Source organism: Hippocampus guttulatus, chromosome 18 (assembly GCF_054856545.1).
Source record: "Hippocampus guttulatus isolate MCC_2025c chromosome 18, RoL_Hgut_1.0, whole genome shotgun sequence".
NCBI lineage: Eukaryota > Metazoa > Chordata > Actinopteri > Syngnathiformes > Syngnathidae > Hippocampus > Hippocampus guttulatus.
The window spans coordinates 2550833-2655102 of record NC_141278.1 but is presented as its reverse complement, the minus strand read 5'-3'; the positions used below and the strand labels follow the sequence as shown (position 1 = coordinate 2655102).

Genomic DNA, 104270 nt, shown 5'->3' with positions numbered 1-104270 from the left:
TTGGGACAATAAATCAATCAATCGACCGGAATCCTTTGAAACCTGAAATGCTACTTTGATCGCTCTCCTATGAGGACAGCATTTTTTTTTTTTGTGAATAAGTCCTCCGCTTGGACAAACTCAAACGTGGAGTTTTTGACTCCCATTTTAGCGCCACTGTTAAAATTGGGAAGGCCGCGTGGGGAAACCCAAGTCACCTTTCGGAGCCCGCTTTGAAACGCTGAGCGTTTTAAAGGCAGCGGTCACGGGTTGTTACGCTCGGATCTTTCCTCGATTTCTTTCGCATGCCACGAGGAGTATTCGTAGCGTGACGAGAAGGAGTGAGTACAAGTGCGATGGGAGGACAAGCAGGGAGACGAGAGAGGTCAACATTTGATTGCCTTGATCGGGATTTAATTTTGGCACAAACAAACGGACTCGCAGCCTCCCGCAAAATATGTGTCAAGTATGTCATTACCCTCCCCCCCCAAAGATAATAAACAAACCAATAAATAAATAACCAGTAAAAAAAATAAATAAATGGATGATATGTGTCAAACGCAGATTAACACCAGCCTGCAAAACGGGACATGCCATTTGATATTTGGACATCTTTGTCTTGAAGTGGCGGACTTGGGACTCACACACACACGACAGTTTGTATTTTGGTTGTCTGATATGAGCAAGATAACATTGAAACCAAAATGCCGACATATTAACCCAAGCGTCGTGCCCTCGCTGAACACAAAAGAGAGGGCGGCATTTTGATGAGCCCCAAGAGGGGTCGCTTTTCAAATACATTTGCGGCGAGCGGCGCCGCCTCTGCCGACTCGCCTTCCATCAGCAGCAACAGGAATGGGAATCAAATCAATCATCGTCATCGGCAGCGGCACTTTTTATGAGAGCCAGCGTGGAAACAAAAAAGAAAAATCCTTCCCTCTCACGCCTAACCAATTTCAGGGGGGAAAACGCAGCAAAATGGATCCTAGCAAAATGACAAAGACTAGTGCTCAGCAGGCCTGACATTGCCCATCCCCACTCCAGTACGACACATTTTCTTCTTGGAGTTGCTGGGGAGGGAGAGGGGGAAAAAAACTGACAGCAGAACGCAGCACAAGTGGGAGAAGTCAAACAAAATGTTCAATTCAAGTACGGGAAGATTTTAAAAAGAGCGCGCAAGCCGAGATGAAAATCTCCCATCAAATCAAGTCGATTGCACGGGACCTCGGGGGCCACTTTGGCTCCGTGATCTCCGCCTAGCAACAAGCCAGGTCCACACCTGCCCTGATCTACATTTTTAAATCATTTACAACTTCTGCGGTGAAAAAGGTAAACGTCACGCACATTTTCTTGAATCCTCGTCAACACATTCTTGCCTCCTAAGCAATTTCTTTCCCATCAGAAGCCTGAAAAGGAATCTCCTCAAATATCCAATGGACATTTTCTTTGGACCAACGTTCCTCAAAATACATTTTGTTGAAATCCTTTAGCCATCTTGACAGCTTAGCCAGCGTTAGCGTTAGCGGCTACTAGCTTCCTGTATCTACTGTCACTGGTTGGCTGGTTTGGTCTCAATGTGATGAGAAAAACAACATATTTCATATTTTAGTGTCATACTATCCAACTTTTAGCCGATTTGTCTGATGTAAAGTGCATTGTAAATATATCATCTAGAGGTCGCATGCAATCACTAGCACTCTCACCAGCAGTCACCTGTGGGTCTCGGCAATCTCGAGCAGACACTGGCTGTGGTTGGCAGTTAGTCGAGAAGTCACCAGCTCTTGTTATCACTCGCTCATGATGATTCGTGGTCCCCCGGTGTTCATTAGCTATCGTTTTCGGTGGCTAGCGGATATTTGCAGTCACTCGCGCAGTCTCCAGCGGTTGTTAGCTGTCGTCGCTAGCGCGCGGACATTCGCGGTCAGTTGTTAGCCGTCGTCGGCGAGATCGGTGCACACGCTGTGCTCCGACGGCAGGCTGCCAAATATCCCCGACGCGGCGCCGGTAGCGGCGTGATGGAAGCGCGGGGACGTAGCGGACACGCCACCTCCTCGCAAACCTCCTTCACCCGGCGGCAGGAGGAGCTGCGGGCCGGGGAAGACGTCGGCGACATCGTTGCCGCCTCCTCCACGACGTTCGCAGTGCGAGCGATGTCTCATGAAGCTGTCCCGCCACATAAACTTTCTGCCGCATCCGGCGCAGTGGTACGGCTTGAGCCCCGTGTGCGTCTTCATGTGCTCGGTCAGGTGATGCTTCATCTTGAACTTCTTGCCGCACACGGGGCAGTGGAAGGGTCTGAGGTCCAGGTGCATGTTGATGTGGCGGTCCCTCATGCTCTTGTGCGTGAAGGTCTTGCCGCAGTGGCACATGAAGACTTTAGCCGAGCCGACGCCGCCGCTGACGCCGTCGCCTCCCGGGACTGCGGGCCCGTGCTCCACACTTTTAAAAGCGCCGCCGCTGATCATTCCACCGAGAGGAGGCGCCGCAGCGTCCATCGAGAGCGTTGACGTTTGCCCGTAGACCAGGATCTGGTTGCCCTGCAAAATGCCGTGACAATTTCTTTTTTTTTTTTCCATAGAAATGTCTGATAGCGTTGAATTTCGTTTTATTTGTCAATTTTCAAACTGATTGGACAACGCGTGCATCATAAAACATTCCCGAAAGAGAAATGACTTACCTGCATGTCCAGAGGGAAGAGCTGGGTGCGGGTGGGAACCTGACCCAGGAGGCCCGGCGCGGCTCGGTTGGCGCCCTGGCTCGGGGTCGGACCCGCTGAGGAGTCTTGGAGTTGCTGAGCTAAGGTAGCGTCCAGCAAGCTGCTGGACAACTTCAGGAAGTCCTCGGAAGACTGGCAGTAGTCCATCTGGACGTGAGATATAATGTTGACGTTTGTTTCTTATACTGACCACAACAGATGCTGACTTTTAATGCAATTCTAGGAAAAATTAGATGGGGGGGGGGGGGGGACATTGAATTCAGGGCGTCTCTGCCTCTTGGACTCTCACCAAGAGCAGACGAGTCACCCCGAGCGTCTCTGACCTGCGCTTCGGCGTCTCCTCGCCCGCCAGCCTCTACGGAGAGGGTCCGCACGTGCGAGATGGCAAAGTCACCGGCGTCCCTCTCCCGGCCCGACGCCAGCCCCCTCTCGTCGTCCTCATCCTCCTCCTCGTCCTCCTCGTCCTCCGCCGCCTCGCCACCTTCCTCGCCCGACACCACGATGAGGTCGTGGTCCTCGGGCCGCTCGGCTTTGACCACCACCCACTGCTTGCGGGGCATGATGCTGGGCTGGATGTAGGCGGTGCGTCTCTGCGGGGACGCGTCCCCCCTGACCTTTGTGGGACAGACGAGCGGGGAAAATGATGCTTTTCCACTGATATAAGTTGAGCAGCCTGAAATCCAGAAGGTTCGGGGAACAAGTTGTAAGGTACCTCAACGAAAAGTTTTTTTTTTTTTCACCTGATATGAGGAAACCCCAAAACTGTCACTGACGCCCACGTCCTCCTCCGACACCGAGTTGGATTTCTTCCTCGCGCTTCCTCCTCTCTTCTTGTGCTGGTACGCCGCCGGCTCCTCCTCTTCTTCCTCCTCCTCCTCCTCCTGCTCCATCATGTAGGCCTCCTCCCCAGACGGCGTGCCGTAGCCAGGCGTGTGGCTGGCCATCGCGCCGCCGCCTCCGCCTCCCCCGGCCGAGGTCGTGGCCGCCCCGGGGCTGAAGTAGTTGGTGCTGCTGGGAGACTGGCTCTCGTTGGCCGACGGAAGGCTCGGCGGATGGGAGACTCGCAGGGGCTCCTGAAGGGTTTCTAACACATAAATTTGGAAAAATTCCATACTCATTCTCCAGTGGTAGGGCGGCATCGAACAGCGACACAATCAGGAATTCACGATGTGACACAAAATACCGTCTTCGGTAGTTTGCGACACAAAGGAACCATCTTCACAAAAATAAACAAAGTTCCTTCACTTGAGGCGCATCAAAATTATCAGCTACTAGCCTAAGTAAGGCAATAAAAAACTTGTGTGACGTGCATTTTTCGGTCCCTTGCACTCTTACTTTGAACGCAATTACTTTTATTTTGCTTTGTTTGTTGTGCTAATGAGAATCTGTTCCAGACGACTATAAATTCAACAGTTCTCAAACCAACTATAAAATAGCATCAGTGTCCAATATCATACAAAATTTATGCAATCATATTTCATACTTTCCACACTTGCGTAGGAAGCCTGCATGTCTTGGGACCCCGCCGGCCGAACTTGATCCCGACCAAGACCACTGCAATTAGTTGAGCCGCCACCGCCGCCACCTCCTCTCGCACTTCCCCCCGCAGACCTGCCCTCCTTGAGGAGTTCTGTGCATTTGTCCACAATGTGCCACATCTGCAGGACGCTGCCCACGGTCAGGTAGTTGACGATGTCCTCGCGCAGCATCCTGAGCTGACCCGTGTAGGCGCAGCGCAGCACGCTCTCAAACGCCAGCGGGTCCATCACAGCTGGGATGGACACGCTGGACATGTTCTTCAGCAGGACCTTCAAAGCACAGGATGACGATCGGCGTCATGTCTTTCTGTTACCGCCGGACGATTTGCTTCCAATTACTAGTTTATCATCACTCGTCGGCAGCAGAGTGGCGAATGAGGTTCAGAGTTTGGGCCAGAAATGTGATAGGTCAACCTCACATTTTGATTAGGATTTGTTTTTAATGAGAGATGTGTGACACTGTTCTCACCTGGTCGTGGAAGTACGGCGAGGAGGCGGCCAGGACGCAGCGATGGGCCTTGAACACGTGACCTTGGACGTGGATGGAGAGGTCACACAGGCGACCGTCCTCCCTCTGCTGGTTCAGGCCGTCCAGCACTGAGGCCTGGGAGCTCGGGAAGCACACCTGCACCACGGAATCGCCGCTGCTGCCCACTTCCACCGAAATGGACTGCATCTGAGGTGATCAAAGACGTGGTATGTACTCAAAAAAATATATGAATACAATAAACAATTGGACCTTAATTTATCTATCTATGCCAGTGACATACAGTGACAGGCAGAGCAATTAAATGCTCGAGATAGCAGAAGGTAAAAAAAAAAAGCTGACTGTACACCTGTTAATTTCAAACTGCTGAATTTTGTAAAAATGATCAAACCCATTTCATATTCTGTTAATCTGAGAGTAAACTGAGACAAGGCCATTACTGATTAAGCACATGCTTTTACTGATATTTTTCTTTTATAATTGTCCAAATGTAACATGTATATCCTCCAATAAAATTAGCTGTCAACAAAGTGTGTTTACAAACCACAACTAAAATATTGTTGTCTGGCAAGATAATTTTAAAATACAAATTTTGATACAATCCCTTTCCACGTACATATGTGCCTTTAGCATGCTAGCAGGTTAGCTATTGTAGCCGCCACAAACTAAAAAATGGAGCACCGCCCACCCGTCTTGACCGACCTTCTCGTCTTTTCTAGCCCGAGAAGAGCCCCGCGAGCCGAGCCACGGCGGTCGTGCCAGTCGATCCCGGCGGTCGAACCAGGCGCGGAAATTTGGAAGGCATTTCTGGAAGATGTTTATCTTCCTTTTCTGCAGACGGTGAAGCGGCGCCTTTAAAATGGGCCAGGCTCACGACAGGGAGAAGAGATATATTAACATAGATATCGCCATTTTCTTTGACTGATAAGACGACACCTTCGCCATATTGGATGTGGCGAACAGGGATCTCTTGACAAGAGGGTAGACACTTGTGCCAGGGAAACGTTGAATTTTAAGGTTCAGGGTTTTTTTGGCTCCATAATTAGAGCCGGCCTAGCTATCAAATCGTTGGCTGAGAAATTTTCTGTGAAGATGACTGTATCAGAACTCGTCACTTTATAATATGCCCACTTGAAATGAAAACCACGGGATCAAGTATGAAGGGTGTGTAATGTATTTTATTATCAACCAAATATCCAAGACGCTTTGCTGAAATATGAAGCGACCACCTTAATGAAAAAGGACTCAGAAAGTCTTTTGAAAATGGGATTATAATAACTATTTGTGAATACAATGACATGGCCGGGGATCAATCAGTAACAATACCTTGGCCGAAGGTTACTTTTATTCGATTAAAAGGAAAAAAAAAAGAGAAAAAGTTGTCTTGGGCCCAAGAGTAGGGGCAGCGACCATTTTTGGCTACTTGCGGTTGGCGCTGGCGGTGCCGATCACGCAGTCGTTGACCTGCCAGGGCAACAGAGACAAAGACATCACGTGAGGAAATCTGTTCCTCTTGTCATCCTACGTAAACTGAAGTCACAAAATGTAAAACGAGGCCAGGGTCAGGCTCACCTTGCTGGCGAACCTCAAAGAATTGAGCGTTTCCCCGAAGCTATCCGCCTCTGGAGCAATGTTGACGAACATCAGACTGGAGAGAAAACAAAAAACTAAGTGGCTGAGCAACAGTTAAGAAATAAATAAACAAGAAAAATAAAGACAAGAAAACCTGCGTGTTTCATTTCTTCATTCAGGTTATGTTTTGTGTTTCTGTGCAAAATGTTTTCAAATATGTCCTGGCTTTGAGTCCAGTAATAAGTGAAAAAGGAATCAAAATTTGTCCTCACGTTTTGCTGTTCCCGCTCAGGCAGCCCTGCAACAGGTAGGTGAGCTTAGAGTTCCTGTAAGGAATGTAAGTCTCCTGCAACACGCCAACAAGTGCTCCGTTAGGTACATGAACACGTGGCATGACGACTTCATTTGAACACCGTAGAAGCATTTCGCTTCAAAGTGGTACCTCTACGTCAAGCGCATCTCCAGAAATTGCTTTCAACGTCCGACGACTGACAGGAGAGAAAAACGGGATTGCTCACTGACCTTGTTGGCCAGTGCGGCGATGACGATGCCCAGGTTGGACAGGGAGCCATTGATGGCGGTCATCTCTTTGAAGCGCTCGCCCTGGGACTGACTCTTCAGCATCCGCTCACTCCCTGCTAGGTCCACCAGACACAGGGTGGCTGGGCACACAAGCAAAATTTAAGATGGTGATAGTGTTTAGGAAAAATAAAAAAAAAACATAACACCGGGTCGTGAAACATTTCTTGACAAGATAGCGAGGTGAACAAAATGCTCATTCATTTGTGACCTCTGCTTGCTGAATGCTCACGCAGTGCAGAAAATAACTAAGAAATAGCTCCTATGTTACAATGTTTTGAACTCTATTCGTGTAGGATGTAATTCCCACAGGAATTGATTCTTTATCCTCTGTGAGGAATGACTAAAATCAATGTTGCTGACTGAGAAATGAGCGGTTTGTATAACCATTTCGGGATTTTACTTCCCCCCAAATATGGACACACACACGAGCAGCACAATGTTTTTTAAATGAAGTCCAATATGATCATGTTTCTAATAAAAAACACATTCTTCCATTTTTCGGGCTCCATGGGGATTTAAGCTTGGCACACAAAGCATACGTGCGACGGCGTGCATTTGAATCCGTCGTAATCAGTCAAGCACTCACAGCTGCTTTTGACATCCCTGCCCACGTTGACGCCCTCAATGTCGAGCTGGAAGACAGAATGCGAGCGGGAGGAGCGGTCGTTTTGGGTCGTCTGGGCCGTGGAGCGGTTCTGGTTGGCCAAGGCGATCAAGCACAGGACCTGCGGTGGTCAGAGAGACAGCCATTAGCTTGGTCCATGTCGTGCTAGTGTTGTGTGTGTGGGGAGCCTGTTGACCGTCTGAAAGTTTGGCTCTGGCGACCCATAGCAGGGGAAATGACACAATTTACTGCCTACAGAGATAGACTCCGCGGGCAGGGGGGTACCTGGTGCTCATTGGAGACCTTCTGGTAGGTGAGGTTGGTGATGGTCATCTTGTTGCTGGTCGACTTGCGTATTTCGTGTTCTGGCCTCTTGCTGCCCTTGCCCGCGTAGAGCAGGTCGCGCAGGCACTCGTTGTAAATCTCCACAAAGCTGGCCGTGAAGGAGAACTGCCGGGAGGACAGTCTGAGTGCATCGCTGGCCGGGGACGAGCGATGCACATCGCCTGCTGCCAGGCAACTTTGACATTTTTACACGTCATCCAATACACAACAGAGAAAGACAGATGGCGACACATGCTCACAGGCAGACGGCACCAACACACACTCGTTCGTGGAATGATCCAGAAAGGCACTCATGAGCTCAGAGACGCAGGCACCCAAAGACAGAGACAGAAAGACATCCAAAGATACGCACTCAAAAACAGAGATAGAGATCTCTCTCTCTCTCTCTAATATTGTATAAAACCTCACTGAAACTCCATCTCCCGTTTATAAAACTAGCTAATTCTAGCGAAGATGGCCTTCGTTTCTGTGTTTGTCAATTAACACCACATACGATCTTGCGGGCTTGATTTGAAATGGATTTGCTGTACATACGCAGTCACAGATGAGCAAGACAGACAAACAAAAACACCTCACAACCCTCAATGAAAAATCCCAAACGATTTCCACACAGTCAAAGACACAAACATGCGAATCAACCAACCAACCTCCCAGCCTTGGGCGGCAAGCTTGTGGGTGGCTCTGAAGATCTGCTGCACGGCTCTGGGAATCATGCCGCGGGCCCGGTGGTCCTCGGCCCCCTCCATGGTGTACGTCTTGCCGCTTCCCGTCTGGCCGTAGGCGAAGCAGCACACGTTGTAGCCGTCCAGAGCCGACTGCACCAGCAGGGAGATCTCCTCAAACACCTGCTCGGGACCGAGGCGGAGAGGCAACCGGATCTTAGTCAACGGCCGTCCCGTGGGTTGGGGCTTGATGGCCGTTGGCGTACCTCCTGCTGGGTTGCGTCGGGGCCAAAGACGCGATCAAAAGTGAAGTTGTAGTTCTTCTGCGTCTCGGTGGTCTTGCCTGTGTGAGACTGAGAGCAGACATGTCAGAGTTTTTTTTTTTTTTTTAAGCGAGTGTTTCCCTAAAAATAAATAGACATCGTCCCCAGTAACTGGACAGCGATGCCCCCCAATGTAATGAAATATTGTTTCAAGTGTACAAAGTCAAAAAGTTATTTTCTTCACCACACTCCAAATGAAAAACGACTCCAACGCTAGCCAGCAGAACCCGGGTTGACCCGCAGCCTTGCTCACCTCCTCCGTTTTGGCCAGCGTGATGGCCTTGTCGTCGTTGGCTGGCAGCTGGATGTGTTTGCCCAGGCCGCCGCTCACTTGGGGGCGCACTCGGCAAAACACTCGAATGTTGCCCTGGAAGCAATTTGGGAAACATTGAGCGGAGGCTACTCGCATGGTATGCAATCCATCAAAGGGACTTGCCTTGAGCTCCTGAACCGTGTTGTGGAGCTGGCGCCTCTCCATCTCTCCCGCGTGGAGCTCGGACTCCAGGCGGGCCGAGAGTTCCTTGAGCGAGCGCACCTCCTCCTCGGCGGCCCGCAGGCCAGCCTGCGTGCTGGCAAGGGTGGAATCCTGCACCGACAGCCTCATCTGGAGCACAACGCAGCGTCCACGTTGGCCACATGCCACACTGTTTTGTTTTGACCGACATTCTTTGTCTTGGGTTGTAAGAATTTCAAAAGGCCCAAAAAAAGTGCCAATTTTAAAGAGATGATATCAGCTGAGCCATTGGCAGGATGGAAAATATGCTCCCCAAAAAGTGTGTACGTGTGTGTGTAGAGGGGGGTCCAATTTTTACTTGACTTCCCTCTATTGGCTTATAAGAGAAAAAACATAACTGTCAAGTTTTGAGTTTGCAAACTAGCTTTTTTCTTCTTCCAGACAATCTAAAATAAATAATTACAAATGTGTAATAAAATAATCAAATTCAAATGAAAATTGGTAATAAAAAAATAAAAATCTTTCATTCGTCCAGTTCAGGACTGGACAGTTCAGCTTGCGGACGGGCGTCACCTTGAGGGTTTGGATCTCAGTCTCTTGACTGTCGCGCAGCGTCTCCATCACCCTGTTTTTGTCTTGCAAGTTGTTGAGCTCCGCCTGCAGCATCTTCTTTTCGCTGCTGACCCTCTCCAACTCCTGCTGGACACCGCAGAGAGCCTGCAGCCTTTCCCGGTTCTCACTGGAATTACAAGGCAACCGTACGGTTGGGGCTTTCTTGCGCGTCAAATTTGGGAGTGGGACAGCAAACGCTGCACCACAGTGACCGTCATGTGTTTTTTTAAACAGCAACTGCAAGAGTGCAGAATGGCGCTGCATCGAAAACATTTGGAAGTTGCTCCTAAAACTGTGGAAGAAGAACTGCCCGAGGCCACCGTGAGATGACAGCTTTCAATAAGCCGGCAAGAGAACAAGAAAAGAAAAATATCATACAAGAGAGAAGCAACATGACTTTGGCCACAAATCGAGGTGCAAAACCCTGGCGTGTGTCCGCACCGGAGGTCCTTCTCCATCTCAGCCGCCCTCGATTGCAACTCGGCAAGGGAGTCCTTCAGATTCTCTCTCTCCAGGTTGGCGGACTTCAATTTGGTCTGGTAGCCCTGCATCTTCCCTTTCATGTCGCTGACCTTGCCCTTCATGTCCCACGGGAGCCTGCGGGGGGGCCCCCCAACGCCGCCTACAGAGCCAAACGATTGTCAGACAGAAGCCCACCCAAAACCCCCTTGGTTTTTCCTAATGTGCACTTCACGTGTGACTCAACTTAGTCTCCAACTCGGGTCCGAAACCGGACAGCGATTTGAAATTGGACCGGCAAATTGGTGCCGTTGTCAACTCTAGTTTCTTTCATCTTTGAAAGTCATTTTATAATTCATTTTGATTCTGTGGCTTTTGACTCAGCATGAGACCTGATTTTTAGTTTGACTGTTTTTGTGCTTTCTATTGTACTGGTTATTAATGACTTGTTTTATTGTTTGTTGTATGAATGATTTTGCTGCATGTGCAGCACTTTGTATACAGCGGTGGTTGCTTTCAGGTGCTCTCGAAATACACTTGAGTTGAGCTTAATGCGGTTGCCTTTACCTGCTTTTGGCTCAGAGGCGGCCACCCCTGCTGTCATTTTGCCTCCCTTTGCTACGGTCGATGCCACAGTCGCTTTGAGGACGCCTGATGGGTAAGATCAAGCGGCAAAGTCAGCCAGAGCGCCGGGTGAGCGTCAACTACCCACCTCCTCTTACCCCTGGAGGGGCCGACGGCCACCGTCGCGGCTCCGACACCTCGCATCGGCCTGGCTGCGGAGGAGACGAGGACAGAGGGGGAACTTCAATCACACAGTGGACGCCTTAAAGCAGGATGAAAATCGCAGTGGATTCACTCGCGCTGTAATGATACACCCAAAATCACGGTTCGGGGTGCGCCTTAGTGTAAAGTTCACCTTTCTGTGCAGCCAGGAAACAAAATTGGGTTTTTGCTCAATTTTAAAGGCAAATTCAAAAGTGTTTTAGGAAACGGCAACATTTGTTTCAACAATGTGAATTACTAGCAGCCCGTCCTTCTACCGAAATGCACCTGCATTTAGGTCGGATCCTTTTATGGGTTAGCTTTGAACAGATCTGAAACCAATGAGTTTGACACCTGCCGCTTTAAATTAGGACCGAGCGAAATAATCTGCCGGTATTTGCGATTGGAGGGCGAATGAGAGTGTCTGACCGGGAATGAACTTACAAACGGGTGCCCTGGTTGCTGTGACGGGTGCCCGTCTGGTGCCCAGGACGGTGGCAGCGGCAGGCGGCTTGACAGCCTCCGGCTCCTTCCGGGACTTCTTCTGCGGTGGTAAACATTTCAAATCAAACCTTTATTTAGACATCCATTCATCCATCCATCCAGACAGACGTCAGTGTGGGCAGCGCATCACTGCAATGATATGTGGTGGCTCACGATTGTACTGAGTTTGGGTGTCTTGTCGGAGATCATGCAAGCGAGCTTGGCGACACGCCGATTTCGGGGGAAAATGGAACCAGTTGAACAATCACTCGAAAGTGTGGCAGGGATTACAACTGGAACGGTTTCTTAAGGTGCAAATTTAGGGTGGCATTTAGCCATTGAAGACTACATGAAAATGAGCCGGCGCATATTTGTCTTCAATCGATTACAATTGTATCGGTTGTTTCAACTGTTTGCGTCTTTCAACGTGTTGTTTTGACATGAAGCTCCGTTGAGTTGTTCTATTTTGAACAGCCCTCTGGCTCGGCTTCGGTTGCTTGCTCTCTAACTGAAACTAAATTACCTTGAGTGCACGTCAAGAGGGCTCAATTTCTTCATCCCGCGCGTGAAACGGAGAGAAAACGGCAAAGGTGTTTTACCTGAACAGGCTGCGCATCCGGAAAGTTCTCCGAGTTGGCGAGGACCCGCTTGTTCGCCATGACCGGCAGTCGAGACATGTCTCGCTGGCTTGAAAGAACAGCCAAAACGTCGTCAAAACACCGCGGATGCTAGGGAACTAAACAGAGTTAGAAACGTGAGCTTCGTGAGTACAAACAACTTTTCCCGAAGTTAAAATGTCCTGGTGCGGATTTGCCTGCGAAGTCTCCGGCGGTTAAAATTTGAACGGCAACTGTTTGAATGGCGCCGCAAATGGGCTGTCGTGATTGGCTGAGCCCGCATCTGACCGCGCCTTCGCTTTTTTTTTTTTTGGACGCCTTGTTTTTGTGTTCGGAATGCACCACGCGCCAAAGGGGCGCTGGTGGTCGTTTTTATGTGTTCACTCTGAGTGGCCTCATTCAATTGACTAATACCATCAAATTAGGATGTCTTTATTATGTTGGGCTTTTGATTGCGTCACGTTTTCTAAGCAAAACAATACAGTCCGTCGATATTATTAAGCTCGCAATCGCCGACCACGTGATCGGTTTGAACTTCATTTGGGTCATAAACACGACCGACGTCCATCTTAAAAGTTTTAGCACTTTTGTTGCTAGATCAGGCGACTTTTCGGACGGAACTAGCAACCCCGCGTCCAAAAAGCAGCAAATGTAGCTATTTTTAGCAAAAGTGACCCAAAAATGCTAAAATACACCAATTTCTCCTTGAAGCGACACAAAATACATTTTTGTTTCCGGGTCAGAAAAACAACTGTCCAGCTGCAAAAAGTGTGTTGAAGTAAGTTTTCTTTTTTTGTCCAAGAAAAGTTCAGAGTACAAAGCTGGTCAGAATGTCTCAAATTTAAACTCACAGTAGCGTTAAAATCTGAAAACTGTTCAACTTAATGGAGCCACGGCAGTTGAAAATCACGCACAGCAAATAAAACCACATTAAGCTATGAAAGGTGAACAAAAACATTTATGAAATCTGTTTGCCAACTTTATTCTCAAACAGTCCCACTGGGTGAGCATACAGTATGCTAAAGAGCGGCATGGCTCATTGTGTTAGCATCAGCCATAACTTGAATGGTAATTCATAATTTTTCCTATCCAGACAATGGATACACGCAGGAAAACGTGTGGCAGCAAGTGAATCGAGATGAACAAATATCGTAAATTGTATTCACTGTCACTTCACATTGCCAAATATTATCACCGTTTGTTGATCATTCCAGTCCAAACATCATTTGATAAATATCACTATTTTTTTTCTTAAATTCCAATGCACAGAAAAAGTTTTTTATTGTGTCTTAAAAAAAATTAAAGGGGGTGGGGTAATGTTTTTCACAGGACATGCTTCCCTTTTGCAGAAAACTCTTATGTACAGCATACTGCCATATAATAATAATGCCTTTAAGTTGATAATAGTGTGGATAACATTTGCAATACAATTGTAATGAGAGTCATAGTATGCACGAAAAAGCTTTTTTTGTGTGTGTTTGTTTTGTTTAAGATTAATAGTAACAGTACCTGTCAGCCATTTTGTCATACAATCATGATTTCCCCCAACAACTGGCTGCTGAAATGTTGCGACAGAGTGTCACAAACGTTTCTATTAGTTAACAATAAAAACAAAAACAAAACACTGTTCCTCTCTTCACATTCACACTCTCACCTCTGTCTGCCGGTACAAAAATACGAACATATTAAAAAAAAAAAAAAAAAGTACAGGTGACAAACATACAGGGTTTCAGGCAAGTGCTTAGTTCGTGAGCCCTGCCCGGTTTAGTGCATTCGGCAAACGTCCCTCGACAGCCATTTTGAGCAGCCGGCGACAGGACTTTCGTCTTTCTCGACGCACGTGATGATGCCTCCTGCAAGGACGACAGACGCTACCCGAGCTCGCCACAGTCCCGTTGACAAGATTCAGGTATTCGTACACAAGAAGGTAAGAGTAATTCAATTCCCCGGAGAAGAAGAAAGATACGTGGAGAACGCTCCGTTTCAATGTGTTGCTGCTCCGTTTGCCAAGCCCAAGTTCTTTACAGGTTTATAATGACCATGACACAGGCGTCACCAACGTGTTACAAACGGAGAGCTGCTTCCGGCACAACCAGATTGATAGGCACTTCTGAATGAACAAATTTGCGTGGGGTAAATCATCTCGTCGTTGCGCCGGCTAGGGTGTCTCCACAAACGCTATGGGTTGGGTCATGCAATACAATACAGACCGTTGAACTACACTATATTTAAAAAACAAAACAAAAAAATCAATGTTTCGTTTACAACAAACAAGTTAGTTCATTGTCAAGTGTCACATTTTTTTAAATGAATGGCATCATACAAAAAAAAAATTACTAGGGAGCTATTTATAGAAAAGGTCCTCAGGCTACTCAAAGTGGTGGGGGGGTGGGGGCCATGTTGGTGACCCTTGAGAAGCTAGCAGACTTTTACTAGATGAAATTATGTGGTTTGGTTGAATATTTTGCCGTTTCTTTCGTGTGAATATATGACGTTTTTCTTCTCCTCTCTTTTAAATCATATATGGGGTCTCTTGATGATTCCCAAACAGCGCGCCGTGAGAGATTATCAGAGGTGCGGTGGAAATAGGCCATTTGCGTTCATTTGTCCGAACATAGTTAATTATGAATCAATCGATTGATGCAAGTGACTTATAATGACAGCCGGAACTCTTACATGCGTGTGCTTCCATGAAATGGCAGAAGGCACAAGACACCTGCCCATTGACGTGTTGCCATTCGAAGAACGGATCAAGTCAGGCCGGCATTTCACACCAAGCACGAGAATTAAAATGAGTTTGTTGAGATTTCATTGTGTCGACTTTTGTGACATTCATTTGGTGGGGTGTGGTGTGCCGAGAGATTTTTCACATGAAAAATGGCTGCCTTTGCTCAAAATCAGCTTGGGGGGAAACATCTCTGGGTCTGGGTCTGGGTCCCTTGTAGGATTAGATTTTGCAACAAGTCAGTCATGAATTCCGCCCCGCCTCCTAAGGTAGCGTCTGTATTTCGTCCAAACAAGGTGAAACCACAACTCTGAAAAGTCTCTCACCTCATGGGAGATAGAGAAGCCGCTTCTGATTTGGGCAAACAAACTGGACACGGCGGGCCTCACTCTTCCTTAAAGCTTCTTGGTCGTGGTTGTGAAAACACTGCGCGTCTTTAGGTCGATCCCTTTGAGAGTCACACAGAAATACAGGTAGAAAAGCCAGTCCTCTTGGGGATTTCTTTTTTTGTTTTTTTAACGCGGAGTCAAGTCTGGTTTCCTACGAGTTCATGTGCTCCACCTGGATGGCGGACGTGGACACAGTGAGGCAGAGGTCTTTGTGGTCTGCCACGGTGCCTGGTTTGTACTGGATCTCGCCGGCTGCCACCGTCTTGTACTGGTGCAGATCGAAGGGGCACGGGATGACTCCCTCGCCGGGCTGCTGGTATCCGCCGGGGGGGCCGGCACTGTTGGGGTTGGCCGGGCCCTGCAGCGAGCCGCCCCGACCCCGGCCCCTGCCGCGTCCGCGGCCCCGGCCGCTGGAGCCGTGGCGCTGCGCCTGTTCGGCCGCCGTGAGCGCGTCGGGGTTGTGCTTCCTCATATGTTTCATCAGGTACGTCTCCTGGGGGAACAAAAGCGTGAGAGGTCAGCGTGACGCTGATGGACGGGAGGGCGTGAGACTCCCCAAAAACGTCGCCACGCCGTATCCGAAGCTCGGGTTTTAACTCAAACTTGGGCGACTGCTCGTAACAAAAAAAAAACCTCGTAGGGCGGGACACTTGTTAGTCAGTTTCATCACTCTGACCCGTACCGAGGTGTAGGAGCGGTTGCACAGGCCGCAGGAGAACAGCTTGGCGTGTTTGACGGTGTGCGTGGACAGGTGCACCTCCAGGCTGGCGGCGTCCGTGTAACCACGGTTGCAGTTGTGGCACTTGAACGGTTTGTCCTTGTTGTGCTGCCGGCGGTGAGACTGCGGCACAACAATGGCAATCAATGGCAAATTTTAATCAGAGATGGCATCATGCAGCCTTAAATGTTTGTTCTTTTCAGCAACAACGTTGAACCACAATTCCAAAGTGATGCCAGATTGCCACCGATTCATTTTCATTCGTCTTTCGTCGTCCTGGCGCATGTCGGATTAAGGTTGTTTCTGCGCCCCTCCCTGCAAGTTTTTTCTTTCCTTCACAGTGGAGCACCAACTATTTGGTCCACGCGAGTGACTGAGTGGGTGGGCATATTTGCACTACCTGCAGGTTGGAGAGCTGAGTGAAAGCTTTCTCGCAGCCGGGATGGTTACACTTGTACGGCCGGTCACCCGTGTGAATCCTGGGAGACACACAGACAGACACACCACAAATCCTGAGTGGACTCATACGGCAAGAACAACAACTTCCTGCGTCCTGCCGCTTTTTCTTTTGCCGCGGAGTCCACCGCCGACACCCCCGCGGCCCGGTCCGATCCAGTACGGTCCAGTACCGTGTGTGCTGTTGCAGGTGGCTGAGCTGCCTGAAGGTTTTCTGGCAGTAGGTGCAGCTGTAGGGCTTGGCCCCGCTGTGGATGCGGATGTGCTGCGACAGGTAGCTGGAGTTGGCAAAGGACTTGGAGCAGTGGGGACACTTGTGGGGCTTGGCCTCAGTGTGGTTGCTGACGCGGGGACGGCCACGTAGAGTGGTGGCGGGGGGCCGGGGGGGAGGCGGGGATGGACCCAGGGAGAAACATACATGGGAGAGAAAGAGAGAGAGAGAGAAAGAGCGAGAGATCTTTAGGCCGGAGCATGACCAAACTTCACAGTGAACTCAAGAGCAAATCATGCGTTCAAGTGATTTGGTTTGGGCTCATTTGCGCCATGTCCGACTTTGGAAAACACAGAAGTACAACAGAAGCAAGCACAGTCAGTCACGCTTCTCTCGCTCTCTCTCAGTCTCGGTCTCTCGGCCTCCGTTCGGAATCACTCCCTATGCACGACAAATTGAAACCCATCAACGGGGAGGCAGTCCAGACCCACCTGCCACAGGTGAATGCAAAGGAGACCGAATACAAATCAAACGTCTTCATAGTTTTAACCCTCCCATGCGCTTTCAGCACAATCATAACACATTTACACGAATCAAAACACTTTTTTGAAAGTGTTCCATTGTGCTCGAAAACCAACCAAGATGCACAGCGTGCTTGCTTCAAGCAGTTTGTCGCACCTAGTTGAAGTGTACTGTTAGCCTGACCCATAAAACAAAACTAAATGAAGTACTGTTTATTAGAATAAATGTTTTTTACACAACAATGATCAACTAGACCATCTAATTTAATCGCAAACCTGCGAGCTTGATGCTAACACGTGCTGCAAAACACCACCGACAGGCTAACTGGCTAATTAGCATCAATGTGATGAAAATGAGAAACCTTCACACAACTGCTCTTTGAACACACGCAATGCATCGAAAGAGAGCCTAACGCATGACTCATGCACATCATCTTGATGCTCTGCAGGAACAGTAACGAGGGTTGGAAAACTAAAACTCTCATGTGCCTACGAGAGCACAGCTTTGAATTTCACCAGATTGCGACGTCACGATTGGGCTCATTCAGACACGAACAGTTTCTCCGCCCACAACTTGGCAGTAAGGTTGGCAAATGGCGCAAGTGGTACTCCGGTAGTGGCCTGGCAGTAGCGGGGGCGGCGGCTCATCTGCATTGGAGTGGACCGCCCCCTCCAAACAGGCCAACTCCTTCATCTTTGGGTGATTTTGATGCAAGCATGCCCATGACATGTCTGTTACTAATTGCCTCTGCTGAGTGGCCAAAGCAGATCGAAGAGGATGCCTTTCGGGACGATGAACAAAATGTTCTTTGGAAAAAAGAGAGCTGCATCTCCATTCGTCTCCCTCAACTCGCTCGGTTCGGGGGCCTCATGCACAGCAAGGCGGGCACATGCATGGTGTGAAAAGGTCGGGTACCGTGTGTGCTGCTGCAGGTGGCTGAGCTGCCTGAAGGCTTTCTGGCAGTAGGTGCAGCTGTAGGGCTTGGCCCCGCTGTGGATGCGGATGTGCTGCGACAGGTAGCTGGAGTTGGCAAAGGACTTGGAGCAGTGGGGACACTTGTGGGGCTTGGCCTCCGTGTGCGACTTGGCGTGAATCTGCATGTCCGACTTGCTGAAGAACGTCACGGCGCACATGCGACACCTTGAAGGTTGAAGGGGGGGGGGGGGGGGTGAAAACTTTCACAGGCCGAACGCTCGATCATTGTTTTTCAGATGTGTGAAGCCACAACCTGTAGGATTTGGGGCCCTCTTTACTGGAGTGGTCGTCCTCGTCGTTGGAGAGGTCGTAAGGATCGGCAGAATGATGCTGGAGAGGATAGAAAACTCTTGAGAAACATCGCAAGAGCGCAGAGGAACGGGTGAACGTAAAAAAGGCAAAATGTTTGGTGGGTTTTTTTTTTTTTTTAACCAGTTGCCATTGGTATAGTGAATCCATTGTATGCTGGTTGAATTTTGTTACTCTTAGTGGGCCTGGATGATATCTGGTATCACTTGCAATGTGGTGTGAGTGATCTACTGATGTGACACGAGCGGAGGTGATCTGACAGTGGCAATGTGGATGGCAAAGGACCCCTCAAATTCACATTTTTTTTGCCGCAAGTGCCCAAGAGGGCCAGACGGCAAAACTACAGAGGCGTACCTGGCCCGTGGCGGCCAGGTGGGCCAGTATTAACGCATCGCTTCCTGGAGGAAGGACGCTGCTCGTTCTGCTCATCGTCTGCTTGCTCTTCCTGCCCCGCTTGCCCGGCGTCACCATGACGGCGGGGGGTCCTGCCGTGTTGTTCTTCTTGTCTGCGGACACAAGCATCAGCTCGCCATCTATCCCGGCGATATTCGATGCCGTCCTATCACCCAGCCCTGTGCCAGCCCAAAGAGAGAGAGAGAGAGAGAGAACCCTTGCCACAACTTCACCTGCGTTTGAGGGGTGCACGGCGGACACGATCATGGTGGTGGCCGAGTGAGGCCCGGCCACAAAAGACTGCGTGGAGGCGGTGGGCACCAGCGTGCCCGGGGGAGTGGTGATGACCAGGCCCGCTGGCAGCAGACCAAAACCAAAGTTAGCTCAAACAACATGAAGTTCATGAAATACAACACAAGAAGTTCCATTTGACATTTAAAAAGCATCTCTTGCCATGACTACCGAAATCACAATCAACGCGCGACAGTGTCAACTTGCGTTGATGTCAGGCAAGGAAGAACCTCCGGTGTTTACTTTTGCTACAGTTTGACTTTAGGGTTTGAATGACTTCAGAACATGTACCAATACTGTCACACAATCTCATATTTATTACTGGAGGTTCGAGCAGTCGATTTAGATCCGGTACATTGTGATTAAGCCAGAACAACGATGTCATTAACAGCAGTCATTTTCCCAAACTATTTGTCATTTGACAATGTCCGAAAATGTACACACATTTATACATTTATTTTAAAATACATGGGAAAAGGACCTCAAAATTGTTCCCTCCCCCCCGCATCTTAAAAGTGCAATATTAGGGGAGGGGTTGAATCGCAATTGGATTGTCGGATTAAGTGATGAAGTGGATTTTTTTTGTTTTGTTTTGTTTTGAGGTCGTTGGATGCCAGTCGAGTGTCGGTAATGAAGCGTCCGCTCACCCGCGGTCATGATTCCAGTGGAAGGGACGGGCACGACAGTGACGTTCTGCGATGTGTGCGACTGGTTGACGTGTGCGCCCATGGATGCGCTCCCTCCTCCTGCCGAGCCGCTGCCCTCCTGTTTGGTGACCACCCGCAGTCCGGGCCCCGCCTCCGCTGGGCCGGGGATGGCGAGCACCGCCGTGGGGTAGTGCGGGGCGGCGGAGGACGCGGCCGAGTGCGGGAACGCCGGCGCGCCCGGCTTCTCAGTGCCGAGCTGCTCCTTGGTTTTGTTCAGGAACATGGCGCTCTCAATCTAGAAGGGGGGGGGGGGGGGGGTTGGTGTTGGTGGGGACGAGCGCAGGGGTGGGGCGGCAGGGATGGCGGGAGGACAAGTGAGGGGCAGGGCATTGAGAGGAGATTGGAGGAAGCGGGCGAGGCAAAAACATGAGGATGAAGAATGGGAAGAGCAAGGAGGACATGGAGGAGAGAGAACAAACAAACAAAACAAAAAGTGAGATGCAAAGAGAAGAAGCAAACAAACAGAAGTGTGAGGAGAGCTCCGAGAAATGAGAGGAGAGGGACAGGAGTAGGGTTGCAAACTTCCAGGAATTTTCAAAGTTGGAAACCTTCCATGGGAATCATTGATGATTAACCAGCGATTCACCAAAGTGACGTCTGGCTGGAAATTGGGAAGTGAATGATCGTTGAGGAAAATATATTTGAGCATATTGAGTGAAGGAGCAACGACACGCTGTTTTGGAATGCCCTTGCATCTGGGCAAGGAAAGCTTGCGAGTCTGCGCGAGCGTCCACTTATGACGAATCCATATGTTCACATTTACACTTGAATGACACGACACCTCTCCAATACTCCCCCCCCCCTATAATTTCCATGGAAAGTTCCCAATTTGGAATATTTCCTCAATTCCCGCGCTGAGCTTCCCACGGAAATTTTACCGGCAATGTTCCACCCCTTTGCAACCCTAGACAGGAGTGGTCATGTGAGTGGCGGAACCGTCAAAGAAGTCACATGAGCGACGCGAGGGTGGCGTGCGTGGCAGAGCGGAAGCGTCGGCATGGACATAAAACTGCAAGGAATCCTGGGACATGGAAGAAACATGCCACGACACCAGATGCATTCAAGACAAGGCCAACAATAAGTTTGTCTCTACCTGTCCTTGTACAGTGGGGACGGGAGACCAAAAGTAGGACGAGTTGAAATGGGATTCGTCCATTATTTCTGGAATTGAAAAGCAGCACACTTAGAAAACACCTCGACCCCTCCTCCTTGTACGTTCCAGAAACCCCCTCAAGAGATGCAAATCCACAAAGTAGCAGCCATCCATTTGAGGATTTAGTTTAAAATAAAAGCTTGATGCACATGAGCATGTTTTGTTTCTCGGGATGGGTGAGAACTGATACTGGCCTTACTTTGGGCTATCGAGTTCTCGTAGAGGCTGTCGATAGGCAGCCACGGATACTTGGAGGAGGACGGGGGGTGAGGGGGGCATTGAATAAGGCGCTTTATGTGGCAGTTTCACATATCAGCAAATCATTATCTAGGTCAGAAAAAAAAAAGTCTTTATTCACAATGTTCACCGCACCAAGACTTGTGAAAATTAGAGGACTACAGTAGTTCAAGAGTTCAAATTCAAGTAATATGAAATACTTTCGTTTTTTTCTTAATGTATCTCCTCAAAACTTGACACTTTCTACAACTCAGGGATCCTCTTCTCCGATTGGCTGGCAACCTTCAGTTAAAAATTTGTACCGATAAGTTTCCATGGGAAGTCAAAATCACGGGGGCTTGTGTCCGAGTCAACGCATCAGAAGTACTGTGATGTGCATGCAAATCTTGATTTAAATTGCACAAATGGAACATTATATGTGAGAAGACCAGAGTGTCAGGAGTAGAATTGCTCACATAGTTTAGCAATCACAAAATGTCTTCATGAAATTTTTGGTATGGAGGATTTGAGAGCCGTTATAAGTGCTTATTTCATTTTGCGTCGTTTTGGAAGCGCCACAAAGATGGCAGTCACTTGTCAGATTGTAAATAAAATTAAATGTGAAAACAAAAACATTTCAGACCTACCGCAAAACGGGGAAGATGAACCGTGATATGGCGAGGGACAATTGGACGGTTTATTTTCCTATATGCAAGTACAATGTTAATGTTGGTTACAATTGAATATGAACTATAAGGGCTGCAAGTAACAATTATTCAAATTAGGAATTCATCTAGTGATTATGTTTCTAATTAACCGATTAACTGTATTTAACAAAAATATTAAAAAATATTTTATAAATGTTCGACATTACTTGTAAGCAAAGTCATTTCATTCCCTTTACCAAATCAGGTAGAGTGACGTAGACGCATTATTATTTATTTTTGTACTTAGTGTAGTATGTTGTTTGGTAACCACTAGACTAGACTACAAAGGCAGAGGGCTAAACTAACATGTCTGTTTTTGTCGACTCCAAATGAATCTAATTGATCGGCAGCCAGTTAAAAGTATGTGGAGCATTATTGGCTATTGTATGCAAATTAAACGTCTCCGGCCACGAGCTCACCAACAATTAGCACAAGCTGCGAAAATATTACAGACACCGTTCTTATTGTAAGGGGGAAATCGGTTGATGAAGAGCTCGACGTCCCTGCCAAGAACTTTACAAAGAACCACGATTGTTAGCATGGCTAGGCTAAGCTAAGCTAATCAGGCTAACTTGCCCCCATCAATTTTCTGCTTTTGTTCGCTAAACCTACGCGGAGGCCGCGCCATCGGTGTGCTTTGCTGGCTAAACACAAACACCCTCGCTGGCTGTCTGGCTCACTTGGCTACTCGCTGCTCATCGCGGTGAGAGAACATAAAAAAAGAGAAAAAAAGTGTCGTATTAAAAAAAAAAAAAAAAAAAAAGGGCAGGCAGGGGGAGAAAAAAACCGCCGACGCCGTCGTCGCCTCGCCAGGGAGACCAATCTTCATGCAGACTTCCGGCCGCTGGGACGACGACGGCGCTCGCAGACAGTCGGTTAACAATCGACAAATGACTCCGGAGGTAGTTACCGGTGAAATGGACTGGCCTTCGGCTCCGCGGAGGTTCCTCGGGTCGGGACAGTTGAGAAAGTTTATCCAAATCAGCCCCTCTTACCCCTCGAATATTCCTTTTTTGCCCCCCTCTTCGCTTTTTTTCACCCTCCAGCTACCCGCCAGCGTCAAATTTGGACATAGAGGAACACGTGCAATTCCGCTGGGTTCTTTCAAAATAAACCAAATCATAATGATCTTAAAAAATCTGAGGCAACTAAAAACATTTCAAGTCATTCATTCCAAACGTGAGACATTCTGTTTCCCAAGTACAGACATAAATCTTTTATCAAAAGTGTGATTTTGTGTGCTGGGCACCCCGATGATGCGTGAAGGTCGCATTTGGGACTGTAAAACTAAACCTATTTCTTACACTCAAAGGCAACTTTACAAAAATGCGAACATCAGTACGGTGCCTTCCGGTAGATGAATATTTCTCTCTCGCTCTCGATATATATCGCGACTGTGTGTGCGCGCGTCCGCATCAGTCTATGCTCTTGTGAATTTTATGGCACCTCTCTTTATTTCAAGACTACGTTTCCTTAAAATAAACCGAGTTTACTACAATAATTAAAACGTCAACAGGATGTCTTCTAGCCTGTGAATTGTTAGGCTATATAATGAGTGAGCATTCTCTTTCATTAGTCAATTTCAATTATGCAACAATAAATGAAAATGTACATTTTGAACAATTAAACAGTGCAGAAAAATATTTGGAGCCAAATTAGACTGGAGTGGTTCGTATTTGACCTCCAGGGTCATAATTTGCTCATCACTGTACTGAGGAGTCCTTGATTTAAAAAAAAAAAAAAGTTTAATTCGAAAACTTATTAACTTTATTGCAAAATTTCACAGGTGTCTCCCAGACAGCATGAAAGAACATATGCTAAATATTAAAAATATATATAATGGCACGCACACAATATGAAAGTTTTTTTTTTAATTTTTAAGACTGAAGGTTTGACAGTCAAACTTAAAATCTCAACCGCTCTGTGGCCCACTCACAGTCTTGTTAAAAGCTAAAGATGCTAAATGGCACAGAGCTCAGTGTAGCTCACATCATCTTAAAATGTTTCTGCCATTGTACAGGTCATCCCACAATATGAGGTCCAACCAAAGCATCCAATGCACTTTTATAAATGAATACAAATGTAAACAGACGGGCGTTCCAGCGCCCCCTTGGTTGTCCTGAGTGGAAGTTCATATCACAGAAGACAAGAGACTGATTTGGACTTGTGACCCTTGGTCATTCCGAGTCGGACAGTTCAATGATCTCCAAGGGGTCGCACTGGGTGGCCACGTTAACCTGCCGAGAGAAGACAGCGTGAGCGGTGGGGTGAAGTGGCACCCAAACGGGGCGGGGCGGTCCGTGTCTTACTTTGTACTTCTTGGGGGGTGGAGATTGTGAACTGCTGACCGGCTGGCAGTCGGACCGGTCGACGGCCCGCAGAGGAGAGGTGCAGATGACGCCCATGTCCAGCAGCACCTCCACATCTCTGAAGGATTCCGCAGAAATGATCAAAATGAGAGCTTCATCACTTTGCAAAACTCATCTAAGTGTGACCTCCGAACAAAAAATATTGTCATTCAAGATGTGTTAATTTTTTGTCAAGGTCTTCTTCCCATGTATTTTATTGTCTGCCCAAAAAGAAAAATAAAGGAAAAAAAGTGCTCTTGTATCACATTTCACCAGTTGTGAGGAAATCAATGATCTCATTTGATGACACGGCTAAAATTTAATTGCATTCAGATGATTTTGAGGTTTAAAAAAAAAAAAATGTACCAGAAGAGCGCATGTATGTCGCCTTGGTCACCTGTCGTTGGCATCGATGTGATTCTGCTTCGTCGCAGCGTCCAGCATTTTCCTCTTGTGGCTCCTGCTCAGTCTGCAGTCGGGCGTTGACGAAAGTGGTGGCGAGGTGCCGTTGGTGATGGGCGAGTGACACGTCATCTCGAGCGTGAGAGGTAAGGGTGCCCCATTGAAGGTAACTGGCAGGTCCGTGCCGCTGCTGGGGGAGCACCAGTCACTTGAATTGACACGCGACGCAGTTCCAAATTCACCCCATTAAAGAAATAAACCGTGGGAGGGACTTCGGAACTCTTCCATCTGGATTCCAGGATGATGTTTTTAAATAATTCGGAAAAAACGAATGCAAATTTGACTCGACTTGACTTGCTCCCACCTCTGGTATCTGGTGACCTGATTGGCAGGATGGGTGGGCTCTGATGCGGCGGCGGGGGCGTTCTCGTCGGGCGAGGACTCGCAGGGCTGCGTGGACTCCGATTGGCTGGGGCTGTCACTGGCAGATGTGTGACTCGACAGCGCCGAGATGCCCAAGATGCCAGCGTCAGAGAGGAGGCGGCCGGTGACTGCCTCGTTGTCCGTCGCCACAGCTACCCTGCCGTTTCCCGTCGTCGGGACTTCCTCATTGGAGTTGCCGCTCATTTTCTCCGCCTTGTTGCCACCATCTTTGTCGTCATCTCATGAGCGGATCAAAAGAGGGGTTTAACTTTGATGCTATTGGATTTTTTCTCACAATAATCTTTTTAAAATAATTTCTCCCCTTTGTTTATTAAAAATAAAAAAACGCCTGACAATATTGTTTACATGTTTTGATTACGATAAAACCTTTATTTGTCTCACAATGGAAAAATTCCCCTAATATATATATATATATATATATATATATATATATATATATATATATATATATATACACACAGACACACACACACACACATATATATATATATATATGAAAACTCCCGAAGCATTATTTTTGCTTATTATTATTATTATTTTTTTTATTTCATTATTTTTCTATTCATATGGCACAGTGTTCAGCACATTGTATATGTGGGAGGGCAGTAGTTCTAAACCGTTTTGCCGGGATGTCTATGTGATGTATGTTCTATTTTGATGCCCGGAACTGATGTTGTTCTATGTATTTAAACACGTGACCATGTTTTTCCTTTTTCTAACTGTTTAAAAAAATTCAATAAAAAGTTTAATAACAAAAAAAAAAAAACTCCTGAAGCTGCTGAAAAAGTATGATTTAAAAAACAAACAAACAAACAAGCAAACATCCTAACAAATGAACATTGAATTGCTTCTGACCTGGTCCATTCTGCTGGTTGCTGGCTTGGATCTCTTCTTCAATGTCTGCTTCTGAGGACACGTCGTCGTCGTCCTCCTCTTCTTCATCCGACTGAATCCGATGAGACAAAACAAATGAGAAAATTCACCATGGTGATGCAGTCGGTGGCCACGGAGCCATCGTACCTCTTCGAAGTGCCGCTGCGCCTCGTCCTTCTTGTCCGCGTTGTCCTGTTGGATGGCGTATTTGTTGATGACGTCCTCCAGGCGGTTCAGACCCAGCTCGCGGTTGTTCTCTAGCTTCCGGAGCAGCGCGGGGTCCTTCAGCGCCGGGTCGTTGTCTTTGGAGATGAAGACGAGGTAGCGAACGTTGCGATTTTCTTCCGCAAGACAAGTCGAGTCTTACCAGGACTGTATTCACTGGTAAGCTGGCAGCCAAAGTCGTAAAGCAGGTCGTGGTGGCGCCTCTGCTGGATTTTGCTGCCGGTGTCGGCGAAGGCCTTGCGAGCAATCCGCTCCAGCTCCTTGCTGCTCAGCCGTAGGTTGTGTCGCTTGCTGGCCAGCTGCACCTGCTGGAGGATGTCCTGGTAGTCGGGCGGGTTCAGACAGACATCGGGGCTGTTGATGTAGCGCTGGATCTGAAGGGACGACCAAACCATTGGGCGCTGTGCTTCTCAAACCGGAATGCCCGGACCGCCGGGGTTCCACAAGTCACAGAAAATAGAAACCATTCCCACCTCTGCTTTGGGCTCATTCAAATCTTTGATAGGACCATGTCATATTGTCACAAAAATAACACTCCTTTTTTATAAGCTGCATTTTGTCAGGATCACAGATGCAAGTCCTGTTCCTTAAATGAAAAGTATTGTTTCAGACTAAAAAGTGTCATGTAACGAGAAAAAGAGTGTCTTATTCAATTTTACAATTTAAAATGACTTTCTTGTTAAATGCAAGCTTAGCAAAGTTAACGAAAGCTAACCAACTAATAAAACAAACAAAAAAAAAGAATAATTTTCATGAACAAAACCAAAACGACAACTGAAACTACCCATGTCTTCCATTTTCATCTTTGTCAATCAACTATTTTAAATGTCATTACTTAATTATTATGTACAGCTGTAGAGAAAGAACTCCGAACGGTTGTTTGGGAACTGTAGTTTACTACACAACACTTAATGTTATATACCGCTATCTTTTTTTTAATGTTGCGCTTGACAAATATACCATACAAACCTAATACTAAAACTAATGAAAAATAAACTAAAACCAAGCATTTTTGCAAAAATAAAACGTATTTAAAGATGAAAGTGGACTTTCCTCAAAATTCCGAAAAAAATGTACGCACGCGCGCGTCCTTTGGTTTCAACCAATTAGCGCCCACGCAACCGATGTCACAGATCAAAGTAGCTTTGAGCTACGACAACAGCTAAGCTAAGCTAGTCGAGACGACGTTCAAAGTCGGACGGAAATACAAATACAAAAAATACCAAATAACATCAAACTAACGTGAAAAACCCCAAACTGTTAAAAATGCTAGTTAAACGTTGACTATAGTACCACAATACCACTTTGTCATAAGAGGAGGAGGAGGAGTTGTTGCTCTTTTTTAAAAAATGTTTTATGGTGTTTCCCAAGTGCTGTCAATGCGGAAAAGACGCTCAGCTCATGAGTGACAATGACATCATCATCGTCATTTTATGAGTTTGGATGCAGATGACACACCCTCACCTTCCTGCTGATCTCAGGATAGCTGGTGTCGCTGTAGAGGATTTTCCGCTCGAGGATTCGCCCCGTCAGCGAGCTGCAGTCCTTCAGCTCACACAGCTTGTTGTAGATCTTCATCATCTGCGTGAGGAGCAAAGGAGAGCGAGGAGTTCGCGACGTGGGCTTGGCGGCAGGGAAGCACTCTGGACCAAAGCAAGGCCAACCTTGCGCTTGAGTTTTTGCTCCTGAATGTACAGAGAGTCCTCAGCATCCAGGTCTTCCAGCGAGAGTTCGGTCCGCTGCAGGCGGCAGATCTCGTCGTCGTAGACTTTCAGCAGGTTCTCCAGATACGCAATCTGGAAGTGCAAGCACAGCGGGGAAGCCACTTCATCGACTGGCTGACAACTTCCAGTGAAAAATATCCACTAATTTCTCACGCAGGTCAAAATTCGGAGACGTCAACGGGTAAAAATGACCGTGAAGTTTCAAATGGCAACACTTGCCCCACAACTCAACTTAATTCACACAAATGATTCAAGATTAGTGAGAAGAGCAGTGCGGGCGATTGAATAGGTCACATACACTTATATTTATTTTTATTGTGAATTTTTTTTTTTATGGAGGATTTTATAGACATTTGGAGTGACCCTTGCATGTTTTTTAGAAAAAGCCACGAAATGTCAACAACACAAAAACCATCAACACATCACATTTTGTGGGTTTTTGGTTTGTTTTGTTTTTTTTATCCTAGAGTACGTCGCCTCGTGCTCGCTCATGCAGGGTTCAGTGGGTCTCCTCATCGGTGACGAGTGTGGTTCTGGACTTGCTCCATATGTAAAGAGCCTCGCGACAACTTCTGCTCTATGAACACATTTTAAATGGAGCTCAAATTGAAATCGGAGATGCACACGTCGGGACACGAACCTGCTTCCTGGAGGCCCTGCTTGCCTTTTCCTCCTCTTTCTGCTGGTCTTCCTGAAGACCCGACGTAGAAGGCTTCTCGTCTTGGGCCGCCGGGTTTCCCCCTTGTACTTGCACGCCTGCCTCGGCAGTCTGGCTTTCACTTTTTAACAAGGTAGAGTGAAGACAATCCGATGCGGAAGTAGAGGGGGTCTCAAGGATTTTCTTCTTCCTGCTCCTGTCTTTGTGCTGCTTGAGCACCATGCACAGTTCGTAGATGTAGACAAACACCCTGGAACGCTTGGCCTCCAGGCGGGTCAAACATCGACCCAAGCTGTTACGAAACTCCACTGACGACAGGTAGTCTGTACGGGCTTTGGCGTGGTTCATCTTCAGGTATTCCAACACCTGAGGGCAGTCCTGGGTCACGGCCACGACGTGCTCCATAAACTGAAGGGAGGCAGGAAACACACAACACAAACATCAGGGAACGAGACATCTATGGCAGCACCCTGGCGGCAAGGACATGTGGATACTGAAGACCTGCACCAGTTTTTCCAGCTCTAAAAGTCTGCTTTTGTTCTGAACTTTGACGCTTTCAAAGAGACAAATCAATAAATAAATGAAGAAAGCGAGAGAGGTATTCATTCGCAACTGCTTTCTCTACTGTCTCTTGGAGACGTCCACTTCCATAGTCCTGCAAGACTATCAAACAAAAACATCCGGTCTCATGAGGATTGTGCCGTGTGCCTAAAGAAGTGTTTACAGAGCGACTGTGCCACGACCTCAGAGAACAACTTGTGATTCTCCGCCTGCAGAACGTGCTTGTTCTTGCTGGCCAAAGCGAAAGGCGACTGGGTGACGTGGGTCGGGGTGGTCAACTGTACTCGGCGGGGCGAGGACGACGAGGCCAAAGTTGAGGACGGCGGCCGAGGGACGTCCTCTTCATCCACGACGATGACGTCTGCCATGTTGGGGGATGCTTCTTTGAGAGACCAAATATAGAGAGGAATTGGAACATAACAGACAAGTATGACCATCTTTTGATGTCACAGAGAGCATCTTCTTCTATTCAAGGTTTCTTCCTGAAAGGGACTTTTTCCTTGCCTCTGGCACCAAGCGCTTACTCATGGGCATTTCAGACAGTTTTCATACTGTATATACATATTGTAAAACAGCACTATGTAAATACTATTGATCCACACAAAAGACGAGTAACGAGGGGACTTGTAGACGTTGTTCTGTAATCAATAAGGACAGTAATATAAAGCGATCACAAAGTGACTTTTGTTTACTCGGCGAGGCTCATTCTAAAAGTCCTCAAAGAGGGAGCATGTAGGCTATTTCACTCATTTATTTTTGCCATTGAAAACGTCGGAGACGTCGTTCGAGCACGCCAACGAAGCTAAGAAGGGAAAGAAGGAAGTTAATAAAGCCACACACAGGACGCAACGCGAGCACAAAGGCCCTCTTTTTTAACACAATGAAAAATAAATCAAGTAAAAATATGACCAACATTTTGACGTATACCAACCTGTTAGGACGAGATGATATTCAGAACGGGACCTCGACCCCCACTGGGCATTGTCCAAAAACTGCCCCACGTTAGCTTACGTTAGCAAGAGCGCCCTAGTTCGCGCGCGACTTGACGCGGAGTAATAAGATCGTCATGAACTTGCCGGGATTTGAAGAAAAAAAAAACTGACAAATTCTAGTCTCGTCGAGAACCCGGCGCTATCTAACAAGATGATATGTCTCGGTTCCGGGATTTTTATATGCATCGAAACAACAAAAAAAATAAAAAAATTATAGACGATGAAAGATCGTCTTCAACGAGCAGTCAGCGTATAGCATACGTTGTGCACCAGCGCCACCCTCTGTACCGGAGAGTAACTTGTTGTGTGCGTCTACAATGAAAATACGTTTCCAAGAAAGTACGTTGAACCCTTGGAATGTCACGGAACAGCACACAAACAGAATAGTCTCTTTAAATTCATTTCACACAAATAATTCGACGCTTTGATTGGGCACACTATAAACAAAGGTGACAAACTCAACGCCTGGCAGCGCACCACATCTTTTTTTTTGTCTCTTGCATGATTTTTGCTCATTACTTCTTGAAATTGTGGCGAAAAATGTGCCGCAAAATTGCAAACTTTCTTCCGTGGCTTGCACAAAAATTACTTAATTACCCTGCAAGATGCTGGAAAATGTTTCAAAGGGTATCACTGAATGTTCACCAGTTCCTGGGTAAAACACAGTCGTCTTTAAATGACTAGAATTCAGCACTCTTACTACTCTCACAAGACGTTGCACACACGAATGATACATATGAAGGAAAAAAAAGCAAAATGATTTTTTTGAACTTACTCATGATACAAACGTTTCGATCCCAACTGAAGTCTGATCTCGTCCTTTATTAATTCAAAGTCCGACATCCAGGTCAATGATTATCAACAGAAGGACAGCAATAAATTGAGTTTGATGTACCGTGAGTTCAGAATCTTATTTTATTTTTGTGACCCTTAAATTAAAACCAATATCGCAATAAACAAACATGTATTAGATAAAATAAACAAACCTGGCAACTTTCTGGAGCAATTCAAACACGTTATTCTACTTTGCTATTGTACATTTCAAATCCTCAAAACACACAGCAACGTTTGTGATTAATATCAGAGACCAGCAGAAAATACTTCATTTTTCATTTTTGTATTTAACGAAACAAAGTCTTGTTGGTTGTCACAATGACAATAAGGTGTAACAAGGAAAGTAAGTCAAATGTATTGAAATGCACCACAGTGTTTGGATTTTCCAGTGTCACGCCACAAAGCGGCAAAGCCTCCTCACTTCTCTTTCTGCAGAGAATTCAACGTTAAGAGTTCAAATACGGACAAAACATTTGGCTTGACATTTTTTTTTTGGAGAAAGAAGCTCACCTTGTCGGTTTCCTCTGCGTGAGTTGAACCTACAGAAAACGATAAAGACATTCACTTTGAGGCCAAGGCTTGCATAAGCGAAACCACGTTCTTTTTTGTTTTGCTCTTGGTGGCTGCCTCAAAGGTGCAAAGGGTAACTTGGCGAAACATTGGCAAGGAGACCTCATGCTACGTGCACATTAGATGAGCAAATTTTGGCCACCTGTGGGGAGGAAGGTCCAAGAGACGAACTTGATGAGGCCGTAGAGAACCAGTGCCACGCCCACCATCGTCATGGAGTCTTCGATGGAGGGTGTGCTGAAACCTGAGAGGACAAGAGTCATTTTTGGACTACATCCGAAACAGGCTGATCTGACCAAAAATTAAAAAAATTAAATCCGGATTGAAGGAGGAAACGTTCCATCATATTACCGATGACTCTGAGGGCCACGCTGGCACGCCGCGTACCCCCGGGATGCTCGGCGACACAGGTGAGCTCCCCCCCGCCGCCCAGCTGCGGATCAGACGTGTCGAGCTCCAAACGGGTGTCCTGGCTGTAGGTGCCGTCCCTGGCCTGCCTGTGACCGGTGAGGCGACCGGGTCCCAACGACCTGGTCTTGCCATCGGGGCCTTTCCACTGCCAGTTGAGTTCCAGGGAATGGGGGGCAAAGCCCGAGGCCTCGCAATGGACTGTCAAAGTCTGCCCGGGAGCGGTGACGGGCAACGAGGACGGGTGGATGGACAGGGAGGGAGGTTCTAGGAGGGTGGAAGTGGAGTTGTAAACCGTGCGCGTTGCCGTTCTCTGTTTCCATTCGTGTCTTGGATGTGTGCCTTGCGTGGCCAAGTAAGTGACATCATAAGCCGGTTGGTTTGCGTGATGAGTCGCGGCTGACAAAAAGCTCCTCGTAAGCGGTCCGCGCAGGGTTATAACAACAGTTTGGGATTTTTCATGACAGTTTGTTTTGATTTCGTTATTGACTTCTTATTCAAGTCATTCGAATGAGTTTTTAGTGCAGGTTTGTTTGTTGTCGCATTTGATTTTGTCAACAGCGCTTGTTTTTTCTTTAGGTTCGATTAATTTTAGCATTTGTCTCAGTTTATTAAGCATATGGAGTATTTGTCGAGTCCAAGACTGCGGGAGGGGGAGCCCCATGAGAATTTTCTAATAAAGTAAACTACAATTGTCAAACTACTGTTTGACCTTCCTTCTGCTGTACGGCCGTACAGCAATACCAAAATAAAAGCATTTAAAACGAACCCTGCAAGCTGACGGATGATATTCATTGACAAAAATGAAAATGAAGGACATTTGCTCGACGTACGATTGCTAATGAGAGCTCACCTGCAATCTCCAGCTGAATGGTAACCTGCGCCAGAAGGTGCGGCAGGTACACCATGCAGATGTACATTCCGGAGTGGTGTACTTGGGCTTCCTGCAGCACCAGGGACGCGTTGCCCTTCCGGTGCAGCCCCTCAAAGTCCAGCATGGCGCCTTCCTCCGGCGAGTCAGACAGCCGGTCCGATTTTCCGTCGTAAGCCAGAAGCAGTCGGCCGTCGCCTCTGTACTGGTAGCGCCACTCCACGGCAAAGCCGGAGCCGCAGAGGGGCGAAGCGGTGTTAGTCCAGAACTGGCAGTCCAGCAGCACCGGCTCGCCAAGTCTGGACTGCAGCACCAGTGTGCTGGAGGTCACGCTGAGAACCACTAAAGGAGGGAAACAGAAAAGGACGAGCGTGAGAACTTCTCCCAGCCGAGCGACGCGAAACCGCGGTCTTTACCGTCCAGCTCGTTGGTTCCGGTGGCCGCGCGCATGATGCTGGACGTGCCATGCCGTCCCTCCAAGTCCTGAACAGCCGCAGAAAACCAATCGGCTTGTAGGTATAAAGGGCTGAGCCCATCTGCCAGAGAGGCGGCCCATGTGAGAGAGGAGAACTGCGGCTGGATGCGGCTGAGCTCACAGTGGGGCTTGCGGGCGGAGCCTTCGCGTGAGCGGTGGCACAGAGTCGCCGCCGGATCTGACCAAAAGCAGCGATTTAGTCAAAGACAGCCTCACTACACCTGCCACAGTTGAATGGAGGTCAGTGCTTCCTGGTTGCGGAAGACATTTCACCTCGAACCCAAAGGTCTTCTTCAGTTCGAAATTGGGCATCTGGAGTCTCGTTAGTTACAAGTTTGGTGAGCGTTTCCCTCAGTGGGGGTCGCATGAGGTACTTCACGTCTTAAATTTAGAACTGAAGAAGAACCCTTTTGAATTCAACGACAAGGAGTCTGATTGCACACGCCAACAGACCGGAAACAGCATAGACTCTCAGGAAGCTGGGGTCGGCCAAATCTTCGAGGCTGGCTGCACGGTGGCCTTCTGCCCTGATGTGAAGCAGGGACTTCTCCTGGCTTGGGGGTGCCGTCAGATCTCCTCGAGCCACTTTCTCATTCAAATACCAGCACTCCAGCCCAGGACAGGAGTGGCTGCCAAAGGCTGTGGAAAGGCCACAATCAAATAACAAATCATGCGTTTAAGGCATAATCGAGTATTTATGTTGCTGCCTTGAGCAGAGCAACAGTTGAAAAGAAGGCAGTATATTTAACATGAACTGAATAAGTCAATTCAAGTTGTGCAGTTGTACCCTGTAAAGATGAAATCAAGATAAGATAAGGTAAGATAAGATAAGATAACCTTTATCTGTCCCACACTGGGGGAATTTGCAGTCTACAGCAGCAAAATTGGGAGGGGGGGGTAGGAAAGAAAAAAAACAAAGTATTGCATGCACAAAATAAATAAATGTTTCAGAAAAAGAACTGTACGCAGTATAGAATGCAATATAAATATAAGATATGGATACAAGCATATACTGTACAGTATGCAACTGCATATATGAAGCATAAGGTGAAATTATTTTTTCAAATACTCTGTACTTTAAAAAGTTTCAGCTGGTCTCATTGTTGTTGAGTTCTGAGATACGTACGGTACGTCCCTCATTGGTGCATACCTCCAGCAAAAGTTAGTTGCAATCACGAAATTTAGCCACAAGGGGGCGTGCGCACAAAATTCGGTTCAAAACGTGTGGAAAAGGAAGTTGTAGTCGTCATAACTTTGCATATGCGTGTATAAGGTCATTAATAAAACCACATCCTAGGATGAAAAGCTATTGAGTATCGTTCGGTACATTTGGCTGGAAATGATTTTTTTCGGGAAAGTACATTTTAAACATTTTTAAAATGTCTGTCGAGGGTAGTGTCGCATACCGTGAACGAAGAAGCTGAGCAGAAAGACAGTAGACATGGACCAGACGTTCGTCGTGGTTGTTCCTCTCATCCTTGCTTCTTCTTGATCTGGCTTTCGTCTTCTTTTTGTTGTTTTTTTTCGGCAAAAAGGAGACGAGCAACTAGAAGGCGTCTGTCTTTCGCCCGTCTCTCCCACCCGACAAACACTTTCGCTTTCACTCTTCGCTGCAATTTCGCAGAAGAAAAGCGTCAAGTTTCCATTTACGGCAAGGGTGCAAAATAGATAAGAAAACACCAGCAAAGTGAACAGAAGTTACTGAATGAGACTACCTCATTTTTCACACATTTTAAAACAGATCACTAGTGTGTATAACTAATCTTGCTTTCCTAAAACTACGCCATGGACTACAAGACTGATAGACATACACCGCTACAAAATAACTCTTGCCCTGGGTGAAACTGGCACGTTTTAGGGGTGACTCTGTCTCATGCAGCTAGCTGGTTGGTGCTTTGTAATACGACGATAATTCGTTCCTTCAATTCAAATCATAGTGCAACTCCTTCTGGTGTGCCACACTGACCACCGAGGGGCAGTATAGTACAGTCATACAGACAAACGGAAGAGCCACCAGTCAGTCTTCCTTCTCATTCAATAAGATGCAATATTTTAAGAGGTTTTTTTAGCCCGCTCAGGATGACGAATATATGCCTACAAGCATTGTTGTATTGCCTGTCTACATGCGGTGCTCCAAGGTTTGTGCTAAATGGGGTCAGTGAAAATGGTTCTCACACTGCAACTATCAATCCGAAGCCTGACTGCGTCAATAGTGGCTGGTGGCCCGAAAGTGAATAGCTCTGTCAATCAAATACTAGTAAATTCATAATTTTGTGTGGGGAAACATCCTTAATATAAAAGTAGAGCTTTGCAAAGCGAAAGCAAAAGCGACCAGCAGAGTCGCTGCAGGTTTGCCGTCTCAAGAAGAAGAGCGCGGGGAGTTGAGCGACAGCCCTGTCGGAAAGTGTCGTGCTCTGTCTGGTTTTGATTGTGTTTGAGCTCCAGCCGCAGCGAAGGGCGTCGCCCTCCGGCAGGCGAACCCGCTCCACCGTTTCCTCATCGAGCCTCGCCAAGCTTTGTGGCGCGGCCAAGTCTCTGTCGGATGATTGACTTTGCTCGCTGTTGCATCCTCGACCTTTCGCTCTCGTTTTGCCGTTGAACTTTGGAAGTATTTTCATGATCGCTTTTTTATTGATCCTGATGTTTGATTTGGCGTTATTGGACTTCTTCTCGTTGTTGCCTTGTACTTTGCCGTTGCAAGTGCTTTATGTTTGTTTGTTTGTTTGTTTGCTTTTCCTGGCTCCTTGTGGCCAGTGATTTCAGCCTGTACTTTTCTGCAATAAATATTTTGGTTTTCGCACTTCGTCTGAGCCTGCATTTCTGGAATCCAAAACATGATTCGGTTCGGTTCTGAAGAACTCGACAGAAAGCCTTGGTCAACATGACACGGAGACACGGTTGTGACTTGGGCAAGTGCCAATCAACTTTCTTCTACTCGAGAGCGACTCCATCCGTCGAAACGTTTCTCTTTCCATTTGTGACTTCTTCTTCCACGCCCTCCCGGTGACTTCGCAATGACTGAACAATCCAACCGCCAGCGATACTTTCACTTTCACGTTTGAACGCGGCGGACTGCTGGCACTCGACGTCGGACTCGTCCCGCAGTCTCGTCTGGAGGAGGACGCGGCGAGGTTCGGAGAGCATGTCGGCCACGCGATCCGGGGAGGTGCAAACCGGGGTGAGTCCATCCGTGAGCGCACCTCGGCGAGAGGGAAGAGCCGCGGAATTTCCTGCCGCGAAGGTGGCGCGAGCACCTCCGCCTGCGAGCGTCCGAGCAGGAGCTGCCGCTGACGGCAGCTCCGACGTGAGCGCGCTCCTCATCTTGACAGTTTGCGTGCGGCTGATCGTGGCGACCCTTTCCCACGCACGAGGCCATTCCCAAAAGTACCCAGTAGAAGTCCATCACTTTTCAACTTGTACGGCCGCCAACAATGAACACGCGACAGTTTGGCTTGGCTGTCGAATTTCGCACTTGATGGATGGGTAGACGCTCCCGACAATGCGTATTTGTGTGCAAGACCATTGCGAGGAATAGCTGACGCAATATGTTTTATTTATTTTTTTTGCTTTGCAGACGACAATCGTCGCCATCGAGTTCGACGGCGGGGTCGTGCTGGGCTCGGATTCGCGCGTCACCGCGAGGTGCCTGCCCGCTGCCTCCGCGGCAACACACGCATGCTCACGCGCACACAATTCAAACTTTCCGGGGTCATTTCAATCCCCCATCCACCCCCCCCCCCCCAAAAAAAAACCCCAGTTATTGAACTGCGGGTGAAAGACCCCATCGAGTGAATTCAAAGACTTGGTGTCATTGTTGAAATTCCAGAAGCCTTCAAGCTACTATTGGCCAAACCGCCGCAAAGTGACTCGAATTGAGTGTAGCTGCCACCATGCAGTGCCTGTCTAGGCAAAGCATCGTCCAAACGACATCCGATTTCTGGAAGAACCTGGAAATGGGGTCGCTGCTCTCTCGCTCTCTCTCTCTCGACCAGGCAACAGTGTACGCGCCGTCCTGCATCGTGATCGTGTCGCCCATGCATGCAGCGATTCCGTGGTGAACCGTGTGATGAACAAGCTGGTAGCCCTCCACCCAAAGATCTACTGCGCTCTGTCCGGCTCTGCGGCGGACGCTCAGGCGCTTGCCGAGCTGACCGGCTATCAGCTGGGGCTTCACAGGTGCGCGGCGTACAACAACAACCTCGCGTTGTGAGGCTCGAACCTCTTTCCATTCCCAATCGGAAATGCAAATACTGTACCAAGAAGGGATTCTGTTCTGAGGTTGGGTGCAATCAAAGTATTTTTGGGAAAAAAGTTCAATTTTCAGGCTCAGAGTCAAGTTACGAAAGTCAATGGACGTGAGGACCAGCCCAACATGTGTCGAACGTCCATTTCAAATGTTTTTCGCGCCGCACTCGGATGATAACTTCTGAACTTTTGCTCTCGGCAGCTTGGAGATCGAAGAGGAGCCGCGGGTGGGCGCCGCCGCTACCCTGGCCAAGAACACGTCGTACCGCCATCGGGACGAGCTGGCCGTAAATCTCATCGTGGCCGGCTGGGACAGAAGAGGCGGCGGGCAGGTCAGCGCCTTTTTTGGTTTGTTTGTTTGGGGCAATAGCATCACAGGCCGTGTTTTACATCTGGACATCTAGTGATATATGAAATATAAAAAAAAGGATGCCCCTTGATCAGACAGCGCTAGATGACAATCGATTCAGAGAGATCAAAAAGAGGCCTTTACAAGAGAAGGACGACAAACTCCATCAAGAGAAGTATTAACTTTGCCAGCTCGCCAAACATGAACTCACCTCACATCGGTTATGCATTTCATCGAAAGACAATAAAGTCATTTATTGACTTTGATGACAGGCTGGTGCACACCCACAATAGAAGAAAATGCTACGAGAATCGGTATTCAAGTGGCAAGTGGGGGTGGGCTTCTCCCTCTACACCCCTCGCCATTGCGGACTGGTCCCGAGTCGATCGCGTATTGGGCACACCTTTCCTAAAGTCTCGAGAGGAGGGACCAAATTGTGGCTCGTGAGTCCAAAATAGTGACTGCAAGTGTCACGGCCATGTAACAAGCCAACAAAATGACCGCGCCAACCAAACCGAAACCTTGGGGGAGAAAATGCCCGTCCGTACAAGTGCTCCAGAGGTGTTCTGAGATACAAGTGGCCTGATGCATTGGCACAGGGCCAGGGAACTCCGTTCGACTCACTTCACAATCACGAGCACTTTGGCGAAAATGAATCAGGAAAGGAACTTCCAGCTCTTCAAAGCCGTTTACCCCGAGCGAAACAATTTCTGTCAAACTAAACGCCAAGCAAAGGCAATTCGACATTTCCTGCCAGGGCCACCCAACGAATGTGGGTGAATTTCATCAGCGGCGGGCGACGGCATCGCCCCCACCTGCCACCGTTGGATTCGGGCCGGCATCGGGTTAGGAGCCGAGGCACACAGGGCGGCATCGCGGGTTTTGCGGTCATGACGCATAACGTATAAACCGGTTACGGGAGAGTCAAGTCGTTCCCTGTGACCCGATCTCGGGCGGTGATTGCTCACTGTCGCGGAGGCAGACAGTGAAAGTCCAGAACAAGGAGAGACTCGGCTTCAAAGTTGAGTTCAAGCACAAGAAAGGTCAAAAATTCAGAAAACAACCGGAACAAATGGCGCTCCTTCCCCGCCAAAAATCAAAATGAAACGGCCCTTCATTTCTCTTTATGCCGAGGGATCAAGTCGGCGTGCTTGATTGTTGCCGCGTGAACTTTGCACTTACTTGGCCCACCTCTGCCTGACATCGTCCTTCCGTCCTCTGGCAGGTGTTTTCCACACTGAGCGGCGCCCTGCTGCGACAACCCTTCGTCGTGGGCGGCTCGGGCAGCACTTACGTGTACGGCTTTGTGGACACCGCATACCGCCCCGGCATGAGCAGGGAGGAGTGCCAGCAGTTTGTTCTGAACAGTAGGTGCCTTCCTGGTGACGCCATATCTGCGACGTGAAGAACTCGACCCAAACGCGGCGCAGAGCCGTTTCATGCCACTCTCGGCTGACCCTCAAAGTAAACACAAAACAACAAAAATGTCACATGTATTTCAAACAACTCCGTACCTTTGCCTGGATTCTGCTAGCTCGAGGCTAACACGTACAGGGAAACGCTTTGAACAGGCTGACGAATAGCACCCTCGTGGCGGTGTTATAGAACGCTGCACACTATGGACGTTTGAACACAAACGGTGAGTCAGCAAACGTAGACGGACAATTTTAACAGCGTGCGTAGCCTTTAGCTTCTGCGAAGAACAACACATATTACAGCAGTGTTCTGAGTCACCTGCAGAAGCCGTGACACTCTTTTTGTGTGTTTGTCTGAACGACTGTGTTATACTGCCTCTGGTGGCCAGGTAATATACATCAAAGGGCGTCGCAGTGGACTGATCACGATGCACTATTATTATTATTATTTATGTAAATAAAATCTCGTGTACGCTTCTCCTTCTTGAAAGTAACGTGGTCGGGTCTTTTCAAAGACGGCCTTTTCCATTCGATTCAGTCATGGCACCACTGCAACAGACGCCAAAGAACAACACAACCAAGGGGGGGGGGGGACAAAAACCAACAATCCAGGGACTTCAAAATTAATCAGGAACCCAAATCGCAACAATCGCGTTCTCTCTCTTTTTCTCAGCCCTCGCTCTGGCCATGAACCGGGATGGCTCCAGTGGAGGCGTGGCCTACCTCGTCACCATCGATCAAAGCGGTGCACAGGAGAAAGTCGTTTTGGAGAACGACTTACCCGCCTTCTTTGACAAGTGACGCATGCCGATGCAACGCAGCCTGCCTGGACCCCTTCGGTGTCTGCGACTTAACTTTGAAGTTCCCGAAGAAGACCTCACGTGGAACAATTGAGCTTTAAATGTCTTGTATGTAAATTGCCACGTGTGCCTGCCTGCCCGCGAAACATGAAATTGAACGACCGCGTCAATATTTTTGATGTCGCCAACAGTTTAGACAGATGGGTCTTCCGTTTGAATCGATTGACTGGCTTTTTCTGGAACACAAACAAGAAATTGTGGGAACGCGTCGACACTGCGCAAACAGCACAATCATGAACCCGATAGATCATGAAGGACTATTCACGACTTCCAAACAACCCCACCTTGTGCGTTTTCTGTCACTTTGAAATCATGTCCTGTTTTGGGATGATAAAGGATGTGATTTTGTATGTTTTTTTTTTAATTCATTCATTCATAAAAAAAAAAAGACATTGATCGACTATTCAAATAAAAGTTGGTGAGCAGCTGTAAAACAGGAAAGCGGAATCTATCATCTGAGCTGACAATCATATCACCAACATATATCATGAATTTGGAATCAAATCTCCTAATTCACTTTCCAACAGTGGTCCTCAACCAGCGGTCAACGGACCTGTACCGAGCCTCAGCCTATTTCAGATCGGGCCAGCGGGAAACCTGACCTGTGAACTGTGAGCAAATTGACTCCATCAGACGTGACGTGGGAAATGTGCGCAACTGTAGTCCATGAGTCTCCCTTCAAATATCAGTTTGCAAGTTGAAATCAACAGATATCCGCCAAGAAATCAAAGAAGAGGCGGTAAACAAGAGTAATACTCACAAATGGACCAAACGTACGGCTTTTTGCGCGCAGCCACGACTTCCAAAGATGAAGCGATTTGAACAAGAGAGTTCCTCCCCTAGCCCGGAGCGACGCGGAAGAGGAAGCTGTTGTGCCTCGTATGTTGCCCAAAACAAGTTAACACAAGAGACCAGTTGGACCACTTGATGACTTGGGTGCGACTTGTTCAAGTGCAAAGCATGAAAAATGCGAGCAGAGTTTGCACACCCTGCCCACGGAAACATAAGCAGCTTAGTGCTTTAAAAGTGGCAATTTAAAAAAAACGATTGCCGCTCCGCGAACAACATGTATTTGTCTCAGCTGGTCCGTGACACAAACAATGGTTCGGAGACCACTGCTTTCCGGGGTCTTTCAAAATCATCTCCAAATCAGAACAGAAAATGTTTGACTTGGCGAGATTTGAGATCTTTTCTTCCCCGCATTCATAGTGGAGGCATTCATGCGCCAGAAGTGAAACGAAACCGAAAGTGAAATTGAATTTGAAAGCAGCTCAGAGTTGCTCCACTTGGGGTAGTTCGACAACCGGACCGCACGTGCGTGGCAATGGCAAAAAAGAGTTCGGGACTTCGCCAAGCTTTTGCTGCGTTTTGGGCGCTGGTCGCGGACGCCTGCCTGGTTGCGGCCACTGCGCGGGCGCCGACGCCGGGGGCGGGGAGCTCGTTTTGGCTGTCGGTGTGGCTGTTCGCGCTTCTCCGGTGTTGCGTGGCGCTGGCCGCCGTCTTCCTGGTCAACCTCGGCGAGCTCCCCGCGGCGCCGGCTCGTTTCCTCGCCTTGCACAGCGCGCTCCCCGCCGTCCTGGAGAGCCTCGCCGCCGCCTTGGGGCTCGGCCACACCCCGTGCGGCGCGTCGATGGCGGCGGGGGTCTCGCGCTGCTGGATCATGTGCGCCGGAGCCTCGCTGGCCGCTGCCTCGCTGTGGGAAGTCGGCGTGCCAGACTCTCCGAGTGGCCGGAGACAGAAGCGACAAAAGCCGCGAGTTTTGTTCATGAGGGTGCTTCGCATGTACAGGCCGGACTTGGCTCTGCTGCTCGGAGGGTTTTGCTTTCTCACCCTGGCTGCCGTCTGTAAGTTACACAGTTTCGCTTTGAGGATGAGGGAAATGAATGCGGGCGGGACTGTATCAAGGAGTATACGGTGGTCCCCTTGAATTACAAGTCCGCCGTATGGGGTTATTTTCTCCAACTAAAACAGAATTAAAGGAAATGTCGAGAAGTCTACTGCCCGTTGAAGGTATGTATTCTTGTATTCAGGTGAGATCCAGCTCCGGTATTACACGGGCAAGGTAATTGACAACCTGCGTGAGGATTTCGTGCCAGATGACTTCTTGTCAGCACTGCTTCTCATGGTCGTGTTCTCAGCGGGAAGGTGAGAAGAAGTATCCTGACTCCCTAAACGTCAGAGCGCTGCATAATGCAGAGGCCGATGAAACATAATCACCAGGTGCACCCGTAAATGCTTATAGGAATGAAAAAGATGTCCATTTTCAAGGAAAAAAAGTAATTCCTATGTTTTTTCGTGAGAAGTTGGTGGTTTATTGTGGGTTTTTTTCCTATGCCCATTATGTAGCTAAAGCACTTTGTAAATAAAACGTTAATCGCGAATCATTTGCAGACCCTTCTGACAACCCAAGTTCGAGAACTTCTGGTAAATCTTGTTTTTGTTTGCGCAGGGCGGTGGGCGCCGGCAGCCGAGGGGGTCTCCTCATGTGGGCCATTAACTCCTTCAAGTGCAGAGTGAAGGCAAAGCTCTTTCGTGCTCAGACCAACCAGGAGACGGCGTTTTTCGACACCGTAAAGATAGGTAAGGCAGAGAGCGTGGTACAAAAATAGTGCACAGCAAACAAGCGGTCATGTCTGTGACTCCTCACCAGTGTGATGTAGTGTCCCCCCCCCAAAAAAAAAATATCTATCATTTTTTTCTCGGGCGCAGGTGAACTCACCTCCTTGCTTTCCAAAGACATCCCCCTGATGGCTGAAACGGTTTGTCTGAACATCAACGTTCTGCTGAGGACGCTTATCCAGACGGTGTACACGCTGGCCCTCATGGTGAACCTCTCATGGATGCTAACATGTTTAGTGCTCTTGGAGGTCCCCGTCACGGGCCTCATCCAGACCATCTCCAACAAAAAGCAGCAGGTAAAGCTGACAGAGCAATCGGGTACATTGATTGTCGCTAGCTGCGCTCACTGTTCAGTCCAGTCAAACGGCGGGATTTCGGTCATTCGAATGAGATGGCTGGTTGAGTGATCTTCAAATGAAGCCACCCCAAATCGGTTGACTCGCCCACACCCACGAATGACGCAACCTTGCGTTTGCAGCGGTTGACGCAGGCCACGCAAGACTCCATGACTGCGGCAAACGAGACGGCTAACGAGATCATCTTGGCCGTTCGGACGGTGCGGAGCTTCAACGCTGAGAAACACGAGGCCCGTCACTATGACGACCGGCTGATGGACACGCACAGGGTCAAGACCCGGCGGGACACTGTCAGGTTAATCTCCCTGTTGGCGCAACGGGTAAGATGCTGGTAAAACTATTTTGGCAACATTGGATTTGGGGCCCTCAATTTGTGCCAATAATAATAATAATAAGAAGAATAAGAATAGTTTTGTGTGTGTGTAGCTGACAGGCTTGGCCGTTCATGTGCTGATGCTGTGGTATGGCAGGCTGTTCATCCAAAGGGGCCAGATGACCACCGGGAACCTGGTCTCCTTCATCCTCTACCAGTCAGACATCGGACACAACATCCGGGTAACGGCGCTGAAAAGCTCTGGTTTCTAACGCGGTGGTTTTCAAACCGGTGATCCGCCGGGGTCCGTAAAAGTGCACGCCTCCGCATACCAGAGCGGTTCCCCCCCCCCCTGTTTGAGCTTAGGAGATGCCATCTGATGTGGGCGTATCGCCACAAAAAGCCGCCGTCTCCCCAAGAATAAAGTCAGGGTTCAGCAGAGTTGCGGGTCAAAATAGGCACGTCGGTACTCGTCATGTTGGGAAACGTCTCTTCCCAGACACTGACCTACATGAGCGGCAACATGTTGAACTCGGTGGGTGCCGCCGGGAAAGTCTTTGAGGTTCTGGATCGACGGCCTCGGATCAGGACGGATGGGAAACTCGCACCCGAGTCGCTTGCCGGACGCGTCATCTTCCGCCATCTCAACTTCGCCTACCCGGCGCGCCCCGACGTAGCAGTGCTGCAGGTGGGAGTCGCAGTCAAGTCGAGGTCCCCGTTCTTGTGTGCGTGGAGATTGCGAGGCCCCTTTGGGCCATGGTAACAAGTGGACTGTTGAAGACGATTGAACTGTCATCCTGATTCCTCATTTTAGGTGTGAAGTCTCCCCATTTAGGTCTGGTGGTGTGTTTCCTGGCTGTGGTGGCGGTGGCGGTGGTGGTTGTTGCCATTGTTGCCAAGCGCGGCTGGTGAACGAGCATTGTGCATCGCAACCCGTCATTCACCTGCCTGGTGGCAAAACTCGGAGAACGTCCTCGACCGCCAACCGGCGACAGAAGCAGCAGACGGGCATCAAGAAAGAAGGCCCCGCCTACCCGAGTGTCTTTGTCCAATCTGCCAGGAGAAGAATGGTCACGACGAGAGAAACATGGGCGCAAGACGGCGCCCCTTTATGTGACTGGTTCCGAAGAGAAACTCGGCAGGATCTTCTCAAAACTCATCCCGATCAAACCCAGCAACACCCTCAGACCAAAGCTGATCAACCTCAAGAACAAATTCCCGAGAAGCAAACTGAGCAAAACAGAGAAGGGGGCCTCTTCGGGTCCAAATTCTGGGCGGAGAACCACTTCTTTGAAAGAAGTCAATGTCAAACAAGAACGGTTCTCTCCAAATAGAGGCGGATCTTTACGTCATCCCTTAGCGTCTGCTTACAACCGTATCCTGACATCTCTCCGCCAGAGACCGTCTCGCTCCATGGAAAGAGTTGCCATCAGCGAGACGTTTTTTTTACCACCAGGCAAGATGAGCTGCTAATGTCCCAGGCAACAATAACAACGCCACCACCACCACCGGACCACCCCCAGACAGAGACATCCAATGGGAGAGCGCATTTGCCTCCTGCGATTCCTTCCTCTTAAAGCGCATGCAATCCAATGTGTCGTTAGGATTTCTCTTTGGAGCTGCCGGCGGGTCAGACGACGGCGCTGGTCGGTGCGTCCGGAGAGGGAAAGAGCACCTGCGCCACTCTGCTGAAACGCTTGTACGAGCCGCAGGACGGAGAAATCCTGCTGGACCGTGCCGAGCTGGGATCGTACGACGGCCGCTATCTCAGCGAGAAGGTGAAAGCCCAAACCAAAGCCGCCGTTTTCGCGGGGTCGCTGACCAGTATGGCTGTAAACGTACGTTTGGGGATTTGGCTTATTATTTGATGAATGTATTTATTTTTGATCGCGATATGCTACGAGCGAGCTTCCACACGTGAGGGGAGGGCAAAGGTCATGCTCCAACATCGCGTTTCCCAATCACTATCCAAACGACCGTCTCGCGTCGCGCTTTGACACAGATTGCGGTGGTCAGCCAAGAGCCGGTCCTCTTCCGCGGTTCGGTCAGACACAATATCGCCTACGGCTTGGAGGACCGCTCCCTGGACGCCATCCAGGAAGCGGCGCGGCAGGCCAACGCTCACGACTTCATCTCACGGCTGGAGAAGGGCTACGACACGGGTGAGCGCAAGCGGACTTCCGCCTGGTGTGCCGTCGCCGATTCGGAGACTTGGGGCTTGCCGAAACTCACCTCGGCGTGCCCGTGGCTCGACGTGAACTCCGTCGTTGCCAGTTCGTGCGGGCACAGGGCGTGCTCGATTTGGCTTGCTTCATTAAAACCGGGCAGGCCAGAACCCGAGACTTACTTTTGACCTGCGCCGCGCTGATGTGATTGTCTGTCAGAGGTCGGTGAGGGGGGCGGCCTGCTGTCCAAGAGCGAGCGGCAACGCCTGGCCATCGCCCGAGCGCTGGTCAGACGGCCGCGGGTCCTCATCCTGGACGAAGTCACCAGCTCCCTGGATGAGCCCAGCGAACGCAAGGTGCCGGTCCGACGGGGCTCGAATCGCGAGAGTTCTTGATCCGTGAACCTCGCAGCCCTCAGCTCCAGCTCAAACTCATCTTACGACGCGACCTCAACGTAAAGATGTGACTCAAGACGTTCTCTGTTTGTCCCACCCGGCACAGGTCCTGCAGGGTCTGTTGAGGAGTCCTGAGCGAAGCGTGCTGCTGATCACTCACAGACTGAAGAGGCCCGAGACGATCGACCAGATTGCGGTGATCGGCGGCGGTGGCGTTCGGGAACGAGGAACCCACCACCAGCTGATGGACCAGAAGGGAATCTACTATAAAATGGCAGGGGGGGGGGGGGGGGCAATCAGAAGCGCTGACCGGCCCATTCACAACCTGAATTGGAGTCCTGCATTCGATCCATGAAACGGCATTCGCCGATTCCCAACGCTCGAGTCTCTTCATTTCGTCGTCTCTCTCGGCTGAAGGTCTTTCAGGATGAGATTATTTGGGCCCAATCACATTCGAGCCTGCGCCTGCTGCCACGTCAACCCAATCTTCCTTCCCAAGCAACCGGATGTCATGTCCAAATTCCTCCTCGGAGGGCCCTCCCATTTTTCTGTGCTCTCAGCGGTCACTGCCAAAGCCGCTCTCGCCACTTGTAGTTGTAAAATACGCCTGTAGCCAAACGCGTCCTAGCTACGCTGAGTAGAATGGACGGTATTTCATTGCCATTTGATGATTTGTGTCATGAGACAAATACTGAGTCTGAAGCGCTCCCATTGATGTACAGTACAACTGTCGGGTGGCATTTTGTCCTGCTTTCTATAAATCCGCCGACAGAGCGGTTGAGGTGAATTTTTGATTGTGCTTGGTCATTTTACGCTTTGGGTTCCTTTGAATTTATGCTGCTTGTGTGTCGGGGGGGGGGGGGGGTTATCTTGGGTCTCATCCGATCTGATGTCCAATCCTTGTTTGCCTCCCTTCTTCAAGCACCACGCGCGCAACTGCCCTGCGTTTTCATGCTCAGGATCAATCAGTGAAAGGCGAGTCCAAGCGAAGCACGGCAACACTCTCCTTTGGAGTCAACAAAGTTGGCTGTGGGAAAATGGCTCATTGAAATGAACGCACCAGCAATGTCCCACCTAAATGCCTCTTTTGTATGACTGCGTACCTCCAAAGTCTTTGTCCATAAAAACCTCTGACGCGACATGATTGAACGACTTCCACGCGATTGTACGTCGTCGGTGAAAGACAAAACGAGGCAAAGTAAATCACAGCTGGGTGAGTGGGTGGGGTCAGAATGTCAAAAAAGATTGAATTCCAGCGTACCGGATCTCAGACTCAAGTGAAATCGTTTGGTTTGTACGTGCGTGTCGGCACTTTTGCAATTGCGTACGGCACAGGAGACATTCGCCAGATAGCAGCAGCAGTCAGGTTGCAATGAGGAAATGGCGCGGAAGAGCCTGCCGCCATCTCAGGACTGAGAGCTGCGATGCAAAATGGCCGACTGGAAAGTCCTGCTTCTGTTTACTTTCGTTTTATCTAACCAAATCAACCAAGTGGGTGCGGCGCACCCTTTCGGAGGGACCTCGCATGAAAGCTGAGGCGTGGGTCCATTTGAGGTTTGAAAGACTTGACCGCAGTGTTTACTCCCTCCAATGACATTTAGGGTCCGAAATTTCATCACGATTTAACGGTCATTTTTGTGTATATGAGCAACTAAAAATATGAATACCGTGGAAAGCAGACACGTACAATTATCTTGAGTGACTCGTCATGAAAAAGATCCTCGAACAAGATGAGAAAAACGAAAATATTTTATCTACTGTCAGTGATTGCAACATGATTCGGTGTAATAATCTGAACGATTTCATTTTTCATCTAGGGTACATTTATCCAACCCCTGTCTGGACTGTAAAAGAGTTTTTGCACGGAAGAAAAATGCCCATCGATGGATGTTTTTGCTTTCAGGCACGGTTGTAATAAAAGGCCTTTTGCTGAGTTGTCATGAAAGCGGGCGGAGAGCCACGACAACAGCAGCTTGATGAATGAGTTCAACTCATCATCCACAGTTGCAAACGTGACACGAAGCAAGCGTCCCGTCGTCGACGAATTTCACTTTTGCTTGCCTCGCATCGGATTAGCTTCCTTTGTTTTTGTTCTTGGTTTTTAGTTCTGCTTGAGGAGCAACGATACAGCTTTGAGGCCATCCATCCATCCATCCATTTTCGGATCCGCTTCTCCTCACTAGGACCGCGGGGCGTGCTGGAGCCCATCCCGGCTTTCTTCGGGGTTTGAGGTCATGAGTTTCAAAATCGGGCGTCGCCCACTCAGTTGTGAGTGGCGTCTGTACATCCTTGAACAATTGTCATTGAGCAATATTCCACAGCACAAGACACTGAATTGCACACCTAAAGGTGGACTACAATTCCTGCTACAGGTCACTAAAAAAAATTAAAATGGTGCAAGGATGATCTGCAGCAACTGCACAACCGTCACACTATTGTATTGCACCACTGATCACCTGATCTCTGCTCATGGCACTCGCACATGACCGAAAGTCTTTCGATACTTGCATATTATGTCCTTGTTCATCACAGTTGCTTGTTACGGCAATACTAGCATAGCCTATACTACCGGAGACAAATTCCCTGTGTGTTCTATATAGTTAGCCAGATTATTGTGATACACGAACACAAAAACAGGCGCGCGCGCGAGGAAGATAGGAAAAGCATGGCTCGAGAGCGCTATCTAGTGATGCTTGATCCAAACATTTCCAAATTTTGTTGGTTTTTTTTCGGCAAAAAGGAGACGAGCAACTAGAAGGCGTCTGTCTTTCGCCCGTCTCTCCCACCCGACAAACACTTTCGCTTTCACTCTTCGCTGCAATTTCGCAGAAGAAAAGTGTCAAGTTTCCATTTACGGCAAGGGTGCAAAATAGATAAGAAAACACCAGCAAAGTGAACAGAAGTTACTGAATGAGACTACCTCATTTTTCACACATTTTAAAACAGATCACTAGTGTGTATAACTAATCTTGCTTTCCTAAAACTACGCCATGGACTACAAGACTGATAGACATACACCGCTACAAAATAACTCTTGCCCTGGGTGAAACTGGCACGTTTTAGGGGTGACTCTGTCTCATGCAGCTAGCTGGTTGCTGGAGCCTATCCCAGCCATCTTCGGGCAGTAGGCGGGGGACACCCTGAATCAGTTGCCAGCCAATCGCAGGGCACACAGAGACGAACAACCATCCACGCCCACACTCACACCTAGGGACAATTTAGAGCGTCCAATCAACCTGCCATGCATGTTTTTGGAATGTGGGAGGAAACCGGAGCACCCGGAGAAAACCCACGCAGGCCCGGGGAGAACATGCAAACTCCATACAGGGAGGCCGGAGCTGGAATCGAACCCGGTACCTCTGCACTGTGAAGCTGACGTGCTAACCACTGGACTACCGGGCCGCCGGTGTTCATTCAATTGTTTCGATTTCTTTCCACGTACATGACTTAAAACCCGGTCTCAGTACGAGGCCTTCCTGCAGTCCTACCAGAAACCTGCTGGCATGTTTATGTTGAGAGCGTCTGATTGGCTGAAAGAAACAGGAAGTGTTTTAGTAGCCGGAAAATGGTTCTGTTCTCGAACCTGCTGCGGTGCAGACGTCTTTTTTTCCCCTTTCAATAAAACTGCATTCAAAGGAATCCATCTCTCCTCGTAAAATAGAGCCATCCATTCGGAAACAACAAACCCCTCAAATTACATATGAAACGACTATGACGACATTTTTGAGAGGTTCATAGGCCAAGAACGACATCTACTGGTGAAACTGTCGTTTGAAAAAAATTGTCATCTTTGTGTAGTTTCCCCTTTCGAATTAATTATTTTCACATTACAGTACGTGCAGAATTTTGATACACTGTAGTGCCCTATCAGTGTTGGTTTTTTTTTTAAACCAAGATTACATGCCTCTAAACATGCACTCAGCACTCACTCATTCGTGACCATGTTTGTAACTCTATCGACCTGCATGTCAAACTTATTTTTCCCACTGAACTAAACGGAAATTCTATTCATCGGAACCAAATCCCCCCAAACAATTGTTTTTTTTGTAACTTGCATCTTTATTATTTCAACCACACATAGGACCATACAAATCTGAACATATGAATACAAAGGGTTTCGTATCAAACAATTGTTTTTGTTATCCGTCCCGAGTAAAGAAAATTAGCATCGTATCGCATAAAAACTCAATAAAACACGAGAGAAGAGAATGTAAAGACGAAGCGGTTTTCGAAAGGACGACCAAAGTTCAACAGTAAACTGAACTCTTCAAGGGCAGTGATGTTTTTATGTACCACTAGAGGGCGTCTGCGTAACACTATTGATGCATGTACCAAACACACTGACTGGTTTCGAGATTAAAAGCTTTTTAATGGCCACCCCGAAGGTCATCGGTAGCTTTTTTCTCTTCTTTGGATCTGTTGAATCGGGCTGTGTTTAGCGTTTTCTTTAAACATGAGGGAAGTACAAGACCACAAACCTCACAGGACCTAGGGTGCCAGATGGATGAGAAAGCATGTTCATCTCGTGTCATCTCATCCCATCTCAGTGATCTCCTGGGCCTGCGTTGAGGGTTTCCAGTGTGATAGAAAATGTAGTTTGCGATACCATTCACATGGAAATGGCTCACTGTATCCTAGAGTGTGGTGAGTGTAATGCTGCTGCCAGAATTTGCAAGAAGACGACTGGTTTGGTGTGACCGCATAATGTTGTTTTCTCAACGGCCACCCGCCTCTCTTGTTCGCATCCCAACCGACCAGTATATAAGAGCAGCTGATCGGCATCTCTCTTTCATTTGATGGCTCTGCTGTGCAACTCGTCGTCACCATGAGCTGCAGATTCTCCGGACCAGGAGAAAAATGCGCCCATTTTATCTTCCAGTCTGCTGGGGTAAGACAGTGCTAAATGCACTCAAGCATGGTGTACTGAGCCTGTGTGTTTGCGAATGAGAGCGAGAGAGAGAGAGAGAGAGAGAGAGAGAGAGAGAGAGAGAGAGAGAGAGAGAGAGAGAGAGAGAGAGAGAGAGAGAGAGAGAGAGAGAGAGAGAGAGAGAGAGAGAGAGAGAGAGAGAGAGAGAGAGAGAGAGACTACTTGATGAGTCAGAGGCGCCTGATCGTGACGTCGTCCTCTCCTTCCAGGCCACCTCTCGCACCAACCATACCAAAGTGGCCCGGTGCAGACTGGACCTGCTCCACCTGAATTTAAACAAATCTTGTGCACACGGTACAGTATACCCGCGTGTCACCCCTCAAGGCGGCTGGATAAATTATATGTATTTAACGGAGGAAAAATATGCGTGACACGTCTCTTGCTTTTATTATAATTTAAGTATCATAACACACACAGCATATATAGCGGACAAATCGGAAAATGGAACGGGTCCTTCAAAGTAAAACGGGAAATAATTGAGAGCATATTTGTCTGTTCACAACAGACTTTCCGATGGCTAACAAACACAAGTGCTCAATCAAGTTGTTTCAAACCATCAGGGGGAAAAATGAAATGACGGGTCGCACGCAGTAATACAGTACAGTACTACTTAAAAGAGACAGTGATATTAATGAAATGTATTTCTTCATTTATTTGTCACTTTTTTATTTCGTGAAGTAATTGGTGACATTATTTTGTAAATAGCACATGCAAAAAGTAATTGTTTAATCGAATGTCGTAAAATGAATCTAATTATAATATTCCAAACACTTACACACCAGCTGACTTAGAACAATGTCCTAACCATCCCCAAGTCCCTTAAATGATGTACTGTATTATGAATCTAAGTTATTATCAGTTGGGAGGTTTCAACGTGACAACAGAAACGATATAAGAACTTTAGAGGACACAAATTGTACTACTCCTATTGCCTTGAATTAAAAGTGAAATATCGTGTTTTCTTATATTATTGGAAGGGAGAAAAAAAATATTGTTTTCATTCACTCCACGTTTGTTGATACGGTTCAAAAAAACAGCAAGACGATTGCGTCATCTCACCGGCCTCCATTGCAGTGACGGGCGCGCATGCGTAGTGCTTTGTCTCTACGCAACACGACTGAGCTCGTGAGCTGTCATCTTTTGGGACAATTTTGACGCTTCTAACACCTTCTACTGCACAAACTGGATCTTTTACAGACTCTTGTTTCGCGGAGGGATTAGCAGAAATGACAACGAGTTAAACTATCGATATTAAAGCGGTAAAAAGAATGTGCCTTGTCACGTGACCAACGCTGGCCAATCACCAAGAGACTAACCCCGATTGAAGTCTGCTCTTTGTTTGGATTACTTTGGTGTTTCGACCCGAAACTGTTGAGAGGAATTATTTTCTGAATTTCTACGTGGGGGACGCGAAGAGGACGATTTTCTTCGCTTCACCCCATCCCTTTAAATAGGCACGTCGGGGACCCATGTTGGAAGGGGTCATTTGAATTGCATGGCAATCGTTTCCAAGTTTGGCTCAACTGTTGGGATTCAGGGTGTATCTGGTCACGTGATTTCCCCTCCCCCACCCTTCCCCGAAGAATGGGAGAAGGGCGGACATGTTGAAGGGAATATGTTGCTTAAAAAGTATCGAGTTGGAAGACCAGATGTTTTCAAGACAAGTCTCGCCGTATTTTTTGGATTTACCAATTTGCATTTGTCTTTATTTTAATCCTTAGGATTTGGGGGGTATACTTTTTTGAACATCTCTTATCTCCCAAAATTTCACTTTGATCGCAAAATATCCCGCACCACCACAATGTTTTTTTTGTAGTGTATTCATATTGTGGTTTGATTTGCATGTTTCAGTGACATTGTTGGTCGTCTGTAACCTTGGGGAATGGGGGATGGGCGCATGTGATTGGGTAACCATTGACACGTTGGACGAATTTGTTGTTGGGGCGTTTGGTTTAGTTTTCTTGCACGTGGGCATTGCTTTGTGATGTTACGAATAGGTTTCACTTTAGCTATTTGATACCAGGTTATACTATTGGTGACGTAACGCGTTTAGCAAGATGGCGAATTGTTTTACCGGGTGTAAAAGAAATTGGCAGTCATTTCCAATTCAAGTAGTTCTAAGCCGGTTGTAGTTTTGGTATGAAGAAACCAGTCCGTTTATGAACTTGAAAGTAGTTTTACTCCAGCAGCACTTAAACTGCTGCGTCATCCTGTTGTTCCGGTTGCCCGGCATGCAGTCATTGAACTTTATGATAAAAGCTATTTTGATCGCCACTTTTTTTTCCTTTATGATGTCGCCACGTTTGAGTAACCGTTTCCATAATATATTCTTTGTTGGCCACGCGGGTCATGTTCTATGTCGTTCCGTCCGTTTGTCTTTCAGTTGAGGCAAACCACGATTGTCGGTGTCGTTTCGGTTCGTTTGTGACACGTAGTGTGTATTTAGAGGTATTGTTCGGGAAATTTATTCGGATCCCTGAGCACAATTCGGTCATTTAAACCGTCTTCGTCGTGCTTTAAGATGGCGACCGGCGCGCCTCTGCGACTGATCTTCTGGTAAGTGGGGAGAAGCCTGAACCGGCTGGTGGCCGCGTCGTCCCGCGGTTCGACCAATCGGCTTGTACATAACGCGCACAGAAAGCCCGCGTTACGCACGCAGTGGCCAATCGCCGCCTTTGCTTTGCATACGTTGACATAATGTAAGACCTTCAAGTTCGGAGGCGCTTTCAACGTCCTTGCGTGCTCGTGATCACGAAGAAGGAAAGAACACGATTTAGGGTGGAGAAAGGCCACAAAGAGTGACACGGTTTTGCGCGATTCTCTTGACATGAAAGGACGTGCTTTTAAGCTTTTTTTTCACCTCAAAGGCTTAACCGGCCGTTTCGGGTGCGGTGAGGTTGCCTTGCAACCCAATGAGCCAATCGCAACTCAGAGGGCGGGGACGTTTTCAGCACGCGTGGCCAATAGGGTGACTCGTGGGTTTATAAAGCAGCTGGTGTAGAGAGACGAGCGCCATTTCCACGAAGCAAGAGGAAATTTACGTTGCAGTTGGAGAGCGCCGATAAAGAAAAGGGGCAAAAAAAAAAAAACACAGGAAGCGGAACAGAACCGGATACTGGCTTGAATATAGCAAAACGCAATCCGGATCCATCCTCATGGATATGGCCGTAAACCCGCTGATTAACAGGTATCTACTGGTAAACTTGCCTCTCAGCTTTCCATCGGATGCGATATTTGACAAAATGTTGTCACGAATCTTCGTTTTATTGAGACGAGATGTTGGACTCTGCCGGCCGCTCTACGTGTATGAACGTGCCGCAAGGTCCCCCGGAGAAAATGAGGCGCACACGGGAAATGTTGACTCTTGACGGACATTGGACGCGGAGTATATGGCGCGAGACTAAAATGTGTGTAAAGTGTCTGTTGGGGTTTGCGTGACACCGGCGCCATATTAGCGTCGCTGCCGCTAGCCTTGTTCGTTAGCATTAGCTCCCCGCAATCTGTTGTATCCGCCCGTCGTTCCCGTGAGCCCAATGTACCATTGAGAAACGTAATTAACGCATTACTATTGATGTAACGCCGTATCGGGTTCCCTCGTCCAAAGCGTTATTCTCCAATTTCGCCGGGTTGTTTTGATTTAGCCGCCGGTGGTGGCGAATGATGATGCTACTTGACCACCACCGGACTGGTTTGTGTGATCTGTTACCCCGGTTACGGCGCCCACTGTCACTTAAGATTAAGAGTAAAATTCTTTGATTTCTCCCTTCTTACCTAATTTTGCTACCACTATCACCAATATTTCTTCGGTTCGTCAAATAGCGTCGTCATCAAGTCGTTTTTGTATGCTTTCAGGAAACCAGAAAAACGCACTCAACAAAGAGTCCAGTTGCCCCGATTTAACTTTTGCAGAGTACCATGACTTGTGAATCTACAGAGACATGATGAAAAATGTCTATTTGTTAGAAAGAAAGCTGGTATTTTTTTTGTTTGTTGTGACCATGAGCTAAATTACTTGGGCTTACATATGTTTACTTCCATGTTGTACTTTGAAGAAAAAAAATCATAATAAAGCATATTAACTGTCAAATGTTTCCAAAGGCTCCATCATTCAAAAATTGCTGACTACTACCAGATGTTGGGGTATTTTAAAAGATTCTATCCCCCGCTTCCCTCATCTACTCAGCCCTAAAAATTCGACAAGGCACGTGATTAAAAATCCCAAAAGTGTCCCCCCCTCCGCGATGCAGAATGACATTGCTGCATGTAATTGCATGCTGCTGTTGACAAAGGTGTATGTATAAACACAATAAGGCAGTTTCTAATGCCCCCAGCTTCTTGTACTTTCAAAGCGGCCACTGGAGGCAGTAGAGAATTGGGGGGGGGTACGTTGCAGGTCAAAGCAGCACTTCCTGTGACAAGATGACTGCTACCTGGGCAAAAAGCCAACTCTTGATAAATCAGTCGTGCATCAAAGATCTTGAGGCCTTTTGTTGGAAATGTCAAACTTTCCAGCCATGACTGTTATGTGGTGGAGGTGCACAGTTTACAGACGTAAACGGTGTCGATGTTAGAAAGGGGGTGGGGGGATAGGAGGTGGTGTTTGGTCAGAATTACTCAGCAATACGGGATTTGTAGACTCACCATTTGTTCTCTTGAGTGACGTTATGGTCCACTTGTGTTTTAAGGCCGAGTGAAGCAAAGACATAGATGGAGTATGAAATAACTTCTTGCCGCAAAGTCTTGCTAAGATGCCACACTGTGCTCTCCGCAGCTCCCACGGCGGGCTAGATGTCGGCCTAATGGGGATCACGGCCCTGGAGCAGAGTTCCGGCGCGGCCGGGAAAAGGATCCGGAAACCGTCCCTGCTCTACGAAGGCTTTGAGAGCCCGGGGATGCCCCCGCACAGCCAGACCACGGGCCCTGGCCCCACACATTCCCTGGTGAAAGACCCTGGGCGACGGGGGAAGATGACCAACCAGCTGCAGTTCCTGCAGAAGGTTTTGCTGAAGTCGTTGTGGCGCCACCACTTTGCTTGGCCCTTCCACGAGCCGGTGGACGCCGTCAAGCTCAACCTGCCTGTGAGTATGCATCACAACAGCCGCCGGTAGGGAAAGCGGTTGGTGGTCTTTGGAACGGGGGTGGGCAAAGCTCATCTCCAAGCCCCATTCTTGAACTTGGCCCACTGATCACCTGCATCATGAGAGAGGTCATATTATTTCATGCATTAATTGGGGAAAAAAAATCCTACACTTGGTGTATTAAGTTCTGTTCATTTCAATGTATTCTTTGTATTCACTTAGCTTCAGAAATGTTGAATGCTCTTTTTTTTCCCATTCCCCTCTAAATCCCGCAACACAATGTTGACTGGTATTTTTTAAACTGTAACAAAACTAAGGGAGGTTTTGTTGCAAAAACTGAATGTGGAACTTGACGCACGATGCTTCTTTAGGACTATCACAAGATCATCAAGATCCCAATGGACTTGGGCACCATCAAGAGGAGGCTCGAGAGCAACTACTACTACAGTGCCAGTGAATGCATGCAGGACTTTAACACCATGTTCACCAACTGCTACATTTACAACAAGGTACGAGCGTTGCCATTTGGCCGCGTCGCACCATCGCCCATCGCCGACTCACCAAATGTGCGTCTCGTAGCCATCTGATGACATCGTCTTGATGGCCCAGTCGCTGGAGAAAGCATTTCTACAGAAGGTGGCTCAGATGCCGCCCGAGGAAGTGGACCTGAGCCCCCCCCCTGCGCGCAGCAGACCCGTCAAAGCGGGAAAGCGGGGCAGGGGAAGTTCGGGTGAGTTCCCAACAACACAGATTGAAAAGACTGATGTTTTTGCTCTCGGATCTGATTCCACCCATAAAGCTAATGCTAATTAAATATCACGTCAGTGTCGTGTTGTCTTGATTCTAATGTGCCTTATATTGAGTCACGGAAGAAGAATGAAAAGATTGATCGCGCTGTGAGAATGCTGCCGTCAACACTGTTTTCGTCCCCGATTTAAATGAACAACAGCTACATGTCGCACACTCAATTTTGAGAACAGCCGATGAACGTTGTCTTGTCTTTGTTCCCCAGTCTCCGGGGGAGTCACCACGGCTCACCAGGTGCCCGCCGTCTCCCAGTCTGTGTACTCGCCGACCACCCCCGAACTCCCCGAAACCATCCTGTCCACGCCGCCGCAGACCATCATGGCCAAGAATCTGGCCCTCCCCCTTCCGAACGAGCACGGCATCCCCTCAATGACCGGCCCCCCTCCCACGCAGCCCACTACCAAGGTGAGGCTCTCAATGGGGAAGAGCTTTTTGTGTGTGTATTCTAATGCATTAAAGGTTTGCAGAATAAATTAAAATGTTGAGATAGGCCTAGTTTTTGGTGTTGTTAATAGTAAAAAAAAAAGTCAGACTCGTGACATGCTTTTCATTTCTTTTGATGGCAGAAAAAAGGCGTGAAGAGGAAAGCCGACACCACCACCCCGACTACGGTGGCCATGCCCATCATGAGCTCAATGAGCGTGGGTGGCATGGGCTTAGGCCTGGGCAGGGGGCACGACGCCGCGCTCACCCTCACAGCGCTCGGGGTGGAGCACGACACCGGCCTGAGCCTCGGCCAAGGTCTGGCCCTGAGCCAGGGCTTGAGCCTCGGTCAGGGTCTGGGCCTCAACCAGGGCCTGGCCCTCAATCAGGCGATGGGCATCAACGTGGATCACGGGCAAGTCATGCTGGGTAACAAAGCGCCCGCAGGGTTCAGGAGAGGAGTGAGCGGGCGGCCCATCAAGCCCCCCAAGAAGGACCTGCCCGACTCCATCCTGCCCACGCCGGTGCGTCGCAGCAAGCTGTCGCCGCAGCTGCGCTATTGCAGCGGCGTCCTGAAGGACCTCCTGTCCAAGAAGCACGCCGCCTACGCCTGGCCCTTCTACAAACCCGTCGACGCTTCCTCGCTCGGGCTCCACGACTACCACGAAATCATCAAGCAGCCCATGGACCTCAGCACGATCAAGGTACACTAGCAAGTGCTAGCTAGTTAGCTTTTTTTTTTACTTGACTATCGTATTTCCCAACATGAATGTGTCTTGTGGCCCGCGCAGAGGAAGATGGACAGCAGAGAGTATGTGGAGGCTCAGCAGTTTTCGGCCGACATCAGACTGATGTTCTCGAACTGCTACAAATACAACCCCCCCGATCACGATGTGGTGACAATGGCCCGAAAGCTCCAGGTAAACTGGAAGTCTCTTAATAGTTTTGAAAAAACATGTTTGTCCCAACTAGCTTGCATTGAGGGGGAGGTGGGGGGGGGGGTAATGGGAGACAGTGACAGCCCAAGTGTGTAACGTGACCCTGGTGGCCAATGGTAACAATTGGACCGTCCCTCAGGATGTTTTTGAGTTCTGCTTTGCCAAGATGCCCGACGAGCAGCCGGCGCCCCCGAGCTCCTCGTCTTCCTCCTCATCCTCGTCCTCGTCGTCTTCCGAGAGCGAGCTGAGCAGCGAGGAGAGCGAGAGCGAGAGCAGCCCCAGCTCGGACTCCGAAGAGGAGCGAGCCAACCGCCTGGCCGAGCTTCAAGAGCAGGTAGCATCGGTGAAAGCGAGGCCCCGCCATGTGCGTCGCCCGCCATTTTCTGACTCGCTTGCCTCCCCTCCCTCCCAGCTGAAAGCCGTCCACGAGCAGCTCACGGCGCTCTCTCAGGGCCCCATCGTGAAACCCAAGAAGAAGAAGGACAAGAAGGACAAGAAGAAGAAGAGGCGGAAAGGCGAGAAGCACCCAAAGGTGGAAGAAGAATTGGTCTCCATCAGGCCCACCAAGCCCTCCAAAGTTAGCAAAACTCCCAAAACTAAAAGCAACAAGGCCACCGGAACCCTGATGCCAATCAAGAAGAGCCAGAGCAAGAAAAACAACAAGAGCAAGTGAGTGCTGACATCTGCCGGGCAGCACTGGTACTGCGAGCTTGTGTGACACGGTGGTAAACTGCGACGAGGCCGTTGAGGACTGCATCTTTCGGCAACCCGACTTTTGCTCTTTTCTCTTCTGTGGCAGGTCCAAAAAGGGAGGCGTGATGTTCAGCATGCCGCCGGCCATCCCGGAGCCCCTAATGCACCATTTCGACTCGGACGAGGAGGAAGAGACGGCCCCCATGTCGTACGACGAGAAGCGGCAGCTCAGCCTGGACATCAACAAGCTGCCCGGCGAGAAGCTGGGCCGTGTCGTTTACATCATCCAGTCGCGAGAGCCGTCCCTCCGAGACACCAACCCGGAGGAGATCGAGATCGACTTTGAGACGCTCAAGCCGTCCACGCTGCGAGAGCTGGAGCGCTACGTCATGACGTGCCTGCGGAAGAAGCCGCGCAAGCCTTACGGTGAGGAAGCACGCGCGGCAATTGCATGCCAATACGCCTTTGCGGGGGGGGGGGGGGGGGGGCTTATTTGTATGTTATCTAACCCGTGCCTTCCCTTCAAAGCCATCAAGAACAGTGCCGGAAAGTCACGGGAGGAGCTGGCATTGGAGAAACAACTGGAGCTCGAGAGAAGGCTGATGGATGTCAGCGGGCAGCTCAACTCTGGCAAGAAGCCCGCCAAAGCCAAGTGTAAGTCTTGTTTGTACTTTCTGCGAGTGGTCCCGCGGCTTGTCAAATGTCTGCGGGAAATTAACTATTGAGGCAAGTTGGATGCAAAGGGGATCGTTCTAGCGCAAATATCAGCATTTTGTTTTGCCTTGAGTTTTGACATCCATACAAAAGGTTTCAACGGCAATGGTCAATTCTCTCCCTTACGAAGAAGAACAAACCTTGAACTTTTTGAAATTTGGTTGTTTGAGGTTATGCCAAAAATGTTTAGAGCCTACATAAGTTCCCTATTAGCGATCACAAAAAGAAGATTGCTCTCACCAATGACCACTGTGTTTTTTCCTCCCTCTGTAGTGGAGAAACCGACCGCAGAGTCGAGCACTCAGCCGTCACGCCTCAGTGCCAGCAGCTCCTCCTCAGACTCCTCCTCGTCTTCCTCATCCTCATCATCCTCCGACACCAGCGAGTCTGACTCTGGCTGAGGGCCGGAAGACTTTGAGATTGTGTTTTTGTTTTAACCCCTTTATTTTATTTGCGGGCGGTTACCTGACGAGCCCTCTCGTTGCGCCACTCCCCAACGGACTGGACGGCCGGCCCAACCGAGAGATGGCACCTTCTTTGTGCTGCATGAGTGGTGGTGGTGGGGGGGTGGCTTATTCTGGGTCTAGGACGGGTCTAAATTGGGCCGAGCTAGGGAAGTTTCATCGGGGAAAAGTTGCGTTGCATGTGTCGGGTGGGAGTTAAGGGTGCTAGTGCCAGAGGCTGTGATACTTCTGGACATGATTTCCCTTTACTGTGCCTGCTGTCTTGACGGTGTGTGTAAATGTTTTGTACAGTTATTGAACTCTTTTCTTTTATAAAGAAGCATTTTATTCCCTTTGTGGGAACCCGCAACCGTTTGTGTGTCCGGGCGTGCGTGCAGCTTGCTGAAGTTCTCCACAGTTTTGACGCAGGCGTTGGAAAGTGGGCGTGGCGCTCCACCTGTGTGACATTTGATGAAGTCGAAGTTGATTTTTCCTACCAGTGTTTTGTTTTCCTCTCTTTTCCAGTGTTTCTGTACACTCGATTGCTTCTTGTGACCAATTTGCCAATAAAAACGAAAGCAGTGAGGACATCGGTGTTGACACCCCCCACCCCCCGAATGAAGCAGTTTGCCCCATTATCACTTGGGAGCAGTTCACCAAGCACTGTTTTTGGGGAAAAAACCAAAAGTGATAATATCCATGAAGTTGGCAATTATCGGCTCCATCAAAATGACTTTTTGGGTGTCATTTGCATAAAATGATGTAAACAAAAAATGTCACCATTCTATGAGGTGAAACGAGCTTTATCTTAAACTGAACAGATCGCTACAGTACAGAATTGAAAAAGTCACTGCAAAACGACATGTTTATAGATATCATTCCAGTGATTCATTTAATGTACTTGTAAAATGATACACAAGTGAATTGGCATTATTTCAAATGGACAATATACGGCAAGCCTGATAAATCAAAAGCATGCAAGGTACGGCGTTCAGTCTGAAATGTATAATTTTCCCATGGCGACCAAAAATCAAATGTTTGAAGTGATCGATTTGAGGAGGTCTAATCAAAAGTCATCATTTTCGTCTCCTCTCCTCCAGGGCGTCCTTGGCGCTATCTAGCGGCTAAACGGGAAACCACAAAAATACACACACAAAAAAGAAAGCAATATGGCGACCCCCGGACGACTTGTGTCAAGGTTGGCGGTGGTGACTGGTAAATGAATTGAGCCAATTAAGAGCCACAAAGTGGCATTTAGCAGTCGTGTTCACACTCTGAAGTTAACCTTTCAGCGGGGGTTAGTTTGTGTTGTTTTAAATCGGATTGAAAAGTTTCCAGTTCATGTCGAAGCGTGAGACACCGCAGCAAACCTGGACTTTTAAATAGTGCTTAAAACTCATTGGCGTGCGGTAGATTTGCATTCGTCCTCACCTGCACCTGCACGGAGAGGAATTAAAATTCCTACTCGGAGCTCTGACCAACCAAACAGAGGAATGAAAAATGAAGCTGCAATCTGATTGGCTTGAACAACAACGACAAAAACTCGGATTTCATTTTCTTCCTCTTCTTCAAACAATTTATTTGACAATAAGTCAACAACAATATACATATACGAACAACAGCGATTTGTGTGCATGAGTGTGTTTGTGTGTGTAGTGTGTGAGACGTCGGCAATCGTGATTCTGGCTGCCCCGGGTAGATTTAATTGACATGGCGACACATTGTAGCTGAAATCTGATTGGACAATAGAACACAAACGACTGGAAGCTGCTCAGCCAAATGCATAAAAATTGTAAATGGTCAATACTCCACTTTTATGCAGAAGGAATTCCGTTTGTAGCATATCAATGAGAACTAGGACCCACTAAATTCTAGAGACTGTTAGCCATCTGTAATCCCGCAATCCTTTTTCCAACAGCGCAGATTTTCACTTGGTGGTGGGTGAGTAGAATCTCTCCCAGCTGACTTTGGGGCACACCCTGGATTGGTACACGTAGACAAACAAGGGACAGGTTGCCACAGTGCGAACGCTTGTCTCATTCAGGTGGTGGCAGCGGCATTGGTCGCGCTGTTTGCCAGCGCTTGGCCTCCGAGGGCGCCTCCGTAGTCGTCGCTGACCTCAACGAGGCGTCAGCCAATGAGACGCTGAAAAGCCTGCCGGGTGACCTCAGGGGTCAGGCCCACATGGCAACGGCGGCGGACGTGGCGTCAAAAGAGAGCGTGAAGACCCTGCTCACGAGCATCCAAGTTTGTCCTTCATTTTACATTGACCCCAAATTGGTCAAAATCAATTGAAGAAAAATGCTGACAAATAAAGCTGAAGAAATTCGATGGCTCACCCAGTTGTTATTCACGAAGCCCTCCCCCCCTCATTCGCCTCCCACAGGCTCGCTACTTCCAGCCGCCTTCAGTGTGCGTGAACGCAGCGGGCATCACCCTGGACAACTTCCTGCTCGACATGGAGGAGGATGACTTTGACAAGGTGGTCCAGGTCAACCTGAAGGTAGGACGACTGTCCGCCCAGTCAGCAAAATTGGTCTGACCCAGCTCTGGGGCAGACACGGCACGTACACTCGGCCCACATACGTCAATGAATGACGGTCCTGCAGTGGCCCACGTTTTTTTAGCTGAAAAAAACGACCCTTGTATAGTCATGCGTTTTTAAATGAAAAAAACTACCATGTATAGTAAGGCGTTTTTAGCTGAAAAAAACGACCATGTATAGTAAGGCGTTTTCAGCCGAAAAAAACGACCATGTATAGTAAGGCGTTTTTAGCCGAAAAAAACGACCATGTATAGTAAAGCGTTTTTAGCCGAAAAAAACGACCATGTATAGTCAGGCGTTTTTAGCCGAAAAAAACGACCATGTATAGTAAGGCGTTTTTTCGCCCAAAAAAAACGACATAGTATAGTAAGGTGTTTTTTAGCCAGAAAAAAACGACATAGTACAGTAAGGCGTTTTTTAGCCCGAAAAAAACAACATAGTATAGTAAGGCGTTTTTCGCCGAAAAAAATGACCATGTGTAGTAAGGCGTTTTTAGCTGAAAAAAATGACCATGTATAGTCAGGCGTTTTTCGCCGAAAAATCATTTTCCTGCAAACCCTCCAAAGTGCATGTCAAATGTGCCTATCGTGCAAAGCAAATCACAGTCACTGGTGGTGTAGTGGAATAAACGCTGGCGTTCCGTCAATGCAACTCCAGTTCAAACCCAGCTCAGTGATGTAAGAAAAACAACAGCAAACAGTTCCTTTTTTTCCTGCAAACCCCCCCAGAGTCCATGTCAAATATGCCTATCGTGCAAAGCAGTTCACAGTCACTGGTGGTGTAGAGGTATAAATGCTGGCTTTCCGTCCAGGGAGCGCGGGTTCAAACCCCGTCCATGGGGCTAAAAACGGCTGACTATACATGGTCGTTTTTTTCGGCTAAAAACGCCTGACTATACATGGTCGTTGTTTTCGGGCTAAAAAACGCCTTACTATACTATGTCGTTTTTTTCGGGCGAAAAACGCCTTACTATACTATGTCCTTTTTTCGGGCGAAAAACGCCTTACTATACTATGTCGTTTTTTTCGGCTAAAAACGCCTTACTATACTATGTGTTTTTTTTCGGGCGAAAAACGCCTTACTATACTATGTCGTTTTTTTCGGCTAAAAACGCCTTACTATACTATGTCGTTTTTTTCGGGCGAAAAACGCCTTACTATACTATGTCCTTTTTTCGGGCGAAAAACGCCTTACTATCCATGGTCGTTTTTTTCGGGCGAAAAACGCCTTACTATATATACTATGTCGTTTTTTTCGGGCTAAAAAACGCCTTACTATATTATGTCGTTTTTTTTCGGGCTAAAAAACGCCTTACTATACTATGTCGTTTTTTCGTGCGAAAAACGCCTTACTATACTATGTCGTTTTTTTCGGGCGAAAAACGCCTTACTATACTATGTCGTTTTTTTGGGCTAAAAAACGCCTTACTATACTATGTCATTTTTTTCGGGCTAAAAAACGCCTTACTATACTATGTCTTTTTTTCAGGCGAAAAACGCCTTACTATACTACGTCGTTTTTTTCGGGCTAAAAAACGCCTTACTATACTATGTCGTTTTTTCGTGCGAAAAACGCCTTACTATACTATGTCGTTTTTTTCGGGCTAAAAAAACGCCTTACTATACATAGTCGTTTTTTTCGGCTAAAAACGCCTTACTATACATGGTCGCTTTTTTCGGCTCAAAATGCCTTACTATACATGGTCGTTTTTTCGGGCTAAAAAACGCCTTACTATACATAGTCGTTTTTTTCGGCTAAAAACGCCTTACTATAGTCGCTTTTTTCGGCTCAAAATGCCTTACTATACTATTTCGTTTTTTCGGGCGAAAAACGCCTTACTATCCATGGTCGTTTTTTTCGGGCGAAAAACGCCTTACTATATATACTATGTCGTTTTTTTTCGGGCTAAAAAACGCCTTACTATACTATGTCGTTTTTTTTGGGGCTAAAAAACGCCTTACTGTACTATGTCGTTTTGTCGGGCAAAAAACGCCTTACTATACTATGTCGTTTTTTTCGGGCTGAAAAACGCCTTACTATACTATGTCGTTTTTTCGGGCTAAAAAACCCCTTACTGTACTATGTCGTTTTTTTCGGGCTAAAAAACACCTTACTATACTATGTCGTTTTTTTTGGGCAAAAAAATGACTTACTATACTATGTCGTTTTTTTCGGGCGAAAAACGCCTTACTATACTACGTCGTTTTTTCGGGCGAAAAACGCCTTACTATACTATGTCGTTTTTTTCGGCTAAAAACGCCTTACTATACTATGTCGTTTTTTTCGGGCTGAAAAACGCCTTACTATACTATGTCGTTTTTTTCGGGCGAAAAACGCCTTACTATACTATGTCGTTTTTTTGGGCTAAAAAACGCCTTACTATACTATGTCATTTTTTTCGGGCTAAAAAACGCCTTACTATACTATGTCTTTTTTTCGGGCGAAAAACGCCTTACTATACTATGTCGTTTTTTTGGGCGAAAAACGCCTTACTATACATGTTCGTTTTTTTCGGGCTAAAAAACACCTTACTATACTATGTCGTTTTTTTCGGGCGAAAATCGCCTTACTATACTATGTCGTTTTTTTCGGGCTAAAAAACCCCTTACTATACTATGTCGTTTTTTCGGGCTAAAAAACGCCTTACTGTACTATGTCGTTTTTTTCAGCTAAAAACGCTTTGCTAAAAATGCCTTACTATACATGGTCGTTTTTTTTCGGCTAAAAACGCCTTACTATACATGGTCGTTTTTTTTTCGGCTAAAAACGCCTTACTATACATGGTCGTTTTTTTCGGCTAAAAACGCTTTACTATCCATGGTCGTTTTTTTCGGCTAAAAACGCCTTACTATACATGGTCGTTTTTTTCGGCCCAAAATACCTTACTATACATGGTGTTTTTTTTTCGGCTAAACGCCTTCCTATACATGGTTGTTTTTTTCAGCTAACTATACATGGTGGTATTTTTCGGCTAAAAAACGCCTTACTATATACATGGTCGTTTTTTTCAGCTAACTATACATGGTGGTTTTTTTCGGCTAAAAACGCCTTACTATACATGGTCGTTTTTTTCGTCGAAAAACGCCTTACTATACATGGTCGTTTTTTTTCGGCTAAAAAAGCCTTACTATACATGGTTGTTTTTTTCGGCTAAAAACGCCTTTCTGTACATGGTGTTTTTTTGCGGCTAAAAACGCCTTACCACACATGGTTGTTTTTTTCGGCTAAAAACGCCTTTCTGTACATGGTTGTTTTTTGCGGCTAAAAACGCCTTACTACACATGGTTGTTTTTTTCGGCTAAAAACGCCTTTCTGTACATGGTTGTTTTTTGCGGCTAAAAACGCCTTACTATACATCACTGGCGTCAAACTCATTTCACATGGTGGGCCACATACGGCCTCGGTAGATGTCAAGTGGGCCGGACCATTAAAATAATACCATACTTTGCTATAAACAACCAAAACAATATGTCTTTCCTTTGTTTTGGTATAAAGAAGCACAAGAACATTTGGAAAATGTTGAAATTTAATGAACGTATCTTTTACAAAACATTTCATGAAGCACCTTACATTTCCCTCAACAAATGTGCAATTTACTTTTATCATTCACTTATATGCATTGCAACTGATCCCACCGCTTGTACAAACTTTAACAAGTAATTGGTATTGAAAAATATAGTAATGCACTTTATGATTAAACAAGATTTATAAAGAAAGGAAGTTTTAAACCATTTACACGTGCATATAAAATCTAAATGTAATACCTGCCTACACCTTACAAACTAAGGAGAGGGCTATTAAATGTGTAAATGTGAGAGTGCTATTGATAGCGTCTGCTGTCATGGGTCTGTCTCAGTGACGGACTGAGGCTGCTGTTGTCTTCTTCTCTGGTCAAACCATTGCCCCCTAGCGGATACTCATTGAATAGCACCATATTAAAAATATTAATTCTGTGTCTTTTATGCATTTTTTTTCATTTTTAAATTATCCTGATTGAACCTCACGTGTGTGTGTGTGTGTGTGTCTGTGATGAATGGAATTCCACATCGGTGTGCAATTGTAAAACAAGACTGTGTGTTGAAAATATAAATCTGAAACTGCATTTAAGGGTGGCTCAATACTGGCTGGCCATATACGGGCCGGAGTTGTAAATTGATTTCTGGCCCAAATACTTCACTCCACAACTGGCCCTCATCTGGTTTGCCAGAGTCAACCCAGTGCCTCCTTTGCCACTGTTGGGCCGTGTTCGGCCCACATACGTTATGCCAGTGCCGACTCAAGGCCAGCTGTGCCAGCTTCATGCCGAATCCGAGCCAGATGCCTTTGCTGACTGGGCGGTTGCGCCCACTCGCTTTCCTGCGTGTCTCATCAGCATTGTCTCTCCAGGGCTCCTTTTTGGTCATACAGGCGGTGGCTCAGGCCCTGGTGGCCTCTGGAGCCACCAAAGGATCTCTCGTTACTGTGGGCAGCATTGTGGGCAAAGTGCGTATCCATCTCCCCCATTCCGTCTTGTTAAGTGTCCCAATGCCCCCCCCCCCCCGCCCATGCAAGAGGTCGTAAAAATCAAAGCTGTTTGTCTTTATTTCGTCCCGATGGACTTATTCCGCAGGTGGGAAACATAGGACAGGTCAATTACGCTGCGTCAAAAGCCGGAGTGGAAGGTGTCACCAGGACGGCCGCCAAGGAGCTCGCTCGGTGAGCAGAGCGACCGCCGCCGCCGTGAAATATCTGGGACTCAATGTTCAGATAGTTACATTTCAGGTTTGGGATTCGGTGTAACTGTGTGCTGCCAGGATTCATATTGACCCCCATGACGGACACAGTGCCCGAGAAGGTGATCAGCAAGGTAAAAGCACCCACTTCACACTTCTCCACGTTATCTCGTGAGTTTGACTTTGAAATTAGTATCTGTAGACTTCTTTGGACTTGATTATAAAAAGCAGTTTGATGATCAACAATTGGTCCATTTTACATTCCGTGTGTTGAGAATCAACCCCATGATGTCTAAAATCATACCCTGCTGTTTAAAAAAACCCAGCTCCACGTTGTCTAAAATTGACCTTGGGGGATTTAAAATCGTCTCTAGTCTGTAGTGTCGAGAATCGACTTCATCCTGTCTCAAATCAACTCCATTGTATCCGGTGTGTGTTCGGCCTACATTGCCCCCAGTGGCCGCCAGAAGGAATGCAGTTTTGAAGAGAACATTTTTTTCAAATCCAAATTTGCTTCACTGTGACGTCTGTCGTGAGCGGAACACTTGGGGACGTACATTTTGTGTGCCCGAACTGATGTTTCGAATAAATAAACGCATCTCTTGTCGCTGCGTCACTGGTTGTTTTGTTTTTGTGTCAGATGAAGGCTCTCATACCGCTGGGGAGGATGGGCGAAGCGGCAGGTAACTACAGTCATTTCCACAAACATATCCTTATTTTGGACCGTACAGGTGATACCTTGACTTTCGAATTTAATTTGCTCTGTGACCAAACTCATCACTGAATCCGGCAGCAGAAGCTTCTGCGGAACAGAAATTTTACTTGTCAACACGAGCCACTCTTAAGTCAAGGTAGCACTGTATTGTTTCGAAATGTCACGCGATTGAGTGTGTCATGTGGTCGTCCTGTAGAGGTCGCTGATGTGTGCGCCTTCCTAGCTTCGGATGATGCTCGTTACATCACGGGGGCCAGCCTGGAGGTGACGGGTACGAAGTGTAACTTGGCGCGCACTTGAGCCACGCTTCTATCTCCCCGCCCAACTAACGTGTTGTGTCCTTCTCCTTCAGGCGGACTTTTCATGGGCTAAACCAGAAGCCTGCTGAACAATGTATCTATGCCTGAAATCATAGCGGACAAATTCAAGGATCTCGTCAGATCTGGTCCACCGTGTATTATTTGTGGCCCGTGAAATAAATACACTGTGTCAACATTGTTTCATGCTAAGTAGATTAATTCCTTTCATTTTGGCAAAAAAGGTCCGATAATCCGTCCACCTCACAGGTTTGTGGGATATCCAGATGCGGATTAGACATCCATTCTGATTATTCCTAACGATGATGACTCCAATCAGTGGTCCCCATCGTCTGGTTCGCATGCCATTGCATAAGGGGATACATAGTTTTTACTTTTTAATGTTTTGTTTTGTTTTTGCAGCGTTCCAATGAGGACTGTATTTTGGGTTAATGGCAATTGAGTTAATGACACAGAATATTGCCAGAAATATGGTGGCCGTTTATAAATCGCAAAAGCAGTGATTTAGCCGAATGTGTGGAATTGTAATGAAATGTGAACAGAACTGGTCGGTAACGCTCACCTGCACCTGTTGCACATCGTTGACAAGAAGACTCCACTCTCTTGGGTCTTCGGCTTTTTGGGCTGCCTTGTTTCGATGTCCTTCCCCCAGCAGTAGCAAAATCCTTCCATGGAGGCTTTCGTTCCGTGTTGTTCAAACATTTAAAAAAAGGCAGCAAAGAATTAAACAGCAAAGCATCGTAGGCATGAAAATCTGATCACAAAAACTTGAAATCACCTGAAACAGAAAAGCGACAACCAGTATGCAGAGCTTAGATCTTAGGTGAACTTCTGGTCACCAGCAGTGCTACCTTGTGGCCAAACTTTGTAATGCAGGCGTTGCTATTCTTACGTTTGGAAGAAAAACAACAGGCACCAAGTTCCTTTTACAATAGATTATATATTACAGGAATTAAATACTTACACACATTGTAAAATAATACTTCTCCTTTTCAGCACCTTAGTTCCCCGAATGCCCCTCCATGATGAAATGTCTTCAACTCAATAAAAACAAACTAGAAATTGAGGTCATCCTCTCTGAAGGACATCTTTTTTTTTTTTAATTTCGTTTTAGGTTTTCTTGGCCTTCCCCGCCCATTTCCCTGATACATTTAAAACCAAAATCAACAGCAATAAGATTGAACAAACAAAAACAGAAAAATCCACAAAAGGGCTGAGACAGACTGGTGAGGCCGGCCAGGGAGTTTGTACCCTGCCCCTCCGTCTCCCTCTTGCCAACACGTTCTGCCCGCTGTGGTCTCTCGCACCAGTGTGAACGCTTCGAACGTGAAAGTCAAAAGCAGCGGCAACAGAGGTGAAGAGAGTCACCTTTTAATGGTCACACTGGAATGGAGGCAACATTGAACAGCACAGGACAGTCCGGGGGGGAAACACAATCCAGCATAGCCGCAGATTCTTTGGTCCGGTCTCCCGAAAGGGGGCCCGTGCAGAAATAAATACAAATGAAATATACCACATGCGACGGCAGGAATATTTGGCGCTCCGTTTTTTTCCCTTTCTTTCCTTTTTTTTTTTTTAAATGTCAAAGCACCCCGTTGTGTTCTTCAATAAATACAATAGAATATCACTATGTCTGTACAAATGGAGTGTAATGCACATTTGCCCAGCAGGAGGCTCGATGACATAAGAGGAGACAAACGGAGTCAAATTGTTGGCACAATTAGCACTTTTTGCCACACGCGTTCTCTCAGGGAAAACAAAGATTTTTATTCAGCGAGGATGGCATCATGCCACATTTAGTTGGTAGGAGGAACACCCCCCCCCCCCCCCGCCTCCCAAGGATGCCGAGTGGTGGCCAGGGGAAGGGCACAAGTTGCGATCACGCTAACAAGCTGGAGACCTTTTTCAAGAAGTCTGTGGTTCTTTATCACGTGGAAGAACTGAGAGACGGCAGGGGCGGAGCGAAGGCGGCGTGACGGAGGAGTGGAGGGGCAAATGGCAGGTGGGTTGAGGGAGGGTGGCCTAGGGGGAGGGGCAAAGGGGGCCTATAAGGGCCCGCCCGCGCCCTATGATGTTGTGCCACCGGAAAGAAACCGCTCCCTCTCGATGGTCCTACCCTCCGAGACCTCTTCTGAACCTTTTTTTTTTTTTTTTTTTTTTTTGGACGTCCATTGGTTGTGGGGAGGATGTTGCGTTGCTCACGCAAGACCATCACGTGCGTGTGTTACATACCATTTACAAGTTAATTTACAAATTACTGAGCATGAATGGCTTGTATGTAGGTGTCTCTAAGTGCGCGCACGTGCATGTGTGTGTGTGTGTGTGTGTGTGCATGCATGGGTGTGCGTGTGTGTGTGTGTGTGCGTGAGAGAGATTAGCCTTGGAAGCACACAGGTCCCACTTCAAATCCAAACTGTTGGTTGCTCTCCCCAAAGTCCGACACTTTGATGTCCAGCAGAGGAAGATGTTCCACCTGTGGCGTGTTGATCTCCAGCACCGTCCTGTCGAAGCCTTTGCGATACTGCAGAGACACGGGCAGCAAGAGGAAGTTCAGACAGATGATTGGCAGATCAATGTCCCGCTGAGCAAAAAAGATGCTTTCGAGCAAGCCTCTCCTGTCTCAAGAGCACTTTGAAACAGTCATTTGTGCCTTTGGAACGCACTTGACTTTGGAGTCAAGAACTCCGCGACATAAAAAAAAAGATACTTTCTTGGCATCTAAAATGTGTATTGTAAATATGTTGTTGGTGTTTTGAAAAACGAGGTTTACGGAACTCTAAAGTGTCTTTGATAATTCTAAAAAAAAAAAACACAACGGGTCGATTCTCTCAATTCCTGACTCACAGAGCATCCGTCCACCAGCGCTTTGATGTACGGGTTGGTCTGGTAGCTCAGCTCCTCTTCATTGGCGCCCTGGAAGTGCAGCGCCCTCTCGTGGTTGTTGTTGGCACTCTGGTCGGCCCAGGCCACCGAGCGGTGGCAGTGGTAGGTCAGGTTTTGCCGGGCCACCACGCTCAGAAGGCGCAGGAATCCCAGCTGGACCACGCCCACCGGCTCGCCATCAGAGTCCACGTAGGAGAACTGCGAGGAGGAAGGAGGCAGTTGAGGATGGTGGGGATGTTGAGGGCCACTTGGAACGCAGCCTTCATGTTGGAGGGGGACTGACCTTGCCGCCTGTTGCAAACTGACTGTACCAGGAACCTGGCGTCTCTTTTTCCCATGAGCTCATCTTCACCTGCCATCACAAGCACATCGCGTGAGAAAAATGACCGATTGCACCAATTGTGTTTTTTGTTATTGTAAAGTGTCCTTGGGTGTCTTGAAAGGCGCTTATAAATAAAATCTATTATTATTGTAATAGTCGTCCCAACTTTTGGGTTCCCTTTTCCTAATCCGAACACCAAGTGAACATGACCACCATGTGTGACGCGAGGGACGGGACTGACCGCGTTGATGCTCTTGTGGGGATACAGGCACGTCTCACCGCTGGTGAAGTTACAGAAGACCTTGAAAGAATCTCTGGAGCAGCCCTGGTTGGGGTCAATCCAGTACTCTCCTGTTTTTTTGTTTGTTTTTTTTGGGGTGGGGGGGGGATTAGAGGGAGTGGATATGAATCATGACATAAGGTCAGAGCAAAGCGAGATTTCATGAGGGGAGGCATGCGGGAAGAGAGTCTCCTTACCGTCTTGGAGCTCAGGTTGGCTGAGGCGGAGATCCTGGCAGGTTCTTGCGGGACTGTCCTGCGTTCCCATCGGGAAGCGCATGGTCTCGATCTCCTGTCGTAGTGAGTTGAGGGAACCGAAGATCTCCTCCATGCCCTCGCTGGCCATATAGAACTCGGCGCCGGCAGTGTCAGAGGCGGGCATCTCTGGGTCGAACTCGGGGAGCAGTTGGCTGGCGTCGATGGAGCGCTTGGACTTGGGGCTCCTCTGGATGGGGAGCGGCTGGATGACCTCGCCAGGCGGGCCCTGATTGGGGAAAAACAAAACAAAAAAAACATGACTCAAGAGTCACTCCTCTTCCATGTTCAAACTTTGAAAATGCGAGAGAAATTACACACAGGAAGTCCTGGCGGTCCCGAAACACCTTTTTCTCCTTTGGGACCAGATCCTCCCTAAACACAAGCAGAGGAGGAGGAGGAGGAGGAGAGAGTCAGGAAGAATTGAACCGCCTCCTCCATTTGTTCACCAACATAAAAATACAATACTCACAGAGGCACCCTTGGCTCCTTTGACTCCTTGAGGACCCTGAAGACGACAGGAAGTGTGAGAGGGTCTCAGCGCAAAATGTATCACTCTGAGATGAGGGACCTGGTATACTAAGATCCCAAGTAGCGGTCTCCCTTCATATTGTGTTTAATCTTATCAACGTGTGCAGGCTGTTGGCGGGCGTGGCGCATCATTGACTTCAGATTGTGGCGCAATGGTGGAGCTCCGATAGTTTTCAAGTGGAATTATGGGCAGAAGAGGCAACCAAAATTGATGGCTGTGTTCCAGAAAAGCAATCTTACGCGATGATCATTTTGGGGAAGACGGCAACCGCACAGAAGCTGAAAAGCTGCTCAGGGAGAAGCCAGCACGAGTTCTGAAATCACCCAGAAGCAGGGAAATGTATAATTGAAGGAAGTTTGGTCATCTGTGACCTGGCATGACTCCTTCTTGTGACTGGCTCCAAGGTCAGCCCTCAGATCATTCAAAAGCGCCATAAATTGCATAGCTCGACAGACGATATGTCACAACAGTGTTTGCTTCTGGAATTTCAAAGCGGTTTGCACGAGGGTAAACGAAGGAGAAGTGCTACCACTCACAGGAGGACCAGGGGGACCAGCCGGGCCGAGGGGTCCGGTGCCACCGGGCATTCCCTGGAATCAGCAGCAGACGACTCATCAGAACTGTCCTCATCATCAGCATCAAACCCCACAAATTTCCCTGTCAGACTTACAGTCTCTCCCTTTGGTCCGCCGGTCCCATGAGGTCCGGGCAGACCTCTGTCTCCTTTCTCTCCCTGCTCTCCCGGAGGTCCAATAAGGCCAAGAAGACCTGGATGTCCCTTCTCTCCTTTTGCACCAGGGTCTCCTCGCAGACCCAGCAAACCCGGTGGTCCCTGGAGAAGAGACCCAGAGGAAGACCAGAGTTCAATTTAGAGAACTGCAAAGGGTCGATCTTCCCAGAAAAGACCAGGACGCTGGGGTCTTACAACAGGTCCAGGTGGTCCCTTTGGTCCGGCGGGGCCGGGAGATCCTTGCTCACCCTAAAATGAATAAACATACTCATCACACACACACACACAGAAAATCTGCATTCCCTGATACACAAACTCCAATCTTTGACTGACCACTGATCCAGGGAGACCTCTCAGACCCTCAGTTCCTGTTTTTCCTGGTTGGCCTTGAGGACCGACAGGACCCGTCTTGCCTGGGGGGCCAAGGGCACCTGTGTCGCCCTGGACGGAGGGTACAAACACAGATGTAATAAATAAAGGAATAAACAAGAGAAAAGAGTTTGACGGTAAATCATGAGCATGACCGAGTTGAGAGTGTTGTGATAAAAGTGAACTCTGGATGTCACTGTTTGCAATTGTGTCCCCGACATTGCTCAGATTTCCTGCTTGAAGGTATTTATACAGTACACTTTAACATCACTTGACAAATTAATGTCATTTATCACCCTGCCCACAATTTAATATTCAACGAAATTTGAAGGCTCCCAAGCTAATTGTGCTAATAGCCAAAATCGAGAGCCAGATGGTGCCGCTCGGCTCATTTTTGCTGCTCGCGACTGAAATTAATCTTGTAGACCATTTAAATTGTGGAGTATTATTAACCGTTTCTTCTTATTTGCATGAGAGAGAGAGAGAGAGAGAGAGAGAGAGAGAGAGAGAGAGATCTATATCTCAGAATCTAAATGACTGGACTGTGGACTGACCTTGGTTCCTTTTTCTCCTTGTCGCCCCTCAGGTCCTCTTGTTCCAGCAGGACCCTGCAAACAGGCAAACAACATTCAGGACATCTCAAGAAGTCGATGCGATGCTTCATGGAAGCTGCAAGAGGTGATCGTACCCTCTTTCCGGGTGGACCGGGAGGTCCGTTCTCGCCAGGGGGACCAGGAGAGCCCTGCAGCGGGAAAGGAGGATCGGCATCAGTGAGTTACTTCAAAAGGCTTGTCGTGAATCATATCATATCTTAAGCTTTGGACGTACAGATTCTCCCTGTTCCCCATCTTCTCCTTGCTCTCCTTTGGCGCCATCTTGACCCTGAGAGGGAAAAAGAATATTGTTGGAACTTTCTCTTTGGTTCTCTTCTTTTCTCCAACCAAGCAAATAATCAACAAGAGACATCATCCAACTGGATACTCACTCTGGGTCCAACCTCACCGGGGGGACCAGGATCACCGGGGAAGCCAACTGGACCCTAAAACCACCACAGTTTCAGATTTGAAAACGGAGCAAATGACAAGGCACGGCTCAGTGAAGGAGTCATACAGGGTTTCCTTTAGGACCGTCATCCCCTGGCCGTCCTCGTCCTCCGGCGGTGCCGGCGGTTCCAGGCTGTCCGGCCTCTCCCTTCTCTCCGCGCTCACCTCGAGGACCCTGACAACAGGTGAGCAGAACCATTTTTTTAAGCATCATTCTTTCTCCATTACCACTTGAAGAGCCCACCTTCTTTCCTGGTTCTCCTCCGATTCCCGGTGGTCCAGCCTCTCCAGGCTCTCCCTACGGAGCGTACAGAACGAGTTTTTCATGGTCAATTGAAAAAAAATCAATAAATAAAAAATCTCATGCACCTCCATGGCACACAAGTGAGAATTCAAAATGTGTCTACCTTCTCTCCGATTGCTCCAGGATTACCCAAACCTCCAGGAGGACCTTGAGGGCCCTGGTGAACATGGTAAAGTTTCAGTCTGCCATCAGTGCTGTCCATGAAAATCCAATGTTCATTTTATCAGAGCTACAAACTCACATCAGCACCGTTTGGTCCAGCGGGGCCACGGGGTCCTGGGGGGCCTGGAGGTCCCTGTGGAGATGTGCATGTTTCATTGTCCAGCATTATTCATCATGTCTGCTTTGACTGCAGTCCCCTATACTCACCAGAGGTCCAACGTCTCCGTTCTCTCCCTTCTCGCCTGGTGGTCCAGGCAGTCCCTGAGGGTCAGAGTTGAAAGATGTATTCGGCTAGCTGACCTCCAAAGATCGCCAAACCTAACCATATCGGTTTACCTGCAGTCCGATGGGCCCGGGGGCACCGGGGAATCCTCTGGATCCTTCGTCTCCTTTGGCACCAAAAGGCCCCTGTTGGCCTCTTGGTCCCAGCTCTCCATCAGCACCCTGCAAACCAGGGGAGAATAAAAGCACGATTGCTACCACCCGCTGGACAGGATAGCAGGGAGAAAAAGTACGCTACTCACGGCGGGACCAGGTTGGCCGATGGGACCCATCGGCCCAGGTGGACCAGGAGGTCCCTAGGAGAGAAGAATGATGAACAAAATGCTCTCATCTCAGACATTTTTTTCTATTTTGTGGTTCAGATTCACTCACGTGCTCCCCTTTTCCACCCTTGGCTCCCTTCTGTCCAGGTTCGCCCACCTCACCCTGCAATGGCAGCAACGTGAGAAGCCACGCAAAGGACGAATAGACTGAACCAGGATTGTTCTCGACATTCATTCTTACAAACCCCACCCTCTCCACTCTGTGCAACTGACCTTGTCTCCATCCTCTCCGGGTCCTCCTGGGGATCCGGCTGGGCCCGGAAGCCCCACTGGACCCTGAACTCCATCCCGACCCGAAGGGCCGATTGGGCCTTTCTCACCCTGAGTGACAATAATGATGACGCATGAGAAACACATGACAGAGTCAAACGCTTTCGACTGAATCGACAAACACTTACAGGGACACCCTTCTCTCCAGCGTTACCAGGGGGTCCTTGTGGGCCTGGTCTACCAGGGGGTCCGACGGGTCCGGCAGTACCAGCAGGCCCTCTCTCACCAGGCGATCCCTATAGACGGTTTATTTAACAGACCACAGGTCAACATCATTACGTAGATTCCCAGCAGAAAGTCTAAATATATTGTCATTTCATGTAAACAGCGAAATGCTTTCTCTGATCTGAAACGCACAGCAGGTCCAGGGGGTCCGGCAGGTCCTTCACTTCCCTTCAGTCCTCCACCGCCCTGGAAGGAAAAACACACAGGAGTTCAACTTACCGGACAATAATACAGTGGTGGCATGGCCCATTTGACACTCACCGGGGTCCCGGGCAGTCCTCTCTCTCCAGGGAAGCCTCTCAGTCCAGGAGGTCCATCTTTACCTGGACCTCCCGGGGGGCCTGGGTCTCCCTTTGTGCCTTCCTTGCCCGAGGGGCCGGAGAGTCCCTGCTCTCCGGGTGGACCTGGTGGTCCGGGATGGCCACGCTCGCCCAAGGGACCGGTCTCTCCTGATGGGCCCTGGAGAAGAATCATGGTTGATAAGCACGGATAAGGACGTCATAAGTCGTGTCTCAAGTCACACGTTTCGACTCACCTGAGGTCCGACGACTCCAGGAGGCCCCGGTGGACCCATCTTTCCTTGGAAGCCCTGAACAAAATAAATCCAATGATTCTCTGTTGCCAGGGCCTTATTTTCCCCTACTAAAATAAATAAACAAATAAGACTTGAACTCACAACTTCTCCTCTCTGTCCGGGGTGCCCGGGCAGCCCATCCTTTCCTGGTGGTCCCTGTGAGGAAACACGCGAAAGCCTTTAGACTAAGACTATATTGCTAGTCTCGCGCCACAATCCACCCTCACTCACAGGAGGTCCCTTTGGTCCGGGGAAACCGTTGGCTCCCTGAGGCCCAGGCAGTCCCTGGTGACGCATAAAAATCACATTAGGTAGATGGATGATCGACACAAGATGAGAAGAGCACCATTTGGCGAAAAACAGGAACTCACCCTCTCTCCAAGTGGACCTGGGGGACCGTCACTTCCTGAGGTTCCCTGTCGAAAAATGACAGGAGCAAATAAAACAGCAGGTGAACAAAGGAATGGCAAGTATTTTGTCTTCAAAATAGAGGAAATCCCGGCCGTACAGGAAGTAGCTAAGCCCAACAACAACTAACCTTTGCGCCAGGCTTTCCAGTGGCACCTCGTGGTCCTCGCTGGCCTCTGGGACCCTGATGAAGGAAGGACGCAGACGGTGAAATTATGGGGAAAAAAAATGACATAAGACAAAGTGGACTTTTGTGAAGGATCAACCAGCATTACCGTTGGTCCTCTTTGTCCTCTTGGTCCCGCTTTGCCTGCCAGACCCTGAAAGACAAACAACCGAGTCACAAACATGGAAATGCACCAGAAGTGTGATATTACCCTAGCGGTCCGGCACTCCTTACCCTTGCTCCCTTCTCGCCATTTGAGCCAGGGAATCCCGGGAATCCTAGAGATCCCTACGAGACAATCAGATTGGCTCAAACGACCGCACAGTACATATGAGTTCGGCAAGCTAACAAAATTCTTGGACCCGATCTTCTTACCTTGGGTCCTTGTCTTCCGGGATAGCCAGGAAGTCCAGGAACGCCAAGTTTGCCCTGCAACCACATGGCGGTCTCTCTTTCATGAGCGGTCGCACAACTTAATCAAATGCTTGCAACGGTGATTATCGCTTAAATTTGAAATACAAACGTGACGCAAGGGAATCAACCTCCGGGGTGAACACCACCACCTACCTTTTCTCCAATTGGACCGAGGGGACCGAGTTCACCGGGGGGGCCGACTCGTCCCTTTGGCCCCTCTGGGCCGTCCTCTCCCCTGGGGCCCGACACACCGATCTCACCCTGGCAGCAAGAGAATGAATGCGTTTCAGTGAATCGGAGCGTCGGAAGATACACAACTCAGAAGGTGGGAAAAGGCCTTTCAGTCCATATTACCCTCTCTCCTTTGACGCCAAAGTCTCCCTTAATTCCAGGGAAGCCATCTTCTCCCTAGAGACACCAAGATGTTCATTCATACGCTCGTTGTTTTGTATGTAACGAGCAGAGTTTTACACAGTAAGAGATGATCACGCGCGCACCTTCTCTCCCTTGTGGCCCTTCAGTCCTCGGATTCCTTGCTCGCCCTGTGAGCACAAAGCATCAGAAGATTCACCAACACTCGAAAGCACCACGGACCAATAGGCCACATTGAACTGACCTTGATGCCACGAGGGCCAGGATAACCAACAGCTCCCTGGGGGCCGTTGGGGCCCTGCAGACAAGTACGGGATGTGGATTTGGTCATGGGTAACTGGCATTTGGCTCCGGAGATGTTTCTCTGGTAACAAGTGTTTGTGCGACGGATGGGCCAATTCGGTGTCACTTACCTGGTTTCCTTTGGTGCCGGTGGGCCCCTCTTTTCCTGGGTGACCCTGGGGTGGAACGACGGTGGTGTTGATTACACTATTCAGGTGGAACTACACAAATCGATAACAGAAACTCACAGGGGGGCCGTCGGCGCCCGGCATTCCCGGCAGACCCGGTTTTCCTGTGGGCCCCTGCAGGAAGTAAGAATGGCCTCGATGACACTTTGCATGATTTACGCTCGAAAGTAGAACAGTTAGTCACAGTCACTTGACGGGCTCGGACGGATCACCTGCGGGATTGACTGGCATCTGGTCAAGAACCAGTGTCACCCCAAAAAAAACTCTCTCTCCTCAGTCTTACCTTCTCTCCTGGAGGTCCCATGGCTCCCTGAGGTCCTGGCATTCCCTGTGCGGAAACACACAGAGGTTAAAAGTGTCGACTACGGATAAAAAGTGAGAGGGTTCGACGTCTTACCTGAGTTCCCGATGTCCCCTGCTGACCTGGAGGTCCAGGCTCTCCTTGAGGACCCTGACATCAGAAGAAGACTTAAATAGGTCAATGCGCGACTGAATAGGGGAGAATTAAAGTGAGGAGATGACGAGACACAGACCAGGTTGCCCTTGGGACCAAGGGGCCCATCGTTTCCTCGAACACCCTAAGACAAGGAGAGAACCCAGATCAGGGAGGCTTCAGTGCCGTTGCAGCAGTAAAATAAAAGCTGTTGTGACTCACAGGAGGTCCGGGAATTCCTGGAGGACCTTTGGGACCGAGCAAGCCACGAGGTCCCTAGAAGGAAAGGGGGGGGGGACAGAAATAACGTTAAAAGAAAAACAAAACAATCTTGCATGCGCTGAGAGCACCACAAATTACAGCTTCTAAAATGAGCTTTGCACTAAGAGAATGCGAAGAGCGAGAAACATCAGCTCGGCATTGCTGCTCTGCACGCTCCTCTGACCCCGCTACCAAAGATCCATTCAAACCGACAAGCTAAAGAGCGAGGACAACCCTCAGTTACTCACAGCTTCACCGGGGAGACCTCTGGGTCCAACTTCACCATCATCGCCCTGAGGACACACGGAAGGAGAATGCCGAAAATGACAAACGTGTTTCTGATTTGACCCGATTTTCAGATTGCCATGTCTCTCTACCCTCTCGCCGTCCTCTCCTTGAGGTCCGGGAGGTCCCATTGTTCCAGTGTCCCCCTGGGAACCGCGGGGACAAAAATTAGCCCAAGAAGATTCAAAGGTTGAAATTGCAGGGCGTTCTGAGGAAAGGCTTACCCTGTGGCCTTTGTCACCAGGCAAACCGGGAAGACCATCAAAGCCGCGATCACCCTGAGAAGACATCCTAGATGTGAGCGGCCACGTGGATTCTTCTAGACTTTGGGAGAGTTCAAAAGCGTTACCTTAGTACCAGGCTCTCCAGGCATTCCACGGGCTCCATCAGCTCCAGCACGACCCTGGTGGAGATGGGCGGTTAGCAAGGGAGCGCTGTCAAGCCTGCCACTCCAACAACTTCAATACTCACTCTCCTTCCCGCTTTGCCCGGTGGTCCCATCAAACCTTGAGCTCCCCTCGGTCCCTAGTGAGTTCGCAAGCAGTTTCAGGACGCCGCTCTCAAAATGTCAAACGTGTCACCGCCTAGTTCTGACTGTTCTTACCTGAGGACCAGGGTCTCCACTTTCTCCTTTTAGACCGTGACTTCCTGGGTTCCCCTAAAGGACACGTGCATCATCTGTAGTTAGACTTGCATTCGCTTGCATCCTGGCCTCAAACACAATCTCTGGATGTGACGGGTCATACCAGGGGTCCGGGACGTCCGGTGAAACCCATTGGTCCAGGAGGTCCTTTCAGAGCCATCTGCAGTCGACAGGTTGTCATTGATATACACGTACGACAACTGAGGATGTGCCATTAAATCAAACCGATGGGAAACTGTGTGTGGAAAAAGTAGCGAGACACCGAAAGGAATTGGAAATGTGTTGGTGCTTTTGTAACTGCCGCAGTTTCTGCTCTTCTGGGAGGACTCCCGTCAAGATGTTGGAGGATGTTTTCGTCCATTTGTGCGATCTTCACACTGAGAACTCAAGCTTCGGCACCAAACTCATGCAAACATTCCTTCGTGGAGCTTGCTTGGTGCAAAGGGGTTTCCCTTGAAAACATACTTGCCCCAAATGTTCCCACCATGCCTGTGACCGATTGACTTCTGGGTCTCGATGCTTTTGTCCCTACGGCGCGTGTGATTACGTAGCCGCGCGGCAAACGCCACTCACCCTGGCCTGAGACAAGATGGCGGCCGCTTGGGCTTCCTGAGCAGACACGACGGGACCTTTATCTCCTCCACTTTGGCCAAAGCGGAACTGTAAAAGTCAAAAGGCAAACACTCATTTGGACCGCAGGAGGGCTTGGCTTGTCCTAGCAGAGGCCTGGCTCCGTCATCGCGCCACAGAAACACGTGTCAAGCATTTGCTGGGGGATGAACTCACAGGCAGCATCACAGAGGATCCGGGTGGTCCGGGCACTCCATCGGCACCGGGCAGACCGGCCTTGCCGGGAGGGCCCTGTGACGCGGAGCAAGCGCATTAGTCCGGGTGCATGATGAACCACGCGACCGATGTCCGTGCTCAAACTCACCCTCTCACCAGGATCACCGACGGAGCCGGGTGGACCGGAGCTCCCCGGAGGGCCGGTAGGACCCTAAGAGAGCGATAGAGTCGGAAGACTTGAAAGGAAGCACTTTTTGTAGGAAAAGGACCCAAGGTCACGAACTCACAGCAGGTCCTTCAGGTCCAGGGGGTCCCTCGATCAGCATACCCTGCGGAGAAGAACATCAATTCATATTTGGATGGATAGAAAGCGATTCACAACCCCTCCCTCAAGGTCTTAATTCGCTCAAGCCATCAAATAAACACAAATGGTTTCCTGTTTTGGTTGAGACAAAACCCAGAGTCGAAATTTGCAATCAAGGTGAGTGTGAATTCAACCCGCCCCAGAATGAAGGCAGTGACTGTGGGTCCACTCACAGGCTCGAGCACGGCTGGCTCTCCTTTCTCACCCTTCTGTCCTCTGATGGCCGCCTGAGGACAAACACATAAACGTGGCCGACAACGCACCACTGTTAAGAAAGTAAGCTTTCGCCACACCGAGTCGTAATCTCACATGCAAAGAGGAATCCACCCGTGCATTTTCGATACCACTTCTCCCGTTCGGCCTCACGGGAAGCTGCAGCCTCACAATGCTGACTACTCTCTGGATTTGTGGCCATCCAAACACGGGGCACATATCACAGACGCTAACGTTCATACCGGCAACTGAGTGGGAACAGTGATGGCGAGGTGCCGCACGGACGTCATGCGAGTAAAACTACGACGGTGACTTTGTGAGCAAAAACCTGCAGAAGCAGGAACTTCTGCTCCCGCGCCGACCGTTCTGCCTCTTAGCGGCTGTACACGGCAAAGTCACCGACATCAAGAGCATTGCCAATAGGCGGCGGCACGCGAATTTGGCATGCTCTCGAATGGTTCTTTATGAACCGCAGACACATTTCAACCAGCAATGTGACGACGAGGGCTTGCCAGAGGACTCGCAGTGTGGTGCAGGATTGTCACCTTGACTCTTGGAGAACTCTTTTTGCCCAATATTTTCAACGTGAGCAAAATCAAAACCGAGGGACTCCATCGCAAATTTGCATTGTAACGAGAGTTTGTGTCAAGACAAGAGCAAGTGCATCTGACAAATCCTGCCAAGCGCAGGTGGTTGAAATGACTGTTTTGGGGGGGGGGGGTGTTTGCCTCTGAAGCAAAACGACTTACGCGTGCCTCGTCTGTCACAGCGGACAGGGCGGGGCCAATGTCGCCTTCCACCTCTCGGGCCTCGGGCGCGTGCTCGCCGTAGTCCCGATAGGAATAGTCGTATTCCTTCATGCCCACATCGCCGGTCACATACTCCTCGGTGAAGTGCTCCTCAGCGACACCGTCCGTCGCGGTCGAATCCACCTCTTCGCCCGGCGGAGCCGTCTCCGGCGCCTGTGACTGCTTTGGGGGCCCGAGGGAGCCGTGAAGGAGGGCAAGATGAAATGCGAGGCCGGTGGTAAGGAGGAGCGGTGTTTGTCAGGAGGAAAGGTGAGTGACAGAAAGGGAGCAAGAAATGAGTCTTACCTTGTAAAATGAGGCACACACATACAAAAGACACCCGACCGACTCATTGCCAACACGCATTTTCCCCCGGTTGTCTTTGGAGCTTAGCGTGTATATGAAAAAAAAGTGTGTGGGTGTGCGTGTGTGTGTGTGGTTCCACAAACACCAGCTGAGGGAAACACTGTGCCCTCGTGGAATGACTTCCCCTCAAAGTGGATTCATGCAGGGACCTCATTTGAACACAAGCAAGCATCTCTGCAGACCTTGTGTTTGGCCGCTGATGTGAATATTTGTCGCAGAGTTGGCTTTGTTGGGTGAAAACTGAACAACAAAGTGAATGATGAAACCGGTGAACTACGAGAAACACACACCGAGGGCAGCGGATGTGCTCGAGTTCACGGAGGGCTTGGCTCAAAACGCCAATGCGCCCACATTGGGTTCCCCTTTTGTCACAAGACGTTTGCAGTCATCCCCCTCCGAGATGACCGCCAAAGCGAGTCTTGGTGTTAAGGAAAAAGGAGACGCCCGTGTTACAATAATAAATGTGGCGCGCGGTCCTCGGAAGGGGAGGCTTCTCGCCAAGCGGGTTCGTGTGGCGGCGGAAGCGCCAAGAAAACGCTTGTGAGGTGTGAGTCACACACACACACGGCGGCAAGTGGCAGGGTAAACGACAAGACTGGCGTGACTGCGACGTCACCCTGCTTGCTTCCATGAACTGATGCGCTCCTGAATGTCAGATTTCACTGCAAGAAATCTCATCCAGCAAATTCTTAGAAAACAGGATAAGTCCACAAGGCAAAGAGTATTGAACTGGGACCATGTGCATCAGGAGGTCTTTGGTTTCTGTCCTGTCACGGGGTGTTGGGGCGGCAACAAAAGTGACACCTTTTCATGTGTCATACCGCATAATGACACGTCACTTTTTAGTTTGGCGTGATGCCGTGAACATTATTTTTTTGTGGCAAAGTAACGTTTGGCGCCCTGGCATCGGCGTACCGCCCAGCGTGGGAGATTCCTCGAGGGCCGATCCATTGATGGGGAGACATGGAGTTGTAACAATCATAGCTAGTATGATGTTGAGATAATTCACGGGGGGCCTCTGTTTAGTGAAGAGTTAGGCGATTAAGTCGGATCTTATCCTCGGCGAGGTCGTGAGTGTGCGTTACCTGCGTGGGGCTCTCTTCTTGTGCGACCGGCTCACCCTCGGGTTCCGGCAGCGTCTCCTCATAGAAATAATCGGTCTCTGTGGGGGTGTTGCCAGCCTCGGAATATTCAGTGTCTACATCCTGATTGGTCGAGTAGGCAGAAAAGGGGGGGAGCAGGGAGGAAGTAAGCAGATTTGACCGGAAGAGCGAAGGTTAGTTCAAAGTCTGCTTGTGAGTTCTAAGACGAGAACACAACACAGCATTGCGGTCGTCTCGCTGGCAACTCACATGTTTGACAAATATCACGGAAAAGAAATGTCAGCCAGCCACCGACTATAAACCGCGCCCCGTGCGAGGTTTAGGGAGTCGCCAAGACTTAGGGGGACATTTCTTTTCACGGTCTGGCAGGACAAATGTGACGGGGTGCGTTAGCGGGCGCTGCTCTATGAAAGCTGACGCGCATCCCGGGAGAAGAAAACATCACAACTGATGCTTCGGGATGATGTTAGCTGCGCTGCCCACCAGAAAACAACCCCCCATTTAAAAAAAAGCAGTCTCACAGGACAGATCTCCACAAATTCACTGCAAAGAATGAATCGAGTCGGCTTCACGGAGGAAGTCAAAACTGCCGGAGGTTGGCGTGAGGGGCTGCTTCATTCACATGAGCAGACGGAAAGAGCTTGTTGGAAAAAAGGCAAACACAAAACACGACAGCGCGAGCCGGAGTCGTATCGCGCGGAGTGTGGCAGCGCGTGCGTCGTCCCGGCTCTCGCTTGCGTTTAGCGCCAGTCCGTGCCGCATTCGCTTCCTGACGGGAGGTCCCGGTTTGCGCAGCTCGGGGGGGGGGGGGGGCGCGCAGTGAGCCATGCTTCACTGCGCACCGACCGCCGTGTCATATCATATGGACAAGCTGGCCCCCCACCATGAAGAGCATATGATATATCGACAGAGAGCCCAGCATCCCGAAGGTCAGACTGTCCACCGCAGAAGGAGGAAGGTGACAGAAGCTGACCTCCAGATGTCACAGGCAGGACATTGCGACCCAAACCAGAGTCGTACCTGTTGGTAACCGCTGTCAAATTTCTTGGCTGCAACTCCGGTGCCGCCCGCCGCAGTCCTGTCAAAGGGTGGGAAAGATTTGTGCAGGGACTTGATGTTCAGGTCCAGCGCCGCCTTAGACTTGGTGGGTCTCGGGGGAGTGGAGCGGGCAGGAGCTGCAGTCGTCAGGACCTTCTTCAGCACGGACGACTTCTCCACCACGGCATTCATGGATTTGCTGAGCGCGGGCTTGGCGAGGGGGACTTTGGACAGCGCCGTTTTCACCTTGACTTCTGACTTGACCGAGGAAGTTTTGGACGCCTTTGTGGGCTCTGCCTTGGCTGCTTTGGTGGCCTTCGGCGCTTTGCTAGCTTCTACTTTGGACGCGGATGTTGACGCGCTCGCAGTAGCCCTCTCTAATTGGACAACGGTCTTGGTTTTTGTCACGCTTTCAGTTTTGGCACCTTTCTTTTCTACCACAGTAACTTTGACGTTGCTACTGACTTTAGCCGCACCGCTAACTTTGTTCTCGGTTTTGCCGTGAACTTTGACTCCTTTCACTTCGACGGCGATTTTCTCGTTGGTCTTGGACGCGGCTTTATCGTTTCCGGCTTTCTTCACTTTTGCGTTTCCTCTGACCTCGGCTGAAGCTTGGGTGGTTTTCACCACGACGGCTTTTCCAACCGTCTTCTTCTCAGCAAACGTTTTCGCGCTCTTCGCCGGGCCGGTGGTGGTCTTCACCTTCGCCGCCGACGCGGTCTTGGACAGGAAGACGGCAGTGGCGGTGGGCTTGGCGGTGGCCTTGGATTTGGGTGGCTTGGCTGTGGAAGACTTGGGGCCTTTGTTGGGAAGGGGAGGCTTGACTATTTTGAAGTTCCCGCCCTTGACCGGCTTAGCCGGGGTGGGCTTGGCTTTGACGGGGGCGGCTTTGGCGTGGGTGGCCTTCCCGTTCTTCTTCTAATGTCCGAGTTTATCGATCGGTCGCGATGTTGAATGTGTGCGAGCGGCGTGGCAAAGACACAGAAAGGAGAAGGCGATGCATAGGGTTGGGAGGGGGGACAGAAAGGGAGAGAAAGACAAGAGTGGCTGTGTTGAGAAACAATGACATCAAGATGGCAAAGGTCTTGGATGATTTAGTGACACTGCACAGGCATTACTGGATACAGCGGAGTCCTCCTTTGTCGTTTTGAACCAATCGGGAGCACGTAGGACTTTCAATTGCCCATCATTGACCCCAGTGACTGATCTCTCCAGTAATGCCATTCTCAACATGAAACAACAAAGCGGCGTCGCTGGCCTGATCAAAACCAAGCCAGTTGTTGGGTGGAGGCGCAGAGGGTGTGGCTGTTACAGGCGGGGGTAAAAAAACAAAAACAAAAACACAAAAAAAAACCCCAATCTCTCCTCGTTAGTCAGACAAAGCACGCACGCTGACAAAATCAACCCGACAAGCATATGTGACGCGTACGAGATCTAAAGTGGGCTTCAAGCGGCGATGATGCAGAATGACAAACTCTGTTTTCCGAGTGAAACTTCTGCTAAGACCGATCGTTGCAATCCACATCGGCAAAGTACCTTGTTGTTGACTAAACACGCCCAGGATCAGTCGTTGCTGTTCCTGAGAAACACCATAACGGGAGTGTTACGAAAGGCACGCTTGGGTCGCGTGTCGAGCGGATGAGAACGCATCGGAATGACTCGAGCTTTGCTTCCGTTTGGTCTTGTCTCGTTTCGGATTGGTGGAAGGAATTTAAGCTTACGCCGAGATGATAGAAGACAGCTCGCCGGATGACCTTCGTTGTTATCGCTTGACCTTCCGAATGGCCTCCCTGGAAATCTGTGCGGCCTCGTTCCGAGCGCGCTGGACTTAAGTGGCCACGCATACAGTTAGCATCTCTTTGGTGTTCTGTGTTTTCTTGGGCTTTTAATTTGTTCATCCGCCCGTGGTTTTGAAGCGTTCTCGAGAAATACATTTGGATCGGAGGAAATCCATCAGTCGTTTACATTTGGGGGGTCAGAAGGCAGGTGGAGCAGGAGAATGAGGAAAAACCGATTTTATTTGTCATTCCTCAGAGCAGAGCAAGTCTGAAAAAAAAAAAAAATCTTGACAAATGGGCGGTGCCGGTGGTGCCGGGAGGGGGACAAGCAATCAAGTAAAACCTCACTGATTTGTTGATCCACAACTGGACATATTGGGAAAACATGCATTATTATTTTTGTAATGGGGGAGGGGGGTTGTGTTGTTGTTGTTATCCGTAATGAAAAAATAAAAAAGCGTCAGGAGGTGCAAGCAAAGCCCCGCCGCCGTGTGCACGGCACAACCTTCCGGATCAAAGATGAAACCTCTTCAACAAGCAGGAAGCGATCCGGCGGCCTCCATTCAACTTTTGTCGATAAAAGGAGCTCACTCCTGTCCCCGAAGATACCGAAAGTGATCTCGATTGACTGAACATCCGAGGCGGCGCGGTGCCGGTGGAACGCTCAAGTGGTGCATCTGCTGGTGCTACTCACATATGTGTTGGGGTCTTGCGCCTGGATCTTGGGCAGGGGGGAGTCGCAGTCGGGGCTGTAGTGCTCACAGAAGTCATAGGCGGCCTGAGCGTTGGAGGCGATCAGTAGCTGCTGAATGTCTCCCTGCGTGGACGCACAGCCAGGACCAAAGATCAGAAGGGGAAGCCCTCACCCCCACCGCCCATCCCCCGAGCCCACTCGGCTTCTGACCTGGAACACTTCCTCATCCAGCAATCGGGCTCCGAATACGGTGATGCCGTTGGTGTCCACCTCGGCGTTGCTGCTGCGGGGCAAAGCTCGGCTCATCTTCTTCTTGCAGTCCAGCATCAGTGTCACGTTCTTCTTGGACACAGAGATGGCGATGCGGTGCCACCTGCAAGGCGTGAGGGAGAAGGAAGCCGAGGGCAAATAAACGCCTGACGTGGCGAGGCTCAAAAAAAAATCCGGGCGGATAGTCACGGAGTGCAAATTATCCAATGTGTCATCGAATCGTAGAGCATAAGATGTGTCAGAGCAAGATTGGAAGACTTGACTGGCGTCACCCCAAATATGACCCGGGCTTAACGCCTATTTGAAACCGGACCATTCAGAGACTTACGAGTTCCACCTCTGCATGCGCTCGAAATTTCCCAAGATACCCCGCCCTTGCCCCGACGGCGCTGGTTACTGACTTGCCATCAGCCAGGTTGACGCCTTTGAAGAGCGGGTAGTCCTCGGGGGCCGGCTTGCCGTGCTGATCCTCGTAGAGGAAGACGGGCGAGCGGCCGAGCTCGATCCCCAGCTGCTGGACGCCCTGCTCGCTGTAGACGGAGAGGAGGAAGGCCTGGAGACCGGCGTGGGCCTTCACCAGCGCCATTATGGAGAAGTTCTCCGGGAAGCGACCTGCAGGTGACGGGACACGAAGAAACTGGCATTTTAAGTCCAGTTCTGAGTTCTGCTTTCTTGACAAAGTGTTTGGCGTCCTTCGTTATTACAAATGGGAAGTGGTGCCAAAGGATTGGATGGAGGAAAGTAGTCGTTCGGGTTGGAATTGTTTAAGATGTGTCTATGTGCAGGAGTTTGGCCTGGAAGAGGAGTTGATCAAAGTTTTTGGGAGTCGTAGTTTGTGTTCTATTTCTGGGTTATCAATATCGACGATTCTCCACATTCTTCGGGCGGGCATCAATTTCTCACGAATCTCCGCAAATAAAGGCAAATGACTGTCATCGGAGCACCTCCCTCCAAAGAACACAAACGCAGGAGAATGATGACGAGCGTGGCGAGCTTTTGGGTAAATGCATTTCTCATTTCTCAGAAGCAAAGGCTGATGGGAGCTGGCGGGGGGTACGCATACAAACAGTCGGTCTGGCAGCCACAAAAGCTCCACTTGAGATCCTCTTGTGTCTCCTCACCCAGACGCATAATTACAGAGCATTTCCAAACATCGTCAACAGACGACGCCGATGGTGATTGCAGGTTCGCGCGGTTCGGGAATTCCATCTCGAGATTGCGTGTCGACGCGCTGCGGCTGGGGCAGCTGCGCACCGAGCGTTTGGTTGACGGGCCTTCCTTAATGAAACCACGCGACATTGGACAGCAACAAAATATATTCATGTGCACCGTGTCGCTACGAGTGCATTTGCTGGTCAAAGAGTCTGATTGGTCAAAGAAAGCACTTGCCCACGCGTCCACGGAGCTGCCTGATCATAGTCACTAAAAATTGTGTTCCAGTGCCGGTGCCGGAGCTGCTTGGACGTGGTTCCGGCGGTAAGGGAAGTTAAGTCTACTTTCATTCCGCAAAATGATGGCAGGTCGCCACAAAAATATCTGGATATGCTCGTTTTTGCACCGGAGTCTATCGAGACTAAAATCTGATTGGAAGAAAAAAAAAAAAAAAAAAAAAACATCTCACGTGCGCATTTAAATAGTCAATTATAAGAATTTGGGTCCTCATGGAGCCTACCTGAGAAGAGCTGCTTGGTGGGGGCTGAGATCTGGGCCTTCTTGCTGATGCGGTAGGCGTGGTCAGGGTTGCTGGAGCGCCGGGACGTGCAGAAGCCCGGGACCTTCTTCACGCCCTCGGGCAGGGCGGTCACCTGCATGGCCTTCAGTACGTCCACGGGTTCTGCGGGGGGGAGGACAAAGAGGTCGTCAACTTCCGGCTGCTTTTCATATCTCCGTGTTTGACCGAAGCGCCGTTTCCGGGATTGCTTTTCACCAAGGTTATCGTAGTTTGCGAAAACTAATCAACCAGCGAAAACTAACCCTGAAAAAAAAAAACTATTTTGTTTCAACAAACCAAAACAAAACTGCTTTTGAAAAAAAAGAAGGCTCTGTTGCCAGATCTGTGAATGGTGTCTCTGCATGTTTTTTTTTCTTTCTCAAATAAATCTCATCATTTTTTTTTTTAATAATAATACTTGTTGTCTTGGTTTCCCATGTATTTATTTCAGTGGGGCACAGGCGCGCCCCACCTAAACTCACACAGCTAACGTGCAATGTTCACACACACCACGGCACCTATTCACAGCGAACAGCAACGAGTCACATTTCAGGCTTTGCCACGGCCGTTAATCGCTCGCTCATTTTTACCATTTTGGGTGCGTCTCGGGCCCCAGGCGCAGTATTTAACAGTATCTTAAACACATTTTTTTTTAGATCGAGTTCAGTAGATTTGTTGACTACACAGGTGAGTTGTATTTTTGTTTTCACACTTTCATTTCAGGTACGATTTTTACTGGTGTAAAGTAATCACTGACTGTACTCGGAGAGTATTTCTGAGAGGTGGTGTTTCGTGTGCCCTAATAGGAACACTTTGGTCAATCTGTCCAAACAATTGCAGGTGAGGACAAACCAGCAGAGGAAAAACTGAAAGTCTTAACCAATCTTCGGGACAAAGATTCCTTTCAGAGCAAGATGGTCAAAGCAAAACGTTGGCGCCGGCAAAGAAAGAAGCCAGTGAAAGTGAATCAAAGTTTGCCATGAAGCTGTCAGCTGAGCTCGACAAACAAATTCTGGCCGCTTTCATGTTCCACCATTGACACACTTTTGGGAAGAAAGTGTCACAGTGAGACGAAGAGGAAAGATGACATGGCGGGAAGTTCCGAGTTGGATTTTTTTGTCAGCGCACAATGCGAAGTGACGACATCATCAGAGTGGAGCAAGGATTCCCTACCAGTGTGTCACAAGAGCTCATGGAGTATGTTTGAGTGTTTGCCCCCCCCCCCCACCTCTGCCATTTCACTTCCATGAACATTTTTATTCATTTATGACAACCATATTTTTTTGGGGAGGTGGGGGTGGCTCATGGCGCCCTCCCTACCCCCACAAAAATGTTGAATGGGCAGCAAAATTAGCCCTAATTAGTTGCATGAATTATGATTTATTGAATTGCATTTGTGTTTTGTATTTTTTGGGGTGCTACGCTGTGAGATTTTGTGACGCGGTTGTGGTGCTTCACAAGTGACGGTGTGGCCCTATGACGGCAGGATCGAGTTGCAAACCAACCCCCAAAGCAGCCCCAGCACAATGTGGCACTCTGTTTGCAGCTCAGGTGAGGCCGAGGCGCTTCCTGCCTGCCCGGCCGCCATCACGCCCGCTAAAACAACACGCCAGCCTTCGCCCAGACCCGGCTCGGCCCGAAGATGAAAGCGGTCGAATCTCGCACTCTTTTTTTTTTTCCCTTTTCATTCTCTCCTCGTCAGCATCACAAGCGCTTACAGATGGCCGCCTCCGGGCCAATTATACGCGATCATTTCTCAATGATAATTGGAAGGAAGCAGGCGTCAGGAACCCCCCCCCCCAAACACACACACACACATACTGTACATACACTGTATTGCAGTTATAGCTAGTACAGTGTTCCAAGAGTATTTTAACAAAAGACGCCTGTGTGAGCCCGATAAACATCGTTTGAGTCGTTCCTGAACAATCTCGGTTATGATCTTAACGGGGGAAAAAGTGGATCTGGGATGATGTTATTAGGATACATTATTCAGTGGTTCTCAAACTCGGTTCCCGAGGCCCGACATACGTATAGAAATGAATATTCATATACGTACACAAATACAAAAGCACATTCATTTTAGTACAGTAATATGTTTTCATGACTAATTATGTAACCCATTATTATAATACAATAAGAAGAAACGTATACCTAATTAACATTTTGTATTTATATTGCACTTAATTTGAACGGTGTTTGTTTGTTTTTTCTGCCTACATTCTTGCTGCTGGAGGCTGTAAATTTCCCCAGTGTGGGACTAATAAAGGATATCTTATCTTATCTTATCTTAAGTTATTTTATTATTTATTTGACACTATCAAATATCAATCAAGCAATTATGTCATAAAAACGTATGAATATAAATGATATCCTATTTAAAATACAAATCCTGCTTTTTTTTAAACTGGTTTTTTTAAATTCACCCAAAAAATTGATTTCAAAAATTTGTTTCATGAGCTAAAAATCAGTGGTTCTTAACCTGGATTGGATCAAACCCCAGGGGTTCAGTGAATCGATCTCAGGGGTTCGACGGAGCCTCTGCCATGGAGGTTAAGACACACTCAACTCAACATGTCAATTAGTTATGATACACCCGCTTGGCCATCACTGGCTGGTTCATTTTGTGCACAATTTTAAACAATTATACTCCATACGAATCATGTTTACTTTTTTTCTGTTTGAATTTGTAAAGAAAACACATTTTTATTTTTCACTCATGAAGGGTTCAGTGAATGAACATATGAACTGGCTGGGTTCGGTATCTCGAACAAGGTTAAGAACCATTGAGCAAAATGTACCCCCTCCCCCCCAAAAAAAAGACATACACATATTCAGTCCATACACACACACACACACACACACACACGCACACACTTTTAACAAATATTACAGAACTCTTCCGAATGTAAATTCTCGGCGGGCCGCGTTAAAAGAACGGCTCAAATGGCATACTTTTCCCGGTCCTGCTGCGGTGGTACCGCCGTGTCAAATACTAGACACACACTCCAGCTGACACGCTGACCCCTCACCTCTCACCTGCGCACAACGGCCGCATTGTGCGACCGGCGCCACACGAAAAACCAAGTCCGGAGCGCCCACAGAAGTCGGCAGGTAGCTGCCTGCCTCACAAGCCACTACAGTGAACCCTCCACGTATTCGAGATGCCACGAGGTGGCGTCAAAGCCCTAGCTAATAGGAAAGCAGCAATTGCTGTCAAGGAAATATGTTACAGTGATACATCTTTAACGCAAAGATGAACATCTTTGTATGAAGACGAGGGGCTAAGTTTTGCCCGGGTTGTTCGTGGAAAGTCCACGGGGAGTTCAAATCAAATCGAATGTAAGCTCAATGTTGTCAGAGCACGTTTATCACAGAAGCAATTCTAAACATTTTGGGTGGAGTCAATTACTCGATGCTGATTTCTGTTGTCAGGACAACAAACCTTAGTGGCCTTGACCGCAGAGCCATTCGCCGAGTGAACATCCATTCTGGTATAAGTTAGCATTTGCTCCAAATTTAGCAGTTGCTTCCGCCCATCCGCCGACCACACGAGGGAGACTGTTAAGTACAGGTTTGAGTTTATGGAGTTGCCAACAGGCCCTACAGTGCAACAAGCAACTTTTTAAAATTTTATTTCAAGACCTAAAATAAGACCCACAAGTTGGGAATGGACAATAAATGTAAACGAAAAAAAATGCCCAAATGTATCTCAACGCTGCGTGAGTGAAACAAAGTTAATCCAATAAGACAGTACCGGCATTAATATCAGGGAGGCTCGATACCACTTTTCAATACCGGTTTGAGTTTTTCATTCTTGAATACGCACAGATACCACATTTCAATGAACACAATGACAGATAATTCTGAACAAAGACTTTCCCGTCTTTCTGAAGTGTGAGATGTTTCACCAAGCGCCCACAGCGTAGCACCGACTTCTGGCAAGAAAAACTTAACGTTAGACTGCAAGTATCGGTGGCTGGTATCGACATGCTTCATGAGTACCTCACACTTTAAACAAGGCTGGTATTATTATTCTTCCATGGGTCCATCCATCCATTGAGCCACCGAGCATTTTATTAATCCAACTGTCACCATCTTTCTACCGAGCCATCTCTCCATCCATGTACATATCATCTACCCTTCCAACAACCTCTCTCATCTACCCATCAATTCATCCTTCATCCATCACCCACCAATGGAAATCCTATGCAGCCATGTGCCATTGGAGGCGGGACGAACTCCTAACCTTGCGGCAAATGGGAACCCTTGTAATTGTTGCATTTAGCCACAATGACACATATCGGGGCGCATTGCGCCTCCCTTTTGAACGCTCGCGGCTGTGAACGTTTGTTTCCAAACTGCGCGCCGCGTGTCAATGTCTGGAAAAGACATGACGTGCACGAAGATCATACTAAAGAGGTCCAGCTGGTCCCCCGTGTCGCGCCAAATAACAGTGAGCAGGAATAGCATCGTCCACAGACCGCGGCCTATCATTATGGCGCTGGCTACTCTGTGGCCCCGTGGAGCGACGCCGAGACGCTCAAAACCGCCGAGAAGCGTGGGCGGACGCTCCATGTGTTGCCTCAAACCTGCAGCTCTGATGCGGTTTGGCGAAAAGGGGGGGTAAGGGAGGCGTCGGGTCAGCTGGGAATGCAGGAGGGACGAGCAAACATGTGGCAGTTAGCATTCAATACTAACACCGTTGATGCTTCTATATTGACTTGTCCACTGAGTGTTTGAAATTAGCGCATCCTTGCAGTGGAAAATTACGCAGCCCCAAACATGACATGGGAGGGGAAAATGACATTGTGGCCACAATATCGATATTATGTGTGCCAATGGCTAATTTGTGGCCACAAAATACTCATTTGTGAATGAGCGCACACAACACTTAACGGTGGCTTCACAATAACGCGCACACGAAATACTAATTTGCGTCCACAAAACCCTCAATCGTGGCCAGCGAGTTGTGACGATGTGCAGGCAAAATACACATGAAAAACACGATTAGTATTCCTGGACAGCACGGAAAGCAAATGAAGCGCACCTTCTCGACAAACAGTATGAGAAGGTACGCTCCATTTGCAAGAAGTTGTTCATGGGAATGTTATAAAAAACACACTCCATTTGGATGTCAAAACAATTCCAGGAGCAGTAATTATTATTTTGCAAAAACAACTTTGCATTTTGTGCTGATATTGTAGTCACATTTGATATCCTTTACCGCCCCATGTCACATCTGCGGTGGCATCAAACACATTTGCACAAGGGGCAAAGCGTGCGGGCGAGGAACTACGAGGTCAAGCTCGAAAAGCACAAGGCTGACCGTTTGGACGCCGAAAGAAGTGCTGTTTTGCGGTTGGTGCGGACAAGGAAGGTTGACTCCAAACTGGAGACAGAGAAGCGGATGGTGAGGTGGAGAAGTGATTCAGGAGCCAGAGGAGGCCCTCACAGACGCTCCATTCAGAGGAGGCCGTGTTGTGTTTATCCAGGAGGCCGTGCACAGAGCGTCCTTTGAGGACCTCGATTTGAAAAGGACCCGAACAGAGGAGGAACATCCATGTGGACAAAATGCTCCTCCTTTGAACAGAACCTCTTTCACGGCTCCTGTGGGAGATGCGCCTCCTACTCCTCCGCTCAACTGACAGCTTTCCTCCAATCACGTCGTGGATTGGTGTCATTTATTTGTCCTGTTTGGCGGTCTGCTGAGCGCTGACTCCATTTGACCTAACTCTTGAAAAAATAAAAATAAAAAAATAATAAAAACAGCATCGACTAAATGGTTGCGATACACATTTCCTCCTAAACATTTTTTCAATAGTTTGAATTATTGACGCTCCCTGAAAATTGGAAAAAAACCCCCCCGCAATATATGAGGAATAGCGTTTGGAAAACACACAAACACACACACACAAATTGCACATTTCTCCATTGTGGGACAAATAAAGGTTTTCTTGGAAGGCGATTGTTAGGGAGGGGCGGGGGGCTCGGATCCCAAAAGAATCCAAGAATGGGAAAATTCGTGAACGCCGAGCCGCAAATACGCAGGGTCCACTGTAATTCACGAATTGCTATTTGTTGCTATGTTAAGTACGTTTGCTTGTCCTTTCATGTTGTGACTCGTCAATATAAATACAATCGACTGGGGGTGGGGAGTTGGGAGCACAGGTACAAGAAAAAGATGGGGGCTGGATTGTAAGGTGGTCGTAGGTCACTCTTCCATTATCAAACAAAGTTATAGAGAGGCGCTTTCACGCAAGCGTAAACACACGCGCGGGACACTGGCCGCTTTCTCCTCCTCACCGACTCCCATAAGAAGCCATTCATGAGTGGCAAAGTCCACATGGACGCGCATGGCCAAAGAACACACCGGAGGGGAGGGAGAAGTATGGTTGGGGGGCGGAGGGGGGGCGGTGTCGGGTGACGTCAATATCGAACAGATTGTGCTAGATTCCATTAAAAAAAATATATATATTTTTTTTTTGCAATAATTGAGCAATCAGCCCTAATTGGCAGTTAATATGCGGGATGCTGCCGATGACTGATGCAGGCGTCAACGTGCACGTTGACGCACAGGCGCGCCAGCAGGCACCAATGGGCGCACTGGTGCTCGGGCTGCGATGTGTGGCACGGGAATATGTGACAGCAAAAACAGATACTTTTTTGACAATGTTGACAGAAGCAAACTTCCCCCGAATTAAATTGCTTTTTTTTTTTTTTAAACAACCCATCAGAGTGCAAGCCAAGTCCCCCCCCACACCCCCCCCAAAAATGTTTTTTTTTGGTGTGCGTGTGTGTGTGTGTGTGTGGCGGGGGGGGGGGGGGGTGCGCGCTTGTTCATGGATTTACATCCATTCTCGGGGACTATTACGCATAGTCAATTAAAGCAAACAATCGCTAAAGTGGAGGATAGGTGATCCTCAAACCACTTGAAGTCGGAATGGAGGTAGTCTTACCTGCCAGCGCCGAGGTGCTCTGGCACAGCGCAAGCACCAGGGCGGCCAGAGCGACGGAGGTCAGGCCCGGGCTCCATGGCCTCCGCTTCTTCCGGAAGGGGCAATCTGCAATATCCATAGTGAGCGCGGAGCGGCGGCTGCTGCTGCTGCTGCTGCTGCTGGATGCAAGGGTGTCCTCTCCCAGAAAGCCAGCCGACGAGAGGCAGCTGACTGACTTAAAAAAAAAACAAAAAAAAAACGAAGAAGAAAAAAAGGAAGGAAGAAGAGGGCCACCAAAGTGACAGCGGGGAAGGGGGGCAAAAAAAGCTTTGAGGGGCAGCCCTTAAAGCTCCATGGAGTCCGTCAAAGTGCAGAGCACAGACACCTGGAAGCTCCCACTCTCTCTCACCCTTCCCTCACTTTCCTGCTTTACTCTCTCCCACCCGAGTGTAAGTGTGTGCGTGGTGGGAGGAGAGGGATGGAGAGGGAGGCAGAGAGGGAGGCAGAGAGAGAGAGAGAGAGTCAATGTGGGAGGGAGAGAGAAAAAAGCGTTGACGTGCGTCAGTGTCGTCTGGCAGAAAGCTTCTCAAAACGACACACAAAAGACTATAAAATGGACTAAAAAACAGACTTACTCATCATGTATTGCATTTTTTTTCCCAAACTCTTCACACGCTTTTCAAATCACTTGTCCTGTGGGACATGCGATGCTGGCCAACCGGAGCTCCGTCCGCACTTCCAAACCACGCCCACCCGAGCCACTCGGTAGCCGATTGGTCCCGTCCGACGCGACCCAGTTTCGCCACGTGGGTGATCCGAGTGGCGCCAATAGATCGGGACGTTTCCCACCTCATCAAGATGATCCTCTTTCACTGCAACAGGTGCATTTTTCGGATGCACATTTCATTGCTCCTCTGGGGACTGGTTTGGTGTCATTTTGCCAGGCTCCTTTCATCATTTGTGGAGCCAAATACACGAAGGAAGGCAAATTTAAATGCCAACCGGTGGCGTGCAAAGGTGTGGGGGAAGAGTCGGGCGGTGGCCCTGGACATCCGCCGTATTACAGAAAGGGACATGCAGCCTCGCAGACAGCGCTTTTCACAATCGCCCGCTCGGGTGACACCACCACCATCTCTCTCGGTGTATCGTGCGCACGTTTATTTGATTTGTTTGTTTGTTTATTGCCACACAATAGGTAGAACATTCACAAACCTAATTTGATGCCACAAAACTGAGGCCACCAAATAAATATCGCCTGTGCACAAAGTCATTTGTAGCCACAAAATATTAATTGAGGCCACGAAATACTAAGTTGTGTCCTCAAAAGAAATCCGGTCGAACATGCTCGCAAAATGATCAATGGCGGCCATGACGTACTCATTTGAGGCCATAAATTAGAGGCACACAAAATAGTTTGGGGCCCTGAAATTCTGAATGCTGTCATGTGAAGGCAATTGTGGCACTCGAGTTTAACTTCATAACATTTTGGAAGGTTTGGGTTTACGCCGGATTTTTATTTTATTTTTTGTGTGTCCCAACTAAATTGGTGCCTGGCAGATTTTAAGGCGGCCTTCTATTGTTGCCGGCCACAGGCGAACCTGCGCTGCTTTATCAGCTTCTTGATCAGAAGACTGACTCAGCAAAGGAGAAGTGCTCGCTAGCGTATTGAGCAAAACTGTGAACAATACGAACGAACCGGGACTCGACTAAAACATCAGACTATATGTAGACCGGGGTTGAAAGATGAAAATTCAAGTGTCAAATCGTTGTCTTCCTAATTGCTAACGTAAACGTGTGGGCAACAATCATGTGCACTTCTGATTGTTTTCATCTCCTGTGCCAGGATAAGAATAAGAACGAGAAAACCTTTATTCATCTCACAATGGAGAAATGACCACATTCAAGCTTTTATAGTGTTACCTTTAAAGATAAGATAAGGTGCGGTTCTGTTCAGTGCATCGTCAGTGAGTCTGCATAGAAAGCCGCTGAAAAGGAGAGCGAGTGGGAGAGAAAAAAAAACAAAGATTCTTTCAGGGGGCGTCCCCACGTGAAAATGCAGGGTGGAGCTTTGATGGAAAAGGAGAGTGAGCAGCTGCACACCCTAACTATCATCCAAGCGGCTGCATGCAACAATTATCTCCAAGGAATGTATAAAAAAAGCTTGTTTGGTTTTCATACCTACATATTAGTGAGACAAATATGAATTTCAATGTTGTCGGGCGCAAAAAGCAAAGTGCTGTCAGGACAAAATGCCAGGCTGGCACAAGCAGAAAAGTTCTGGGCGGTGAACACGGATTCCTTTCTTTGTAGCCTAAAAACTGAGTTTCTTGTCTAAAAGTCTGCCGTTGGGTCCTGGCCGCAGATCCACCAGCGTGAGGTCCGCTGGAGCAGACCTCGAAGGTGCCAGAAGGCGGCACGGGAAGGCGGCTCGCCAAAACGCAAAAGTCCAACCTCACTTTGAAAAAATCTACATTGGATAGAAGTCCACACGTCTTTGTTGAAATGCCAGGTTTTTCTAAACGTGATCTGGACAACTTCAATGAAGGGGGAAAAAATGACAGAGGCCAAGGTTGCAAAAGTGTAGACACCCTCTTGGAAGTACAGTATGTGGCTGTGTTCAGAATGAACCAATGACATTCCGACTCGGACTCCTGTTAAATGTGCGTCGGCACCATTTAAAGTGACTCAGATGAACCGCAAATAAAGTTCAGGTGCTCTAAGAGGCTTTTCCCAACTTTTGGGGGGCTCTTAATTTGCTTCGCTGCAGTTACTTTTTGAAATAACGGAACGTTTTGATGTGAGCCTTGTTCAAATGTTATGATCAGCGACAGGCCAATTAAAAAAAAAAATGCACAGGTTGCCATAGCAACATTCACGAGGTGCTGCATGTCATCGGGGCAATCGAAATGGACGTCAGTCACCGTACGTCGCTCTCGAGCAACGCGAGACAGGCGAGCGATGCTATGAAAAACTCCGTTCGAGGGCGTCTCTCTCCCTCGCGCTCTCTGTGTTCCAAAAGCAGAAGCTTGTAATTAAACTAAAGCAGCCATGTTAAATTGCTGACTTCCTTGAAAAGTCTGTACTTTATAGGGCAGGGCGGGGCACACACACGCACCGCAGTTCACTAAAATAGATCATGGTGGAGAGAGAAAAAGGTGGTGTCAGGGGGTGGAGGGGGTCACGCAGGGAGGCAGCGTCGGCCTTCCGCGCGCCGACCTCGGAGGCCAGGTAGTGAAGGAATTGAGACGGAGAAAGGGTCAGTCATTCTGGGCAGTGGCCGCAGGTCCCGCCCAGTCAGCCGCATACCTCAAATAGGCGAGAGGGAGGGGGCTGAATATGGGTGAGCATGGGGCATGGAAGGAGGGGGGGGGGGGGGCCCAAACTGGGTGTCTTTTTTTTTTTTGTAATTTAAATTCAGTGTGAAAATGTGGCCGTCAGCACAGTCAGCTATAAAACTATATTATCACATTTATGTAATTATGCAACGTAGCAAACAACGGAGTAGCTCAAGCCAAAGTAAAACAAACGTCAGGAAGCCTACCAAAACATCTTAACTTTATTTAGGGTTAATCAAGAGGTCCGTGAGACAGTGGCAGGTGTGTGCTGACTCCCACCGGATTAGTTTGAATGCGAGCGGTTCTTTCTGGGGAGGGGGCTACTGTATAGGTCATTGTAAATCATCTGGTTGAATGATTAGAACAAAAGGGGGCTAGCTCCATTTTTGTCACTTGGCAGCGGGACAAAACTGGGATAAAATGTCAAAACTGGAACTAAACCTGGATTTCCTCTCATTGATATCCCTTTCCTCTACTCGTGTCCACACTAAACTTTAAAAGGACGAAATGACATTGGCCCACTCTAGTTCTGAGTGTAATTAACTGAGAATGTTAATTCCACTCAGAATCTGAGACAAATGGAAGAGTGCCAAAATTGGAGCCCCGTCGGTCTTAGGGAAAGTGCTGCCTGCCAGCCGAAGCATCGGTGGAAAGGTACCTGCCTAAGTGAAGGAGGGTGTGTGGTAGGGGTGGCAGAAGGGGGTGGGAGGCACAAAGGCATGCTGAGGGTGAGACGGAATGAAAGAGAGCCATTGACGGAGGCAGAGGGAGCACATGGAGGTAAAGGGGAGGGAGCGAGGAAGGATCAAAAGCCATTTACCTGCGGACGGACGGACAGAAGCGGTGCTGACTGACCTTCTGACTGCCCACTTGACGACATCCAAGTCAGCGCCTGTGACCACAACCCAAATGTAAATGTGATGGACACCATTCATTCTCTACACCCGCCACGGGCAACTTAAATTCGACTTTCTACCCCTCACATTGTCAAAATCTGTTTTTTTCACTCTAGAAGCTTGGCTACAGCGTTGAGGTGAGCTTTATTCCCATTGTTGATTTTTTTTTTTAAAGAAGGTGCAGCAATGTGAAGCATAGTTACAATTGTGGGAATAAAGCCAACCTGTGACCCAGAGCAGTCGGCTGGACATTGAGCGCGAGACGAAGGGTCATTTCGGCATTGGTGCGGCGCTCTGGGAGCATCAAGGTCCCGTTCACGTCTGTGTCTGAAATTAGCTCAGAGATGACCCGGAACTGGTGTTGAGAACTCATTTGTTTTGATTTTCCAGTACTCCTTTCTATGAAATTTGGTCCCAAAATGGCTGACTTTCTTTTCAATTTCAGGGTTTTTTTTTTTTTGGTCCGTCCTGTTATGATAGACATGTTCACCCAGTTCGGTGTCATCCAGTAAGACTCGTGACTGGGGCTTTTTTTTTCCCCTCTCAAACTTTTCATGCCTCACTTAAAGGAATTTGCCCCCCCCCCCAAAAATAAAAATGGCTGTTTCAAATGAAGACAGCTGACTTCCTGGTCGATATTGGGCATGGGCCCTTGAGACTTTTCCATGCATCTCGGAATGACGGACGTGTTCAGCGAATTCCATGCCAATCGGGGGACCTCAAATCTACACTGAGTCAGGATGTCTTATGCTTTTTTTAGGGAATGTTTCTGGGAGGGCTCAGAAATAGGAGCGCCCCTGGGGAGCGTGCGGCACCAAAACAAAGACTGGGTACGTTTGACGGACGGGAACCCTGAAAAGTGCTTCCAGCGTGCAAGCGCGGCTGACAAGAGGACTGTGCCGGCCGCGGCCTGGGCAGGAATGCACCAGTGGAGCGGGAGGGAATGTACCACAGGGGTGTTGAGGATGGGGGTAGGGGTGCCAGCGGAGGAAATGTAAGGGGGTGAAACAGAGGCACCTTTTGTGAGACAGGAAGCAGCCGGGAGCAGGGCCCTCGTTTCAGCGCAGGGTAGTGAAGTCACGGGTACGAGCGACAGCAGATGAGCGAAGAAGACACCTGCAAACATGTGGGACGGATTTGGTTCTTAATAGCAGTGTGTTGGGGTTTTGTTTTTTGTTTTTGTTTTGCTTCAACATGGAAGCCCTCGCAAAAATTGGACCTTCAATCATTTTTTTTGCGTTAAATTCAAGGGTCAAAATCAATAATGGTCAACCGTGGAGAAAAATTGCTTCTGAGGATTGGAAGGTCATTTGTCACCCAACAGATCAAAGATACAGTTGGAGACAATCTAAAGACGCACGCTGCTGAAATGCATCGAAAATGATTCATCAAGGCGAAGAGCGGAAGCCAACTTGATTGCCCCAGTAGAAGAGGACAAAAAAAATGTTGACAAAAACGATCAAGTGAAAGTGAGCCGAGCAGGAAAAGGAAAAAGGAAGGGTGGCTTTGAAGAGTTCCATTAATGAGAGCTTTTTCTTTCTTGTGAACAACACTCACAATCAGAAAACCGAAACAAGACGACCCGCCCTTTTCCTCTTTGCATTTCAGGCCTGTCGCCTTCTCGGCCGGACAAACTTGCTTCCCTTTTTCATTTGTCACGACGCGTGCTGTGGGGCTTTTGCCAAGTGTGCGCTCGACGTCTTCCCGAATGTCCCGGATCCCGTGACATGTGCTGATTAGCCCAACGTAAAACACAAAACACAGTTCATCAACCCGATACAGGAAGTTTACGTGGAAGAAAGTTGTTCCTGGGCAGCTTTAATGCGGGTCAGTCGTAACTGCCGACTGCTGTCGGGCTATTGAATAGACGGTCCTGAAAACACTGAACTCACCCCCACTCATCCATTTTTAAGACACTTATATTTATTGATCTACTTTTTGTCTACTACTTTCTCCCTTTCATCATTTTGCTGCAATAAATTGAATTTTCCGTTGTGAGACAAATAAAGGTTTTCTTATCTTAAAAATTGTCTATGAAGCAAGCGCATGCGTTGCAATGAATCACTGCACTATATTGAATGTCAAACGCTGACTGATCTACAGTTTAGTCTGTCAGGGACAGGGTCAACCTTGACTTTTCTTGCTCGGATTAGACTCAAATCCATTGGAGCCACTCTCCATCTTGACAATGACCTAAAATATCTTGATAAGACAATGAATGAACCATTGAATGACATTTTGAGATTATTTGGCACCGCAGTCTTAATGGTGTTCTGAGTTTCAGTTCCAGGCCTGTAATTGGGCTATTTGATGTGAAATTCTGGACTCCGGCCTGACGACAAAAGCCTCATCGGGCATACGACGTCGTCATCGTCGTTCCTCTCCGGATTAGAAAGCATCTGAAAACCAGACGCTGAACCGATATACAATTACCTCCTTTCAAGCGCGGCTCATCCCAGTTTAGCGCCGTCCGTGTGCAGCCAAGCGGAGACACGTGTCATATCATTAGGAGTGGTGACCTGTCACTGACATAAGCTGCAAGATGTAGAAGCACAATATTGCACTTCTTGAAAACCGGTTGTATGAGCAGATATTTTGAATGGTATTTGTCCACAAGAAATTTGATTTATGTCCTGTTTTTAGTTGTTCTTTTATCCTTTATATATATACTGTATATACAGTATATATACTGTATACACACACACACACACTACATAAAATGTGTTTTGTTAAAAAATGGGAGGAAAAATGAGAAAAAATTGCAATAGGTTCTTATACTGTAATTAGAAAGGAAATACTGTACATGATCATCGTTCGATGATCATTAGCCTGAAAACTGTTCACATATCATGGAGGAGGTGGTTAAGCATGCAGATTGCCAAATGAAACAAGCAGGTTGAAAGAAAGCAAGAGTAGAGCAGGTGGAAGAAGCAGCAAGGAGGAGCATAACAAGGAGCATAAAGAGATGGTGGGGGTGGGGGGGGGGGGACATGGCAGTCAAGCCACTAGAAACCCTAACACCAGCCAAACAGCAAATGTCCTTTGAGAATGCTTTTTAAACACCTGTGCTAAACATGACAAAAATTGGACTACCACTACGTTACTGATTCTAAAGGCCCAGGGCAGATTACATTGACAGGGCAATATATGATAACTGAATTCTGTTTGCCCCCACCCCAAAAAACATCTAACACACAGATGCACATACTAGAATCAGTACAGCTACTATAAGTAAATGAATGCATGCAAGTTGACGGACCAAATATTTGGGTTGCGAAGATCAGACAGTGCTTCTGATACCCGTCGAGGCCAGCGGGGAGCTTGAGCCGTGTCCTTGCATGTGGGACGATTTGTGTTACCTGGGCTTGCTGCCACGCACTTGACTTGCGGACGTGCCACCGAGGCCCTCAACAAGCTCGTCATTGTGCAGAAGCAAAACATCTTCCTCACCATCACACTCGGCAATCCTAATGGTTCAAAATGACATTTTAGGCCAAATACATGCAAGGTTTTTGTTTTTTTTTGTTCATTCTGATACTTAACCATGAGCGGATTGCATTGCTTCAGTAAACTAACTAAGCGAGGACCAACAGGCACACAG

The 104270-nt window shown here is 48.4% G+C and overlaps 10 protein-coding genes across 21 annotated transcripts; 4 read left to right on the top strand and 6 right to left on the bottom strand.

Annotated features, from left to right (window-relative positions):
* Nucleotides 1–381: 381 nt before the first annotated feature.
* On the bottom strand, nt 382–5579 carry LOC147190571 (zinc finger and BTB domain-containing protein 22-like). Its single transcript, XM_086137578.1, has 7 exons — nt 5423–5579; nt 4703–4909; nt 4179–4503; nt 3436–3779; nt 3019–3309; nt 2657–2842; nt 382–2516 (listed from the first exon to the last, which is right to left on the bottom strand). Exons 2-7 carry the CDS (start codon nt 4907–4909, stop codon nt 1908–1910), a joined length of 1962 nt encoding a protein of 653 aa, XP_085993704.1. The 5' UTR covers nt 5423–5579; the 3' UTR covers nt 382–1907.
* Nucleotides 5580–5880: 301 nt separating this feature from the next.
* On the bottom strand, nt 5881–12413 carry LOC147190570 (carboxy-terminal kinesin 2-like). Of its 4 annotated transcripts, XM_086137627.1 has the most exons (16): nt 12181–12413; nt 11543–11642; nt 11056–11109; nt 10901–10984; nt 10316–10496; nt 9836–10001; nt 9245–9412; nt 9062–9175; nt 8752–8838; nt 8471–8668; nt 7764–7928; nt 7461–7599; nt 6815–6954; nt 6565–6638; nt 6293–6368; nt 5881–6184 (listed from the first exon to the last, which is right to left on the bottom strand). In XM_086137627.1, exons 1-16 carry the CDS (start codon nt 12256–12258, stop codon nt 6140–6142), a joined length of 1869 nt encoding a protein of 622 aa, XP_085993753.1. In that variant the 5' UTR covers nt 12259–12413; the 3' UTR covers nt 5881–6139. The 4 variants fall into 4 exon arrangements, with proteins under 4 accessions (XP_085993753.1, XP_085993751.1, XP_085993755.1 ...); XM_086137625.1 differs by having other exon boundaries at nt 9062–9412; XM_086137629.1 differs by lacking the exon at nt 12181–12413 and having other exon boundaries at nt 9062–9412; nt 11056–11197; nt 11543–12158.
* Nucleotides 12414–13138: 725 nt separating this feature from the next.
* On the bottom strand, nt 13139–22835 carry LOC147190569 (zinc finger protein 362-like). Of its 4 annotated transcripts, none has more exons than XM_086136910.1 (12): nt 21911–22832; nt 20988–21374; nt 19835–20129; nt 19130–19252; nt 18858–19009; nt 18448–18524; nt 18135–18359; nt 16660–16827; nt 16431–16509; nt 15995–16153; nt 15468–15805; nt 13139–15371 (listed from the first exon to the last, which is right to left on the bottom strand). In XM_086136910.1, exons 2-12 carry the CDS (start codon nt 21048–21050, stop codon nt 15251–15253), a joined length of 1800 nt encoding a protein of 599 aa, XP_085993036.1. In that variant the 5' UTR covers nt 21051–21374; nt 21911–22832; the 3' UTR covers nt 13139–15250. The 4 variants fall into 4 exon arrangements, with proteins under 4 accessions (XP_085993036.1, XP_085993038.1, XP_085993039.1 ...); XM_086136912.1 differs by having other exon boundaries at nt 15485–15805; XM_086136913.1 differs by lacking the exon at nt 16660–16827 and having other exon boundaries at nt 21911–22835.
* A 991-nt stretch (nt 22836–23826) lies between these two features.
* On the bottom strand, nt 23827–30951 carry LOC147190568 (death domain-associated protein 6-like). Of its 5 annotated transcripts, none has more exons than XM_086137398.1 (12): nt 30137–30553; nt 29388–29587; nt 28627–29052; nt 27927–28058; nt 27727–27843; nt 26405–26636; nt 26185–26339; nt 26020–26110; nt 25085–25382; nt 24716–24907; nt 24280–24397; nt 23827–24207 (listed from the first exon to the last, which is right to left on the bottom strand). In XM_086137398.1, exons 2-12 carry the CDS (start codon nt 29571–29573, stop codon nt 24148–24150), a joined length of 2007 nt encoding a protein of 668 aa, XP_085993524.1. In that variant the 5' UTR covers nt 29574–29587; nt 30137–30553; the 3' UTR covers nt 23827–24147. The 5 variants fall into 5 exon arrangements, 4 of the variants coding, with proteins under 4 accessions (XP_085993524.1, XP_085993523.1, XP_085993521.1 ...); XM_086137397.1 differs by having other exon boundaries at nt 24716–24910; nt 29388–29584; nt 30137–30542; XM_086137395.1 differs by having other exon boundaries at nt 24716–24910; nt 30137–30541.
* Nucleotides 30952–31089: 138 nt separating this feature from the next.
* On the bottom strand, nt 31090–35239 carry LOC147190567 (tapasin-like). Its single transcript, XM_086137400.1, has 8 exons — nt 34762–35239; nt 33809–33994; nt 33297–33533; nt 32863–33222; nt 31953–32276; nt 31744–31845; nt 31542–31570; nt 31090–31460 (listed from the first exon to the last, which is right to left on the bottom strand). The coding sequence occupies exons 1-8, from the start codon at nt 34829–34831 to the stop codon at nt 31449–31451; spliced, it is 1320 nt and encodes a 439-aa protein (XP_085993526.1). The 5' UTR covers nt 34832–35239; the 3' UTR covers nt 31090–31448.
* Nucleotides 35240–36344: 1105 nt separating this feature from the next.
* LOC147190566 (proteasome subunit beta type-9-like) lies at nt 36345–40574 on the top strand. The gene is made up of 6 exons (XM_086137402.1): nt 36345–36533; nt 36930–36997; nt 37400–37531; nt 37803–37932; nt 39175–39316; nt 40038–40574. The coding sequence occupies exons 1-6, from the start codon at nt 36498–36500 to the stop codon at nt 40163–40165; spliced, it is 636 nt and encodes a 211-aa protein (XP_085993528.1). The 5' UTR covers nt 36345–36497; the 3' UTR covers nt 40166–40574.
* Nucleotides 40575–41480: 906 nt separating this feature from the next.
* Nucleotides 41481–46859, top strand: LOC147190565 (antigen peptide transporter 2-like). The gene is made up of 11 exons (XM_086137394.1): nt 41481–42068; nt 42255–42369; nt 42674–42804; nt 42934–43139; nt 43322–43519; nt 43626–43754; nt 44012–44200; nt 45117–45290; nt 45515–45674; nt 45897–46033; nt 46179–46859. The coding sequence occupies exons 1-11, from the start codon at nt 41549–41551 to the stop codon at nt 46425–46427; spliced, it is 2208 nt and encodes a 735-aa protein (XP_085993520.1). The 5' UTR covers nt 41481–41548; the 3' UTR covers nt 46428–46859.
* Nucleotides 46860–51773: 4914 nt separating this feature from the next.
* Nucleotides 51774–60683, top strand: brd2a (bromodomain containing 2a). The gene is made up of 12 exons (XM_086136418.1): nt 51774–54186; nt 55771–56077; nt 56449–56586; nt 56657–56807; nt 57090–57289; nt 57451–58011; nt 58099–58227; nt 58385–58579; nt 58658–58914; nt 59045–59364; nt 59467–59592; nt 59926–60683. Exons 1-12 carry the CDS (start codon nt 54155–54157, stop codon nt 60051–60053), a joined length of 2544 nt encoding a protein of 847 aa, XP_085992544.1. The 5' UTR covers nt 51774–54154; the 3' UTR covers nt 60054–60683.
* A 557-nt stretch (nt 60684–61240) lies between these two features.
* hsd17b8 (hydroxysteroid (17-beta) dehydrogenase 8) lies at nt 61241–68565 on the top strand. Its single transcript, XM_086137543.1, has 9 exons — nt 61241–61310; nt 62140–62342; nt 62482–62598; nt 67027–67122; nt 67250–67335; nt 67402–67486; nt 67993–68035; nt 68264–68338; nt 68420–68565. The coding sequence occupies exons 1-9, from the start codon at nt 61265–61267 to the stop codon at nt 68437–68439; spliced, it is 771 nt and encodes a 256-aa protein (XP_085993669.1). The 5' UTR covers nt 61241–61264; the 3' UTR covers nt 68440–68565.
* Nucleotides 68566–69220: 655 nt separating this feature from the next.
* Nucleotides 69221–96940, bottom strand: col11a2 (collagen, type XI, alpha 2). Of its 2 annotated transcripts, XM_086136511.1 has the most exons (65): nt 96460–96940; nt 89462–89623; nt 88191–88401; nt 87730–87892; nt 87520–87642; nt 85030–85965; nt 83992–84111; nt 82502–82723; nt 81713–81766; nt 81463–81504; nt 81324–81386; nt 81176–81250; nt 80963–81049; nt 80493–80549; nt 80351–80404; nt 80218–80271; nt 80096–80149; nt 79971–80024; nt 79839–79892; nt 79710–79754; nt 79423–79476; nt 79301–79345; nt 79165–79218; nt 79051–79095; nt 78828–78881; nt 78711–78755; nt 78542–78595; nt 78423–78467; nt 78280–78333; nt 78079–78186; nt 77887–77940; nt 77746–77799; nt 77621–77665; nt 77476–77529; nt 77309–77353; nt 77169–77222; nt 77040–77093; nt 76899–76952; nt 76625–76822; nt 76496–76549; nt 76267–76374; nt 76082–76189; nt 75918–75971; nt 75788–75841; nt 75600–75707; nt 75471–75524; nt 75343–75396; nt 75205–75258; nt 75042–75095; nt 74865–74972; nt 74740–74793; nt 74583–74636; nt 74443–74496; nt 74309–74362; nt 73719–73826; nt 73581–73634; nt 73326–73487; nt 73192–73245; nt 72596–72631; nt 72445–72498; nt 72067–72352; nt 71831–71940; nt 71551–71619; nt 71229–71465; nt 69221–70905 (listed from the first exon to the last, which is right to left on the bottom strand). In XM_086136511.1, the coding sequence occupies exons 1-65, from the start codon at nt 96575–96577 to the stop codon at nt 70759–70761; spliced, it is 6261 nt and encodes a 2086-aa protein (XP_085992637.1). In that variant the 5' UTR covers nt 96578–96940; the 3' UTR covers nt 69221–70758. The 2 variants fall into 2 exon arrangements, with proteins under 2 accessions (XP_085992637.1, XP_085992638.1); XM_086136512.1 differs by lacking the exon at nt 85030–85965.
* Nucleotides 96941–104270: the final 7330 nt, after the last annotated feature.

Coding starts and splice junctions, on each gene's coding strand:
- LOC147190566 (XM_086137402.1), top strand. CDS start 36,498: ATGTCGGCCACGCGATCCGGGGAGGTGCAAACCGGG. Junction 36,534..36,929: donor CCGGGGAGGTGCAAACCGGG/GTGAGTCCATCC, acceptor TTTGCTTTGCAG/ACGACAATCGTCGCCATCGA. Junction 37,933..39,174: donor ACAGAAGAGGCGGCGGGCAG/GTCAGCGCCTTT, acceptor GTCCTCTGGCAG/GTGTTTTCCACACTGAGCGG.
- LOC147190569 (XM_086136910.1), bottom strand. CDS start 21,050: ATGGACGAATCCCATTTCAACTCGTCCTACTTTTGGTCTCCCGTCCCC. Junction 20,130..20,987: donor TCCCCACTGTACAAGGACAG/GTAGAGACAAAC, acceptor CCCCCCTTCTAG/ATTGAGAGCGCCATGTTCCT. Junction 15,372..15,467: donor CAGGTGGAGCACATGAACTC/GTAGGAAACCAG, acceptor TGACTCTCAAAG/GGATCGACCTAAAGACGCGC.
- col11a2 (XM_086136511.1), bottom strand. CDS start 96,577: ATGGATATTGCAGATTGCCCCTTCCGGAAGAAGCGGAGGCCATGGAGC. Junction 76,190..76,266: donor CTGGAGAGAAGGGTGTCCCT/GTAAGTGTTTGT, acceptor ATTGTCACTCAG/GGTGAGAAAGGCCCAATCGG. Junction 73,635..73,718: donor GAGGTCTCCCTGGATCAGTG/GTCAGTCAAAGA, acceptor TATTCATTTTAG/GGTGAGCAAGGATCTCCCGG.
- hsd17b8 (XM_086137543.1), top strand. CDS start 61,265: ATGGCGACCCCCGGACGACTTGTGTCAAGGTTGGCGGTGGTGACTG. Junction 62,599..67,026: donor TGGTCCAGGTCAACCTGAAG/GTAGGACGACTG, acceptor TTGTCTCTCCAG/GGCTCCTTTTTGGTCATACA. Junction 68,036..68,263: donor GAGGATGGGCGAAGCGGCAG/GTAACTACAGTC, acceptor GTCGTCCTGTAG/AGGTCGCTGATGTGTGCGCC.
- LOC147190567 (XM_086137400.1), bottom strand. CDS start 34,831: ATGAGAGGAACAACCACGACGAACGTCTGGTCCATGTCTACTGTCTTT. Junction 31,846..31,952: donor CGTGGCCCTCAGAGTCATCG/GTAATATGATGG, acceptor TTGTCCTCTCAG/GTTTCAGCACACCCTCCATC. Junction 31,571..31,743: donor TTGGACCTTCCTCCCCACAG/GTGGCCAAAATT, acceptor CGTTTTCTGTAG/GTTCAACTCACGCAGAGGAA.
- LOC147190570 (XM_086137625.1), bottom strand. CDS start 12,258: ATGTCTCGACTGCCGGTCATGGCGAACAAGCGGGTCCTCGCCAACTCG. Junction 9,413..9,835: donor CTGAGATCCAAACCCTCAAG/GTGACGCCCGTC, acceptor GTTGTGCTCCAG/ATGAGGCTGTCGGTGCAGGA. Junction 8,839..9,061: donor CGCTGGCCAAAACGGAGGAG/GTGAGCAAGGCT, acceptor GTCTGCTCTCAG/TCTCACACAGGCAAGACCAC.
- LOC147190568 (XM_086137397.1), bottom strand. CDS start 29,573: ATGGCAGACGTCATCGTCGTGGATGAAGAGGACGTCCCTCGGCCGCCG. Junction 26,637..27,726: donor ATCCTGAGATCAGCAGGAAG/GTGAGGGTGTGT, acceptor TCGTCCCTTCAG/ATCCAGCGCTACATCAACAG. Junction 26,340..26,404: donor TACCAGTGAATACAGTCCTG/GTAAGACTCGAC, acceptor TCATCTCCAAAG/ACAACGACCCGGCGCTGAAG.
- LOC147190565 (XM_086137394.1), top strand. CDS start 41,549: ATGGCAAAAAAGAGTTCGGGACTTCGCCAAGCTTTTGCTGCGTTTTGG. Junction 42,069..42,254: donor TCTCACCCTGGCTGCCGTCT/GTAAGTTACACA, acceptor TCTTGTATTCAG/GTGAGATCCAGCTCCGGTAT. Junction 43,520..43,625: donor TCTCCCTGTTGGCGCAACGG/GTAAGATGCTGG, acceptor GTGTGTGTGTAG/CTGACAGGCTTGGCCGTTCA.
- brd2a (XM_086136418.1), top strand. CDS start 54,155: ATGGATATGGCCGTAAACCCGCTGATTAACAG. Junction 56,587..56,656: donor ACTGCTACATTTACAACAAG/GTACGAGCGTTG, acceptor TGCGTCTCGTAG/CCATCTGATGACATCGTCTT. Junction 57,290..57,450: donor CCACGCAGCCCACTACCAAG/GTGAGGCTCTCA, acceptor TTTTGATGGCAG/AAAAAAGGCGTGAAGAGGAA.
- LOC147190571 (XM_086137578.1), bottom strand. CDS start 4,909: ATGCAGTCCATTTCGGTGGAAGTGGGCAGCAGCGGCGATTCCGTGGTG. Junction 3,780..4,178: donor TTCCTACGCAAGTGTGGAAA/GTATGAAATATG, acceptor TTTATGTGTTAG/AAACCCTTCAGGAGCCCCTG. Junction 2,517..2,656: donor TCTTCCCTCTGGACATGCAG/GTAAGTCATTTC, acceptor GGCATTTTGCAG/GGCAACCAGATCCTGGTCTA.